The sequence below is a fragment of the Nicotiana tomentosiformis genome, chromosome 2 (genome assembly GCF_000390325.3).
Source record: "Nicotiana tomentosiformis chromosome 2, ASM39032v3, whole genome shotgun sequence".
Lineage (NCBI taxonomy): Eukaryota > Viridiplantae > Streptophyta > Magnoliopsida > Solanales > Solanaceae > Nicotiana > Nicotiana tomentosiformis.
This window is the reverse complement of record NC_090813.1, coordinates 153,505,407-153,649,585: the sequence shown is the minus strand read 5'-3', so window position 1 is coordinate 153,649,585 and position 144,179 is coordinate 153,505,407. Positions and strand designations below refer to the sequence as shown.

The following is a 144,179-nucleotide window of genomic DNA, read 5'->3' as shown; positions in this document are numbered from 1 at the left end:
GATCGCCAATGCACTTCCGTAGCATAGATACGTGAAAAACCGGATGGACAGACTCCAATTCTGAGGGCAACTCTAACTCATAAGCTAGTTGGCCCACTCTCCGAATGATCCTATAAGGCCCAATATACCGTGGGCTAAGCTTTCCTTTCTTGCCAAACCTCATCACGCCCTTCATAGGTGATACCTTTAAGAATACCCAGTCATTAATCCTGAACTCTAAGTCTCGTCGCCGCACGTCAAAATATGACTTCTGACGACTCTGAGCTGTCAACAGTCGCTCCCGGATAACCTTTACTTTCTCTACGGCCTGCTGAACCAGGTCTGGCCCATGTAACCCAGATTCTCCAACATCAAACCACCCTATAGGAGATCTGCACTTACGCCCATACAAAGCCTCGTACGGAGCCATCTGGATACTGGAGTGGTAACTGTTATTATATGCAAACTCGATAAGAGGTAGATGTTCATCCCAACTTCTTTTAAAATCCAACACACATACTCGTAACATATCCTCGAGCGTCTGAATTGTGCGCTCGGCTTGTCCATCAGTCTGTGGATGAAAAGCTGTGCTGAGATTCACCTGAGTCCCTAGACCTCTTTGAAATGACCTCCAAAAATGTGCTGTAAACTGAGCCCCACGGTCAGATATAATAGAAACTGGTACTCCGTGTAGCCGCACTATCTCCTTAATATATAACTTTGCATAATCTTCTGCTGTATATGTAGATCTGACCGGTAGGAAGTGAGCTGATTTCGTGAGCCTATCGACTATCACCCATATGGAATCGAACTTACGATTAGAACGAGGTAAACCCATGATAAAGTCCATGTTTATCGCCTCCCATTTCCATGTCGGGATCTCTATAGTCTGCATTAGCCCTCCGGGCTTCTGGTGTTCTACCTTCACTTGCTGGCAACTAGTACATTGGGCGACAAACTCAGCAATGTTCTTCTTCATATCATTCCACCAGTACATATCCTTAATGTCATGATACATCTTCGTCGATCCAGGGTGGATGGAATACCATGAATAATGTGCCTCTGACATAATCCTGTCTCGTAGCCCTGCTACATCTGGAACACACAAACGACCCTTGTATCTGAGAACCCCATCTCCCTTGAGCTCTAACAATGGCTTCTTCTGCTGCGGAACTCGCTCTCTCAACTCGACCAACTCTGGGTCCTCGTACTGCCTTTCCTTGACTTCAGCTATGAGGGATGATTTTGCAGTGTTTTGGATTACAACTCCACCATCCTCAGAATCTACTAACCGAACCCCCAACGAAGCCAATTGATGAATATCTCTAGCTAATTGTCTTTTCTCGGGCTCTACATGTGCTAAGCTACCCATAGATCGGCGACTTAAGGCATCTGCTACAACATTAGCTTTCCCTGGATGGTAGAGAATGTTAACATCGTAATCTTTCAATAACTCAAGCCATCGCCTCTGTCGCAAATTCAACTCTTTCTGCTTGAAAATATATTGTAGGCTTTTATGATCAGTAAATATATCAACATGAACACCATATAAATAATGCCGCCATATCTTAAGTGCATGGACAACCGCAGCTAACTCGAGGTCGTGGGTCGGATAATTCCTCTCGTGCTTCCTCAACTGCCTTGAAGCATATGCAATTACCTTCCCATGTTGCATCAGGACACATCCTAACCCGACACCTGATGCATCACAATACACGGCATAACCCTCTAGACCCTCTGGAAGTGTTAGAACTGGAGCTGAGGTCAACTTGTTCTTAAGCTCTTGGAAACTCCGCTCACAAGCCTCTGTCCATTGAAACTTAGTTTCTTTCTGTGTCAACTTCGTCAATGGTGCCGAAAGGGAAGAAAAACCCTCTACGAACCTCCGATAGTATCCTGCTAAGCCTAGAAAGCTACGAACCTCTGTCGGAGTGGTAGGTCTAGGCCAAGATTTCACGGCCTCAATCTTCTGAGTGTCCACCTTTATCCCTTCATCTGATACAATATGCCCCAAGAATGCTACAGACTTCAACCAGAACTCACATTTAGAAAACTTAGCATACAACTTACGATCACGGAGGGTTTGGAGTACCGCTCGCAGGTGGTCCGCATGCTCATCCTCTGAACGGGAATAAACCAGAATATCATCAATAAATACTATCACGAACAGATCTAAAAATGGCCGGAATAGGCTATTCATCAAGTCCATAAATACAGCGGGTGCATTAGTCAACCCGAAGGACATGACAAGGAACTCGAAGTGGCCATATCGGGTCCTGAAGGCTGTCTTCGGAATATCTTTTTCCCGAACTCTGACCTGGTGGTACCCTGACCTCAAATCAATCTTGGAAAAGCATCTAGCTCCCTGCAACTGATCAAACAAGTCATCGATCCTTGGAAGTGGATACTTATTCTTAATAGTTACCTTGTTCAACTGCCTATAATCGATACACATCCTCAGCGAGCCGTCTTTCTTCCGCACAAATAGTACCGGTGCACCCCAAGGTGAGGTACTGGGCCTAATGTAACCTTTCTCCAGCAAATCTTTTAACTGCTCCTTCAACTCCTTCAATTCGGCAGGTGCCATTCTATACGGAGGGACGGATATTGGTTGAGTTCCTGGAAGCAAATCGATGCTAAAATCAATCTCTCGCTCTGGAGGAATACCTGGAAGCTCATCTGGAAACACATCTGCATACTCTTTGACTATGGGAATAGACTGAAGTGTAGGTATCTCAGCATCTGCATCTCTAACTCGCACAATATGATAAATGCACCCTTTTGCGATCATTTTCCTCGCCTTCAGATAGGAAATAAACCTACCTCTGGGTGTTGGTGTATTACCTACCCATTCAAGGACTGGCTCACCCGGAAAATGAAATTTGGCTACCTTTGCTCGGCAATCAACTGTGGCATAGCAAGCTGCCAACCAGTCCATGCCCATGATAGCATCAAAGTCCATCATCTCTAGCTCAACTAGGTCAGCTGAGGTCTGACGACTACAAATTGTCACCGTACAACCTCGGTAAACCCGTCTAGCAATAATCGATTCTCCGACCGGTGTAGATACCGCAAAAGGATCACTTAGTATTTCAGGCACTATACCAAACTTCCTCGCGACAAATGGGGTAATATACGATAAAGTAGATCCTGGGTCTATCAAAGCATAAGCATCGTGAGAGCAAATGGTTAATATACCTGTCACAACGTCTGGTGAAGACTCCTGGTCCTGTCGACCCGCTAAAGCATAGATACGGTTCTGATTACCACTTGAACTGGAACCTCTACCTCTGCCTCGACCTCTACCAGCCGAAGACTGAGACTCACGCCTTGAAGGATGCACGGACATAGACGATCCTGTTGCTGAACTCGCTGGTTGTGCCATTCCCCCAGAATCTCTATTTGGGCAATCTCGCATCATATGCCCCGGACGCCCACATGTATAACAAGCATCAGAACCTGCTCGGCATTGACCCAAGTGTCCTCTACCACAGATGTCACACCGCGGAGGAAATGACCATGTCTGCGCAGAACCTCGTTGTCGCTGCAAACCCGACGCCCGTGAGCTCTCACCTGGTCCTGACTGAGTATAGCGGTCATACCCGTAACCCTGTAACTGAGGTGGCGGAGGCCTAGGTGGCCGTCCGAAGTACTGGGTCCTATAACTACCCTGAGATTGCTCCTGAGACCTGGGAAATCTCATCCTCTTACGTTGCCCTTGCTCAGCCCTCTCTGTACCCTGCTGCCGACGCCTACCCCTTTCTATATTCTGGGCGAATGCCTGAATCCGGGAGATATCCATACTATCCTGCAATGCAGCGGTGGCACATGCCTCGGTTAACTCTGGGGCTAACCCTGCTATAAACCTGTGAATCCTGTCCCGCATAGTAGAAACTATGGATGGTGCATATCTGGCCAATGAGTCAAAACGGAGACTATACTCTCGAACACTCATATTACCCTGCTTGAGGGCTAGAAACTGATCGACTCGAGCCTGTCGGATCTCCCGCGGTAAGTACTGGTCAAGGAAAGCATCTGAAAAATTCTCCCAAATAGCTGGAGGTGTATCACGTCCCCTGGACCTCTCCCATCCCTCATACCAAAGGATGGCTATATCTCGGAGTCGAAAAGCTGCTAGCTCAACTGCCTCTTTCTCCGTGGCATGCATAACACGAAAGATCCTGTGAAGCTGATCTATGAAATCCTGCGGGTCCTCCCTCTGATCTGTCCCCGTGAACTCTGGGGGACTCAAAGCAATAAACTCTCGGACCCTTGAACTCCCAGACCCCTCAGAAGTTCCTGCACTAGCTGATGCCCTAGCATGTTGCTGGGTAGCTACCAACTGTGTCAACAAATGCACCGCACTCCTTAAGTCCTGATCTGATGGAAGTGGAGGGGGAACTGGATGTGCGGTTTCCCTAGGAATCTCCGTAGTTGGTGGAGGAGCCGGTAATGGCTGAGTAGGGGTCTCCCCTTGAGCCTCAGACTGGGCCCCATCTACTGGGGGTACCCTGTTGGTCCCCTCACCTACTACTGTATCTCTCCTCTGGCTAGCCGTAGTCTTCCTAGTCACCGTCATCTGTGCATGCAAACACCAACACATAAGTTTAATTCAAATTTCCTATAACTCAGTTCTATAGCACGATTTAGATTTCAAAGAAGTGTAACCAACTCCTAAATGCCCTGTAGTTCCTTGCTTATATAATGTGGTGCACAACACATCTATAAACAAGACCCTACTAGACACGGCTTGTAGACTCCCTAGGACAGAACTGCTCTGATACCAAGTTTGTCACGCCCCGAACCTAGGAGCGAGACAAGCACCCCGTGCCTCACCTAACCTGGCGTACCAAATTGCGACTAAGGGACTCTGAACACATAATGTCATACTTTGGCCATGGGGCCACCTTGCAAGACAATTTGCGAAGCAAAATATAAAACTGAATGGAAACTAGCACTAACTAAATATCAATATAAAGCTAGGCCGACAAGGCCGTCATAGCTACTACAGCTGACAAACCACCAATTTATACAAACCCAACATACTGCACTAACCAACAGGATATGCCTACAAGCCTCTACTGATAGATGTACTGTGATCGGAACAGGGCCCCGACCTACCCATAACATATATACAGATATACATAAGATGTACACAAAACTCTAGTCCTGGCAACTCCGAAAGACGTGGAGCTTACCGATCAGGCGGAACTCGGAAAACACCTACTGAGGAGGTCTACCCGTCTGTCTGTCTGAACCTGCACGCATGAAATGCAGCGCCCCCAAAAAAGGGACGTCAGTACGAAATAATGTACCGAGTATGTAAGGCAATAAAATAACTGAAATCTGAAACTGAACTGATAATATGATAACTGAAATTAACTGGGAGTCAAAGATGATCTGGAGATATACTTACCTGCTGATACTGACTCAACTCCTTCAATATAGTAAGTAAAATAATTGTACGGCCTTATAAGGCTCGGTATATATAACTGCTCTGCCATAGTAGGCTCGCTTATAGGCGCTCGGCCATACTAGGCTATGTATCTCGACCATGCTGGGCTCGCTCATAGGCGCTCGGCCACAGTAGGCTCGGTATATAACTTTCCATCTGATCAGAGGTTGCCCAATAGGGGCCTGCCCATCGATTATAGCTCGATGGTAATGAAAATACTGTAATACTGTATATATAGGCTTGCTGCTCTCTTGACTGAAAGAAGACAATACTAAAATTGAATATAGAGTCTCGATAAGGAATAATATTGTAACTTATGAGACTAGAATAGTGTGAATAAATTCATGAATATGAACTTCTCTTTTTGTCTCATTACTAACACATGTAGCTACGAGATCATGCCAAAATGAAGGAAGGCTTAGCCTTAACATACCTTATCACAATCTTTTCAATCACCAAGTTGAACTCACCTCTTCGCACCTTAATCTACAAGAATGATAATAATACTATCGTTAAGTTACGAAAGGTACAACTATCGCACAACGAACGACAAACCTATTTTGTATTAAAACGGGCAGCATCTCCCCTATAATATGCCCTTCCTCCAACTTCAAGATAACACCAACAATACAAGGACAGAACAATAACAACATATATACATCATTTTCCAGCCCTATATACACCATCAAATACTACAAAACAGCCCAACACACCCCAATCTCTTCGTACACAAAACGACCACCGTAGTAGTGTCAAACGACCCGAAAATGTTATGACGAACGACCAGCCAACCACCCTACATTTATATGGTGTTTATAAACCCCCTTCCTCCTCCAAAACTCCACAAAATAGTAATAAAACACGCAGCCCAACAGCAACACAAAACAGTCCACAAAACAGTCCGCTACAAGTGAATAACTCGAACTCACGGCTTCCGATCACCATCCCGTGAGTTCTTACAAGTATAGAACGACTTACCATGAATTTACAGAAGAAAAAATGGATGAAAGAGAGCAGTAAACTCACCTTATTTGTTGGATAACTCAGCTCCTATCTTGGTTCTTCAAACTCTAAGTTTTACCTCCAATTGGAACTTGAAAGGGAGAGAAAATCAATTAGGGTTTGTGGGAAATTTTTGGGAGGATTCTTTGCAGAGCTTATGTCTGGTTATTATGCTCTATTTTAAGTCTAATATATGAAGAAAATAGGCCCTTAAAAGGCCTCTTTGGACGACCCGAAATGGCCCATTTTTGGGCTTTCATTTAAGCAAGTAGGTGACACACCTACTTGTCACCTAGCAGCTTGCGCAGTATCGCAAAAATGCACATATCTCTCTACTCCGATGTCGTATTGACAAATGGTTTAATGCGTTGGAAAATAGACTCATAGATATTTAATTTGATGTGTGTAACACACCATAACTCTAAGTATATTGGGAGAAAATTGCAGTTACATTTGACCCAAAGTTTCAGTAAAACTTATGAATGTAACTTGTGATGACTTTCATCGACTTTTGTTCCACAACTCGCTTGACTTAAAAACATAACACACGGATGTAATACGACTAATATGAATCATAACATAATCTCTTTATCATGTTAATCACCCTAGTCTCACCCCAAAGGTACATGTTATAACATTTCCAACTTGTCGACTTTCGATGAAACATTGTTTTATTTAATTGCTTTAGCTTCTGAACTGTCCAACCCTCTTTGTACTTGTTGTTCATGATCTTCAATATTTGTAACCTCAGAGGTAACATGATTAACTTACTTTATATACTTTTAAATATTATCTCATTTTTTTGTCCTACATTAGTTTGCTTACGACGCATTTTTACATATGAAAATATAGGGTGTAACAGAAGCTTCAAGGATTGGAAACCAAGATTGACTACGACACCAGTACTGACCCTACCAGAGGGTACATATGGGTTTGTGGTATATTATGATGCTTCAAGAATCAGACTTGGATGTTTATTAATGCAACATGGCAAGGTGATAGCTTATGCTTCTAGGCAACTCAAGAATCATGAAAAGAACTATCCAACACATGACCTAGAGCATGCATCGGTGGTCTTTGCGTTGAAGATTTGGCGTCATTATTTGTATGGGGTCCATGTGGATATATTCACGGACCATAAGAGCCTTCAATATATTTTCACACATAAGGAATTGAATTTGAGGCAGAGAAGATGGCTTGAGTTACTTAAGGATTACAACATCGATATTCTGTATCATCCGGGGAAGGATAATATCGTGGTGGATGCTCTTAGCCGGAAATCTATAGGTATTTTGGCTCACTTGGAGGCATATCAAAGGCCGTTGGCCAAGGAGGTTCATTGGGTGGCTAGTTTGGGAGTTCGTCTTGCGGACTCTAGTGAAGGAGGGGTGATTGTGCAAAATAGGACTGAATCGTCGCTTGTGGTGGAAGTCAAGGAGAAGTAATACAACGATCTATTGTAGGTACAATTGAAGGAGGGAATTCATAAACATAAGACCATGGCCTTTTCTCTTGGCGTGGATGATGGTACACTAAGGTACCAAGGGTGACTATGTGTTCCAAATGTGGATAGTCTTCGGGAAAGAATCATGACCGAGGCTCACACTTCTAGGTATTCCGTGCACCCAGGCTTTACAAAGATGTATCATGATCTTAGGGAAGTCTACTGGTTGAATGATATGAAGAGGAATGTAGTGGACTTTGTGGCAAGATGTCAAAATTGTCAGCAAGTGAAGGCCGAGCACCAAAGGCCCGGTGGGTTGGCACAAAACATAGAAATTCCGATGTGAAAATGGGAGATGATCAATATGGACTTTGTGGTAGAACTACCTCGCACTCCTCGCAAGTTCGACTCGATTTGGGTGATTGTGGACCGACTCACCAAATTAGCTCACTTCTTACCTGTTAAGGCTACCGACACAGCGAAACAGTATGCTTAGTTGTACATCAAGGAAATCGTCAGGCTGCATGGCATTCCAGTTTCCATCATTTATGATCACGGGGCACCGTTCACAACTAACTTTTGGAAGAAATTTTAGCAAGGGTTGGGTACTCAAGTAAATCTTAGTACAACTTTCCATCCCCAGACTGACGGACAAGCAGAGCAGACTATTCAGACGCTTGAGCATATGTTGCGCGCCTGTGTTCTTGACTTTAGGGGTAGCTGTGTGTCACGCCCCAAAACTAAGGAGCGCGACCGGCACTCAACCGAGTGAACCCAACCGAGCAAGCCTGTTAGATTTCATTCTACCCAAACTCATCCACGAATGGAGATAATGCATATTTTCCTTAATTAGACAAAATGTGTTCACGTCAACAATACCAATTCATTTCCAATAGTTTCATAATTTTTAAAGTGTCAATTGGACAAGTAATACAACCACAACATAATATATATATTTTGACTTTTCCAGCACTAATACATAACCCACACTATGTCTACAGAGCCTCTATAAATAAAGAAGAGTACAATGATAATGCCGGCAACAAGGCCCCGACTATACCTCAAACAGAATACATAAAGTACAAAAGATTCATGACCCCGGAATGAAGTGGGGCTCACCAAGTCAGCTGAGAAGAAGGTGCACTGCTATCACTGATCAATATCTCCTGCTGTGAAACCACCTGCATCCATTTAAAGATGCAGTGCCCCCGGCAAAAGGGACGTTAGTACAGTTGAATAGCACTAGTATGTATAACTAAACACCCTCTCAATAGAATGACAAATAATATAACAAGATTATCATAATATCAATAAAAGCCTTAATCAACATCAAACCTCAATTTAGGATCAAGACAGTGTTCAAATTAATTTCCATATCTCACATTGGGAGATTTTCGGTATCGATATACCATTGTTCACAATACCAATGTTCACAATACCAATACCACTGTACTTTTAGCACGGAGTCCAATCATGACCCGATCGGCTAGCCTACATCAACATCTTCGTGGCGCCCAGATGAATGGAGTACCGCAAGCTGTGAGGCTCCTGGAGAATCAACTCACGCAACCCGTCCACATTGGGCACACATAAACTGCCCTGCATCCTCAATGCACCATCCTCCCCAATAGTGACCTCCTTAGCATCATCGTGCTGGACTGTGTCCTTAAGGACAAGCAGATGGGGATCATCATACTAATACTCCCTGATACGATCATAAAGAGAAGACTGAGAGACCACACAAGCCAATACTCGACTCGGCTCGAAAATATCCAATCTCACAAACTGGCTGGACAAGGTCTGAACATCCAATGCCATAGGCCTCTCTGCTACTGGTAGATATGCTAAACTCCCCTAACTCTCTGCCCGACGACTCAAAGCATCGGCCACCACATTGGCCATCCCGGGATGGTATAAAATGGTAATGTCATAATCCTTAAGCAACTCTAACCACCGCCTCTGGCACAAATTAAGATCCTTCTGCTTGAACAGATGCTGCAAACTCCGGTGATCAGTGTAGATCTCATAAGGAACGCCATACCAATAGTGCCTCCAAATCTTTAAGGCATGAACAATAACTGCTAGCTCAAGGTCGTGGACAGGATAATTCTTTTCATGCACCTTTAGCTGTCTCGACGCGTAGGAAATCACCCTACGGTCCTACATCAACACCATGTCGAGGCCAACTCGTGACGCATCACAATAAACTGTATAAACCCCAAACCTAAAGGCAATACCAATATTAGGGCTGTAGTCAAAGCTGTCTTGAGCTTCTGAAAGCTCTCCTCACACTCCTCTGTCCACCTGAACGGAGCACCCTTCTGGGTCAGCCTGGTCATAGGTGCTCCAATAGAAGAAAATCCCTCAACAAACCGACGGTAATACCCCGCCAAACCAAGGAAGCTCCGGATCTCTGTCGTTGAGGATGGTCTGGGCCAACTCTACACTGCTTCCACCTTCTTCGAATCCACCTTGATCCCCTCACTCGACACAATATGACCCAAGAATGCCATTGAATCTAACTATAACTCACATTTTGAGAAGTTTGCATACAACTTCTTTTCTCTCAAAGTCTGAAGCACTGTCCTCAGGTGCAGCTCATGATCCTCCCGAGTCCGGGAATACACTAGAATATCATCAATGAATACGATGACAAAAGAATCAATATAGGGCCGGAACACACTATGCATCAAGTGCATAAAGGCTGCTGGGGCATTGGTCAGCCCAAATGACATTACAAGGAACTCGTAATGGCCATACCGAGTCCTGAAAGCAGTCTTCGGGATATCTGGCTCCCGAATCTTCAACTGATGATAACCTGAACGCAAGTCAATCTTGAAAAATACTTTGGCACCCTGTAGCTGATAAAATAGGTCATCAATACGAGGCAAGGGATACCTGTTCTTCACTGTGACTTTGTTCAACTGGCGATAATCAATACACATACGCATAGGACCATCCTTTTTCTTCAAAGAAAACACAGGAGCACCCCAATGTGACACACTGGGCCGAATGAAGCCCTTATCAAGTAACTCCTGCAACTTCTCCTTCAACTCCTTCAACTCAGGAGGAGCCATACAGCATGGAGGAATAGAGATGGACTGAGTGCCCAACAACAAATCAATGCCGAGATACGCCCAAATGTGGGGCAAAATAAGAGGAAACGTATGAATACGTAGAGCCAGGGTCAAATAATATCGAAGCATCTCTATGATAGACTGGAACAATACCTGTAATGACAGAGTCGGAAGCAACTGCCTCTGTACGAGCCGGAAGAGCATAATACCTGGCTTGGCCTCCCCCTCTAGGGTGACCTCGACCTCCCCGACCTCCACCCCGTGCTGGCTGAGTAGGTGGGGCGGTAGCTGGTGCTGGAATCATAGCCTGAGGACCCGGTAGAGCACGTGGTGGCTGAGAAGTTTGTGGAGGTGCAACCCTCCTAAGTCTGGGGCAATCCCTCACCACACTCAAAACAACCCCTCAAAGGGCATGGCTGCTGTGACTGACTCGGGCCAGGTCTGCTGGACTGGCCGCTAAAAGTACCCCGAGCAGGAGTCACACCAGATATTGGTGGTGCATAATAAGGCTCATGGGGCCTAGAAGTGGTTGGAACACCACTGGTGGCTGGAAAAGCTGAATAAATAAGAATAAGAACCAGTCTCTCGAGACCTCTTAGCCTCTCTCTCCTCTCGGTCCTGGGCAAGCATGCCCTTGAATCTCCTAGCAATACTAACAACCTGCCGGTAAGAATATCTATCTCCAGCTCCCTGACCATACTAATCCTGATACTGGGGTGGAGTCCCTCAATAAATCGTTGAATCCTCTCTCGAACTGTGGCAACCAAGGCCAGTGAATGTCGGGCCAAATCACTAAAGCAGACTGCATACTCCGACACAGTCATAGCACCCTGGCGCAGCTACTCAAACTCCGCGCGCCATGAGTCCCTAAGGCTCTGAGGGACATACTCTCTCAAAAACATGTCCGAGAACTAAATCCACGTAAGTGAAGCTGCCTCATCCGGACTACTCAACTCATAAGCACGCCACCACTGATAGGCTGCTCCTCTAAGCTGGGAAGTGGTAAAAGAAACTCCACTCGTCTCCGCTACGCCCATAGTACAGAGAATACGATGACACTCCTCCAAAGAACCCTGAGCATCATCTGTAGCCAATCCTCTGAAGGTAGGTGGGTGGTACTTCTGGTACCTCTCAAGTCTGAGCTGCTTCACCTCATAAGCGCCCTAGTCTCATGCTGAATCGAGGCTACCAGCGGCATAGGAATGAACTCTGGGGCCTGATCAACCTGGACCCTCTACTCATGAGTGTGAGTTGTGGGAGTCTGTGCCTCTCCCCCGGCCTGAGAGGTGGCGGGAGCTAACATAATCAATCCACCCTGAGCTAAGGTGCTGAACATGCTCATGAACTGGGCTAGAGTCTCCTGGAGGGCTGGTACAACAATAGGAATCTTCAGTGCCTGCCCTCCAGCTGGAACTGCTGGGGGCTCCTTTGTCGCAGCTCGCGTGGGTGATCTGGCTACACCATGTGGCCGTACTCTACCCCAGCCCTGGCTTCTGGCGACTCTAGCAAGGGGCGCGGGTGCTTGGTCATCAGATCGTCCAGTACGGGTCCTCACCATCTGTGAGAAAGAATAGAATAGAGAATTTTTAGAATTTGATGCCAATAACTCTCACGACAAGGAATCAAAAGAAGTATGTTTGTGCCTAACAGTTCCATAGCCTCCCGAAGATAAGTATAGACATCTCCGTACCGATCCGTAAGACTCTAATAAACCTGCTTGTGACTCACGAATCCTATGAACCTAGAGCTCTAATACCAACTTGTCACGACCCAATTTATCCCTCCGTGAGTTGTCGTGACGACACCTAGTCTCTACGACTAGGTAAGCCTAACACTTTGTAGAGATGAGATAAAAACTTGAACATAAACAACTAACAGTAACAAATATCTAATAAGCAATTGAATGCCACTCGGCATATACAACTATCACCTTTGAAATATACCAAACAATTCCCAAAACCTGGAAACCTGCAAGTCACAAGCTACTAAGAAGTCTTAATTGTTCTATACATCATTTCTACAGAAAGAGGAAAAACAATAAACATAGGGGGATAGAAGGGGAGTCCGAGGATCTGCGGGCGTGAGCAGATGTACCTTGAAGTCTCCAATAAGCAGTAACGACTGCAACTAGTGATGAGGCTGGTAAGATGAACCTGGATCTGCACACGAAAAATATGTGTAGGAAAGGGCGTGAGTACACAACAACGGTACCCAGTAAGTGCCAAGCCTAACCTCGGTCGAGTAGTGATGAGATCAGGTCAGGGCCCTACTGGTATAAATATCATGAAATAACACAGAATGAAATATCGCAGTAAAAATAAATATGAAAATCTAATAGGAAGAGAATCAATAAAAGACAACAACTCAGAACACAGTGATAACAACAGGGGATCTCCCGAGATACCGTCTCCTAGTCCCAAATGTAAATATGCAGGGGGATCTCCCAAAATACAGTTTCGTAGTCCCAAAAATAAATATGTTGTACAGGGGGATCTCTCGAAATACCGTTCCGTAGTCCCAAGGTAAATACGCAGTACAGGGGGTTCTCCCGGAATACCGTTCCGTAGTCCCAAAGTAAATATGCAATATAGGGAGATCTCCCGGAATATCGTTCTGTAGTCCCAAAGTAAATATGCAGCGCAACCCACCGAAATAACAGTTACAGCAAGAAATCCTACAGTTTAGACTAAGTTCAAGTCATGGAAAGCTTGTAATTTCACTAAACATGCTGCACAGAGTTCAAATAGGCAGTTAAACAAGTAGGCATGCTATTCTAGTCTAAACAGGATATTTACATATGCTAGTATGTTTCAATTAAGGAGAAAACAAGTTATGACTTAGTGAAAAATGGAGTTTTACAACAAATAACCCGTGTACATACTCGTCACATCACGTACACGGCGCTCACATATCAAACAGTACTAAATCCTAAGGGAATTTTTCCCACACAAGGTTAGGCAAGCCACTTACCTCGAACCAAGCTCAAATCAATCTGTCACAATGCTCTTTTCACGAATTCTGACTCCGAATGGCTCAAATCTAGCCAAAACTAATTACATAACATAAATATAGCTACAAGATACTAATCTAGCTAACGAAATGAAAGCTAAGGCAAGAATTTAGAAAAATGCCCAAAAGAAGTCTCCCCGGGCCCACGTCTCGAAATCAGGTAAACGTTACCAAATATGAACACACATTCACTCACGAGATCACTCATACCAAAATTATCCAAATCCGATGTATAAATCCCACTCAAAACTCAGAAATTCTGTTGGGGAACTTTTCCCCCATTCTCCCAACTTTCTCACTCAAATTCCTTAATTAAATGAAGAAAACAACAATAGATTAATGAAATATGATCAAAGCAAGTTAGGAATCGTTACCCTAAAGCTCTCTCTGAAAATCCCTCAAAGAATCGCCAATTTTTGAGCTCCCAAGTCCAAAAATGGAGAAATCAATCAAACCCTCGAATTTTTCCCTTTTCTGCCCAACAAGTTCGCTCATGTGACCTATTCATCATACCTGCAGCACCGCACCTGCGGAAATTCCATCGCAGGTGCGGAAATGACTTAAGGGACCTAGGACCGCTTCTGCGAGAAAGTGGCCGCACCTGCGCGTGCGCACCTGCAAAAACTGGTCCGCTTCTGCGGTCTCTCTTCGCACCTGCATTCCAGGGTCGTATCTGCGGGCATCGTCGATGCAGAATATTACCTCGCACCTGCGATCCCTGAGCTCCTCCCTCCAAACCACCTCCCCGCCTGATCTTCCGCACGTGCGAGTCCGCACCTGCGGTTTCCCAACCGCAGATGTGAAAACACCAGCAACCAGTAATCTTCAGCAATTGCATAAGTCCAAATTTCAACTCGTTGGGCATCGGAAACACACCCGAGGCCCCCGGGACCTCAACCAAACATACCAACCAATCCTAAGACACCATACAAACTTAGTCGAGCCTTCAAACCATATCAAACAACGCTAAAATCACGAATCATCATCCGATTCAAACTTAAAGAACTTAGAATTTTCCAAATTCGATAATTGTTGCCGAAACCTATCAAACCATGTCTGATTGACCCCAAACTTTGCACACAAGTCATATTCAACCCTACAGACCTATTCCAACTTCCGGAATCGGAATCCGACCCCGATATCAAAAATTCCATAACCGGTCCAAAACTCCAAAAATTCGACTTTCGCCATTTCAAGCCTAAATGAGTTACAGACCTCCAAAACACAATCCGGACACGCACCTAAGCCAAAAATCACCCAACGGAGCTAACGGAATCGATAGAACTCCATTCCGGAGTCGTCTTCACATAGTTCCAACTACGGTACTAATCCTAAAACTTAAGCTTTCCGTTTAGGGACTAAGTGTCCCAAAATACTCCAAAAACCAAAACGAAATCTCCCGGCAAGTCACAATAGCAGAAATAGATATGGGAAAATCAGTTTATAGGGGATTGGGGCTATAACTCTCAAGACGATCGTCCAGGTCGTCACATTATAATTGCTGCCATTGCCTATGGTCTGCACATGAAAGCTTCTAGGTACTTTTCTCACTAGCTGTATTATAAGGGATAAGTCTATTTCTATATGACTTGAATGTATTAATGTGTTTCCTTTTCTTCTACCATATTTCCAAATAATATTTTCTTTTAAAATGTTATATTTTACATTCTTCGCGCAATGCGCGGGTACGGATACTAGTATTACCTAAAACAATTGCTAACAATCAGGAAAAATATATTTGACACAGCTGGCTATAAAAAAAATAAACATAATCAACTCTCTTTGCAAATTGGGTAAAAAACAAAAAGTGTGGCTATTTTTAGTTTATTGCTAATATGACTGCTAATCTAGTTAATTCTTCTACAATTTATTATTAATAAAGTGCGAGTTACTTAAAACACCTTTTTCCACAAGACAATAATTTTGAAAATGTGCAGGTTGCCTAGACAAACTCGAAAGGCAGGATCCCAAATTGAAAAGAAATTAGAGCAAGATTTGTAGTTGGCGTAAAAGAAGCATTGACTAGTTATAACTATTACTGCAGTCTGATATACTTTAAGATCCAAGTAAATGGTCCTAATCCATAATCGAGTACAGTTCCCAGTTCATCTCTTTCATCCAATATCTCAACTGAAAATGATTTTGAATACACGAGCCCTCAGTTGACATACAGAAGAGTGTGGAATAGGAAGAATCTTCTTGATTAAGTGGAATAGGCTTATACATATACATCTTTGCTAGAACAGATCAGAAGCTACTCTTGATAATGATGTTTGTGTACTTATTTTTCTCTCATTTAACACAGTCTTCATGTTTTGTGTTTTCTTTTCTGCTGTCCATTAGCTTTATATGAATTATCTCTAGCATTTGAGTAAATTGAGGTAATTTTCGTACCAGATGCAGATGGACCTAAAATATGAAGTTGCTATTGAACATGTAATCTCATATGGAACTCTTTTACCCATGAATAAGGCATTAAGAAGCTATGTCAATTACTTCGTGTGATACTAATAGCAGTTGTCCTTATGAAGATCAACGTTTTACAAAATAGATACTCCTATTAGAGAATTTGGAGAAATATAAATGTGTGAAACCACAAAGAAGACTTGCTTCAACAGAAGGGAACAACTAAAATTTCTGTAAACTTTCGACCATTTTATTATAACGATCCGGCCGATTATTTTATGCATTTGAGCTTTGTTTCCCTATTTAATACTTTCCGTATGTATGTTGTTATTTTGTGACTTGCGGGGGGATGGTTGGTTTAGTTTTGAGAGTGATTTGGAACACTTAGTGTCATTTTTGGAAGCTTAAGTTGTAAGAATTGACCAAGGTCTAACTTTTGTAAGAACAACCTCGGAATGGTATTTTTGATGGTTCTAATAGATTAGTATGGTGATTTTGGACTTAGGCGTATGTTCAGAATTAGATTTGGAGGTTTCTAGGATGTTTTGGTGCTATTTGCTGAATGTTGGTAATTTGGAGGTTTGGAGAGTTCTTAAGTTTGTCTGAGGGTTGACTTTGATGATTTTAGAGTCAGATTGTTGTTCCGGAACTTGGTATAGATTCATCATGTCATTTGGGACTAGTGTGTAAAGTTTAGGTTCTTTCCGGATTGGTTAGGCTTGAATCAGATGTTCGGTTTGAAATTTGAAGTTTAGGAACTTAAGAAATTGATCTTGATCATTATTTTTTATATTATTCGTGATGTTTCGAGCCCTTTGATAAGTTTGGATTAGGAATTGAAACTTGTTGGCAAGATTGGACGGGGTCCCGCTGGGTTCGAGTGTGTTTCGGGTTGGTTTCTGACCATTTTCCCTATGTTTTGGATTACTGGTTTCTGGTGCAAAGGGGCTTCTTTGAGATTGCGGAGGGACGCTCGCGATCGCAGAGTGGAGGATTTGAGAGGCGAAGCTTTACCCTTCGCGTTCGCGGAGGGATGGGATCTACAACTTTTCATTTGTGTTCAGGGGACGCCTTCGCGATGCTTATGGTTAGGCAGGAGGTTTGCCTTCGCGATCGCGGGTGTGGGGCCGCGTTCGTAGAGGCTTAGCTGGTGCAGGGTCGCGTTAGCGTGTATTCCTTAGCATTTGTGAAGGGGAGTTTTGCAGCTGGGCATAGTTGGCCTTCATGATTGCGATTTGGGTCTCGCGATCCGATGCACCTAGGCAAACTTTTTAAATGGAAATTTCGGGACTTTTACCCACTTTATCATATTTTGAGTCCTAGAGATCAAGAGTGAGAGATTTTGAAGAGTTATTTCACTATATCATTGGAGGTAAGTAATTTACACTTGGATTTGACTTTATATCATATTTTTCATGACTTTCTACACCTAAAAGCTTGGATTTTAATGTGAAATTTGGGAGTTTTTGGCAAAACATTTGGAAAGCGAATAAGTACGTTTAAAATGCGATTTGAAGTCGGTTATGGATGAAACTTGCATATTTGGACTCGCGTTGAAATGAGAGTTCGAAATTTGTGAGTTTTGTCGGGTTTTGGAAGGCGAGTGCTGGTTGACTTTTTGGTTCACTCTATGTATGTAAAGACCCGACCGGTCTGTAAGGCCCCATAAATGTTTTCCTAAAAACCCGGTTTCCGTGATGCCAAGGTAGAGGTAGAGGTTATTTTAGTAAAAATTCTTCGCGGGGAGCTTGCGAGCCGCAGTTCAGACTTTTTGGATTGAACAGTGCATTGGGCAGTTGAAGGAAAATGTTGGGCAGAAGTACGTATTTTTACGGCCCATTCTGCAGCCGCAGAACCACTCTGCGGACCGCAGACTAGTCGCAGAGTGGGGCAGATTTCTGGGGCATTTTTGATGCCCAATTATGTGGCCATTATGCGACCGCATAACCATTTCGCGGGTTGCATTCTTGTAGCATATCTCGCCTTGAGATTTTTCGGAGGGAGGTTTTGCGGTGTACTATGCAACCGCAAAACCGTTCTACGGTGCATTATGCGATCGCAGAACAGGTCTGCAGGCCGCATAATGACCGCAGACCAGGTCAATTGTTTTCCAGTTTTGGCACCCAGTCGCGGTCATTCCGCAGACATTTCGTGGACCGCATAACCATTATGCGATCGCATATGAGACTGCAGAACCCGTTCCGGAGCTTTATTTTTGGGGTTTTTAAACCTAACCCAATTCCGTTAAAACATACCCCATAGACCATTTTGAGCACATTTCTGATATTTTAGAGTGAGGGGGAGAGTTCTTAGTGTGGGGGAGCAATCTTTAACCATTACCCATCAATTCTTGCTCAATTATTGAGTATTAACAAAGGAAGTCTTCACCCTAAAGGTAAGAACCTATGTCCTAGCTCTCAATTTCAAAAGTTTGTATAAATGGGGTAATTAGAGAGGCAACTATTGGGTGTGTGTGTGGGGGAGGAGGGGGGGTTGTTGTCTTGCATGCATGTATCCTTGAAGTATATGGGAAGATTGTGAGCTAAAAATGATAGATAGTAGTGGGTTGGGAAATGATGAAATCTTCCACAAAAGAGCCTTAGAACCTTAATGCACACCTAATGTTTGATAAAATGCTCAAATGAGCTAAAACCCTGATCATCTTCCTAATTTTTAGTTCAACTTGTTATATTTCTAAAATAGATTGAAGTTGCTAAGAATTCCGGACCATTTTAGAGTTAAGAAGCTCAATTGAGGTATGTTGGCTAAACCCCCTTCTTCTTAGAATTGAATCTCACAGTGTTCATGTAATTGGAGTAAGTCCTTGATCATTATTGAATTGGCTTTTCCTAATGTGGCTGTGTTGAAGGATGTTTGTTCAATGTTTATTCTAAATGCTTCATCATGTCATCTTGCCATTTGAGAATATATTCAAAAATGTGGAATATGTGTTAGGAATGTTAAAACTTCATGTCAAGACCGAAATAAAGGTTGCTATGCCAAATTGTGTGAAAGGCCTCTATGTGCCTAAGATTTCCTAAATTGCTCATATGTGAATTAATATCTTGAATGGGAAGCCCTATTGATATTGATAATCATAATGATATTTGAACGTGGAAAAGGGAATTGGAACTACGAATATAGCCAAGTGCCAAGAATGACTTTGTAATTGTTAAGAAATACGATGTGAGATGATTGACTGAAGAAGGTAATATCTCAAATGAGATGGCCTAGCCGATCGGGCCGAGATCGGACTCCGTGTAAGAACATGGTGGTATTGTGGATGCAATTGTGATAATGTCTCAAATGAGATGGCCTAGCCGATTGGGCCGTGATCCGACGCCATGACGCACACATAGTGGTACTGTGCTGGAAATTATAATGAAATTGTGGTAATATCTCAAGTGAGACGACCTAGCCGATCGGGTCGAGATCAGACTCCATGTAAGAATACGGAGGTATTGTGAATTATGGAATATCGGTACTAAAGATCACTCAACCTAATAATATGGAAATTGACTTGAAAATGTATATGATCCTTAACTTATTGTTTTATTATTATTTGAAGCCCTTATTGAATTCTTGATTGTTCCTCTTGTATTATTATTCCTTATATTGAGTTGGTGTTTAGCTTTACATACTAGTGCTATTCGATGGTACTAATGTCCCTTTTGCTGGGGGCGCTACATCTTTAAATGGATGCAGGTGGTTACATAGCAGATAGTGTTGATCATAGATAGTGCTGCATCCTCTTCCCAGCGGACTAGTTGAGCCCCATTTCATTCTGGGGTCATGTATTGTGTACCTTTCGTTTATATTGTGGTCACTTTTGAGGTATAGCCAGGGCCTTGTTGCCGGCACCATCTTGACTCTCTTTTGTATCTTCGGAGGCTCCGTAGACGCTATGTGGGTTGTACATGTGTACTAGAAAGGTCAAACGGATTACATTGTATTTTGGATTTTTGTTCCACTAAATCAAAAAATGTATGCCTTTTTAAAACTTAACAGGAAGTAGCAAAATGAAATGGTTTGGTAATGTCTATGCATATGGTCCTTCTACTGGTTAGCTAATAAAAACATGCCTTCTCTTATAATGGGTGAGTTGGGTAGAAAGTATCTAACATGCTTGCTCGGCCGGGTTCACTCGGTTGAGCGCCGGTCGCGCCTCCCGAGGTTGGGGCGTGACAAACTTGGTATCAGAGCCTAAGGTTTTAAAGTGTCCTAGAATGTCTCGAAGCCGTGTCTAGTGGAGTCCTTTTTATTGGTGTGTTGTCGACCATATCTATAAGTTGGAGGCTACTTGGACATTTAGGAATAATACCCTTCTTTGATATTCTGGATCGTGCAATGAAACTAATTGTGAAACTTTTCCTCTTCTAACTCATACATTCCCTTAACTTTCAGTATATGCCACTTAAGAAGAGAGCAAGAACTGGCCAAGGAGCCAATGCCGCCTTAGGAGTGGCAGTTGACACTTTACTTGGAGAGGCGGGTGAATACCCGAGGGGTGAGGATAATCCCCCGACTGCGACACTACCTGATTTCACTACACCTGTTCAGGCCACACCAGTTCCTGCACCTACTAAGGGTGCAGCGGTTCCTCCAACCGATATTCCGATTCTACCTCCAGCCCCAGCTTCTGGTTTTGGTATTTCTGATGGGGATCTTAGGGGAGCTATTCAGATGCTAACACAGATAGTGGCTTCTCAGGCCCAGAGATCAAATGTTACAACCAATTCGTCTAGCCAGCAAAGGGATTCTAGTGGTTCCAAGGTGAACAGGTTTCTTAAGTTGGATCCTCCGGTGTTCACGGGTGCTAATCCCAAGGAGGACCCACAGGACTTCATTGATGAGATGCATAAGACTCTCCGGGTTATGTGTGCTACTGAGACAGAGGGAGTGGAGTTGGCTGCCTACCACCTGAAAGGGGTGGCATATTCTTGGTTTAAGCTATGGGAGGACTCTCGGGAGGAGGGGAGCCCTCCAGCGAGATGGAGTGAGTTTGCGGATGCCTTTATAGACCATTTCTTGCCTGCCGAGACTAGGGCAGCTCGTGCCGCAAAGTTTGATAATCTTAAGCAAGGGAGTAGGAGTGTGTGGGAGTATCACATGAAGTTCGCGCGCCTATCAAAATATGCTATTCACATGTTGCCTACTATGGAGGCTAGAGTACGCCGGTTTGTATAGGGCCTTAGCTCCTTGGTTATCAATGCGGTCGCTACAGCTGCCTTGAATTCAGACATGAACTATGGAAAGATGGTAGCATTTTCTCAAGCTACAGAGGATCGTAAGTTGAAGAACAGAAGGGAGCGAGAGGGTACCAGCAAGGCCCAGTCCACGGGCAACTTTGGGGAGTCATTTGGTGGGCGCACAGGTTTATAGGGGTTGTGTTGTCACGGTGTGTGGTCGGGACACCGTGGCCGATCTCATTAAATTGGGGATAGTTGATTTTGATGTAATTATGGGAATGGATTGACTTTATTCATGTTTTGCTAAACTCGATTGCCGAACTAGAACTGTGAGGTTTGAATTTCCTAATGAGCCAGTTGTTGAGTGGAAGGGGGATAATGTGGTGCCAAAGGGTAGGTTTATTTCTTACCTTAAGGCCACAAAGATGATTAACAAGGGGTGTATCTATCATTTGGTCTGGGTTACGGACACCGATGCTGAGGCGTCTACACTCGAGTCTGTGCCAGTTGTGAATGAATTTCCAGAGGTCTTTCCTGATGAGCTCCCTGGGATTCCGCCAGACAGGGAGATTGATTTTGGGATTGATGTGATGCCAGGCACGCAGCCTATATCTATTCTGCCCTACAGAATGGCACCAATAGAATTGAAGGAACTAAAGGAACAATTGAAGGATTTGTTAGAAAAGGGTTTCATCCGACCGAGTGTGTCACCATGGGGCACACCAGTTCTCTTTGTGAGGAAGAAAGATAGATCACTGAGGATGTGTATTGACTACCGGCAGCTCAACAAAGTCACAATCAAAAACGAATACCTACAACCAAGAATAGATGATTTGTTTGATCAGTTACAGGGTGCTAGATACTTCTCCAAAATTGATTTATGATCCGGGTATCACCAACTGAAGATCAGGGAGCAGAATATTCCGAAAACATCTTTTAGGACCCGGTATGGGCATTTTAAATTTCTGGTGATATCTTTTGGGCTAACAAATGCCCCAGCGGCTTTGATGGATATTATGAATCGGGTTTTCAAGTCTTTCCTTGACTCCTTTGTGATAGTGTTCATTGATGATATTCTTGTGTATTCAAGAGGTCGGGAGGACAATGCTGATCATCTCAGGGCAGTGTTGCAGACTCTTCATCAGCACCAATTGTATGCTAAATTTTCAAAGTGTGAATTTTGGCTCAAATCTATCACATTCTTGAGTCATGTTGTCTCTAGAGAAGGAATCAAGGTTGATCCTCAAAAGATTTCAGCAGCAAAGAATTGGCCTAGACCTACAACGCCAACCGAGATTTGCAGTTTCTTGGGATTAGCAAGGTATTACATAAAGTTTGTGGAGGGGTTCTCCACTCTTGCCTCTCCATTGACTAAATTGACTCAGAAAGCAGTTAAGTTCCAATGGTCCGATGCTTGTGAAAGGAGCTTCCAGGAGTTGAAATCGAGATTGACTACAACACCGGTGTTGACCTTGCTAGAGGGTACAGATGAATTTGTGGTATATTGTGATGCTTCAAGAATTGGGCTTAGTTGTGTGTTAATGCAACATGGCAAAGTTATAGAATATGCTTCTAGGCAACTCAAGAATCATGAAAAGAATTATCCAACATATGACTTAGAACTTGCGGCGGTGGTTTTTGCATTGAAACTTTGACGTCACTATTTGTATGGGGTCCATCTTCTGTGGATGTATTCATGGACAACAAGAGTCTTCAATATATTTTCAAACAAAAGGAGCTGAATCTGAGGTAGAGAAGATGGCTTGAGTTACTCAATGATTACGACATCGTTATTCTATATCACCCGGGGAAAGCCAATGTTGTGGCGGATGCTCTTAGCCAGAAATCTATGGGCAGTTTAGCACGCTTAGAGGTATATCAAAGGCCATTGGCCAAGGAATTCCATCAATTGGCTAGTTTGAGAGTTCGTCTTGTGGACTCTAGTGAAGGAAGGGTAATTGTGCAAAATAGGGCCAAATCATCGCTTGTGGTGGAAGTCAAAGAGAAGTAATAACACGATCCATTTTTGGTGCAATTGAAGGAGGGGATTCATAAACGTAAGACTACAGCTTTTGCTCTTGGCGTGGATGATGGTACACTAAGGTACCAAGGGCGACTATGTGTTCCGAATGTAGATGGTCTCCGGGAAAGAATCATGATCGAAGCTCACGCTTCTAGGTATTCCGTGCATCCAGGTTCTACAAAGATGTATCACGACCTCAAGGAAGTCTATTGGTGGAATGACATGAAAAGGAATGTGGTGGACTTAGTGGCAAGGTGTTCGAATTATTAGCAAGTGAAGGCCGAACATCAACGGCCTGGTGGGTTGGCACAAAACATTGAAATTCCAATGTGAAAGTGGGAAATGATTAATATGGACTTTGTGGTTGGATTACCTCGCACTCCACGCAAGTTTGACTCAATTTGGTTGATTGTGGATCGGCTCACGAAATCAGCTCATTTCTTGCCAGTTAAATCTACCGACAAAATGGAACAGTATGCCCAGTTGTATATCAAGGAAATAGTCAGGCTACATGGTACTCTAGTTTCTATCATTTCTGATCAAGGGGATCAGTTCACGGCCAATGTTTGGAAGATATTTCAGGAAGGTTTGGGTACTCAGGTGAATCTTAGTACTTCCTTCCATCCACAGACCGATGGGCAAGCAGAGGGACTATTCGGACGCTTGAGGACATGTTGCGTGCTTGTGTTCTTGACTTCAAGGGTAGTTGGGATGATCATTTGCCACTCATAGAGTTTGCTTATGACAATAGCTTTAATGCTAGTATTCAGATAGCACCATTTGAGGCATTATATGGTAGGAGATATAGATCTCCCATTGGGTGGTGCGAGATTGGGGAAGCAGAGTTGATAGGGTCAGACCTTGTATATCAGGCTATGGAAAAAGTTAAGATCATAAAGGAGCGGTTGAAAATTGCTCAGAGTCGTCAAAAATCCTATTCGGATGTTCGTCGCAGATACTTAGAGTTCAAAGAAGATGATTGGGTATTCTTGAAGGTTTCCCCCATGAATGGTATTACGCGGTTTGGGAAAAAGGGAAAATTGAGTCTGAAGTACGTCGGGCCATAAAAAATCATTCAGAGAATTGGCCTGGTGGCGTACAAGCTTGAGCTACCACCCGAAATGTCATTAGTCCACCCGGTATTCCATGTGTCTATGTTGAAGAAGGTAGTTGGAGATCCGTCAGCTATTGTGCCAGTTGAAACCATTGAGGTTAATTAAGAATTGTCATATGAAGAAATTCCAGTTGCCATTCTTGATAGGCAAGTCGGAAAGTTGAGGAATAATGAAATTACCTCCGTAAAAGTATTATGGCGAAACCAGCAGGTTGAAGAGGCCACGTAGGAGGCCGAGGAATAAATGAAGAAGACGTATCCTTACTTGTTTGAATAGCTATGTAATCCTTTCTTTTTATGAACTTGTCGCCTATGAATTTAGTATCACTTGTTTAGTTACTGTAAAGGTGTTCCTTTTGATTATGTGTTACTTATGAGGCCACGGTTGGTACTGTTATGAGTTTGTTACATCGTTGATGTCACGACCCAAACCGAAGGGCTGCGACGGGCACCCGTACCTTGCTCAACCAAATACCAACGTAACGTATATTTCTTATTACATCATCATAGGTAAGTGGGCCAAAAGGGGCGTCATGAGATAACTGGAGTAAACATGAGGGAATACTCGACATAAAATGACCCAACCTGATATACAAACTCATACCTGTGACATACGGTCCTATAAGGCCAATGTGATCCTTTATATACTTAAAACATAGGCCGACAAGGCCATACAAGTATCCGTATACATGACATCTGTCTACAAGCCTCTAAGATTACATATTTATCATAAAGGTCGGGACAGGGCCCCGCCATACCAAATAATACACGTCCAAATCATACTAACCAAACAAGCAACTCCGGAGCAAATGGAGCGCACCAACATTTTTTGTTGAGCTGATAACCTACTTGGAGGACTCTTGACTTGTCTATCGAGACATGCGGTCATGAAACGCAGCGTCCCCAAGCAAAAGGGACGTTAGTACAAATAATGTACCGAGTATGTAAGGAATGAAAATCAGTAAATAATAGACATGAGAGAAACATAGAGTAAAAGACACGACATGTAAGTCTGAATAACTCTGTGAATCATTAATATTTATAATGTCATGCATATGCGTATAAATGTCATACCATGCTTAGGTATATACGTTCATAACATCATCAAGCCTCTGAGGGCATCCCATCATATCATCTCGGCCACTATGGGCAAATCATCAACATATACCAGTTGATCAGGTGGTGGTGCGTATATAACGTCGTAATCTTTTCCCATATCCAGTATACATATATATATATATATATATATATATATATATATATATATATATACACACACATAAATATATGCGTATATAACGTCATCTGGTCATGGGTCAATGTACATGTATAAATGAATGCAATACATGAGAAGTACGTCAATAAAATCTCTTGGAACATAATAAGACCATTATGCCTTTGATTAATGTCATGAAATAAACTTTATCAACTCACGTATTTTCTAAGACCATTGAACAGATGATAGAATAATAGGACACATGGGGAATCAAGAACGTAGGCACTTCTAGTACTACTATGAATAGAGTTATTTATGAAAGTTGTGCATTTGCTCGTTTTGTTTGTATCGTATGGATCATGCCAAAAAGTAAGAAGGGATAGCCTTAACATACCTGAACCGATTCTCTTGACAATTCCTCTAACACATGTCAATTGCGGCAAATCACGTAACAGCATATCGAAGTAGGGAAAACTTCATATGATATTTTTGAGAAAGATTGCACCGTATTCCTTAAAATGGTTAGCTTCTCCAACAATGATGTAATGAAATTTCTCAAAATGGTCTTCGTATGAAATGTTTTGAAACAACTATGATGCTATTGCAATTCATTAACCTTGCTGAAGCTTTCCCTGTTAATTTACTAGATGAGAGCAATTTATTTTGGGTGAATTAGAAAGGTTATCTCTAACCTTTAGGTGTGGGCCCCACTAAGATGACTAAGACACTAATCTTTCTTCATTTGCCACCTTATAACATGGACTTTAAGAGTCATAAGTTGGCTGCCACGTTAAGGCTTATCCAAAGCCTTAATTAATCACCCACTAATTCTTAATTATCTAGTTAATCTCTCATTAACCAATAATTATCCAATTATCTACATAATTAAGAATTATCTCAAATTACTTAAAATACTACTCACTTTTAACACACTTTATACATCTTACTACCATGGTCATATAGTACCTTGTATGTCACTAGTCCATAAATACGGGGTATTGTAGCTTGGACCATATTTTATCTCAAAATGTCAAACTTCGACGAAATTCATTTTCTTCGATTTGCTTACCTTCTCACCTTCACGAATTTACTCATCACTTGTTTGAAATAGCATAATGCTTATAATCTCAAAATAATCTCATTCCTGAACTTACGTCGATTAACTAACGACGAAACTTTAACATATGAAAGTGCGGGATGTAACATCTCATTTTCGAGCTTCCATCAATTTACTTATGGCGTATTTTCACGTACGAAACATGGGGTGTAACATTATTCCCTCCTTTGGAACATTCGTCCTCGAATGTTGACTGATACACTTATCATTTTCATAACTTATGTTTTCCGAATACTTTAGTACTCTCCTTGCCATCTAGGCAACTGTTATGTGAATAATTCTAAAGGCCAGGGCATTCCCCCTTTTAGGCCTCTTTCTCACACCATGACTCGTGGTCTGCTACTAAACTCCAGGTTACTCTCGTTGCTTATCCTATATGTATAAATCTAAGTCTCTTAATGCTTCTTCATCACTGTTCATCTTAAGAATGATGGCCTATTCTCATCTCATACTTTGTAACTTTTATCCATCCATTGTTGATTCACCTAAATGTTGATCTGAAATCTACTACTGATAACTCGGAACCTCTTACATAATCACTAGGGCTCACGTTGCATCGAGGAACATTTGAAGTGATATTAATAATCCACCTGGGGGCGATACGATACTATACTTCCATAACCGTATTTCATAGCATCCCAATGTGATTTACCTTACGGGGGTATTTGCATCATGTGTTATCTGTGAAATCCCTTTTTTTCCTTCAAATCATTACATAATCGAATGCTCAAATATCATCCTTTATCTATCACAATTACACCCTCATTCTACTACCAGGACAGCATTCCATCTCTTCTAAATGCTATTAGTCTTAGACTCCTTTGAGTTCATTCAGGCTATACCAAGCTTTCTATAACTTAAAGAAGCCATCAGGTCTCTTGTTTTCATGGGCTTAATCCCGAGAACTTATCCATTCTTGTCACCTTCTCACTCTCCCTTTATTATCCTTGCTCCTGTCTTCCTAAAACCTTGTCTCTTTACCATACTTAAGCTTGCGGCCTACACATATCTATTTACACTACTCGCAAACTTCCTTCAATTTACTTGCATCATAGATTTCCTTATGTCATCCTAGAACATCAAGCGAGACATCACATCGTCTCTAACTCTTCTTTATTCTCTTAATTAGACTTCTTGATACCTAAAAACCATAAGCTGGAAGACATGCCACTGATGACATTGCTATCATTCCTGGATACTGAATCCCTGCGCTTCTAGCCGTACATGTATGGACTATTCACAACCTTCTGCATTTGAGTATCTCATACGTTGTCCACCTTTACCTTACTTACCTTAAAATCTCGCATCACATCTTCTATCTCTTTCATGACCTTCCTTCCATATAGGTATAATTCACATCTACAACTTGAAGCACTATTATAATATTTGCATCTCTGGTGCATACACAATCCGGTGAGAGCTTCATACTGACTTCTTATGAGGCTGGTACTCTTCTAACTGGCTTTGTCGTAGAGTCATCATAAAATATGGCCGTTGTACTATCTCTCTTGTACCTCTAATATTAAGAGTAATTCTACAATGTTCTCAATCATGATGTCTATAACTTTCTGGTCCAATAATCAGACTCCTAATTTACTTAGTTGATGTAACTCTTTAGTTTCCTCTTCCTTCTGATCGGCCTTTATGTAGGCTTAAGCTATCTCCTGATTCGTGGCTTCTCGTATTAGCTATTACTTTAGCCTTTCATGGGTGCTATGGAATATCAATGATACAATCTTTTAACAATTCAATCCTTTGTCTATGACCTGGACTCAATTCTTTCTTTTAACTTATACCGGAGTCTTCTACGGCTGTATGATTGTCAACATATATACTACATGGATAATACTCCGTAATCTTAGGTGCATTCATAATGTAATTAACTTGGGATCATTGAACGAGTAATTCCTTTCATTCCTTCTCAGCTTTATTTAAATGTAAGCTATTACTTTTCCTGGTCTTTCTGCCCCTTGTTGCGTGCATACTTAGCTTACCTTAGTTCCCACGCATACCATAATTTTTGTGCAAATCATATGATTTCGACTATTACTTTTGGTTTCACTTCCCGCTCATTAGCCACTATAGGTGCCGGACCACTTTCTTAAGGAGTGCATACAATGTTGTAGTGAGACTACTATTACAAGACCATTTCTTCTTCAAGTTACTATGTTTAGGTTGAACCTTCTTCCTTATTTTCTCAGCTAGTCTTTCATTGTAGTACTTAGGGAGAACCCTCAGACTCTTGTAAAGCTATGAGCTTATTACATCGTATACTCGACGGAATTTTTGATGTCCTTCCTCGCCTATAATTATCCGTAGTTACTTACCTCCACACCCTTGCACTTGTAGGGTTGCTTCTGAGCTAATATTTTGATTGTCTTCCCAGTGGCACTCTCTTTTATCTCTGTAACAATCATACGGTACCTTTAACTACCCGAACTCCTATCTGAATATTTCTCAAGGGTCACGATGTAATATCTGCGAGACTGAATTCCCCATGTTGGGTTCACTATATTTATCTTGCACGATTTGTTGATTTGTCTTTATCCTCTTGTCTAGCCATAACTAGGCTCTTCCTGAATCAATTACTAACTACTCGTTGACCCATTCTCATATCAATATTCCGCGTAATATTTCTTGGGTTATTTCCTTTATCTTAACTTACGTCTCGCACTGACTCCTTATCTATCAATAACATCTTGGGCAAGAACCCTTACTTCCCCTCCTTGACATCATGTTTGCATAATGTTCTGGAATCGTAGCATATCTGTAGGATTTGAATAAGTGCAATCTCATCCCTTTCTCATTTTTATCGCATTCTTCCTTTACCATTCCATAGTTACTAGAACCACTTAATTCTGACTTAATGCCGTATCACTCCATATTCCCCTCTTTAGGGGAGTACTAAGATTTAGTGCTACGACGATCTACCTATAGATGTTTTACCTCTTCATCTTTGGCATCTTTTCACATCATCGATGACCCTTACTCACCTTATGGTAATCCTTATGTACCAAGGATAAAAAAATTCCTTACTCACGAAGGTCACACTTAGTGTAATTGGTCCATACAGTCCCTTAAGCTTAACTTTTCTCACATTGCTTGCTTTAGGGAAGTGTCTTCCTAAATGACCATTCTCTGTATTTCTCATGAATGTTCTTCTGTTGTCCATTCTATTATCGCCCGAACGCAAATCTGAAATTCTCATGATGCCGACCATTATCAAATCACTCAGTCGCTAATTTATGTTTAGTTTATCTTGTTCACTAATACATACTGATTTCTATTACTCTGGGGTTTAACTTTTCCTTCTAGTAATCACGTTAGAGTCATGAACTTATTTCTCGAAATGAGGATGTGACTTTATGACCTATACTCTTTTGTTGCCTCAAGGCCTGTCACCTCTCGTCTTTTCCTTCACTTGACTGTAGACTCTGTAATACTGTCATTGTTTTTTCTACCGTTGTCATCCATGTATCACATCTTACTCGTAATGCTTCATTAACTCTCTTCTTATTTCCCTACTAACATTTTTGTCTATTACTTTATTCTAAAAACTTCAACAAGACATTCTTTTGCTTTTAGCTCCCCTTGCTCCATCCACTGGCTCTTCGGGTTGCCCAACATTCTCCCTCTACTAGGGACGAGAGTCATACTAAGATAATATTTATCCAATCAAGGCCTCCAATGCCTATCTTTGTAGTACTGATATATAGTTGTACTATTTTAGAGTGCGCCTATCTATTAGCACATTTGCTATCCTTCGGAAATGTCAGCTAACGCTTCTGTTAGCCCCCATAGGGCATAAATGAGATGGGTGTGGCCAATTGTACATACCTCTGTTATTATTGAAGGTAACTCAAAAGGCTTATATTCCTCTGCCTGAATTGTAAATACTGATAATCTTCATTAGCTGGGTAACTCGTACCCCTTTTCACCTTTCTTCTTTTACTTGTTGAAACTTATATCTACCTCTTGAATCTCTCATTGCTTTTCACCATATGGGTAGATATTCTTACCTTAAGGCTCCTTATCAAGAAACTTACACACATGTTCTACTAAAAACTTCACATTTACTCATCATAAGCATGATGCAAAAATCTAATTTCTCTAACTTAACTCTTCCACAGCTATATCTCTTACCAACCGTCTTTCTAGATGTAGGTATCGTTGTATTACGAATAAGATAGAGTTTAGGAAATTGAGTTATTACAACTAAGCTCTACCACATGATCTAGAGTAAGAAGAAAGAGTGACAGTCCTAAATGCCTTGTAGCCTCTTGCTTATAAGTGTGGTGCACAACACACCCATAAACAAGACTCTACTAGACACGGCTTGTAGACTCCCTACGACAGAACTGCTCTGATAACACTTTTGTCACGACCCAAACCGATGGGCTGCGACGGGCACTCGGTACCTTACTTAACCGAGTACCAACGTAATGTATATTTATTATTACATCATCATAATTAAGTGGGCCAGAAATGGCATCATGAGATAGCCAGAGTAAACATGGGGAATACCCGACATAGAATGACCCAACCTGATATAGCAAATCATACCTGTGACATACAGGCCTATAAGGCCAATGTGATCCTTTATATGCTTAAAACATAGGCCGACAAGGCCATACAAGTATCTGTATACATGACATCTGTCTACAAGCCTCTAAGAGTACATAATTATCATAAAGGTCGGGACAGAGCCCCGCCATACCAAACAATACACGTCCAAATCATACTAACCAAACAAGCAACTCCGGAGCAAATGCAGAGCACCAATATTTTCCGCTGAGCTGATAGCCTACTTAGAGAACTCCCGACCTCCCTCTCGGGATCTGCGTGCATGAAACGCAGCGTCCCCAGGCAAAAGGGACGTCAGTACAAATAATGTCCTGAGTATGTAAGGAATGAAAATCAGTAAATAATAGACATGAGAGAAACATGGAGTAAAAGACTCGACATGTAAGTCCGAATAACTCTGTGAATCATTAATATTTATAATTTCATGCATATGCATATAAATGTCATACCATGCTTAGGTATATGCGTTAATAACATTATCAAGCCTCTAAGGGCATCCCATCATATCATCTCGGCCACTGTGGGCAAATCATCAACGTATACCAGCTGATCAGGTGGTGGTGCGTATATAACGTCGTAACCTTTTCCCATATCCCATATACATATATATACATACATATACGCGTATATAAGGACATCTGGCCATGGGTCAATATACATGTATAAATGAATGCAATGCATGAGAAGTACGTCAATAAAATCTCTCGGAACGTCATAAGACCATTATGCCTTTGATTGATGTCATGAAATAAACTTTATTGACTCATGTATTTTCTGAGACCCATGAATAGATGATAGAATAATAGGACACATGGGGAATCAAGAACGTAGGCATTTCTAGTTCTTCTATGAATAGAGTCATTTATGAAAGTTGTGTATTTGCTCGTTTCGTTTGTATCGTATGGATCATGCCAAAAAGAAATAAGGGATAGCCTTAACATACCTAAACCGATTCTCTTGACAATTCCTCTAACACACGTCAATTGCGGCAAATCACGTAACAGCGGATCGAAGTATGGAAAAATCCATATGATAATTTTGAGAAAGATTGCACCGTATTCCTTAAAATTGTAAAATCTCACGCTATATTGTGTTATGAAATTTCAAATGAGCTATGAAGCTCCATCCGTTAGCATGGCCCTCATGTACAATGTTGATGAGATTTTCTTTAAATGGTTAGCTTCTCCAACAATGATGTAATGAAATTTCTCAAAATGGTCTTCGTATGAAATGTTTTGAAACAACTACGTTGCTATTGAAATTCATTAACCTTGCTAAAGCTTTCCCTCTTTATTTTGTAGATGAGAGCAATTTATTTTGGGTGAATTAGAAAGGTTATCTCTAACCTTTAGGTGTGGGCCCCACTAAGATGACTAAGCCACCAATCTTTCTTCATTTGCCACCTTATTACATGGACTTTAAGAGTCATAAGTTGGCTTCCATAAGGCTTATCGAAAGCCTTAATTAATCACCCACTAATTCTTAATTAACTAGTTAATCTCTCATTAACCAATAATTATCAAATTATCCACATAATTAAGAATTGTCTCAAATTACTTAAAATACTACTCACTTTTAACACACTTAATACATCTTACTATCATGATCATGTGGTACCTTGTATGGCACTAGTCCATAAATACGGGGTATTGTAGCTTGGACCGTATTTTATCTCAAAATGTCAAACTTCGACAAAATTCATTTTTTTCGATTTGCTTACCTTCTCACCTTCATGAATTTACTCATCTTTAGCAACCACATTATAAGCCTTACCCATTTGTTTGAATTGACCATCTATATGAACCTTGTACCTCTTGTGAGCAATTAAATTTGGTATGAAGTTTTTAAAAGATGAAGTGTGGGGTGGTTGATTTGGCTTTTGACTGGAACTAATGAAATAAGGAGAAAGGTGCACTATTTTGAAAAAGTAAGAGCCACCTGAATTGAAAAAAGAAAAGAAAAAATAATAATTGTATGATTGTGAAAACTATTCCTTGATAGTGGTAACTCTTGATGCATTTGTGCTTAAAGAAGTTAGGAGTTAATGTATATTGATCTGAAGGTGAATTTTTGGTTTGACATAAGTGTGGGGTTTTGAACGGTTAAATGTATGTATTAAAGTTCTTAGGGAGGTGTAGTCACTCTTATATCTAAATGTATCCTACCCGTCCCGCAACCGACATTAGTACCAAATAAAATCCTACCTGATCCTTGACTGAATGAACTCGATTAATAGAGTAGTACACTACGGGTAAGCCTATGGTACGTCTTTTGTGGCATATGAATGTTGTTTCTGAGAGTGAGTGAATTCTGTCTATCTTGAGTTCATAATTGTTCTTAAATTTTATTGTGTGTGGAACTACTCGCTATTGTTGTGTGAGGGTACTTAATTCATGAAGGAAAGGTAATACTTGACCTCTGTGTTAGAGTAAGCGAGCGGGTCATAAATAATGCGTGGTGCATATGAGTCAAATCTTGAAGCTAGGATGTTACAGTATTGTGCTTAATCTATTTTAAATACTCTTGGTATGATGAGTTATGAGAGTTGTGTAATAGGGTCATGTCCCTATAAAGTGTAGTTTGATTTCTCAAGGATGAGCAATGATTTAAGTGTGAGGTGTTTATGGTAGGCTATAATTGCGTGTTTTAGTCGCTTATTGCACTCTAATTTACTGCACTTTAATTGAGTTTGAGCTTTAATCGCTAGTGTTTTACTCTAATTGTGTGTTTTATGTCTTGTAGGAGTGATTCCGAGCTTTGTAGATGTTATGAAATGAATTCAAGCTATTCTGAAGCTTTGAAGTCTGAGTAAAAGCCCACGGATATAGTTGGGATCGTGTTCGGTGATCAACGGACAATAGTGCACTTAACGAGAGAAACGAAGAATTGAGCATAAGGCCACCCAGGTGCGCGATCGTGCACTGGGAGCGCACTGGGCGCGCAAGTAAATTAGTACACTGGTCAAGGTGCGCGTCTAGTGCGCGAGCACACCTCCAGGTGCGCGGCCGTGCACGTCCAACTTCGGAAACTCCTCCCACGCCTATTTTTGTAATTTTGGAGATGCCTCTTTTGGATCTATATGAAGCCCACATTACCTAAAAATAGGGTATCTGAACTTTTAGGGGAGATCTTTAGACCTATAGAATATTGGAGAGCCACCAAGGGAGAAGACTCAAGAATTCATCATGATTTCAATCTACAATCAGTGCAATATGAGAGTTTGTATCAAATCTTTAGAATTGATATTTTCTTTGTTCTTAAACTTATTTGAGATATCCTGCTCCACTGTTATAGAGTAATTTCCATTTCGGTGTTGATAGATATGGTGTTTCAATAACTTGATTAGGGATTCGACTCTTGATACTTGCTAGAATTAATTGATGGATCTTGATTTGTATTGTGGAGTTATTTAGTATTTTGCTTAATCGAAAGAGAAGTTTGATATTAAATTTCTACACATCATATGCTCTAGTTTAAATTCATGATTCAAATAGGTAATCGAAGGAGCCTCTTGAATTGTTGATTGGACTAGAAAATAGGCAATATTCGTAAGAAATTACCCTTTAGATCATAAACATCATTTTTATTCTTGCAATTGTTTACCATGCTTCAATTGTGTTAATTACTGAAACTAGTGTTTAATCGAAAGAGTAATATTAGCTTCAAGTGTAATCTGATAATCGGTTGAATTCGTAAGAATCGATCATATTATAGAGTGAATTAACTCAAGAATTGGATTCAGAGTCAGTCATCGTATACCTATCTAGTCAATTACCCTTATTTTTCTCATAAATATTTCTTTGTGCTCACTTGCTCTTTTTAGTGATCAATTGTTATTCGCTTGAACTTAAATAGTTAATCGTATTAAAAGAATATCCAATCAAGTGTTAATTTTCCTGGATAGTATTCAACTGAAGATTATTCAAACACTGTTTAACTCCAATCCATGTGGAGATGATAAGTAATCTATACTATCTTTCACTAGCAAGTATAATTTAAGTGTGTGTTTTGCGCTCGTCAAATTCAAGAAAATACATACCACAAACATTTCTACATTTAACCAAGAAGAAGAAGAAAACAAGGGACATACCTAAAGGGTGGAGTAAGAGAGTGAAGTGTTGGTCTTGTTGAAGTTGTATAGAGGAGAGGAAATAGATGGGGGGTACGAGTTAGGGTACTTTAGTTTAGGGGAGAGAATGGGGGAAAAATTAGAATTGGGGTTTAGAGGGGGGGTCCGAAATAAAAAGGAGGAAATAAATACTTACCTGTGCGCGATCGGTGCGCGGTCGGGTTATATCGTGTGCGGCCGTGCATGTTTGGAAGTGTACTGCTGAATGTAAGCAGTCAGTGCATGGTTGGCGCGCGGTCGCGCACATTGCTATTCATCAGGAGTAGCCTTTTTGTGCGACCTTGTGCGCGAATTTCCCCCAGGTGTGCGGTCGCGCACGGATACATTCAAAGGGTTGATTCCACTTGCTCCTGCCACACCTCAGGCCGGGGGAGGAGCACAGACTCCCGCCGCCCGTACCCCAAAGCAGCGGGTCCAGGTTGACCAGGTCCTAGAGGTTGCACTAGTGCAGTCGGTTGTCCCAGTTTAGCCCGAGGTTAGGGTAGCAGCTTCTAAGGGGGAGCAGCTCAGGCTCGATAGGTACAAGAAGTACCACACTCCTACTTTCAGTGGTTTGGCTTCAAAGGATGCACAAGGTATTCTTGAGGAGTGCCATCGTATCCTCCGTACTATGGGTATTTTGGAGTCGAGTGGGGTTGATTTCACTACGTTCCAGCTTAATAGAGCGGCTTATCAGTGGTGGCGAGCGTATGAGTTGGGTAGCTCGGCCGAGGCAGCTTCACTCACCTGGGCTCATTTCTTAGAGATGTTCATGAGGAAATTTGTTCCCCAAAGTCTTAAGGATGCATGGCGCGCAGAGTTTGAGCAGTTGCACCTGGGTGCTTTGACCGTACTAGAGTATGCAGTCTGGTTTAGTGATTTGTCCAGGCATGCACCAGCTTTAGTCTCTACTGTCAGAGAGTGAGTTTGTCGATTTATCGAGGGGCTCAACCCTGGTATCAGGTTCAGCATGGCTCGATAGTTAGAGATGAACATCCCATACTAGCAGGTAGTGGAGATTGCTCGGAGATTGGAGGGTATGTGGGCCCGGGAGAGAGAGGAGAGGGAGGCCAAGAGGACTCGAGATTCTGGCACATATAGTGGTGCCCATGCCCTAATGCAACTCGTCATGGTAGAGGCTATGTGTGCCGCCCTATTCATTCAGCACTTCCAGCTTCCAGCGATATTCCGGCTAGTCTCGGGCCTCTGGTTGCCATTATGCACGGCCACTGTCTAGTGCACCTCCTGCATAGGGTGCTTTCATCGGTCAGTCCATCCGATCAGGCCCGAGCCAGTTCCAGCAGCCACATCCTCTGAGAGCTTGTTTTGAGTGTGGTGACACTCGTCATATGGTGAGGGACTACCCCAGACTCGGGAGGGGTGCACCTCCATAGACTACTCAGGCTCCGTGTATTCCACATGGTCCTCAGGCTTCTTAGGCCGTGGTTACCCCACCAGTTTCCACTCCACCTGTATAACCAGCCAGGGGTGGAGGTCGGGCAGGTAGAGGTCGCCCTAGAGGGGGAGGCCAGGCCAGATGTTATGCTCTTCCTACTAGGACGGAGGCGGTTGACAGTTATCACAGGTATTGTTATGTTTTCCTCCTTTTATTAGATACAGTTGTATAGGGATGACTATGATACCGTTGTAGAGCTTGTGACTCGATATCACCAGGTTATGGGGAAATTGTATACGTTGAGCAGCAGAGTTTATCTTATATAGTTGTTGAGTATTTATGAGTTTATTTGATATTTCAGTTATTTCCACATGTTTGTTAGGCTTACCTAGTCTTAGAGATTAGATGTCGTCACCACATCCTACAGAGGGAAATTGGGGTCGTGACAGAAAGAAATTAACACATTGTGGTTGAAGTTGTTTATTATTGGGATATCTTTCCTTGTTGAGTTGTTTCTCATTCATTTTGTTATTATTGAGATTCTTGTACATATTGTGGTTGAGCCATGGGCTATGTGTTGTGATGACATTGGTATTGTTGATTTTGGCAATGTTGAGGCATATGGGCACGTGTGGTGTGAGTTAATTATTGTGTTGTGATATTGATGTGCATGCGGCGGTAATAGGAGTGGGTATTGATGCATGCGGCGAGATAAGGTGGGATTTATACGCATGTTGAAAGGAATTACTTGAAGCCACGCTATGAGATAAGGGGGCTAAATCGCATGTAGCTATTTCAGGAAAATATTTTTACAATAAATGCAAGGCTCACGCGGCGATTGTTGTTGTACCTCAGTTGTGATTCTTGTTGTACATTCTATATTAAAAAGGCTTGTTGATTTGAATGGTTATTATCTTTCCTTCATTCATTATTTGTATTTTTATGGTACTTGATCAATTTTTGTTCTTATCATATGTTCACTCTTTGTTGACCTTTATTGCCTTAAATTCTGTTGTTAGCCTTATTCATCGTATTGTTTTGTTGTCATTTATTTCTTTGCTTTCATTGATAGATTATGTTAATATTCTGCACAAGTTATGTCTAGTACGTGTCATGACTTGACTTCGTCACTACTCTACCGAGGTTAGGCTTGATTTACTGGATACCGTTATGATGTACTCATGCTACGCTTCTGCATACTTTTGTGCAGATCCATGTACATCTTCTCGTGTCGGATGCCAGTGAGTCGACCCAGATACTTCGGAGACTTCAAGGTTATACATGTTTGACGCTCTCAGGCCTCAGAGTCACCTTCTGCTATTGTCTTTTCCACTGTTTATCTTCACATCAAACAGTATTGTATTTAGAGATTTCTAGTGTACATCTTAGAGCATATGACTCAGTTTCACCGATTTTGAGAATTATTTGACTGTTGTACCGTTTGGTTCTATTATGATATTTTTATCGATTTAATTTAATATCTTAGCCGTTATTTTTGTTAAATTATCAATGTGTGTTAGGCTAACCTAGTCGTAGAGACTAGGTGCCATCACGACATCCTAAGGTGGGAATTTGGGGTCGTGACAAGTTGGTATTAGAGCTCTAGGTTCATAAGTGTTACGACTTATAAGCAAGTTTAGTAGAGTCTTGCGGATCGGTATGGTGACGTCTGCACTTATCTTCGAAAGGCTATGGAATATATTAGGAAAATTCCACTTCTTTGATTTCTTATCGTGCGGATTATTGATTTCAAAATCTGAGCCTTTGTCTTTCTATTCTCTCAGACACGGTGAGGACATGCACTGCTGGATCAGGTGATTAGACAGTCATGCCCTCTGCTAGACCCGCAAGAGGTCGGGGCCGAAGTAGAGGCCGAGGAGGGGCACGTGCTTTGGTTAGATCACATGTATGTGAAGCGATTGAGGAGCCACATGTGGCTTTGGTTGGGGGATAGGGACCCGAGATGCATGTTGCTACCCCTAGACTCCAGTAGACCCTAGTGTTACACCCCATGTTTTTTTTACGTGAAAGTACGCCATAAGTAAATTGATGAAAGCTTGGAAATGAGATGTTACATCCCGCATTTTCGTATGTTAAAGTTTCTTCGTAAGTTATTCAACGTAAGTTTGAAAATGAGATTATTTTGGGATTATAAGTATTATGCTATTTCAAATAAGTGATGAGTAAATTCGTGAAGGTGAGACGGTAAGCAAATCGAAGAAAATGAATTTCGTCGAAGTTTGACATTATGAGATAAAATACGGTCCAAGCTACAATACCCCGTATTTATGGACTAGTGCCATAGAAGGTACCACATGACCATGATAACAAGATGTATAAAGTGTGTTAAAAGTGAGTAGTATTATAAGTAATTTGAGATAATTCTTAATTATGTAGATAATTGATTAATTATTGGATTAGTGGGGGATTAATGAGTTGATTAAGGAAAGGGGGTGAATATTTGGATAAGTTTAAAGATGCTCAACGTGGCAGCCAAGAGCAAGGTAAATCTGACTCTTAAATTAGGTTGAAAGGTGGCATAATTTGGACATTCTTTGGCCAAGTCATCCTTATCAAGGTGGGGCCCACACCACCAAGACTTAAAGACTTCTCTAATTCACAAGATGTAGATACTTACATCTTCTAAGTGATGGATGATCTTCAGCAAGAAAAGCCATAAAAGATTGTGATCAAATTCACAAAAAATGGAGATGTTTTACATCTACCAAGTAACGATCTTCGGCAAAGGATTTCATGCGAAGTTATACGACGTAATAGTAAAGAGATTTGCAATTCTAAGGGAGCCCTGTATAATCTTTCTTAAGAACATCATACGGATTTTTCCCTATTCAATCCAACGTTACGTGTTTTATCACAAAAGACGTGTGTTAGAGAGATTGTCAAGAGAATCGACTCAGGTATATTAGGCTATCCCTTCTTTCTTTTTGGCATGATCCATACGATACAAACAAAACGAGTAAGCACACAGCTTTCATAAATGGCTCTATTAATAGAAGTAGTAGGGGTGTCTATATTCTTGATTCTCCATGTGAATTATTATTATATCTTCTATTCATGGGTCTCAGAAAAATACACAGTTGATAAAATTTATCCGAAGGCATATTGATCTGATGACATACCGAGAAGTCTTATTAACGTATTTCTTATGCATTTTATTCATTTATACATGTACATTGACTCATGACCAAATGGCGTTATATACGCGTATTTATATGTATATGGCATATGGAAAAAGGTTACGGCGTTATATACGCACCACCACCTAATCAGCTGGTATACATTGATCATTTTCCCCACAGTGGCCGAGATGATATGATGGGATACCCTCAGAAGCTTGATGATGTTATGAACGCATATACCTATGCATGGTATGACATTTATATGCATATGTATGACATTATGAATATTATTGATTCACAGAGTTATTCAGACTTACATGTTGAGTATTTTACTCCATGTTTCTCTCATGTCTATTATTTACTAATTTTCATTCCTTACATACTCGGTACATTATTTATACTGACGTCCCTTTTGCCTGGGGATGCTGCGTTTTATGCCCGCAGGTCCCGATAGACAAGTTGAGAGTCCTCCAAGTAAGCTATTAGCTCAGCGGAAGGTGTTGGTGTGCTCCATTTGCTCCGGAGTTGCCTATTTGGTCAGTATGCATTGTACACGTATTGATCAGTATGTCGGGGCCCTGTCCCGGCCTTAAGACGTTTATGTACTCTTAGAGGTTTGTAGATATATGCCATGTACGTGAAAGATTGTATGGCCTTGTCGGCCTATGTTCAGTGTAAGAGTGGTCATTTCGGTCTTATAGACATGTATGTCATATGTATAAGTATGTATTACATGTTGGGTTTCCTATGTCAAGTGTCCCCTCATGTTTCACTCTAATTATCTCACAGTAGCCTTTCCGTTTCATTTACCTATGATCGTATGATACGAAAGATACGTTACGTTGGTACTCGGTTGAGTAAGGCACCGAGTGCCCATCGCGGCCCATCGGTTTGGGTCGTGATACCTAGCACAGTTCTTGAGCATGTTCGCTACTTTAGCTTAGGCGAGATTGATCCCGGTTGCACCAGCTACATCTCAGGCTAGGGGAGGAGCTCAGACTCCCATGGTCCGTACTCTAGAGCAGTGGGTCCAGGTCTATCAGGTATGGGAGTTATGCCAGCATATCCCACTATTTCGATTCAGCCTGAGATCATGCCAGAGGCATCTGAGGAGAAGTAGAGGATACTTGAGAGTTTCAAGAAATATGACCCTCCTATTTACAGTGGTGCAGTTACTGAGGATGCACATGGTTTTCTGGACAAGTACCACCGTATTCTCCGCACCATGGGTATTATGGAGCTGAGCGGAGTTGCCTTTACTATATTTCAGCTGTCAGGGGCAGCATATAGGTGGTGGCAGGCTTATGAGGAGGGTAGGCTAGCTGATGCAGTGCTACTCACTTGGGATTAGTTTCAGATATGTTTTTGAGAGAGTTTGTTCCCCAGACCCTTCGGGATGCGTAGTACACAGAGTTCGAGCAACTATGTTAGGGGACTATGACAGTGTCAGAGTATGCCATCAGATTCAGTGAGTTGTCTTGTCATGCACCCGCTTTGGTTTCTACAGTTAGAGAGCAAGTCCGCAGATTCATCGAGGGGCTCAGTTATGGTCTTAGATTCAGCATGGCTCGGGAGTTGGAGACGGATACTCCGTTACATCAGGTTGTGGAGATCGCTTGGAGGATGGATCGTACGGGTGTCCAGGAGAGGGAGGATAAGGTATCTAAGAGGCCTCGTGATTCTGGAGAATTTAGTGGTGCCCGCGCTTCAATTTCAGCCCGTAATGACAGAGGTTATGTGAGATGCCGAGTTCATTCACCACTTCTAGCTACTCGCAGTGCTTCGTCTATTCTAAGGTCTCAGGTCTCCCACTATGCACAACCACTTTTTCGTGCACCTCCTGCACGAGGTGCATTCATCTATCAGTCTAGTAGACTAGGTCAGATTCAGTTCTAACAGCCACGCCCGCCAAGAGGTTGCTTCGAGTGTGGTGATACCACACATATGGCGAGGGATTGTCCCAGACTTTAGAGGGGTGCACCTCCACAGGCTACAAAGGCTCTACTGATTTCACAAGGTCCATAGGATTCACATACCATGGTTGCTGCTCCAATTGCCGCTTCACTAACCCCGCCAGCTTGGGGTGGAGGTCAGGCGGGTAGGGGTCTCCCTAGAGGGGGAGGCCAGGCTCGTTTAAATTCTTTTCCTGGTAGGACGGAGGCGGCCATATTAGATGCTTTCATCACAGGTATTGTTCCAGTCTGTCATAGGGATGCATCAGTTTTATTTGATCCGGGTTTTATGTATTCGTATGTGTCATCTTACTTTGCTTCATATTTGGACATATCTCATGATTACTTGAGTGCTCATATATATGTGTCTACGCCTGTGGGAGATTATATTATTGTAGACTATGTTTATCGATCGTGTTTGGACATTATCGGGGGGCTGTGAGACCACAGTTGACCTTCTGCGACAAATATGATAGACTTTGACGTGATATTGGGCATGGATTGGTTGTCACCCTATCACGTTATTCTGGACTATCACGCCAAGACCGTGACATTGGCTATGCCATGGTTGTCGTGGTTGGAGTGGAGGGATACATTGGATTATATTCCTAATAGGGTGGTGTCCTTCCTCAAGGCACAACGAATGGTTGAGAAGGGGTGTGAAGAATATCTAGCCTTTGTGAGGTATGTCAGTGTTGATACTCCTACAGTTGAGTCAGTTCCGATAGTGAGAGATTTTCCAAATGTGTTTCTAGCAGGCCTACCAGGTATGCCGCACGATACGGATATCGATTTTAGTATTGACCTAATGTCGGGCACTCAACCCATTTCTATTCCACCATATCGTATGGAACCAGTGGAGTTGAAGGAATTAAAGGAACAACTTCAGGAGTTGCTTGATAAGCATTTCATTTGACTAAGTGTCTCGCCTTGGGGTGCTCTAGTTCTATTTGTGAAGAAGAAAAATGGCTCTATGAGGATGTGTATTGATTACAGGCAGTTGAACAAGGTTATAGTCAAGAACAAGTACCTACTACTGCGTATTGATGATCTATTTGACCAACTTCAGGGTGCTCGGGTATTCTCTAAGATTGATTTGAGATCGGGGTACTGTTAGTTGAAGATTCTGGATTCAGACATTCCGAAGACTACTTTCAGGACTCGATATGGCCACTATGAGTTTATGGTGATGTCATTTGGGCTGACCAACACCCCAGCAATGTTCATGCACTTGATGAACAGTGTGTTTCAGCCATATCTTGATTCTTTCATCATCGTGTTTATTGACGACATATTGGTGTACTCTCACAGCCGGGAGGATCGTGCTCCAGACCTTGAGGGAGAATAAGCATAAGCAAACTTCTCCAAGTGCGAGTTTTGGCTTGATTCAGTGGCATTTTTGGGTCATGTGGTGTAACACCTCGGAAAATTTCGAAGTACTTAAGTGTAAAGCCCGGTAAATTTTACAAAGAAAATAATATTTCATGGTACCGGACTAGGCTTACGTGTTTGAGGATTGTACCCGCGACTCGGACTTTTTGGGTTGAACAATGTACCGGAAAGTAAAGAAAAATTTTTGGCAAAAAAGTGCGTTTATGCGGTCCATTATGCGACCGCATAATCACTTTACGAGCTGCATAATGGCCACAGAAGTGAGTAGGAGAGGGCTAAATCTGGCAGCAGCTATGCGGTCGACTATGAGACCGCATAACTGTTATGCGGTGTATTATGCGACCGCATAACAGTTATGCGGACCGCATAGTGACCGCATACACAGACAGATTTTTGATCATTTTGTCAGTAATTATGCGACCAATATGCGGTCTGCATAACCACTATGCGGTCGCATATGCGACCGCAGAACCTATTCCGGAGCTCCATTTTTTGGATTTTAAAACCTGACCCTACTTCGTTAAATACACGCAAAGGGTCATTTTTGAGCAAATATTCTGATGTTTTAGAGAGAAGGGAGAGTATTTTAGAGAAAGAGAAAATCCTAGGCTAATTATTCATTAAGTCTTGCTCAAATCTTGGAAGATTAACAAGGAAAACCCACAAGTTCATCAACTAAGAGGTAAGGTTCCATACCCTAGTTTGCAATTTCGAATTTGGGTAGAAGATGGTTGATTAGGAGTATGATTCTTGAGTATGAGAGTATTATCTATACATGCATGTACCAAAACGATTTGTGGAAAGATTGTTGAGCTTAAATAAGTAAGGATTGCGTTGTGTAGTGAAGGATATCTTGTAGAAGAACCTTGTGGTTAAATTTGCACACTTAGTATTTGATAAAATGCTCAAAAGAAACTACTAGATATTACAGCTATGGCAACCCTTCGAAAACCGTTGTAGTAGATACACTAACCGTCCCTATAGGGCTATTGGGATGGATTTGGATGCGTTTCGGGATTCAGCGTTACAATAGATCTATCGGAACGGTTATTTGCAACGGTTTAAAAACCGTCTCCATATATAGGGATATTGTAACGGGTTGGACTGCTACCATTGTTCTATCTATAGGAACGGTTTTCTTTTCTGTTGGGACGGTTATAAACCGTTCTATTATAATAATACAGCTGATTTTTAAGTCTATTGCAATGGTTTTCATGATATATTGCAACAGTTTTTGTAATATATTGGAACAATTATCAGTACCCTATTGCAACGGATATTATAACATATTGTAACGGCTATTAGGGGTTGCTCTTATTATTTTTTAGGTATATTGGAACGGTTATATTCTCTATTGCAACAAATTATAATTTCTGATATTTATAGAAGCAAAATGAGAAATATTTTCCTATTCTATGAAATGTTTTATACAATAACTTATATAAACCACGAAATAAAATTAAAATATCTAATTAGCATTATCCATATATAAAAATAAAATATGAATATATTGTTTGATCAACAATTCAAAAGTCAAAATAGATGAGTTTGCATACAAAAAGTTCTAAACTAAAATATCCTTGAACATAATAATAGAAAGTCTAACAACGATCAGCAATACTCAAGTAAGGTCTTCAAGTAAGGTCTTCGTCACTGCTTTCATCCGCAATCGTTGCACCTACAAAAGACAATGAGAAATAATTAAACAAAATTTTTAGGATAATTGAATAACAAAGTAATTGAATGACCAATTTGATAACTCAAAAAATTTCAAACTCTCTAAATTCTTTGATTTTTCGGCAGAGTTTACTTTGTAAATATGACTATCCCAAAATTTTCAACCTGCTCAAAACATCATTTGTAAATACGTCTATTCCAAATTTTTTAACCTGCTCAAAACATGATACAATTTTCATGCAGAACCTAAGGTCCATCCACAAATCACAAGATGAGTAGTTGTACTTTAAGCAACACACAACAAACTAGAATCCGCAACAGACAAACCAAAGCAAACAACTCTCCGGCCTTTTTTTTTAAGTAATACAATCTGCCTTAATATCTTCGAACATTATTACATCATAAAACAACATCACCTAAACAATATTAAGTCTGACAACTATTGAACCAAAACAACAGCAGAATATGCTATTACGAAAAATAACATTACAACCAACAACTGAACATACTACGGCTCAGAAACAAGCAATACTTGAACATGGTTAGATTTACAAAGTTTCTCACAAGCCCTCAGTGTATGTCACACCAGTAGATTTTAACAAATGGTGGCTATTAGATTTAGCAAGAACAATGAATTTTTTTAAGTTAATGACGTGCCACAATCTTATTAGTGTGTACCATAAAAAGTAATGCAAATACTTAAAAATTAAGATCAGCAGAAGAATGTTAGAAGATCAGCATTATATGAAGAGGAGAAGACTTAGAAGGAAGAACCGAAGGTTAAAAAAAATTCGCCAGCATTTCGGTGCTATTTGGACGCTGAAACAGTGAAAGAAGAAGAAGAAGAAGAAGAAGAAGAAGAAGAAGGAAGGAAGGAAGGAAGAAATCATCGCATACCTGTTGCCGCTGAATCTCTGTTGAAGAAGAAGAAGCGCACGCTTCTGTCTAACTGAGTCGCTTCATATAACAGCAGCGGCTAAGGGGTTGCTGCCTTCGCTTCTCGCTTTTCACAACCCTTGCATAAACACACTCGTCATATATTCTAAGGTCAAGATTATGGCAAACTCTTTTGCATGTCAAACTTTTAAATGTATTGTGGATAAGGAAATAGAAATGGAAGAAACGCATGTACTAATTTCACAGTTGAGAATGGTGTACTGGAGCTTTATCAATATTTTTATTTAAAAATGCATCTAATGGTATAGTTCTCAAGAGATGTTGGCAGAATCAATGATATTCATATAAATATATCTGTTTGTCCTAGCTTTTCATCAGAAATTGATTAATCTCTCCATACATAAGAAAATGTACAATTGACATATAAAAAAGTGTATATACATAGCTTAAGCACCTTCAGCTGTTAGCTTTGCTTTTAAGCACAACTTGATATGTCTTGTGTCATCTGAAAGATGAAGTAGTTAAGTTCATTTCTTTTTTACCCTCTACTAGAAGATGTATTCTTAGAACTACAAATCTCTGGGTTGAATGATCAACAAATAACTTATAAGTTCAGAAAGCCTTGTCCGTAAAGTGGCAATCCTAATAATATCACGAAGCTTTTTGCTGGGCAAACATAGGGGCTTATTCTTTAGGTTCCAAATTAATATGATATTATCTTAGGTACAAAGCATAGCAAAATAATATGTATGGAAAACTTATGATTCCTTAATCTCTTTCCCAGCAAACTGCCAGTATCCTTTTTTATGTCTAAGTACCTATATTCATCTGGTATATCTAATTTAAACAGCAGGTATGAAGATGCAAGAAAATTAATTGAGCTGCATTAAACCGGCGACTCTAACTTGTATGAGTTACTACTTCTAGTTCTGGTTTTCTACCTTTTTAGTTTCTTCTACAAATTTTCCAGAATTAAGCATTTAACATAGAAAGGGAACCAGCTTATTGCCTAATGCAAGCCTATCCAATATGTGTGTGTGAGAGAGAGAGAGAGAGAGTGAGTGAGAGAGAGAGAGATAGAGAGAGAGAGAGAGAGAGAACAAGTAGGATCTGAATATATACTCTAAGACAACGATATACATACCATACCATATACTATCACTCATGCACATCTAATAACCCTTATGATTATAAAGTCACAAATGCCAATTCTAATAAATGAGCAGAATCTTGTTTAGAAGATGTATTGAGACCAAATTCTAAACACTCATCAGACAGGACAAGAAACTGAGGATGAAGAACTCCTACAACAAATACTACTACACCTCAATTACAAGCAAGTTGACCAGAACAAATATGGCCCTTCATTTTCCATATTTTGGGGTTTGGGGTGGGGGAGAGCAAATGACAGATATGAGAAGGGCTAGCAGAAGGAATGGTGGTGCACTCGGCCATAACCACATTATGCAGCATTTCAATACATCAACAGAAGTATACTATATCATCAAAATAGCATTCCATTTATTAACACGCTCAGATACATCACATCTCTCTACCTTTATTTTGATAGAGATTACAATGTCACAATTTGCAGTTTCTCTTGCAAATTTAACTGGCCCTTTGTACTCAACACTCACCGAGGAAAGCAGCTAGATACTATGTTGTGGGAGAAAGGAAAAAACACACTTACCTCCAGTGTGAAGTACTTGACTTTCCTATTGGGATCAGATTTCCCTGCTACACCAACAGATTCAACGACCTCTATATTCTTTCTCTGTGTAGCTAATTTGCGAGCAGCACCCTGAGAAAAAATAAGAAGGAAAAGGTTTGATGATGTCCAAGAGAGGAGGAAAGACATGAGCAAGGGGGCAACCAAAGACAAGTAGGGACATCACCACTTCATTTTCCAAATGCATGTCACAGTTTTCAAACAATTACTGCACATTATCGTCTTCATAAATAAGATGAGGCATCTAAAACTATCTCAGATACTACTTAGCGAACCTAAAACTGCAAAATGAATCAACTTTCTAGTAACCATCCTTTCAGCTGAGACCATGAATATCTTCCTAATTGTTGTTAAATTTTGTTATGTCTCAAAATAGATTGGATTGCTAGAATTTCCGGAACGTTGTAGTAATTTAAGGAAAGCTCAACTGAGGTATGTTGGTTAAACTTTCTCTCTTGGAATTGAATTTCATAATGTTCCCGTGAGTTTCAAAGTATGAGTTGCGTATTAAAATATTGTGGCTTTGAATCGTATTTCAAATGAAAGTTAGCATTCCAAATTGTGGGAGAAAATCTCAATATTCTTAAGACTCTTAATTGCTCATATGTGTACCTTGTTGATACCTGATTTTTCCCTCATATTTTCCAAATATATATATATATATATATATATATATATATATATATATATATATATATATATATATATATATATATATATATACCTTCAAAATAGCACATATGCATCATCATTTGATTTACAAGCATACACAAGTATTTGTTTCATAATTTTCCATAATTTTTAAAGACTTTAAATCAATTTATTTCTGTATATATATATATATACCTTCAAAATAGCACATATGCATCATCATTTGATTTACAAGCATACACAAGTATTTGTTTCATAATTTTCCATAATTTTTAAAGACTTTAAATCAATTTATTTCTGTATTTTAATATATAAATATTCAATAATTACCCTACAAATTATTTTTTATGATAATTTAATCATTTAAACATATCATTTATACCCATATAAGGTTTTAAATATTATTAGTGCATTTTGTATAATTACATTTGCATTTTTCAGGGCTAAATTGCATATTTTTGCAATAATAGCCTATATGTACATATAATTATATTATTTATATAAAAAATAAATTTTTATATTTTTATAATATTAAATAATTGTTTTTAATCATTTTCATGCCCAAATGATATTTTTGATATTTATCTAGTATTTTTATAAATTATTTATTTGTTAAAATTGGGTATTTAAAATCTGGCCCTAATTTCATAACTAATTTCGGACCTAACTGCCCAAACATAACCCAATTACCCCAATCCCAACACCATTAGCCCAGTCCCTTACCCATTTAATTAAAACCCGACCCAACCCTGCTTAAATCCCAGGCATTGATCAAAAACGATCAACGGCTCATAAACGACCGCTCATTTTCCTTATATCACCCATCTCCCAAACCCTAACCACATTTTTCCCTAATCCTCCGCCTCTCTACTCCCTTCCCTCTAAAGAACTCTAGCCCGCTGCCTCTCCAAAATCCTCCCCTAATCCCGTTCCTAATGGGATTTTCTTCCCATTTACTTACCATTTCGACATATTTCCTTTATTGGTTGATTCTTTACGGTATTACTTAGTACTTGCCTAAACATGGCAAGTACCCTACTCTGATTCTGTCCTAATCGATCTTCATCTCTTGAATCTGGACGATATTAAGTCCAAACACGTTATTTTGCACCGTGTGAGTCCGATTTGTTCGTATCTTACTGATTCATACTTAACCCTAAGGTTAGGGTTTACAGATTTTCTTTGATTCGAATCGAAATTGGTTCAAGTTTTAATATTAAGTACTATCTCGTCTATATTCGCCTTATTATGTATGAATCTATCTATTTCTGCCGATTATTTTTACTTGCCCTAAATTAGGGTTTCGGATCCTTTTTATTCGAACCAAATCTGGTTCGGTTCTGTGTTTTGTGAATAATATTCATGTCTATGTTCATTTTATACAATATGTGATTCTTTGCCTCTATTTTCTGCCGATTTTGTGGAGTTTACCTAAAAACTAGGGTTTCAAAATTTTTCTTCTTTACTGATTGTTTGAATTAATTATATTTTCATATTTATGTGTTTAGTTCCTACACTATTTAAACCCCTCCCCACTCCCCTTTGGTTAAGTTAAAAAAAACGCTACAAACTAAGGTTGTACATTCTTCATTCTTAAATAAACTTGTTCTGTATTTTTGATTCCTGGCCGGCTGAAAGCCAAGGCTAGAAATTGCTATGTTCTTGCTTTGTTTGGTGATACTCACAATACTGTTGGATTTCCTTCTTCCTTGCTTCAACTTAACTGGTGAGTTATCATATCTCTGCCATTTCATTCTGATTATTTGTTTAATGTGCTGCTTCAATTAGACTATGCAATCCTAAATGCTATTACATTTGTAGTTTGAGACATGCTTGAATCTACTTTGAGTTTGTTAGTTCGATTCTGCTTAACCTATATGTCACTGATGGCTATCTCTTGAAGTTTAAGTTTGTTATTATCTTGCTCTTTGAACATGTTCTCATATCTCCTGGTATAGAATAGTTAACTAGGTATAGATGTCTTCCTTAATAGGATAACAAGTCTGTTTCTGAGTGCATCATAATGTGGCCTGTTTGACTTTGTTTCTATTATATTTTGACACCCCTAGTAACTGCCCTAATTAGTTCCTAACATGTCATGATCTGTTGCTAATTGATTTCTTCTTATGACACTAGTTTCTGCACTTAACTTAATCTGGATCCTCCTTTATCAGTATAAATCTGTCTTATTACTTGTCTTGTTTGCATGTGATTGAGTTTATTTCCTGAAAACTGAATTAAGTCTGCCTAGGTTCAAATGTGATGCTATTTTTTTGTGTTCTATGTGTGATTCTGTACCCCCTAATCCCATCCTACTCTCCTGAATTCTCACTCTTTGCTGGCTGAAAGCTAAAGCAATTTAGGTTCTGTCCCTTGGCCTCCCTAGTGTGAGCACTGCTCAGGGTTCATATGAGACCCTCGCGAACTCTAACACACTAGGATTTGTTCCCTAGTCTTCTTTGAATTGTTCTAATCATTCTTCTCTAGTGTGACCCCTGCCCTGGGTTCTTGAAGCCCTTAGAAACTCTGACACACTAGAGATTTGGGTTCTGTATGCTTATCCTTGAGATATGGGTGAATCATTCACTGTTGGTTACTGTGTATCTTTGAACATGGGCTTTTGGAGCTACTGTGAGTTGAAGGCCTGGCCTGTCCAGGTGTATTTGGGCTTGCTGCAGGCTTCCTATAGTTTTTATACTTTGTTATTCATTCATTCAATTCTGGTCTGTAATAATTATTTGTAATAACAATTGGGGTATTAGTAAATTAGGAAACTGGGTTTATTTTAACATTTGCATGAGAATGGGTAGAAATCCTGCCTATAAATGTTCACTTTGCCCATTCTGCTATTGTGTTAGATAACCTGCCTATAGGTATTTACTTTGCTCATTCTGCTATTGTATGTTAGATAACATGCCTATAGGTATTTACTTTATTCAAATACATTCTACTATTGTATGTTAGATAACCTGCCTATAGGTGTTTATTTTGCTCGAACATGCTCTGTAGATAACCTGCCTATAGGTGTTTACTTGCTCGAATAAGCTCTGTGGATAACCTGCCTATTCTGCTTTTTTAGATACCATGCCTATAGGGAATAAAAAAAACCAAAGTTCAATTTGCATTGCAGCATATTCATCAGTCATCATGATCATAGGGTCATGTATAAATCTGCATTTTTAGAAGTCATGCCCATGGGGTTCTTAATTGATTGATATGCTATTGTCATACTTGCTCATTTAGTATATAAGAACTAAAACCAGTTTCAATCATCAAGGGTAGGAATCATGTCTATAGGGTAATCACTATCTGTGTTAAGCACTAAAATCAGGCTTTAAAACACTGCCTCGTTGAACACCAGTAGAAAGCATGCCTATAGGAACAACTGAGTAATTCTGAATATCTCTCGTGTTTATTACTGCCAAAGACTGAGTAGATCATCTAGATAGCATGTTTATAGGTTTCAACCGCTTATGCTTATAATCAGTAGATAATTGTGCAGTCACTTAGAAATTACTTTGCATAACTGCTCGCATGATTAAATCCAGAATCATATAGAAATCATGTCTATAGGGCCTAACGACTTCAATTGTTGAAACTGTCGAAACGCCTAATTTGTTTGCGTGTATTTGCTGCCTAAGTGTGGAGGCTAACCTGAGCCCTTATTTGCTTTTACATGAAAGTCCAATTTGTTTTGTATGTCGCCTAGTTTTTATCACTTATGAGCAACTAAGTTAAGTCTAGAACCATCCAAAACATAGAGGTCCAAACGCCTCCTAGGCCATAGGCAAGGGAAGGGTAGTGCACGCATAGGGTATGATTTAGAATTGATTAGAGCGCTTTAGGTAAATAACTTAAAGGTAGTAATCGGGTAGCAGGAGATGATAGTCTGTGCCCGCTGAATAATATGAGTAACACCCCCGTCTTGGGGGAGTTATGAAGTATTATTTATGTTGCACGGGGTGATCCTTTAGGCTAAAAAACTTAGGAACCCTCCCCCCCACTCCTATTAAAATAATTCTTTCTTTATGTTTCTCTTCTCTCTTAGACTAACTCACACGATTTAAGTTCGGTCGGGACCCACCGTTGTGGACCTCGAGGAGTGCCTAACACCTTCTCCTCGAGGTAATTTGAGCCCTTACCCGATCTTTGGTGACACAAACTAGTAAACCTGAGTCATTTGCAAATAGGTGCCCTAACGTACCTTAATTCTTTAGGTGGTGACTCTCTCTTTTAATAATCCTTCCTTCCTTTTAAAAGGAGTTGTCGACGTCGAAGCCCAATTTTGCGAGAAAGAGGGGCGCGACAGCATGGCGACTCTGTTGGGGACATCCTTAGGCTCTTACCATAATGAACTTGGTCTGTTTGAATTAGTCTCCCTCGATAAGCATGTTTTTATTATTTTATGCTAAAATTCACCGTTTATTTGCTACATGCACACACCCCTTCCCTATTTTCCCTTTTACATGAATTTACATGTAACTTTTCGTTTAACCTTGTTCGCTGGCTTCAATTTTTATGTCTTTTCCAATCCCTACCCCTTTTACCGCTTTATTATAATATTTTCATTATGCGAACTAACTCCTTCTTTGTTTTTCTTTCTTTCCTGTCTTTACATTTATTAAATACCGCATTTATCGCTTTCATCATGCAAAATACTTGATAAGGTATTGTTTTATTTTTTGCATAATTACATGCTCTGCATCATATTCCACTCGTGCGCAATTAATACTATAGCGGCACTTGATGAGTGTCCGCGCTCTTCCTATATCACCCTTTTTAAATTTGGAAAGGCTTATTTGCGGTAAAATTAGTCGATCGGCGGTGTAGTCAACGGTTCCGTGCCTTTCCCTCTCAAGTTGTCCGCTTGAGGGTACCGGTCTAGACGTCTATAGAAAACCCCACTCTGATGTTAACTGTGCATGCATCATGTCCAAACCTAGCATGAGTTAGAATGTTGTCCGCATAATAACTCTCTAAGGAAAGCCTTGTCCAAAGTCCATCGAGATTTTCATAATCCCAACGGGCACGATCATGATATGTGCATTATTTGGAGAAAACGTGCCGATATGCTAATTATTAATGTGTAAGTAGTCAAACCCGGAGGGGGAAAGGGCTAACTTTATTTGTTTTGCAGAAATGAGGCACGAAGTCCCCAGGTTCGGCATGGTCCGAAGTATCTCACCTCTATTGCTAGACTGGTGGGAAAATCTCTAGCCAAGCGACAAGAACCATGTGAAAAGAATTCTTGGAAATTTACCTTCTTTTCCGGACATTCAGCCAAACAATGTACTGATCAAGGCCGCTACTATATTCTGGGATGAAAAGAGGGTTGTTTTCCGTTTTGATAACATAGAGATGACTCCCCTTCTTGAGGAAATAGGAGGTTTTGCCGAGCTACCCTAGGATAGCCCTGGTCTGCTGGTACCGAAAAATCGTACTTCTAGGTATTTCTGAAAATGATGGGTCTTAGAAAGAATGACGCGTTAGTCTGCCTAAAGAAGCCCTACATACCTTTCGACTTCCTCTACGAGCGTTATGGGCATAGAACATCCTACCGTTTCTATGATGATGAGTTTGCCATCACTTCCCTGGGCTGGACTCATCGTCGGGTTTTTGTGTTCATCGTCTGTTTTTTGGGTATGATAGTATTTCCAATTCAAGGAGACAGGATTCACACTCGTTTGGATATGGTTACCAAGACCTTAATGGAAGGGATTGAGGGACAGACTTACACTATTATCCCAATGATCGTAGCAGAGATATACCGAGCTTTGGACCGCTGTAAGAAGGGATTCAAATATTTTGAGGGTTGTAATTTGTTACTGCAAATATGGTTGTTGGAGCATCTTCAAAGAGGACAGTACCATCAGGAATTTCTACGGCGACCATAGAATGACCACATAGCCTTTCACCATCCAAAAAGAATGACTTTCATCCCAGACAGGTTTGCACAACCGGAAAACGTCATGGATTGGGTACACTTCTTTAGCAATTTGACTGATGACAAGGTCCATTGGATGTTCGAGTGGTTCCCTACTAGCGAGTTCATCATCAAGTCTAGGGATGTTCCTCACTTAGTGTTGATCGGGTTGAGGGGTATCTATTCTTATGCTCCTATCAGGGTCATGAGATAGGCTGGGAGAAAACAAGTCATACCGCGAGTTTCTAAGATGGTTCACTACAAAGCAGACTTTCAGGGTGGTGCCATTCCATTCAAGTGTGAAGCCTAACACATGTGGCATTTGAAGATTATTATGAAAAAGGATACCATCGAACCAGATCGGTACCACGCCGGTCATGTGTATTTCTACCTATCATGGTTGGATGATGACATAGCAGGAGAAGTCGATCCAGGGATCGATCAAGGAAACAGGGCCATAGACGAAGCTGCTGAAGCACAAGTAAAATACAAGAGGTTGCGCAAGAGAGTCCTTGAGTTTGAAGCCAGACATTTGGAATAACACAAGATAGACATGGAATCAATCAATGAATGGAGGGAAGTTGCTACAAAATCAACAGAGAGGTTGGACTACTTAGAGCAAGGTCTGATAGAACTTGAAGGGAAGATGAGGAAAAGGATCGTGGATTGTCAGAATGCAGAGGGCAACGAAGGAGGACACCTAGCAAGGGAGTATCTACTGCTGGACATACGTGACCTGGGGAATCTAATCGATGGGGCCAAGAAGGCCAAGCTTGGAGAGGGTCCCTCCGGGACTAAATAGAATAGAATTGTTGTTTATTTGCTTTTCTAGAGTCGTTTTAGAAATTGATTGTAATAAGGCAAATGCCACTAGCAACTCTTTTAATTATTGTCATTTTAGAGGTTTGATTTATTTATTACATTAATGAAATGAGGCAGTTATTGGCATCAAGTTTCACCAAATCTATGTGTGGCTAGGCCTACCTCAGGCACAATGAGGTCCCCAAAATTAGGACGCGAATTTATAATTCTGCAATACATGTTTAAATACTGCAAATATCCTTCAAAAATCCCCTACTGACTTGTTTACCTTTTTGCTTTTCTTTGTTTTGATTATTCCTACCCCCTAAGGTTGGTTCTTGCATACTAGCATCATCAGCGTATCATACCAGATCCAGAGGCCCTCCACCTCCTCCTCCTCCAAGTGATCCTAAAAGTAAGAGAAAGGCTAAGATGGATGACATGAGTGGTATCAGGAAAGATAACGCTACGCATGCGGAAAATATTGAAACTTCAGATGGTCGGAGTACTCCGGCACAGAATGATTTGGTTCTACGGTTGGAGCAGAAAATACTGGAATTGCAAGTGGAACTTTAGCAGGTCCGCAACTTGACAAACCTCTCCCTCACCTTAAACGTCCCGGATATTAACCAACAGAATGCCCAAAACCCAGCACCTCCTTAAAACACACCAAACCAACATCCACAAAACCCTCACGCACCTCATCAATACGCCACACCTCCTCAAAATCCTAACCCTCCGCCAGTGCCAACTCCTCCTCAACACCAACATCTTTTGACTCAGTATCCACAAACTACTACCTACCATAATCCTCAAAATACACCACAACCTGCCCCCGATCCAACCAATGATCATCACTACACCCAAATCCTCGGTATCCACCAAAGTAACCCCATATACATAGAAACTCTACCTTACCCCACTCAACAAACCCCATATAGACCAGAATCTGCCGAGAAGGACCTGCTCATCAAGAATATGGCAAAGGGACTTAAGAAGCTCACAAGCCGAGTCCAGGGTGTCGAAGGGGGTAAAGGCATTGAGGGTTTGAACAATGAAGATCTGTGTATTCAGCCAGACGTAGAACTGCCGGAGGGTTACAAACCTCCCAAGTTTGAGATGTTTGACGGAACTGGTGACCCAAAGGTGCATCTAAGAATGTACTGTGACAAGCTCGTAGGAGTTGGAAAAGATGAAAGGATTCACATGAAACTGTTCATGAGAAGCCTCACTGGAGATGCCCTATCGTGGTACATCAGCCAAAATCCAAAGAAGTAGGTTAGCTGGGTAAGCATGGCATCGGATTTCATGGATCGGTTCAGGTTTAATATAGAGAATGCGCCAGATGTCTTTTATATCCAGAATCTCAAGAAGAAGCCAACAGAGACTTTCCGCGAGTATGCTACTCGATGGAGATCGGAAGCTGCGAAAGTAAGGCCGGCATTGGAAGAAGAGCAGATGAACAAGTTCTTCGTCCGGGCCCAGGATCCATAATACTACAAAAGGTTAATGGTTATCGAGAATCACAAATTCTCCGACATCATCAAATTGGGGAAAAGGATTGAAGAAGGGATCAAGAGCGGAATGGTAACTAATTTTGAGGCATTACAGGCTACGAATAAAGCTTTGCAGTCAGGGGGTATATCCAAGAAGAAAGAAGTAGGGGCCGTGATGGTAGCCCAAGGTCTGAAGTCTACTCTCACATACCAAATACCTCCACCCACATATCAGCCTTCACCTCCCAGATACCAACAACCTGCCAGCACTTACCATACCTATAACACCCAACCCGCATACTACCACTCACCACCAGCCCACCAAAACTACCAAAAACCTAGACCAAATTTCGACCGAAGACCACCCAGACAATACACCCCAATTTCTGAACCTGTAGACTAATTGTACGATAGACTGAAGATTGCCGGTTATAACACTCACATTCCCATTATCGCCATGAAAAATTCCTCTCAATGGGTCAATCCAAATAAGACATGTGCCTATCACTCAGGCATGAAAGGTCATACTATTGATGAGTGTCATACTTTGAAGGATAAGATTCAGACATTAATTGACACCAAAGTCATAAAGGCAAAAGAGGCTGCACCCAATGTCCGTAACAATCCTCTCCCGGATCACAGGGGCGGAGGGGTAAAAATGATAGAGACCGATGAAGAATGGGACTCAGAGGGGTCAATCGGACTTATTCGAGAAGGGGATAATCCTGAAACATCTCCAGTTACTCTCACATATATCATGGTACAAACTCAGGCACCAATTGAAGTTGAGGTAGCTGCACTAACTCCGTTTGAGGTTGAAGTAACAACACCCTTCACCGTGATGGTAGCACCTACACCGTCTTATAAGTCTAAAGTTATACTATGGTATTATGTTGCAGAAGCAAGAAGGAAAGGAAAGGGGAAAATGGAAGAAACTGGTGCAGCACAAGGTATGACCAGAACTGGTAGGGTTTACATGCCCGAGCATTTGGGGGGAACAAGTAAAGAAGCCTCTTCCAAGCAGCCCATCATTGAAACTGGCCCGGATGATCTTTGGAGAAAGGTGCAAGCAAGGGAGTATTTTGTGGTTGATCATTTGAACAAAACCCCTGCTCAGATATCCATTCTATTACTACTGCAGAATTCTAAGGCACATAGGAATGTGTTGATGAAAGTATTGAATGAGGCTTGTGTACCCAACAACATTACCAGTGGAGAGATGGCCAATATGGTAGTACAAGTATTGGAAAGCCACAAGATCACTTTTCATGAAGACGAGCTACCACCAGAAGGAATAAGTCATAACAGAGCACTGCATATCACAGTGCAATTTGAGGATAAGTTCATTGCCAGAGTCCTGATAGATGGGGGTTCGAGTCTTAATATATATCCACTAACTACTCTGAAAAGAATGGGTAAAGGCATGCACGAGATACGAGCAGGAAGTATGAATGTGAAAGCATTTGATGGGTCTCAAAGGGCCACAATTGGGGAAACCAACCTCAGCCTACAGATGGTCCCAACCTGGTTTGATGTTGAGTTTCAAGTGTTGGACATATCTGCTACCTACAACCTATTGTTGGGACGACCTTGGATACACGTCGCTGGGGTCGTAGCTTCTACTTTACATCAGGTCGTGAAGTTTGAATTGAACCATCAGGAAGTGATCATCCATGGGGACGGAAGTAATCCCATTTATACCAGTCAAATTGTTCCGGTCATCGAGAATAGAAGGAAGTTGGGTGGAGAAACATACCATCGCATCGAGCGCGTTAACGCAATTGAAAAGAACAAATGGTAGAGATGTAAGATAGAAGGCATATTGGCATGGAAAAGGTATGAGTCTGGCAAAGGTCTCGGCAAGAATCTCCAGGGGATCACCAAACCAATACAGCTAAAGCATCACGGCACAACTTTTGGGATTGGGTATGAATACACTGGCACGAGTATCAGAATTGGTCGCCACCATGGCGTAGTCCTTATTACCCACTAGAGCAACCAGTACCACATTTGAGCCACTCATTTCACCAAGCTGACATGATGTGGGAGTCCGAAGAAGATGAAGTTCTAGCTGGTATAAGGAATCTATTTCTGGATGATGGAGACATGGATTGCAGTGCGATAGTTGAGGAGGAAGGCCTCATTATTCAGACCTTAGAGAAGGGAGTTGTTCTCAAGAACTGGGCTGCTGCACCATCAAGGGCCCATCAAGTTCCTGGGTATCCTGGCAATTAGCATCATTTATTTTTAAAAGCAATTTTTATGAGCATTTAAGACGTTTTCAGCATTTTGTTTTAAGCATGTTTTGTTTTGAAATAACTGCCCGGGTCATCGAGCCACGCCTGTTTGACATTTTCAAGAATTATCTAAATGCATTGATGTTTTTAGTATTTATTATTATTCTTTATGTTTTTTTCTACAGCATTATTATTACCTACCCCGATGAACTTACGAATGTGACATATAATGAGATAACGCAACATAAGGATAATGACTCAGAGGATCTGGAAGAAGATATAATACCCGAGAAAATTGTCAGAGACGTGGAAAACTTTGAAAATAAGCCTAAGTCCAATTTAGATGAGACTGAAACAGTTAATCTAGGAGACTCCGAAACAGTCAAGGAAACACGTGTAAGCATTCACCTCTCACCATCGGAGAAAGAAGAAAACACTTGTTTCCTGAAGGAATATGAGGATATCTTTGCATGGTCCTATGATGATATGACCGGTTTGAGCACGTCTATAGTGGCTCATAAACTACCCATCAACCCAATGTGTCCGCCAGTAAAGCAGAAGCTCAAAAAATTCAAGCAAGATATGAGTTTGAAAATCAAAGAAGAAGTCACCAAACAGATCAAAGTTAAGGTTCTCAAAGTGGTTGAATATCCAACTTGGTTGGCTAACATCGTGCCAGTTCCGAAGAAGGATGGCAAAGTCAGAGTATACGTCGATTATCGGGACCTAAACAGAGTAAGTCGCAAAGATGATTTCCCATTACCCAACATACACATACTGATCGATAATTGCGCCAAGCATGAACTCCAATCCTTTGTGGATTGCTTCGCGGGAAATCACCAGATCTGGATGGATGAAGAAGATGCCGAAAAGATGGCTTTTATCACACCATGGGGGGTGTGCTACTGTAAAATGATGTCGTTCGGTCTGAAGAATGCTGGGGCCACTTATATGAGGGCCATGACAACTATTTTCCACAAAATGATACACAAGGAGATAGAGGTATATGTGGATGACGTCATCATCAAATCCAAGAAGAGTACAGATCACATAGCAGACTTGAGGTAATTTTTTGATCGGCTTCGGAGGTACAATTTGAAATTGAATCTCGCAAAATGTGCCTTCGGGGTCCTAGCAGGAAAGTTATTAGGGTTCATCGTCAGCTGCCAAGGAATTGAGCTAGACCCATCAAAGGTCAAGACTATCCAGGATTTTCCGCCTCCAAAGAACAAGAAAGACATGATGAGCTTCTTTGGATGCTGCTTCATAGCACAATCAACCGTGGTCTGTGAGCCGATTTTCAAAATGTTAAAAAAGGAGGCCGCAACCAATTGGACTGAAGACTGTCAGAAAGCTTTTGACAGAATCAAAGAATATTTCTCCACACAGCCAGTCCTAGTCCCGCCAGAAACTGGTAGACCACTGCTACTCTATCTCTATGTATTAGATGGGGCTTTCGATTGTGTATTGGGACAACACGACGAGACGGGACGGAAAGAACAGGCCATAAACTATTTGAGTAAGAAGTTCACACCCTACAAAGAAGGGTATTCTTTGCTAGAACGCACCTGTTGTGCTTTGACTGGATAGCCCAGAAACGGAGGCACTACTTCTGTGCCTATACCACATATCTCATATCAAGGATGGACCATCTAAAGTACATCTTCCAGAAACCTATGCCTACAGGGAAGCTGGCAAAATGGCAGATATTATTGAGTGAATTCGGCATTGTCTATGCGACTCAGAAGGCGGTTAAGAGACAAGCATTAGCGGATCATCTTGCGGAAAATCCTGCAGGAGGAGAATACAAACCACTAAAAACGTATTTTCCTGATGAAGAAGTATCATTCGTAGGAGAAGATATCTTCGAATCCTACGACGGGTGGAGAATATTTTTCGATGGAGCTGCAAACTTCAAAGGAGTGGGTATTGGAGCCGTTTTGGTGTAAGAAACAGGTCAAAATTATCCGGTATTCGTGAAACTCAGATTTTTGTGCACCAATAATATGGCAGAATATGAGGCTTGCATATTGGGGCTCAATTTGGCTGTCGACATGAATATCCAGGAATTAATGGTAATTGGCGATTCAGATCTGCTGCTACATCAGGTGCAGGGAGAATGGGCTACAAAGAATACCAAGATATTACCATATCTATATCATGTGCAAGAGATGATGAAGAGGTTCACGAATATAGAATTTAGACATGTCCCGAGAATCCAGAATGAGTTCGCAGACGCATTGGCCACTTTGTCCTCCACGATACAGAATCCGAACAAGAATTTCATCGACCACATTCCGGTAAGGATTCAAAATAAGCCGGCTTAATGCACTCATGTTGAATAAGAAGCAGACGGGAATCCATGGTTCCATGATATCAAGGAGTACTTGGCAAAAGGAGAGTACCCGGAGCATGCAAATCATACTCAAAAACGCACATTCCGAAGATTGTCCAACCATTTCTTCCAAAGTGGAGGGATTATGTACAGAAGGACTCCAGACTTAGGATTATTACGGTGTGTTGACGCCAAGGAAGCTTCCAAACTGCTCGAAGAGATACATGCCAGAACATGCGACCCACATATGAATGGTTTCGTCCTAGCCAAGAAGATACTCAGAGCCGGATACTTTTGGATAACTATGGAAACAGACTGCATCCGGTATGTCCAGAAATGTCATTAGTGTCAGATACACGCAGATATGATACGGGTACCTCCAAATGAACTTAATGCAACCAGCCCACCTTGGCCTTTTGCTGCCTGGGGAATGGATGTCATTGGACCAATCGATCCCACCACTTCAAAATCAAGCACAAGAATTCCACAACATACAGGCCCCAAATGAATGGAGCTGTAGAGGCCGCGAACAAGAATATCAAGAAAATACTGAGGAAGATGGTAGACAACCACAAGCAATGGCACGAGAGGTTACCATTTGTCTTATTGGGGTACCGGACCACAGTCCGCACGTCAACCAGGGAAACTCCTTACCTATTGGTCTACGGTACTGAAGCCGTCATCCCCGCCGAGGTAGAAATTCCTTCTTTGAGAATTATACAAGACGTTGAACTCAGTGATGCAGAGTGGATAAGAAGTCGCTATGAACAATTAGCTCTCATTGACGGGAAAAGAATGAATGCAGTGTGTCATCGTCAACTTTATCAGAACAGAATGTCCAGAGCTTTCAACAAAAGGGTCAAACCTAGACAGTTCGCACCGGGGCAGCTAGTGTTGACACGAATCTTTTCACATCAGGATGAAGCCAAAGGAAAATTCTCACCCAATTGGCAAGGACCCTATATGGTTCACAGGGTACTAACAGGAGGAGCATTCATACTCGAAGAGATGGATGGAGAAATTTGGCCAAAGCCTATCAATTCAGATGCAATCAAAAGATACTATGTCTAAATGTTTTGCATTTTTTCATATGATGTAATTGAACTATGCTTGACCTGATTCCCATTTAAGAGGGGATACGTAGGCAGCCCTGTGGGTTCGGTCATAATTCAATAAAATTCTCATTTTTCCCCACAATCAGAAACTGGGGCAGAATTTTGAGGAGGACCCTCAAAATTCCGGGGCAAACTCAGCCAACGGCACCGTATGCGGAACAGCCAGAGATTCGTCTAGGTAACTGGGGCAGAATTTTGAGGAGGACCCACAAAATGCTATGGCAAGAAGGTCGCAATGTCTCTAACAATGTCGTAGTTATTGGTTCATCTAATCAATTTTTAAATTGCACATTACTGTGTTTTGAATAACTATGCATGCATATTTTTCGAAAACTTTATTTTTAACCAGATGCTAGCCATGGTAACTCGAATAGGATTCCAACGCGGAGCGTAGCAGACAAAGGCACGAACCAACCTCCCCCGCAAAAATCACAATTATTTCTTTGAATGCAGGAACAAGAGATAGTCGCCAGTATGTGCTCACCTTAGAATCACTGTCTTCACAACAATAAGGCTACCGAACTCATCCACAGCTAAGAAATACTCTGTTATCACTTATTCTTTATTCGCTGCATGAGACAAAGCATTGTCTCAAATCTTGCATGAGGCTTAGCCTTGCCTCCTCAACTGCATAAGGCTAAGCATTGCCTTCCATTTGCATGAGACTAAGCATTGTCTCAAATCTTGCATTAGGCTAAACCCTGCCTCCTCAACTGCATAAGGCTAAGCATTGCCTTCCATTTGCATGCGACTAAGCACTGTCTCCATCTTGCATGAAGCTAAGCCCTGCCTCCTCAACTGCATAAGGCTAAGCATTGCCTTCCATTTGCATGAGACTAAGCATTGTCTCCATCCTGCATGAGGCTAAGCCCTACCTCGTCAACTGCCTAAGGCTAAGCATTGCCTTCCATTTGCAAGAGACTAAGCATTCTCTCAAATCTTGCATGAGGCTAAGCCCTGCCTCCTCAATTGCATAAGGCTAAGCTCTGCCTTCCCAATGCATGAGACTAAGCATTGTTTCAAATCTTGCATGAGGCTAAGCCCTGCCTCCTTAGCTGCATAAGGCTAAGCACTGCCTTCCATTGCATGAGGCTAAGCCCTGCCTCCTTAATTGCATAAAGCTAAGCATTGCCTTCCATTGCATGAGACTAAGAACTGACTCCAATCTTTGCATGAGGCTAAGCCCTGCCTCCTCAATTACATAAGGCAAAGCGCTTCTTTCACTTTGCACGAGACTAAGCATTGTCTCCAATCCTGCATGAGACTAAGCATTATCTCCAACCTTGCACAAGACTAAGCATTGTCCCTCCTTGCATAACCACAAATGATGCGTTGTTCAAAACCCTTGCATTATTCTCTTCTCTCGGGGCTAAGCTCTGCCCCCGGTTCTTACACGAGACTAAGCTCTGTCTTGTTTCATGTCAAGCATCATGTCTTTGCATATCATGGGCTAAAACATCACCATTTTATCCAAAGGTGTCATAGTCCGAAGGCATCATCCTCATAGCCGGAAGACACCATGCCATGGCCTGAGGACCTCTTAATATTGCACATCATTATTCAAAGGCATCATAGTTCGGAGGCACCATCTTCATAGCTCGAGAACATCATTTCATGGCTTGCGAATCTCTTATCACATGATTCATGGCCCAGGACGTCAAGGTCTAAGGACATTATCCCCACCGTCCGAAGACGATCTCTATAGTCCAAAGGGAATTTGCATCATGCGTAAATTTATGCAATAACCTATATGTATTTTTATGCATCGTATTTTGAATTTGCAGGTGATCCAAGAAGTAACCGTTCTCCTAACTGGAGCAATCTTCGCTCCGGTTTGCATTCAACGTTCACATCCTGCAATTATTTCAAACGTAACCAACCACCGTTTGTTACCCATTTCCATATGATAACCGTTCAAATACCTATAACCGTTCCCATAATATCTTGTCAGTTCTTACAATAACTCCATCGGTTTATTCCACCGCTGGACCCAGAACTATGGCCTAATTCCTGTAAACCAGGGATTTGTAGGCAGCTCAGAAACTATGGTCCGGCCTATATTTTTCAAAACATCACCCCGTTCGGTCAAAATCGATCATCATTTCTTTACCCGACAACTCTTTCATCCTTCCCAAGAAAAGAGGGGCATCTGTTGATACCCGATTTTTTCCTCATATTTTCCAAATAATATATATATATATATATATATATATATATATATATATATATATATATATATATATATATATATATATATATATATATATATATATATATATATATATATATATATACACACTTTCAAAATAGTGCATATGCATCATCATTTGATTTACAAGCATACACAAGTATTTTTTTCATAATTTTCCATAATTTTTAAAGACTTTAAATCAATTTATTTCTGTATTTTATTATATAAATATCCAATAATTAACCTACAAATTATTTTTATGATGATTTAATCATATAAACTTATTATTTATACCCATATAAGGTTTTAAATATTTTTAACGCATTTCTTATAATTACATTTGCATTTTTCAAGGCTATATTGCATATTTTTGCAATAATAGCCCATATGTACATATAATTATATTATTTATACAAAAAATAACTTTTTATATTTTTATAATGTTAAATAATTGTTTTTAATCATTTTCATGCCTAAATGATATTTTTAACATTTATCTATTATTTTTATAAATTATTTATTTGTTAAAATTGGGTATTTAAAATCTAGCCCTAATTTCATAACTAATTTCGGACCTAACTACCCAAACATAACCCAATCACCCCAAGCCCAACACCATTAGCCCAGTCCCTTACCCATTTAATTAAAACCCGACCCAACCCCTGCTTAAATCCCAATCGTTGATCAAAAACGATCAATGGCTCATAAACGACCCCTCATCCCTTATTTTCCTTATATCACCCATCTCCCAACCCCAAAAACGATCTTGGTTTAAGCTTTAATATTAAGTATTATCTCGTCTATATTTGCCTTATTATGTATGAATCTATCTATTTCTGCCGATTATTTTTACTTGCCCTAAATTAGGGTTTCGAATCCTTTTTATTTGAACCAAATCTGGTTTGGTTCTGTGTTTTGTGAATAATATTTATTTCTATGTTCATTTTATACAATATGTGATTCTTTGCCTTTATTTTCTGCCGATTTTGTGAAGTTTACCTAAAAACTAGGATTTCAAAATTGTTCTTCTTTACTGATTGTTTGAATTAATTATATTTCCATATTTATGTGTTTAGTTCCTACACTATTTCAACCCCTCCCCACTCCACTTTGGTTAAGTTAAAAAAAGGCCTTAAAAAAATACTATAAACTAAGGTTGTACATTCTTCATTCTTGAATTAAACTTGTTCTATATTTTTGATTCCTGGTCGGCTGAAAGCCAAGGCTAGAAATTGCTAGGTTCTTACTTTGTTTGGTGATACTCACAATACTGTTGGATTTCCTTCTTCCTTGCTTCATCTTAACTGGTGAGTTATCATATCTCTGCCATTTCATTCTGATTATTTGTTTAATGTGCTGCTTCAATTAGACTATGCAATCCTAAATGCTATTACATTTGTAGTTTGAGACATGCTTGAATCTACTTTGAGTTTGTTAGTTCGATTCTGCTTAACCTATACGTCACTGATGGCTATCTCTTGAAGTTTAAGTTTGTTATTATCTTACTCTTTGAACATGTTCTCATATCTCCTGGTATAGAATAGTTAACTAGGTATAGATGTCTTCCTTAATAGGATAACAAGTCTGTTTCTGAGTGCATCATAATGTGGCCTGTTTGACTTTGTTTCTATTATATTTTGACACCCCTAGTAACTGCCCTAATTAGTTCCTAACATGTCATGATCTGTTGCTAATTGATTTCTTCTTATGACACTAGTTTCTGCACTTAACTTAATCTGGATCCTTCTTTATCAGTATAAGTCTGTCTTATTACTTGTCTTGTTTGCATGTGATTGAGTTTATTTCCTGAAAACTGAATTAAGTCTGCCTAGGTTCAAATGTGATGCTATTTGTTTGTGTTCTATGTGTGATTCTGTACCCCCTAATCCCATCCTACTCTCCTGAATTCTCACTCTTTGCTGGCTGAAAGCTAAAGCAATTTAGGTTCTGTCCCTTGGCCTCCCTAGTGTGAGCACTGCTCAGGGTTCATATGAGACCCTCGTGAACTCTAACACACTAGGATTTGGTCCCTAGTCTTCTTTGAACTGTTCTGATCATTCTTCTCTAGTGTGAGCCCTGCCCTGGGTTCTTGAATCCCTTGTGAACTCTGACAAACTAGAGATTTGGGTTCTGTATGCTTATCCTTGAGATATGGGTGAATCATTCACTGCTGGTTACTGTGTATCTTTGAACATGGGCTTTTGGAGCTACTGTGAGTTGAAGGCCTGGCATGTCCAGGTGTATTTGGGCCTGCTGCAGGCTTCCTATAGTTTTTATACTTTGTAATTCATTCATTCAATTCTGGTCTGTAATAATTATTTGTAATAACAATTGGGGTATTAGTAAATTGGAAAACTGGGTTTATTTTAACATTTGCATGAGAATGGGTAGAAATTCTGCCTATAGGTGTTTACTTTGCCCATTCTGCTATTGTGTTAGATAACCTGCCTATAGGTGTTTTCTTTTCTCATTCTGCTATTGTATGTTAGATAACCTGCCTATAGATATTTACTTTTCTCATTCTGCTATTGTATGTTAGATAACCTGCCTATAGGTGTTTATTTTGCTCGAATATGCTCTGTAGATAACCTGCCTATAGATGTTTACTTGCTCGAATAAGCTTTGTGGATAACCTGCCTATTCTGCTTTTTTAGATACCATGCCTATAGGGAATAAAAAAAACCAAAGTTCAATTTGCATTGCTGCATTTTTAGAAGTCATGCCCATGGGGTTCTTAATTGATTGATATGCAATTGTCGTACTTGCTCATTTAGCATATAAGAACTAAAACCAATTTCAATCGTCAAGGGTAGGAATCATGTCTATAGGGTAATCACTATCTGTGTTAAGCACTAAAATCAGGCTTTAAAATACTGCCTCGTTGAACGCTAGTAGAAAGCATGCCTATAGGAACAACTGAGTAATTCTGAATATCTCTCGTGTTTATTGCTGCCAAATACTGAGTAAATCACCTAGATAGCATGTTTATAGGTTTCAACCGCTTATACTTATAATCAGTAGATAATTGTGCAGTCACTTAGAAATTACTTTGCATAACTGCTCGCATGATTAAAATCCAGAATCATATAGATATCATGTCTATAGGGCCTAACGACTTCAATTGTTGAAACTGTCAAAACACCTAATTTGTTTGTGTGCATTTGCTGCCTAAGTGTGGAGGCTAACCTGAGCCCTTATTTGCTTTTACATGAAATTCCAATTTGTTTTGTATGTCGCCTAGTTTTTATCGTTTTTGAGCAACCTAAGTTAAGTCTAGAACCATCCAAAGAATAGAGGTCCAAATGCCTCCTGGGCCATAGGCAAGGGAAGGGTAGTGCACGCATAGGGTACGATTTAGAATTGATTAGAGCGCTTTAGGTAAATAACTTAAAGATAGTAATCGGGTAGCAGAAGATGATAGTCTGTGTCCGCTTAATAATATGAGTAACACCCCCGTCTTGGGGGAGTTACGAAGTATTATTTATATTGCACGGGGTGATCCTTTAGGCTAAAAATCTTAGGGCCCCTTACTCCTATTAAAATAATTCTTTCTTTATGTTTCTCTTCTCTCTTAGACTAATTCACATGATTTAAGTTCGGCCGGGACCCACCGTGGTAGACCTCGAGGAGTGCCTAACACTTTCTCCTCGAGGTAATTTGTGTTTAAAGCCTTGATTACTAATGAACTTAAAGTTGTGATTTCCAGAATATTCTACTTGTTGATAATTATGATGATGATCTATGAAAGGGAAGAAATAAAAGTGTGGAATATGAAATACGGCCATTGCACCATGAATAAAGAATCATATGTATGGCCAAGAGAGCCAATGAAATAATAATGTTGTAAGTGGTTGAAAGTACGGATTAGGTGATATGTGGTGTGAAAGGTAATGAGATGTACGTATTTGTACTTTTGTTTCCAATGTGTTATGAAACCCTATGGACGGTCTATGAAATGCATAGGTATATTGTGTTATGAAATCCTGTGAACGGTTTATGAACGCATAGGTACATTATGATATAAAATCCTGTGGACGGTCTATGAAATGCATAGGTACATTATGATATGAAATCCTGTGGACAGTCTATGAAACACATAGGTACAGTGTGTTATGAAATCCATTGTGATATGAAATCCTATGGACTGTCTATGAAACGCATAGGTGCATTATGATATGAAATCCTGTGGACGGTCTATGAACGCATAGGTACATTGTGTTATGAAATCCATTGTGATATGAAATCTTGTGGATGGTCTATGAAACACATATGTGCATTGTGTATAAGAGGTATAGGTGTACGGTATGAATAAACACTATGGATGCTCTACGAAACGCATAAGTGTATAATATGATATGTGAACATTAAGGACGGTCTAATGAGACACATTATAGGTGCCCCTTTTGTTGTCCTTGTTTGAACAGGTTGTTTCAATTACATTATATTATGTGTTCCACGTATAGATCATATGGGCATTTATTTTGAAAGAGGATTTCTAGCTATACATATTAGTGCTATTCGACAGTACTAAGTCCCTTTTGTCGGGGGCGCTGTATCTTTAATAGATGCAGGTTGTTCTACAGCCGGTGGCATTGATCAGTGATAGATGTACACTCTTTTCAGCTGATTTGGTGAGCCCCACTTCATTTCGGGGTCATGTTTCTTTTGTTTCTCATGTACTTTGTGGTTGAGGTATAGCTGGGGACTTGTTGCCGGCATTTCCATATTACTCTTTAGTTATACTTAGAGACTTCGTAGACAGGTTGTGGGTGATATTTGATGTTGGGAATTGGATTAGAACTGTTGGTATTTGGCAACATGTTTTTCATTAAATCTATAAACTCGTACTATTTTAGAAATATTGAATGATGTTGTTAATGGGAATGAAATGGAAGCGGTTAATGAAATCTCTTCAGTATTTGATTAACGGAGTACATCTCCTCTTTATTCACGGATGAATTTGGGTAGAATGAAATCATAGGCTTGCTCAGTCGGGTTCACTCGGTTGAGCGCCGGTCACGCTCCTCGATTTTAGGGCGTGACATGTGGTGTCTAGTGAGGGGATTAAGAAGGATCTGAAGAAGATGGAGGAAATTCTGAGTTGGCCCAAACAGTCTTTTGCTACTGAGATCCAGAGTTTTCTAGGCTTGGCTTATTATTATCGCCATTTCGTGGAGAGTTTTTCATCCATCGCAGCTTCTTTGACCAGATTGACTCATAAGGGTGCTCCATTCAGGTGGTCCAATGAGTGTGAGGAGAGCTTTCAGAAGCTCAAAACTGCCTTGATCACAACTGCAGTTCTGGTTTTGCCTTCAGCATTGGGCTCTTATACAGTTTATTGTGATGTTTCGCGGATTGGCATTAGATGTATATTGTTACAAGAAGTAGAGTGATTGCTTATGCTTCGGATCAGTTGAAGCCCTATGAGAATAACTATCTAGTACATGATTTAGAATTGGCCGCCATTATTAATACATTGAAGATTTGGAGGCACTATCTCTACGTCGTGTCTTGTGAGGTATTCACAGATCATCAGAGTCTACAACACTTGTTTAAGCAAAAGGCTCTGAACTTGAGGCGACAGAGGTGCTTAGAGCTGTTAAAGACTATGATACAACCATTCTTTATCATCACAAAAAGGCCAATATGGTAGACGATGCCTTGAGCAGGAAGCCTGAGAGTATGGGTAGCCTTGCATATATTCCAGTTGGAGAGAGACCGTTAGCATTGGATGTTCAGGCTTTGTCCAATCAGTTCAAGAGGTTGGATGTTTCGGAGCCTAGTCGGGTTCTTGCTTGCATGGTTTCTCGGTCTTCTTTGTATGAGCTCATCAAGGCGCGTCAGTATGATGATCCCTATTTGCTTGTTCTTAAGGACACAGTGCAACATGATGATGCCAAGGAGGTTTATATTGGAGATGACGGGGTGTTGAGGATGTAGGGCTAGATTTGTGTGCCCAATGTGGATGGGTTGCGTGAGTTGATTCTAGAGGAGGCCCATAGTTTGTGATATTCCATTCATCCGGGTGCCGCAAAGATGTACCATAATTTGAGGCAGCACTACTGGTGGATAAGAATGAAGAAAGATATAGTGAAGTATGTGACTCGATGTTTGAACTGTCAGCAGGTGAAATACAAGCATCAGAGGCAAGGCTGTTTGCTTCAGAGACTTGATATTCCAGAGTGGAAGTGGGAGCATATCACCATGGATTTTGGTGTTGGACTCCTACGGACCTTGAAGAAATTTGACGCAGTGTGGGTTATTTTGGATAGACTGACACACTTTATTCTGGTTTTGACTACCTACTCTTCAGAGTAGTTGGCTCAGATCTATATCCGTGAGATTGTTCATCTTCATGGTGTACCGGTGTCTATTATCTCTGATCGAGGCATGCAGTTCACATTGCATTTTTGGAGAGCCGGTCAGCGTGAGTTAGGCACACAGGTTGGGTTAAGCATGACATTTCATCCCCAGCTGGATGGGCAATCCGCGCGCACCATTTAGATCTTGGAGGATATGCTACGTGCCTGTGTTATGGATCGGTGGTTCATGGGATCAATTTCTACCTCTCACAGAGTTCGCCTACAACAACAACTACCAATCGAGTATTCAGATGGCTCCTTATGAGGCCTTATATGGAAGACGATGTCATTCTCCAGTTGGTTGGTTTGAGACGGGAGAGGCTAGGTTGTTGGGCACTGACTTGGTTTGGGATGCCTTGGAGAAAGTCAAGTTGATTCCGGATCAGCTTTGTACAGCACAGTCTAGGCAGGAGAGTTATGATGATCAGAAGGCTCGTGATGTAGCATTTATGGTGGGAGATAGGGTTTTTCTTAGAGTTCCACCCATGAAGGGTGTGATGAGATTTGGGAAGAAGGGCAAGTTTAGCCCTAGGTATATTGGTCCTTTTGAGACCTTGAGAGAGTGGGTGAAGTGGCCTATAGACTTGCATTGCCACTTAGCTTATCGGGAGTTCACCCGGTGTTCCATGTTTTCATTGTTCGTAAGTATTATGGTGATCTGTCACATGTATTTAGATTTTAGATCAGACCAATTAGACAAAGATTTGACTTATGATGAGGAGCCGGTGGATATTTTGGATAGGGAGGTCCGGAAGTTGAGGTCAAAGAATATTGCTTCAGTGAAGGTTCAATAGAGAGGTCAATTGGTCGAGATGGCGACCTGGTATACCGAGCACGACATGCGGAGTCATTATCCTCACCTTGTTGGCACTTCAGGTATCTCTCTATGCACGTTCGAGGACAAACGCTTGTTTTAAGAGGGGGAGAATGTAATGACCCGACCGATCATTTTATGTACTTTAGCCACATTTCCTTTTTTAAAGCTTCACGTATGTGTATTTGTAGTTTTAGGACTTGAGGGGTTGGTTAGTTTCATTTCGGGGAAGTATTAGAGTGATTTGGACTCATTGGTTCATAGTTTAGAAGCCTAAGTTGGAAATGTTAATCGAGGTTTGACTTTTGTGAAAACTACCCCGGAACAGTGTTTTGATGGTTCTGATAGGTTTGATCATGATTTTAGACTTGGGAGTATGCCCGAAATTGAATTCGGAGGTCCCTAGGTGGATTTGACTTGTTTTGCCGAAAGTTGGCAATTTGAGGTTTATAAGTTTCTTTAAGATTGACCGTAGGTTGACTTTGTGGCAATCGAGCTCGGATTATAGTTTCGGGACTTGGAATAGGTCTGTTTTACTATTTGTAACTTGTCTGCAAAATTTGGTGTAATTTGGAGTTGGTTTGATAGGATCGGACGCTTGATTGTGATTCTAGAGGTTCTTGAGTTTTCTTTTTAATTTCATGCGCTTTGATGTCTGATTCGTGATTCCGGATCTTATTTTGGTATTTTGATCGCGCGAGCGAGTTTGTATGATATTTTTAGACTTATATAGATATTTAGTTAGGATCCTCGAGGGCTCGGGTGAGTTTCGGACGTGTCTCGGAATGATATTGAGTTGGTTCAGGTTTGTTGGTGTGCTGGTGCTCCAATTATCGCAATTGCGAGCACCAGCATTGCAATTGTGATCATAGCAGAGGGGTCTCAGATGTCACATTTGTGATACCTTGAATGCATTTGCAAAGTGTAGGCTGGGTAGGTTCACATTGGCGACTAATTCGTCGCATTTGCGAGGGGAACAGGCTTCGCAAATGCAAGCCAGTGTCGCATTTGCGACGTCCCTTTAGGCTGTTAGGCACCACATTTTCGCATCCTCTTTCGCATTTGTGAGGGTCGCAATTGCGAACCCAAGGTCGCAATTGCGACTTCTGCACCTGAGCAAATAGGCTGGGAAGATGGGATTTGAGTATCATTTTTATATTTTAGAACCCTAGACTAGGTAGGAGGCGATTTGGAGAGGGGATAGACGCATACAATCATTGGGTAAGTGATTTTGATCAGTTTTCAACTATATTACATGATTATATATGAGATTTAACATCATATTCATGAGAATCTAAGAGAAATATTTGGAAACAATTTTCTATGTTTTGAAAAATAAAAATTTGGGATTTGAGAGTCAAATTGGAAAACAAAATACATGTTTGGACTCGTGGGGTTATGGGTAGTCGAGATCTACCCTTGGACTCGGGTTTTGACCGGGCGGGCTCAAGATTGACTTTTGGTTGACTTTTGGGGAACTGTGTAAAGATCATAGCTTTATTAATCATAATTGGTTTCTCTTGCATTGTTTGATGATATTAAGTCATTTTTTGTTAGATTTGATCCGCGCGGAGGCGAATTTTAAGGGAAATCTATTTTGAGAGTTGAATTGGCCTAGTTGAGGTAAGTATCTTGCCTAACTTTGTGGGGGGGGAACTACCCTTTTAGGATTTGGGTTGATTGTACTATTTGAATTATGTGAAAGACGTGTACACGAGGTGACGAGTGTGTATACTGGCTTATATGTGGTATTTGACTGGTTTAGACTCTTAGGTTACTTATAAGAACTTAAATGAAGTTATTATTATTTGTTCTATCTCTCGTTGTCGAGTTTATTCTTACATGACTTAATTGGAGTTGTTATTATATGTTCTAGTTTCCACTGTCGAGTTTACTCTTATATGCATTTATTTGTAGTTGTTGTTATAAGTTATTCTCTCTATTGTTGAGTTATTCTCATGCATTTAGTCGTAGTTGTTATTTTATGCTATCTCTTTCTTTGTTAAACTTATGTTATGTACTTGAGTTGGAAGTTTCCATTTCATGGGAATACCTTCATTGTTGAGTTATTGAAGCTGTAATTGTGAAAGCTATTAACACATTATGGTCGAAGTTGTTTATTATTGGTATATCTTTCCTTGTTGAGTTGTTTCTCATCATTTTGTTATTATTGTGATTCTTGTACATATTATAGTTGAGTCGTGGACTATATGTGATGACATTGGTTTGTTGATTTTCTCTCCATCGTTGAGTTATTCTCATGCATTTGCTATTTCATGATATCTCTTCATTATTAAGCTTATGTTATGTACTTGAGTTGGAAGTTGCCATTTCATGGGAATACCTTCATTGTTGAGTTATTGAAGTTGTAGTTGTGAAAGCTATTAACACATTGTGGTTGAAGTTGTTTATTATTGGGATATCTTTCCTTGTTGAGTTGTTTCTCATCATTTTGTTATTATTGAGATTCTTGTACATATTATGGTTGAGTTGTGGGTTGTGTGTGATGACATTGGTTTGTTGATTTTCGCAATTTTGAGGCTTATGGGCACGTGTGGTGCGAGTGGAATATTGTGTTGTGATATTGATGCGCATGCGACGAGGTAAGGTAGGATTTATACGCATATTGCTAGTAAGGGAATTACTTGAAGCCAGGCGGTGAGATAATGGGGCTAAAGCGCATGCAACTTTTTCGAAAATAATATTTTTAAAATAAATACATGACTCACGCGATGATATAAAGAAGATTGTGATTGTGACTTATGAAATGTGAATATGAGGTGTGGTACCTCGGTTGTGATTCTTTTTATACATTCTATATTGAAAAGGCTTGTTGATTTAAGTAGTTATTATCTTTCCTTCATTCGTTATTTATATTTTTTGGTACTTGATTTCTTGTTCTTATCATATTTTCACTCTTTAGTGCCTTAAATTACGTTGTTAGCCTTATTCATCATGTTGTTTTGTTGCCATTTATTTCTTTGCTTCCGTTATTAGATTACGTTAATATTCTGCATAGGTTTTATATCTAGAAGGTGTTATGACCTGGTCTCATCACTACTATACTAAGGTTAGGCTTAATACTTACTGGGTACTGTTGTGATGTACTCATGCTACCCTTCTGCATATTTTTGTGTAGATCTAGGTACAGTTGCTCGTGTCGGACGCCAGTGAGTCGACCCATATACTTTGGAGATTTCAAGGTATACCTGCTTGATGCTCGCACGCCTCGGAGTCACCTGCTATTGTCTTTTCTACTGTTTATCTTCACATCAAACAGTATTTTATTTAGAGATTTCTAACATACATCTTATAGCTTATGACTCAGTTCCACCAATTTTGAGAATTATTTGACTGTTGTACCGTTTGGTTCTATTATGATATTTTTATCAGTTTAATTTAATATCTTAGCCATTATTTCTGTTAAATTCTGAATGTGTATCAGGCTTACCTAGTCTTAGAGACGAGTTGCCATCACGAAATTCTAAGGTGGGAATTTGGGGTCGTGACAAAACGCTCTGCATACACTAATGATACAATAGGGGTACACCGAAAAATATAGGATACACTTTATATACACAATTTATACAATGTAATAGTGTATATATAATTTTTATACATTGTATAATAGTCTATATTTAATTTTTATAATATACATTAGAAAAATACATGATACATTTTATATACAAAATTTATACAATATAATACATGATACACATATAACAATGCATATACAACTTTCATAAAGTGTGTGTATGAACCTTTTATATGAAATTACATCTTATCTTCCAACCAACATTAAAATCTTAACTCATCATCAATACCAACTTCAAAAGATCTTTATAATAAACTACTATTAGGACCGAAAAAGAAGAAGAAAAATAAGATTATGAAGAAAAAAATAGTTACGTCAACAAAAATAAGAAGAATAAAAACCAAACCTTTGTACAGAATAAGAAGAAGAGGAAATATTATTGTGTTTCTTCATTTTTTTAAGTAGCAGATCAACCCATCTTCCAACGACCCCAATTTTCCATCTTAGGATATCGTGATGGCACCAAGTCTCTAAAACTAGGTAAGTCTAACATATATTGAAAGATAACAGAAACAATAACTTAAACATCAAATTAAATTGTTAAACTATCATAATAAATCCCAAAAGGGTATAACTGACAAGTAACTCCCAAAATCTGGTGGAACTGAGTCATAAGCTCTACAAGAGTACATTGATAGTCTCAAAATATAGTAGTGTTTCGGAACAAGAAATAAACAGTAATACAGCTAAAAGCAGAAGATGACTTTGAGGCCTGCGAACATCGAGCAGGTGTACCTTGAAGTCTCTAAAAATAGCAAATCAATCATTGGCGTCCAGCACAGGCAGATGCACCTGGATCTGCACAAAAATATATATAAGCGTAGTATGAGTACACCACAACGATACCCAATAAGTATCAAACCTAACCTCGGTAGAGTAGGTCAAGACACCTACTAGGATAAGAAAAACTGAATAGAATATAACATAGTATAATAATAAAAAACGAGGAAGTAATGACAGATAAGCAACTCAATATTGTAAGCTAACAACGGAAATATAAGTGATAAAAGCAACAAGTAGTGAATACGTGATGAAACAACAAGTATTCAAGGCCGGACAATTACAAGTAAGACAATGAAGAAACAACAAGAACTGTCCAACCAACTAGCCTAGTTTAGCATGGAATGTACAACAAGAATCACAACTGAGGTACCACCTCATATTCACATTTCATAATTTCAATCATAATCTTTTCTTATATCACCGCGTGAGCCTTGCATTTATTTTTGAAAATATTTTCCCGAAATAGCTACACGCGTTTTATCCCTCTTATCTCACTTCGTAGCTTCAAGTAATTCTCTTACTAGCAACACGCATATAAATTCCCACATTATCTCACCGCATGCGTATCAACCCCTATCTTTATACCACTGCATGCGTATCAATATCACAACACAATAATCAACTCGTACCACATGTGCCCATATGCCACAACACTTGCCAAAATCAACATACCGATGTTATCACAACATATAGCTCATGGCTCAATCATAATGTGTACAAAGTCTCAATAACAACAAAATGAATAAGGAATGCTCAACAAGGAAAGATATCTCAACAATTACCAACTTCAATCTCAACGTGATAATGACTTCCACAACTCCAACACCAATAACTCAACAAGAAAGTATTCCACGAAATAACAACGTCAAGTAAGAGTATTTAAACAATAAAAGGGGTAACAAGACAATAGGGAAGGTAGCAACTTCAATTAAACATATAAGAGCAATTGCAACAATAAAGGGCATAACAATGCTAACAACATCAATTATAGCATGTGAGAGTAAATTTAACAATAAAAAATGTAACATATTATAACAAATTCAAGTAAAGGCATGGAAGAGGTCTAAAAGTCTAAACCGGTCAAAATACCACATATTGCCTGTGTACATACTCGTTACCTTGTGTACACGTCTTTCACATAGCACAATTGGCACAAACAACCCAAGTCCTAAGGGGTAGTTCCCCCACATAAAGTTAAGCAAGATACTTACCTCAACTAGGCCAAATCAACCCTCGAATATAGCTTTTCCCCTAAAATTTGCCTCCACGCGGCTCAAATCTAACCAAAAGGGAAACCAATTACTCCCTCCGTTTTAAATTAGATGAGGTACTTTCCTTTTTAGTCTGTTCCAAAAAATATAACTTTCCTTTTTAGTCTGTTCCAAAAAATATGACACATTTCTAAATTTGGAAATAATTCAACTTTAAACTCTTCATTTTACCGATTTTACCCTTAATGAGAAGCTTTTATAACCACACAAAAGTCATTGCTCCACAAAGTTTTTACCCCTTAAACTTTTAAGATCACAAGTTTCAAAAGTCTTCTTTTCATTTCTTAAACTCCGTGCGAGTCAAATTACCTCATCTAAATTAAAACGGAGGGAGTATAATAGATCCCAAAAAGTGAACAAAAGTCAATCCCGGGCCACCCGGTCAAAAATCCCTGTCCAAGGATAGATTCCGACTACCCATAACCCAACGAGTCCTGTATTTTATTTTCAAATTCGAGTCCAAATCGACTCTCAAAACTCAAATATTCATTTTTCAAAACATTGACAAAAATCTCCAATTTTACTCTTTGATTCTCATAAATTTGATGTTAAATCTAAGATACTATCATGAAATATAGTTGGAAATTGATTAGAATCACTTACCCAATATTTGTAAATAAAGATTCCCTCTCCAAATCGCCTCCTACTGAGTCTAGGGTTCTAAAATGAGAGAAAATAATATTAAATCCCGACTCCAAGCAATTTTGTTTAGTTGCAGAAGTCGTAATTGCGATACTGGGTTTGAAATTACGAACCCTCGTAATTGTGACTATTGACACACTGAGGAGATGTCACAATTGCGACACAGACATCGCAATTACGAAGTATATTCTCCTCGCAAATGCGAACTGTCCTACCCAGGACCATACTTCGCAATTGCGAACAAGGTATCAAAATTGCGATACCTGAGCCTCCACTGCCATGTTCGCAATTGTGAAGCTGGTGCTCGCAATTGCGACATCAGAGCACCAGAAAATCCTGTTTCAGTCCAAACCATTCTGAAACGCGTCTGAAACTCATACGAGCCCTCGGGGCTCCAAACCAAAGATCCACACAAGTCTAAAAATATCATATGAACTCGCTCGCATGATCAAAACACAAAAATAACATCTAGAACTACGAATCGGACATCAAAATGCATAAAGTTCAAAGATAAGTTCAAGAACATCTAGAATTGCAACCAAGCATCCGAATCCTATCAAATAAACTCTAAATGACACCAAATTTTGGATACAAGTTCTAAATAGCATAACAGACCTATTCCAAGTCCCAAAACAAAATTCCGAACCTGATAGCTAAAAGTCAACCTGTGGTCAAAGTTGAAAAATCTTGTAAACCTCAAATTGCCAACCTTTGGCAAAACAACATAAATCAACCTATGGTCCTCTAAATTCGATTACAGGCATACACCCAAGTCCATAATAGCGATACGGACCTATCGGAGCCATCAAAATACCGTTCCGAGGTCATTTTCATAGAAGTCAACTTTGGTCAACATTTCTAACTTAGGCTTCTAAGCCAAGAACCAAATGGTCTAAATTAACTCGTAACCTACCCGAAACGAAACTAACCAACCCCTCAAGTCATAAAACCATAAATACATATGTGTGAAGCATCAAAAAGAGAAATGGGTTACAAATACACAAAATGACCGGTCAGGTCGTTATAGTAGTTTTCTCTATTATTAACACCGCATAACTTATGCAGAAATACATATATAAGATAATGTGAGATAAAATATGAAAATTGATATGTATTCCTACTATTAATTTTCATGACCCCAAAATCCCACCTTTAAGATCGTTATGGCACCTAATCTCTAAGACTAGGTAAGCCTAACACATGATGAGATTCAACAAAGATAACTAGTTTAACTATTAATTATAAAACTGTTAAATGAAATAACATAGCTGAAACTGAATAATAATAATACATTTTCAAAAATCGGTAGTATAGATTCATAAGCTCTATACTGTAGTATATTTCCAACACTGTTTGGAAATAAAGTAAACAGTAGCAAAGAACAATAGAAGGTGACTCCGAGGCCAGCAGGCGTACATGCAGGTATACCTTGAGATCTCCACAACAACCTTGATAATCAGCTCTCTATCGCCCAGCTCGCTCTGAGGTACCTGGATCTGCAAAAAAATATATAGAAGCGTAGTATGAGTACACCACAGTCGGTACCCAGTAAGTATCTGTTACATCCCGTACTTTTCTACATTGGATTTATCATAAGATAATTGACATAAGTTCAATGACAAAATTTTTGAGGTTATAAGTACTTATGATATTTATATCAAGTGATAAGTAAGTGTTGTGAAGGTCATAGGGTAAACAAATCGAAGGAAGTACGTTTCGTTGATGTTTGATATTTTGGGATAAAATACGGTTCAAGCTATAATTCTCCGTATTTATGGAATAGTGCTATATCACATGACCATGATAGTAAGGTATATGAAATATATTAGTATTTAAGTGAATCGAGACCTAGAAATTATTGTGTGAATAATTGGTTAATGTTGGTATAAAGTCATGGAATATGGAATTAGTTATAAGTGGATAAGTGTCATTTGTATGAATCCACGTGGAATCAAAAGGATAAAGGAAACTCATGACTAATCAACTTTATAAGAATTGAGGTGGAAGCAAGTAGGGAATTCAATATTGACTAGGAAAGTCTTGGAGCTAGGTGGCAAGATTAGGGAGTTTGGGTGGCTTAGTCATCAAATTATTGGGGTGGATAAGTAGTTCAAATGTTTGGATAGGCTTGACTTGATAAGCCTCCTAACGTGGCAACAAAAGGCTTGGGAAATGGTGACTCTTTGGTTTATGAGATTAGGTGGCATTTTAGGGAAATTTATGGGCTGCCACATGGCATAAAATTGGCCAAGGGTGGCACCAAAGTGCACATGAGTCATAGCACTTGGTGTGCCTTGTTTACACGTGATAATGCAAGCCTGTAAGCCTTTATATTATATACTTCTTTTGCAATTGATATATAGAAAGAAGGTTGAAATCTTTCCTTCTATTATTAGGGAGTCTTCTACTTTAGAAACATAGCAAAAACATACATCCATGATACTCCATATGTCCAGCAATATGAAATATGCCATGATCATAAGAAGTGCTTAGTTCTTGTTCAAAGATTTAAAGGAGCAAAAGTTATTCTTGGCAAGCCCAAGTAAAAGTGTTTGATAATTTCTTCAATTAAGGTATATTAAGGTTATCCCTTCTTTCCTTTTGGCATGATCCATATGATACAAACGAAACGAGCAAATACACAACTTTCATAAATGACTCTATTCCTAGACGTACTAGGTGTGCCTATATTCTTGATTGCCCATGTGTCCTACTATCACATCGTCTGTTCATGGGTCTCATGACATTTCAAGAGATCGTATTGACTTACTTCATTATGCATTGCATTCATTTATACATATGCATTTACCCATAACCAGATGGCATTATATACGCGTATATTATATGTATATGGGGTATGGAAAAAGGTTACGGCGTTATATACGCACCACCACCTGATCAGCTGGTATACGTTGATGATTTTGCCCACAGTGGCCGAGATGATATGATGGGATGCCCTCAGAGGCTTGATGATGTTATGTACGTACAGACCTATGCATTATATGATATTTCTATGCATATGCATGATGTTATAAATATTTCATGATTTACAGAGCTATCCAGACTTACAGGTGGAATCCTTTACTCTATGTTTCTTCTATGTCCTTTATATACTATTTTACATGTCTTACATACTCGGTACATTATTCTTACTGACGTCATTTTGTTAGGGACGCTGCATTCATGCCCGCATATATAGATAATCAGTTTGACAAGCCCTCATAGTAGATGAGGTTAGCATTCAGTGAAGGATCGGTAAGACTCCACCTCATTCAGAGTGCATCCGAGTCTATAAGTCATCGTGTCAGAGTTTTGCTATAGACTTATGGGTAGGTCGGTACCCTGTCCCATTTAATGTCAAATAATCTTAGAGGTTTTGTAGACAGAGGTTCATTTTGTACAGTATGTCAGAGGCCTTGACGACCCACATGTATTCTTGTTTTAAGAACGATGGTTCATTGATACAGCGTTTGTTCACTTATAGTTATACATTACGAGTTGTGGCCATGTTGGCCCATGTTAGTTACAAAACAAAAGTTATAGAGTGGTTCGCTCGTGCCAGTAGGGCACTGGGTGCCAGTCACATCCCTCCCAGGTTTGGAGTGTGACAGTATCAAAACTAACCTCGGTGGAGTAATGACGAGGTTCAGGTCAAGATACTCACTAGACATATAACATGTGAAAATAATATCATGAACTGACGAAAGAACAATAATGGAAAGCAAGAAAAACTGAAAATTCATCAGATTAAGCAAAAACCGATTAGAACAAACAAAGGTCCTGTTCTGCAATAAATCATCAAATCGAATCACACACAGTACATCGTGTCCACTTTATCAATCACCCTCGCACGACAAAGACCTCGTACCATAATATAGGTCTCACTCGCACGGTAAAGACCTCGTGCCATAATGTATATCACAATCGCACGACAAAGACCTCGCGAACAACACATATCACAACCGCACGGCAAAGACCTCGTGCCATAACATATACCACAACTGCACGGCAAAGACCTCGTGCTACAATGTATATCACAAACCGCACAGCAAAGACCTCGTATCATAACATATATCACAACCGCATGGCAAAGACCTCGTGCCACAACATATACCACAACTGCATGACAAAGACCTCGTGCCACAATGTATATCACAACCCGTATCGGTTATCAATAACACGTTCAAGAGAAATTTATCGAGAATCAAATAAAGTAATGCATGATAACAACTTCCTTTTATTTCATTTTGTTATTGCACCAACAACTTAACAGAATATGAGATAACAACTTCACGTAGGTGAATTTACCTTGGCAACCAAATCATCAAGTAAATCATAGATACATAGATTAACACATTAGAAACAACACAAAAAACACATAGAAATGCATGACACACAAATGTTATCCCCACATAGCTCCCCTTGTCTCGCCGCATGCGCAATAATAAAATAAATGCCCACCTTGTCTCGTCATACGCGCATTAATAATTTTTTTACCTTGTCTCGCCACATGCGCAAACTCTCTATATAAATATATATATAGCTCACGTTATCTCGCCACATGAGCAATATATAATAATAATAATAGCACGGCATAAACCTCGTGCAAACACCGAAACAATCCATCCCAACAAGTCCACATGTGCCAAAATCATAACAACACAACATGCCAACAATTGTCATCAAGACATAAACTCACAATCTGCCATTGCAATGCACAAGGACAATTCAATAAGGAAATGCGGATGGGTGTTCAACAAATAGGCATGCAAGCTAAATCAAATTAGCAAGAATCTCACAAATGTCCAACTTGGCAATTAAAATCCTAAAACATCTCTAGCATGGAATATAAATTCAAGTAAACAAACAAAGTGAATTCACGTAAAATGGAGACTTCTCAATCAAGACAAAGCGATAAAAGCAACCTCGAGTCAAATTCGCTATAACCAATACATATACGCCCGTATACACACTCGTCACCTTATGTACACTTCGTTCACATAGTACAAATAATGCAATTAGACCAAATCCTATGGAAAAATTTTTCCACACGAAGTTAGGCAAGATACTTACCTCAAACACGCTAAGTCAATACTCACAAAGCCCTTCCCGTGTGGCACAACCTCCGGACGGCTCGAATCTAACCAAGACAACTTAATATTATAAATAAAAGCCATAGGAAATAATCCCAAATGATAAAGCTACAATCTTGGTTCAATTATGCAAAGTCAACCAAAAGAGTCAACCCTGGGCCCGCATCTTGGAACCCATCAAAACCCACAAATTCCAAATACCCATTCAAAAATGAGTCCAATCATACCAATTACATCCAATTCCGACCTCAAATCGACCTTCAAATCATCAAATTTTATTTAGAGAAGCTTTTACTAAAATTCTCAATTTCCCTCACTTAGATTCATCAAATAAATGCTAAAACAAGGTTGGAGTCATGAATAATAAATAAATCAGAGTCAAAAATACTTACCCCAATCCAAATCGTGAAAGTCCCCTCCAAAATCGCCCAAATTAGAGCTCTATAACTCAAAATGTAATAAAATAACTAAAACCCTCGAAATAGAGTACTTAATGATTCTGCCCAGTGGTCCCCTTTGCGATCACGGGACACTCTTCGCGATCGCGAAGAACAAATCAAACTCCTCCCAGCATCATTCTTCGTGAACGTGGTCTGACACCCGCAAACGCGATGCTCACCCCCTACTAGCCTACGTGAACGCGGTCACCAACATGCTAACGCGAAGACCAATAACTTCGCTCTCCGATCCAGCTCACCCTCTACGCGAACGCGACTACTAGGGCGCGAACACGCTGACCAGAGCTCGCCAATGCTCCACGAACGCGACCATTCCTACGCGAACGCAATGACGAAATCACCTGCCTCCCAAATTACACTCCGCGATCGCGACCCCTCCGCGATCGCGATGAACAGTAGAACACCAGAAAATCTGCCATCCAAACATGAGTGAAAAATGATCCAAAACTCATCCGAAGCACACCCAAGGCCCTCGGGACCTCGTCCAATCACACCAACCAATCCTAAAACATAATGCGAACCTACTCGAGGCCTCAAATCACACCAAATAACATCAAAATTACGAATCGCGCCTCAATTCAAGCCTAATGAACTAATGAATTTTCACTTTTCAAAACTCATGCTGAACTATATCAAATCAACCCGGAATGACCTCAAATTTCACATGCAAGTCCCAAATGGCACAACAGACCTATATCAACCCGGAATCGCAATCCGAACCCAATATCAATAAAGTCAACCTCGGTCAAACCTTCAACTATTCAACTTTCGCCAATTCAAGCCAAAACAACCTAGGAGCCTCCAAATCCACATCCAGACATACGCCTAAGTCCAAAATCACCATCCAAACCTAACATAATAATCAAAACTCCGATCCGAGATCAAATACGTAAAAGTCAAACTTGGTCAACTCCTCCAACTTAAGCTTCTAAAATGAGAATCATTCTTCCAAATCAATCCCGAACCGCTCGAAAATCGAAACTGACCATACACGCAAGTCGTAATACATCATATGAAGCTATTCGCGGCCTCGAAACATCGAATGAAATATAAATAATCAAAATGACCGATCAGATCGTTACATTAATAGAGGAAAAAACGAGCAGCCTCCGGTTTATAAAGTCAGCTGCATCCGGATATTAATTCAGGTGAGGAGGGCATTTTCTATAATTTTCCTAAGGTTATCTTTGCCATTGGTTACTGCAGAAGTGTCACGGTAGGTTCTTCATAAAAGTTTACTATTATTGACTGTTACTTATGTCCTTCTACACATATTCTTAGCATGTGAAAAGGACACGTGGCAATGGATTGTTTGGGCTGAAGCTGGGCGGGTCAAGATGGACTGAGTAAATAAATGGGCTAATACCTAACCATGCCCAAAATTCATTTGGGTCAAGTTGGGTTAGGTCAAAATAGACTAAATAATGGATCGTAACCTAACCCGCCCAACTTGACCCAAATCTTTTCAATATTCTCAACTTTTAAACAAATTAAAACCTAATATTTTTTAACAAAAAGAAAAATATATTCACAAGCAATCTCCTCTTACTCAAACATAATATGTTGTGAATTATATTACGGTACCTCAAAATCATAGCCCAGTGCCCGTCCTTTATTTTATTAATATAAAGTTTATTTGTTGTTTTCCCTGTTGCGTTAATGTGTTTCTGCTTTATTATCAGATTTTTTAATATATTTGATGATTGTTTTGCTAACAACAATTAGTTGAATAAATTATTCGAGAAGTTCTTTTAGTTCAAGTTTCAACATACCTTTTTTTAGATTATAAGAATTATTCCTCTCGCTCTTATTTTATTCGACTCAAAAGTTAAAGAAGGAATATTATCAACTGGAATCTTATGAGATGTACATTATATAATATTTCCTCCTTTCCCAATTATTATTAGGAACACGTAATTTGTGTGTCATTATGAATCTGATCATGTTCTTTAGACCCCTAAGATTGATGGGTCATGGGCATCATCATGGTTTATTTGGATTAATGATTTATGATGGGCTAATTTGGGCTAATCCAAACAGTCCATCTTCAAAACTGTTCCAGTCCAAACCAATTAAATCTTGAGCGGGTTGGGCAGGTCAAATGTATTCGGGTTAGTTTTGCCACACCTGGTTACTGCTGACCCTTTTGGTCAATTGTAGTCCCAGGGCCACATCCTACTTTTTCTCTTTCCCATGTGTTTTCATTAATACACGGCGCCTCATTTATCTTATTTAGTGCTAATTAAAAGTTTAAAATACTTAATTATAAAGCATCTTGTTTAACTCTTTTTAAAGGCTTGCATATTGACTTTAATTAAGTTTGTTGTTTTCATTTAATTTAGACTAGATATTAGATATCGTCGTTGATTTGAAATTTCATTGATTTTTCTAAAAAATAAAAGTGGGAACAAACACGACCTTACTTACCCTTTTTTTTTATTTAGTTTAGAAAATGGTAGAATACTCCATTTCGATGTGGTGTGAAAAAAAAACGGAAAAGAGTTAAAAATGCCCCTAAACTATTATAAAAGGTTTAAAAATATCCTTCATTCACCTATTGGGCTAAAAATACCTTTTCATCCACCTTTTTGGTTCACTTATGCCCTTTGACCGTTAGATCAATGCTGAATTAAAAATAATATTTATTTAAATTTCACGTGGCAACTTCTTATTGGCCAAAATTAAAACATCTAATCCATTAGAAAAACCTACTCATATCTACCAGTTTTTCGTACTAACCCGCTTCAAACACTAACCTGGCCCGAAGAAAAAGTTCAACTAAAAAATAAAGGCCCACTTCTATCAAATTCCATGGAACAAAAGCTCCATGGAAATTGTAGCGAACATATAAACGCAAATTTACTACGTGATTTTCTTTTTCTTGTTATGGCATCCAGTTCAATTTACATGATAGACACAAATTACATTATATTCAAGATAAGTTTAATTTAATCATTTTAACATAATGGAAAGATTTCAAAGTGATTGTTTGGAAGATATCATAAACCGTTGGACTACCCCTAGTTTTTCATCCCACATTATTGTCAAGAAAATCGTTGGCTCATTCATGCTAGGCTTTTCTTGTTTGTTTAATTTGTTCATGAATCTTTATTCGATGATAATGCTATACATGAGATTAATCAAGAAAATGAACACATGTAAATCCATGGGTTATATGGAAGTTGGGCATCTTTTTGTTTATTTAAATTTTTTAATTGGGTCAGGTTAGTCTTTGGGGCGGGTTAGTCCAAAAAACGAGTAGATATGGGTGGGTCTTTCTAATAGGTTAGATGTTTTAATTTCGTCCAGTAAGAAGTTGTCACATGAAATTTAAATAATTATTTTTTAAATTCAGCATTGATCTAACGGTCAAAGGGCATAAGTGAACCAAAAAGGTGGATGGAGGGGTATTTTTAGCCCTATAGGTGGATGGAGGGTATTTTTAGACCCTTTTCAATAGTTCAGGTATAATTTTGACCCTTCTCCGATTAAAAAATGTATTCAGATATAAATTTCTTAACATTTTGGAAATAAGAGTTACATTTACAAAAGTAATATGACGCATTGCTTTTGTAGGTCAAAGTGTTTTCAACTCTTACTCTTTCTTTATGTAGCATCATGTTAATAATTGAAAAAAGTAGTTTAACATGCATATTAAGAAAAGAAAAAAGAAACTATGAATTAAGACAAGTAAATAATATTCTTTATATTTTCTATATGTATATTGTATGACGAAGAACATCTAAAAATATTACGTAAAATATCAAACTTAAATTGTAACTTTATTCTCGATATTATGTTTATTTACGTGTAACTTCTGTAATTTCTTAGTAAAATAACAAATCTAACGTATTATTTCAATATTTCTCGAACCATAATAATTTGCAAAACTTTTGTAGTTCAGAAAAAATTTGATACTATCGTAGTTTATATTCTAAAATACAATAAATATCAAAATAAACTATTTCTTGAACATTATGTTAAAAAAACTCTCAAAATACCACATAATTAATCAATCAGTAATTATAAAATTTAAGTACAAAATGTATCTGTGAACTTGATGTTCAGAAACCCACTTGTACATTATAAACTGAATAGCAAGCAAATAATGGGGTAGAAAAAGTCCTTAAATTTTCGAATCTCAGGACAAAAGGGAAGAATTATACTTATGTTACTTTCATGCTCTTTTCGATGGACATTTGAATCTAAAAGATATTGTTTTTCAAGAGTCCTGAGTCAAATTATCATCATGCACAAATGAATTCAAATATAAGATGGTCTGAAATTAATCAACTAGCTTAACGATACATAAGATATTATGAATTAATAAATGTATACAATGTCGAATTGGGATAGGCATCCCTCTAATTTTAGTTGGCGAAAAATTATTCATTCTTGTATACAAAATGTTCGGTTGTTTCATAGTTTGGTTCGAACGAACCAATAATATACACACTAAATCGCCTCTGGTTGAACACATGAGTTATAATCGAAATGTCAAAAGAGAGTGATATTATCCTACGAACAATTTTCTAGCAAAAGACGTTAAAATAATTGTGCATTACCCCAAAAAATACAGCTATCATAGCTTTTATTTATGTTTAAGTGAGAAATATAAGACTATGGTGAAAAGCAATTCACAATTAAAAGTATCATCAAAATAAGAATGAGCACGTAAGTCTTGCATATTGTTTACCTGAAAACGGATAGAGCTGAATTTATACATAGTTCTAAGGATATGTGATATAGCTTAATACAAATCGTAAGGATAAAAGAAAATATCAAATATGAACTGCAAAAAATTTAAAATAAACAAAGTTGTGAAGAAGACGATTTTTAGGACTAAGCAAGATGGATCAGTTTTTTAGGCTTAAAAAAGTAACTTTTGAATATAAGATGATATCGTGCTTGAATTACAATGTGAGCTCTTTGTGAAAACTGCCCTTCCAGAAATGATAACCCCCGTCCTTTATAGTAGAGGGATCTTACTTTAAATATAATTAAAAATACTCAGTGGGAAGTCCATGATAGATCAGCTTTTCCATAATTCCTACCAAGATTCTCTCCTCTAGTGGGATTGCAACGGCTTTTGTCTATGAGCTCGATCTTGACTCGAGCTCTCGATCTTGGCTTGAGCTCGATCCAGACTCGAGCTCTCGATCTTGGCTTAAGCTCGATTCTAACTCAGACCCTTGAGTTGATTCGGAGTCAATGTTGGTAGGTCTCTGGATCATAATCTTGATAGCTTTACTTTGCATCATAGTTTGATTTGGATTCGAGCTTGATAATGATATCGAACTCTATTTTTGATCGGCCCCTCGGGTTCGAAGCTTGTTTGTACCATCTTCGGAACCCATCTCGAAGTCTCACTTCGATCGCCTATCTTTCGAACTCGATCAGACGTGCGAAGGCCGAAATCTATTTCGACCGTATATAGATAGTCCCCTCGTTTCTCAGGAAGAATGTGGTGAGAAACGATATGATTTTTCAACAGCTCGATCGGATTATAAACTGACATTTCCATCGGGCTCGATCATGACGCACGTCATAGTTATCCCGTCGATTTAGTCTTTTAAGGTATTTAATGCATGTTAGACGGTGGTCGGCCACCGCTGATACTGAACCGCCATCGCTTAAACCTATAAATAACCCTTCCTTTTATCATTTACTACTTTTACATCCCCAATCTTCTAAATTTCCCCAAGTCCCTTTTCGTATTCTCTGACTTGCCCGCAAATCTGTTATTTCTCTTTGCAAAAAGCCCCTCTTCAATTTTACCAAATCTTCGTCACTTTCTTCTATTCCTCACTTTTGAATTCAAAAATAGCAAAAACATCACAAACCATTCCTCAGAAAGAGAAGGCTTCGTCTTCACAGTGTGCCGCCGATGAGACACCGGCAAACCACGGCCTGAGGAGTGTGTTCCCGGGGTATGTGTTCTTACTTCTGATTTTAAGGTCGATAAAGGCTCATCGGTCCCTGGCTAATGTGAGCCAGTATCGAGATACATGTGTTCGATAACCGAGAAGCACCTCAAACAGCTAAAGAAAGATTGCAATTAGGATAAAAAAGAAATAATAATTCTTACTTCTGACGAAGATATCACCACTTACGTGAAAGAGTTTTTGAATGTGTATACTTACCCTTTCATGTTAGGTCCCCTCGATTCCGTTATTATTGACTTCTGTCCTCAATACCAAATAATCCTAGGCCAGGTCCATCCTTCTTTTTGATGGATCGTTATCTTGATCCGATACTTTGTGAACAAAATTGAGGGGATGTCGTTCACCCTCGACCATCTTATCCGATTGTACCGTCCTCGACTTTTTCGAGGAGGGTTAATAAAACTTCAGCGTCGGGCTACCAAGGCTCTGTTCTCGAGCATTGATGAAGATATGGATCGGGGCTGGATGGGCAGGTTCGTTCGAGTAAGGAGTTCGGACCTGATTTCGACCGAAAAGATGCCCTTTCCCGAGGAGTGGAATATGAAACGTAAGTGTGATCCTGCTGTTACTTCCTTCTATTTTGTTCTTTCATTTCTTTTCTCATCGATACTCTTCTTTTTGTGATGCAGCGGTTCCCTGAATGCCCAGAGCAGTTCCTGATCTCAAGAACTGGGTACGAGCTCTTGTTTCGACCTCTACATACGCCGAGCGCTCATGGCGTGATTTGTCAAAGGGTCAATGGGAGGCCAAAAATCATGGTAAGCCCCTTTCTCGTACTCTTTGATAATTCGAACGAGATGCTTTCCAAATATTTTAATAAAATTTTCCATATACAGGTTTGGGCAAAGATGCGGTTTTGAGGCCATTGTCCAACGAGGAAGAAACTTTGGCCTCCGTCCCAAAGCTTGTGAAGGAAAATAAAAGAAAAAGAGCCTCTGTTCCCGAAGATCCAAAACCTAAGAAGAGGATGGCTCGTAAGCCGAACAAGAATGTCATTCCTTTGACCGTGGAATCAGTTCTGCGTCTAAGGGATGAAGATGCAGAAGAAAAAGAAAACGATGGGTCCGCACTGGCGGTCCGAACGAAGAGAACCACCGATGCCCCATCGGCAGCTAAATCGATGATGCTTCATGAGGCTCCGCCTAGAACTGAGGATATATCGGAGAAAGATTCGGGTGGAATCCCTAAATTATCGGAGATCGAAGATGCATCCCATCGGAGCCCACGGATGGGGGATATGTCTGAAGGGGCCCCTCTTGAACCCCTTCGAACCGAAGAGAATGCTCCAAGTGATTCATTTGGGGCAGCAGCAATCGAAGATTCGCCCACCTTCCCCGTTTTTTCTGCAGGGGTGATTCGGGAAGGCCAAGCTTTGGGGGCCCTCGATCTGGACAGGCCTCATGATGGAGAGGATCCCTATCGTGACCTGTTTACCGGTATCGAGGACGTTGCCGGTACTAGTGATAAATCGGATCTTTTTCACGGGGTGCAGCAGGCTTTGAATCAGGTAAGCCTTAAAAATATTTTTTCGGTACTACCTTTATGTTTACTTTTCGTTTCTAACTTCGTTTCTTGTTTCTTTGCAGGCAGTAGCAGTTCATCGAGAAGCATGTTCTCGGTCCCAAAATGAGTTGCGTCGATACGAGGCCGACCTTCAACGGGTTACTGAGGAGAGGAACTCCCTAAAACTTCTCTTAGGTCAAAGGGAAAAGGAAATAAAAGACCTCCGAGCTGAGTTGGCCAAGGCTTACCGAGATCAGACCGATCTGTCTGAGCAGGTAATGATACTTTCAAAAGCCTATGGGCTTGATACCGGAACGATGGCTAATTTTTCGGTCTCCCAGTTGCAGCAAAAAATTGAGATGATCGGGAAGCTTCGTGAGGAGGTCGACGTGATAAATGCGGAGTCTTTGCAGTGGAAAAAAGGTATGGACCGCTTTGCTGCAGAGAAAGAAACTGTTCGAGCCCAGTTACCATCGGCCAAAACCCAACTTCAGAGAATGAAGGAAAAAGGCTTGGCTCAAGTAAGAAGAATAGAGGAGCTCGAGGCTCGGTTGGCCTCTGTACTTGCCAAGGCCGAATCTGATGCCGAAAAGGCAAAGGCCGATGTGGATGCACTCGTGGCCGTCTATCGGGCCTATGCTGAAGATGCCCAGGTCCAACCAAGAGAGGCAGCCGAGACCGCCGATACTCGAGCACATTGGGTCGTTGAACTTGCTAAGTGTCGATCTCGGAGGGAAACCCTAGAGGAGATCCATGCTCGTGGTTTCGACCTCGCTGAAGAGATAAAAAGGGCCAAAGAACTCGAAGCTGATGCTGAAGCCTTGGTTTCCAATGACGATGATGATGACGATGGGAGTAAGAGCGGATCCGAGAATGGGAGGGGGAGCCCGATAGAGAAGAGGCCGCTCCTGGGGATGATCAGGAAGCTTAGTCCTTAATTTTTACGTTGTAATCAATCATGTAAACAATTTTGTATATAAAAATATCCCTTTTTTTGCCGACTTGCTTCTGTTTTATTTCCTATTTTGTGAAGACTTTATTCACGCCTTATGAATGTTTTCACAAGGATTTAAACAACAAAATCAAATTTGGACTTCGTAGCCTCTATAACCGAGTGAGCGCTTACTCAAACTTGAAGTGATGTAGCCCTTAGGCTTATTAGTTGAGTTAATAATTCGAGCTCGAAGAAATATAGCATGTAGGCGTAATGGTCGAATGAGTGCTTGCTCGAACTCGAAATAAAAGTAGCCCATAGGCTTAGTAGTTGAGTTAATGATTCGAACTCGAAGTAATGTAGCTCGTAGGCGTAATGGTCGAGTGAGTGCTTGCTCGAACTTGAAATAAAGGTAGCCCGTAGGCTTAGTCGAGTGAATGATTTAAACTCGAAATAATATAGCCTGTAGGCGTAATGGTCGAGTGAGTGTTTGCTCGAACTCAAAATAAAAGTATCACGTAGGCTTAGTAGTCGAGTTATGATTCGAACTCGAAGTAATGTAGCCCGTAGGCGTAATGGTCGAGTGAGTGCTTGCTCGAACTCGAAATAAAAGTAGCCCGTAGGCTTAGTAGTCGAGTGAATGATTCGAACTCGAAGTAATGTAGCCCGTAGGCATAATGGTCGAGTGAGTGCTTGCTCGAACTCAAAATAAAAGTAGCCCGTAGGCTTAGTCGTTGAGTGAATGATTCGTACTTGAAGTAATGTAGCCTGTAGGCGTAATGGTCGAGTGAGTGTTTGCTCGAACTCAAAATAAAAGTAGCCCGTAGGCTTAGTAGTCGAGTGAATGATTCGAACTCGAAGTAATGTAGCCTGTAGGTGTAATGGTCGAGTGAGTGCTTGCTCGAACTCGAAATAAAAGTAGCCCGTAGGCTTAGTCGTCGAGTGAATGATTCGAACTCGAAGTAATGCAGCCCGTAGGCATAATGGTTGAGTGAGTGCTTGCTCGAACTCGAAATAAAAGTAGCTCGTAGGCTTAGTCGTCGAGTGAATGATTCGAACTCGAAGTAATGTAGCCCGTAGGCGTAATGGTCGAGTGAGTGCTTTCTCGAACTCGAAATAAAAGTAGCACGTAGGCTTAGTGGTCGAGTTTATCTTAATTTTGTTTGCATAATAAATCCCCAAATAGAGTAATGTTTCTTGGATATAAGATATCGGTAAAGAGGAGAACTTTCTTTGCAAGTCATTATACATGTGTTCATGTTTCGCGTCTAGGTTCGGGCCAACTACATGAGCATGGTTCGTTTTGACCATTTGGCTCTTACAACTTTTCCTATTGGAACCCCGTTGTTGCGAAATAATTTTCTTGCATCAGAATTTGATATATTTGAGGGCTAATGCCCCCCCAGTATTCGAAGTCAATTGTAAAGAGGCCTCGGATACTGTTGTAAGTGCAATACGATCATTAGTTGCCTCATTAAAAAACTTGCCGAAAAGCCCATTTGGGATAAAACCGGTCTAAGGGAAAAAGAGTGCAACACGTGCTTTCAGACCTAAGGCTTCGTATTGAAGGATCCATCTTAGCTCCTGATCGGACTTCTGCAGGGGTTAGTTTTGAAATGTAAATGAATATGGGAGGGTTGTACCTTAACAGTAGTATTGTTTTAGATGTGATACATTCCAATTGCTTGATAGTTGTTTGCCGTTTATAATGTCGAGCTTGTATGATCCCTTTCCGACGTTCTTGAGAACCTGATATGGTCCTTCCCAGTTCGGTCCTAGTTTTCCTTCGTTCGGATTTCGGGTATTGAGGGTGACTTTTCTTAGCACTAAGTCCCCGGGATTAAAATGGCGGAGCTTGGTTCTTCGATTATAGTATCTTTCGATTCGTTGCTTTTGGGCGGCCAATTGGATGAGAGCAGCTTATCGTTTTTCGTCCGATAATTTGAGTCTAGTGTTCATAGCCTCGTTATTTTGTAGTTCTGTTATGTATCGAAATCTGGCACTGGGTTCGCCGACTTCGACGGGTATCAAGGCTTCGGACCCATATACTAAGGAGAACGGGTTTGCCCCCGTACTAGATTTTTAAGTTATTCGATATGCCCAAAGGACTTCGGGTAGGATTTCTCTCCGTTTTCCTTTAGCGTCATTTAGCCTCTTCTTTAGGTTTTGAATGATAGTTTTGTTCGTTGATTCAGCTTGTCCGTTCCCACTGGGGTGATACGGTGTTGATAATATCCTTCTTATTTTGTGATCTTCAAAGAATTTCGTCACTTTGCTGCCAACAAATTGTTTCCCATTGTCACACACTATTTCGGCGGGTATCCCGAATCGACATACGATATGATCCCAGATAAAGTCTATAACCTCTCTCTCTCTTACTTTGTCGAACGCCTGTGCTTCAACGCATTTAGAGAAATAGTCAGTCATAAATAAAATGAATTTAGCTTTACCTGGGGTTGATAGCAGAGGGCCGACGATATCCATTCCCTATTTCATGAATGGCCATGGGGATAGGACTGAGTGAAGTTGCTCCCCGGGTTAATGGATCATTGGTGCAAACCTTTGCATTTGTCATGGGGATATGGACTGAGTGAATTTGTCACATTTTTGAACAAATTCCTTCGCATCTTTTTCCATATCGACCCAATAATACCCTACCCTGATTTTTTTTTGGACTAGTGGATCTGCACCGGAGTGATTCCCACAAGTGCCCTCGTGCACCTCACGTAGGATGTAATCGGTATATCCTAGACCCAAGCATACTGCCAATGGTCCATCAAATGTCCTTCGGTATAGCGTTCCATCTGAAGCCAACGTGAATCGAGCAGCTTTAGTCCGTAGTGCCCTTGAATCTTTAGGGTCCGATGGGAGCTTTTCATTTTTCAAGTATTCAATATACTTATTTCTCCAATCCCAGGTTAAGCTCGTAGAATTTATCTCGGCACGACCTTCTTCGATCACGGATCTCGAGAGTTGAACGACAGTCCCCGAGCTCAAGTCACCTTCCTCGACCGATGAACCCAAATTCGCAAGTGCATCGGCCTCACTATTTTTCTCTCGTGGAACATGCTGTAAAGTCCATTGTTTGAAATGGTGCAAAGTGGCATGTAGTTTGTCCAAATACCTTTGCATTCTATCTTCTCGAACTTCAAAGGTTTTGCTTACTTGACTTACCACCAGCAAAGAGTCACATTTGGCTTCAATGACTTCTGCTCCCAAGTTTTTAGCTAGCTCGAGACCTGCAATCATGGCCTCATACTCGGCCCCGTTGTTAGTCAACCTGGTAGTTTTAATAGATTGCCTAATAGTGTTGCCCTTGGGTGGCTTTAAAACTATGCCTAGCCTGGACCCCTTCACGTTCGAAGCCCCGTCCGTAAAAAGGGTCCATACCCCCGATGACATACCCGATTTCAACAGGAGTTCTTTTTCGACTTCGGGTACGAGGGTTAGCATGAAATCGGCCATGAAGTCTGCTAAAATTTGAGACTTGATGGCCGTACGGGATTGATATTTGATATCATACCCACTGATTTCGACGGCCCATTTGGCCAATCGGCCTGATAGTACGGGCTTGTGCAAAATATTACGAAGCGGGTAAGTGGTTAATACGCATATGGGGTGACATTGAAAGTACAGTCTTAACTATCTAGAGGCACTTATCAGTGCAAGTGCCAATTTTTCTAGGTGCGGATATCTAGTTTCTGCTTTACCCAAGGTCTGACTTATATAATAAATGGGAAATTGCGTGCCTTGCTCTTCTCGAACTAGGACACCGCTTACTGCGATTTTCGATATGGCCAAGTACAAGCAAAGTTTTCCGTCTGTGTTTTGGAGTGTGAAGTAGTGGTGGGCTCGATAGATATCGTTTTAGTTCCTCTAATACATGTTGGCACTCCGGGGTCCAAGCGAAATCGTTCTTCTTTTTGAGCAGAGAGAAAAATTTGTGACTTCAATCTGAGGATCTCGAAATGAATCGGCCTAAGGCTGCAATCCGTCCCGTTAGCCTTTGTACAGCTTTCACACTGTCCACGATGGTGATGTCTTCGATGGCCTTGATTTTGTCGGGGTTAATCTCGATTCCCCGATTTGACACCTTGAAGCCGAGGAACTTGCCTGAACCGACCCCGAAAGCACATTTTTCGGGGTTGAGCTTCATGTTGTATTTCCTCAAAATCTCGAACGTTTCCTGCAAATAGGTCAAATGGTCCTCTGCGCACAGGGACTTAACCAGCATGTCATCAATATAAACTTCCATTGATTTACCTATTTGTTCTTCGAACATTTTATTTACTAGGCGTTGGTAAGTAGCCCCTGCATTTTTTAGCCCAAAGGGCATCACATTATAACAATATGTTCCATATTTGGTGACAAATGAAGTCTTTTCCTGGTCCTCCGGGTTCATCTGGATTTGATTATACCCGAAATAGGCATCGAGAAAAGTGAGGATCTCATGGCCGGCCGTGGCATCGATCATGCGATCGATGTTGGGTAGCGGAAAGGAATCTTTGGGGCATGCTTTGTTCAAATCCTTATAGTCCACACACATTCTAAGTTTGTTCCCTTTTTTAGGAACTATAACTACGTTGGCTAACCATTCGGGATATTTCACCTCCCGAATGGACCCTATCTTGAGAAGTTTGGTTACCTCGTCCTTTATGAATGCGTGCTTTACCTCGGACTGGGGTCTTCTCTTTTGCTTCACCGGTCTGAATCTAGGGTCCAAGCTTGTTGATGCGTCGTTATGTCTGGTGGGATCCCTATTATATCTAAATGGGACCAGGCAAAGCAATCGATGTTATCGATAAGAAATTGAATAAGTTTCTTCCTGAGTTCGGGGCTCAACCCCGTTCCCAGGTATACCTTCCATTTGGGCCAGTGCTCGATTAGTGTGACTTGCTCCAGTTCCTCAATCGTTGATTTGGTGGCGTCGGAGTCATCGGGAATCACGAAGGATCGAGGGATCCTCTGATCATCATCTTCTTCGATCTTCTGGTTACTGATTGGGTCAAGGCCGATGTCTGTGATTGCTATTTGGTATCTCGCTCCCCTTCTGAGCCCGATCCCTTTACTGGCGAAGGTGAGGATATTGGTTTCGCTTCCTCGACGGCGAACATTTCTCTTGTGGCTGGTTGTTCTCCGTACACTATTTCGACCCCTCTCGATATTGGGAATTTGAGGACCTGGTGTAGGGTCGAAGGTACAGCTTTCATGTTGTGGATCCATGGCCTTTCGAAAAGGGCGTTATATCTCATGTCGCCTTCGATCACGTGGAACTTCGTTTCCTGGATGGTTCCGACCACGTTTATTGGTAGAATTATCTCGCCTTTGGTGGTTTCACATGCCATATTGAATCCGTTTAGAACCAGGGTTGCGGGTACGATTTGGTCTTGCATGCCGAGTTGTTCTACGACCTTCAATCTGATGATGTTGGCCGAGCTACCTGGATCAATCAACACACGCTTAACTTAAGTTTTATTCATGAGTACGAATATTACTAGTGCATCGTTAAGAGGTTGTATGATTCCTTCTGCATCTTCATCATTGAAGGACAAAGTTCCTATGGGTGTGTAATCTTGAGTTCGAGATCGCTTTTCTCTCACAATCGATGTCTTAGTGCGTTTAAGCACTGGTCCCTGAGGGATATTGGCGCTGCCGATGATCATGTGAATGACGTGCTGTGGTTCGTCTTGTTCGTTTTGCTTGCCGAAATCCCTGTTTTTAAAATGGTTCTTCGCCCTATCGCTCAAAAATTCTCAAAGGTTCCCTTTGTTGAATAGCCGGGCTACTTCCTCTCTTAGTTGCCTGCAATCTTCCGTTCTGTGGCCATGGGTGCCATGATATTCACACATTTGATTGGGATTCCTCTGGGAAGGATCGGTATGCATGGGTCGAGGCCATTTAGTATCTTTAATGCGTCCGATAGCCGAAACGATGGCGGATGCATCAATGCTGAAGTTATATTCCGATAGCCGAGGTGCTTCCTTAGATCCGGCAGGCCTATCGAACCTATTTCTGTTCATCAGCCCCCGGGACCCTTGACCTCGATCACTTCTTTTGTTATTTTGCCCGAGGTTATGTCTCGATTCACTGACTTTGTGGCTTCCATTGTACGGTTGGTATCGATCCCCGATCGGACCTCGTTCTCGATTAGTACCCCTTCAAACAGTGGGTTTAGACCCCAATTAATCATCTTCGACCCTAATTTTTGATTGGTACCGATTGTGCACGTCGGCCCACGTGATGGCTGCGTATTCAATCAGGTTATGCTTTAATCACCGTGAAGCCGTCGAACTTTTTTTGTTCAAACCTTGAGTGAAAGCCTGAATAGCCCAATCGTCTGTGACTGGTGGCAAGTCCATTCGTTCCATTTGAAAACGAGATACGAACTCCCTCAGCATCTCGTTATCCTTTTGTCTTACCTTGAAGAGGTCCGATTTCCTTGTTGCGACTTTTATGGCACCGGCATGTGCTTTCACAAAAGAATCTGCTAACATGGCGAATGAGTCGATGGAATTTGGTGGTAGGTTGTGATACCAAATCATTGCCCCCTTCGAGAGGGTCTTTCCGAATTTTTTTAACAACACATATTCGATTTCATCGTCTTCTAAATCATTGCCCTTGATGGCATATGTGTAAGAAGTGACGTGCTCGTTGGGATCGGTCGTTCCATTATATTTGGAAATTTCGGGCATACGAAATGTTATGGGGATTAGTTTCGGGATTGTGCTCGAGGGAAAAGGTTTTTGCACGATTTTTTTCGAATCCAACCCTTTTATCATTGGTGGAGCTCCCGGGATCTGATCGACCCTAGAGTTATAAGTTTCTACTTTTTATCGTTGGCTTCGACTCGCTTTGTGAGTTCCTCGAGCAATTTAGCAATTTCGGGAGTAGTCCCCGATTCTTGCTCATTTGACTTCACTATGGCTGGCCCCGTTCTGTGGGTGATTTCTCGAGGTGGATTGGGTTCCGGCCTGCTTCGTAGCTGGGTTTGACTCTGCAACTGAGCTATTGCTGCCTGTTGGGCTTACAACATTTCAAAAATAACACGCAAGCTAATGCCGTTTTCCTCGACGTTATGGGTATCTCGAGCTGCAGACCGAGTACCACCATGGATGCTATTCTTGAGTTCAGCATGTAGGTTCGCCTCAATGGCTACATGCGAATTGATATCTATTGGCGCTCCGATTCGAGCTCCAACGGTGTTTACAAGTGGTCTTTCAGTACTGGGTGTCAAGTTGTTATTTTCGTCTTGAAGGCCGACTCTGTTGTCGATTGGTGAAGCCATTTGATTGGTGGTTAGGCGTAGCTAATCCGAAATTCAAGATATTTTCGGAAACAAGCGCAAAACACAATGGCGTATTTTTTCAGATTCGTATCAAATAACCACTGTTATCTTTAGCCTCACGGTGGGCGCCAAACTGTTTACCCGAAAAACGGATAGAGTTGAATTTATACGTAGATCTAAGGATATGTGGTATAGCTTAATACAAATCGTAAGGATAAAAGAAAATATCAAATATGAACTGCAAAGAATGTAAAATAAACAAAGTTGTGAAGAAAATAATTTTTAGGACTAAGCAAGATGGATCAGTTTTTTAGGCTTAAAAGAGTAACTCTTGAATATAAGATGATATCGTGCTTGAATTACAATGTGAGCTCTTTGTGAAAACTGCCCTTCCAGAAATGATAACCCTCGTCCTTTATAGTAGAGGGATCTTACTTTAAATATAATTAAAAATACTCAGTGGGAAGTCCATGATAGATCAGCTTTTTCATAATTACTGCCAAGATTCTCTCCTCTAGTGGGATTGCAACGGCTTTTGTATGTGAGCTCGATCTTGACTCGAGCTCTCGATCTTGGCTTGAGCTCGATCCAGACTCGAGCTCTCGATCTTGGCTTAAGCTCGATTCTGACTCGGACCCTTGAGTTGATTCGGAGTCAATATCGGTCGGTCTCTGGATCATAAGCTTGATAGCTTTACTTTGCATCATAGTTTGATTTGGATTCGAGCTTGATAATGATATCGAACTCGACATTGATCGGGCCCTCGAGTTTGAAGCTTGTTTGTACCATCTTCGGAACTCATCTCGAAGTCTCACTTCGATCGCTTATCTTTCGAACTCGATCAGACGTGCGAAGGCCGAAATCTATTTCGACCGTTTACACATATTTTAAAGTTTGAAATTGTTTTAATATCTCATGAGCAACAAATTTAAATCACAAGCAACTTTTAAATCTTTGGATTATCTAAAACAAACAAAAATGAAGCAAAAAATTGAATGAAAAAGAAATTATAAGATGCAATAAAACATTTGTATCTGTGTTGTTGGCCCGTGCGACCAACATTTACTAGTATTAACAATAGCTGGATAAGAGTTAAAGACAAAAATGGTCTTAAAGCAGGCAAATATCTAAATTGTCATCCACACTACAACAATTTTTACATTTCCGTTACCGAAGGGTTCCATTTACTGAATCACCCTGCCAGAAAATTGTACTATGCATAGAGATGATTTTTTTTTTTTTTTTTTTTTGGTGTAGACAAAAATTGTTGAATTCTCTACGCACAAGAGTAATTTTTTGAATTACCTTGATGAAATTCTTGCCTCTGCAGTTAGCCAAATAAGCATCCAATATGTGTCTGTCTACGGTTCTTGGAGGAAAGGGAGTTGAGGCAGGCTAAGAGGAGGCCACCACAGGGGTGGGGGGGTGGGGGGGTTACAACAGCATGTTTGGAAGATTTGGCAAAAACCCTTTGGCCGAAGTTATAATAACTCTCATGCTTGTAAAACAAAACAAAATTAAATAGAAAAAGATACTTAATAAAGAAAGCACTTTAACAGAAAATAGCGGAATATATATAAAGTTGTAAACTCTAAATGTTTCATTCCAATCTATTGAGTAGTCAAATGATAAGAATCTAATTTGCTAATGACCAACGGGGGGACAGGGAAAAGGCGGCATTACTAGAGTTAAATTCCACAGAATTTTGTCACTAAACATGTTCTATTTTACCTATCAACCTGAGAACTAATGAAGTTAGCAATCTTTATCCAGAACTTGTTCAAAGAGGATTACTAATAGTTAAGCTCTGTGACTTTGAGACCATGCTTAACATACTTGGAGTTTCATAGCCAACGGCACCTGTATTGTTTGAGCTCTCACCTAGTAGTATTAGCTGTATAGTTGTATCACCCCTAGTTGTGGATCTCTGCCAAAAATGTGAGCTTAAACCAGAGAGCATATAAGCTCATCCCATTTGCTCGTAGAGTTCTTCACTTGCCATCATCTCTGTGATTTCAGTCAGTTCAGCGTCAAGCCTGTTACACAGACCATCACCTGCTTGGGCAGATGCTGAAGACAAAAGGCAAGACCTTCTGTTATTTAGCAGAGCCTGTGCACCCTCAAGATTTCCCCTCTCTGCCATCTCTTGTGCCTCTGCTATCGTTTCCTCTACTGCTAGGCGGTTTATCTGCCTATCAACCTCCAGGCTTACTACTACATCTGTAGGAGACAGCACTTGAGGTCGACGTATCTTAACTGTCTTAGCCTCCACTCTGACCATTTCGTTGGACACAGTATTTTTGTAAGAACAAACAATTTGCAAGAGTGATGTTTCCACCATGTCCTCAACTTGAGCAGTTTTAACTGAGGGAATAGACAAGTATACGAGAAACTCTTTCTCCTCATCTGCATACAAGTCCCCGATGTTAATTATGCCTTGCTGTCCTTGTTCGGAAATTTCACTTGCATATCTTCCTGAAGGAATGGACACAATCTTCACTCCAGGTGATGCTGCTGTGCAGCTAAGTTGAAGCTCCTGGACTACAACACTGAGGAGACCACCAATACACATTGCAAATGCATCTTGAACAGTAATAACAGATTCAATGAATGAAAATGTGCCCCCTGATGCATCAGATATAGCATGCATAGCAGAAGAATCATGGTCTGGACCAAACCCGAACGTATGAACAGGGAAAGTTGACAAATCCTCTGCCTCTGGCACTTCTCTATTGCAAGGACGAATGGAAGAAGGCAATAGACTCAAATAATCAGGGATCAATGTTGGATTTGAGGATCTATGATTTCTATTGCTATTGCGTCGATTCACATTATCACTGTTATAGGTGTCTCTCCCATCAGACAAGAGAATGATACTCGCGACTGGATTCTTTTCAAGCCTTTCTTCAAGAACACGAGCCCCAATCTTGAGTCCTTCCACAATATTTGTCCCACCATTTGCTGAAATACCATTGATAGCTAGTGCAGCTTCTTGACGCCCTTGTTCAGTCATCCTTCGCAAGGGAAAGTTTCTTTGAGCTCTTGATGAGAAAGTAACAATAGCTAGCAGGTCGGAAGGCCCCAAGTTATCTATCACAAAGCACACTGCTTGCTTCAAGAGAGTCAACTTTGATCCATTCATGCTTCCACCTAAGTTGCTCGGACACGGATGCGGGTGTCCGACACGGGTGCGGATCTAGAGGTCGGATCTTTCAAGATGTAAATTTTAAGATTCGGGGATATGGATCCTAGTACGGATACGTGTGCGGGGATCCGGCTAAAAATAATTTTAAAAAATAAAAATCTCTCTAATTTATGAGAAATTTTGTGGCATACTTACGTATAGCTTGTAAAGTGTGGATTTCCTTTTTATTCTCAAGTTGTAGATAAGTAAAAGATTGATTTCCTAGATAAGATATGCTATTTTCTTCAAATTTACCTTAGTTTTAGTTCTGATTTCGGTAAACAAATTGTATCTCGTCTCGAATTTTTCTATCCGTCGTGATCAAAGTACCCAAAATTGTTTGACCAGATCTGGTACGGATCCCATACCCACACCCATACTAGTGTCGTGTCGACACGGGTGCGGCACCTAAATTGCCATGTCGGGGCAACTTAGGCTCCCACTAACATCTAGCACCGCAACTAGGTCAATCGGCGCACGCTCTAGGTCCTGAGCACCATCTAAGAGTGGTGGTGCCCTTAATCCAACAAGAACTGCAAATCTTGGCACATCTTCAGCAGCACCAACTGCAGGAAATTCTGCAAAAGATTTCATGAGGATATTTCCCGAATAAAGTGCGGAAGGAGAGGAGGTATGATCCACGGTGATGTTGAGAAGGGGCTCATCATCCAAGAATGGAATGTGTTGGGGACAAGGTGGAGATATTGTTGGTAGAGGACAAGAGAAGTTAACAGGATCTTCAAGTACTACATGGTAAGGAGACACGCGAGATCCTCCAACATTGATACCGTTTACATCAGTACTGAAGGTGGGAAATTGGAGAGGGATTTCCTTCCATTTGCATCTGCAGATAGGGCAAAGGCGGTTTCCATGCTTAACACTATTGCCAATGCAGCTGAAGTGGAAAGCATGGCTGCATTCAGCAGTGAAGATGGCCTGACCATTCCCAGCTTTCATACTCCCAAGGCAAATGGCACATGTTCTCTGTAACAACAATTAAATAGACAAAGCAGAATTTTAATATCATTACAGTTTTGCATTTCATGTTTGGAGAAATAGTCCATCATCACATTCCATGTTCATAGTTGAAAATGCATACATTAGCCACTCAACCAAGTAATGGACAGCATAAGTTTAGTCTACTTCAAAAATGGCATTGGATTATTACTATACTGCAAGTTGTCCTCATAAACACAAAAATATGAATCTATGAAATGTTTTACATGGGAGCAAGGGCCAAAAATAAAAGGAAAATTAAAAAAGTAGTTTCTGTTAAAAGACTAAACAAGCAGCTTCAGACAAAAGTACAACAATTTTCATGATGTCTAGTGCTTTATCTGCAACTTTTGCCACCATGAATCAAGGTTAATCAGTAACTTCTTCATATGAAAGATGTAAGACAATATCTCAGGTGTTTTGGGAAATAGATATGATATTCACAGACAATTACCAATACGTAGATCAGTTAGGTCATATAATTGGAACGAGATTGTAGTTCACTACGTGGACACTGTCTGTCGGAACAGGATATGTCATGCGTCATTATTTGACTACATTTCGAGAAACTTAATAAAACAATATTAACAATTTACGTTGAAGAGAATGTTCCAATAAAATATAGATGATGACATGATGTGAAATGTCTAACAAGTACTAATGATAAGAGGCTTCATATATTTATGTTTTTAGCAAGAAAACTATTTCAAATTCTAGTCTAGAACATAAGTGTACTGGAATGAATTTTTTCTCCTTGATAAGAATAATCAAATTGCTGGTGTATCGTGTTTACGCATGACCTGGCCAGTTCAAGATTAGCTAAGGGACCAGTGATTATAGGTTGGTGATCATGGAAATGCATAGTAAAAAAATGTAGAAGTTCAAATCCTTGAGACTTCTGTTGAGATCAGGTCCTAATCTCATTCTTTCACTAAGAGCTCGTTTACCATGTCCAGCTTCTTTTAAAATCTATTTTACTACAATGATGTCCGCACCAGCTTGTCCGCACATCCACCATTCCACCAGATGTCTGCTGCCTTCACCGGCACAAATATTAGGTAACTCTACCCATGTTTAGGTAGATAGGAAGCAGCTTAACAAAACCATCTCATTTTTGCTACGGTTAAGTACTAAAAGCAAACGCATGTACAGAAACGAAATACTGGTATAAGTAGTAAGTCAAGTTGAGTTATGTCTTAAACTATGCCAAACGCAATCCAATTTTAGAAATGGTCCAACTCCATCATTACAAAAGACTCACAAATAGCTGGCATAAGAAATTGTCAAAGGATCTTAACCAAGAATAGAGATTACCCATTCGTCTAAACACAAACGATCAGTATCCCAAATTGAAAAGCAACAGTTACCCGGCACAGAGTTATCCGTTAGAATAATCGAAGTACACAAATTGGTCAGGATGCTACTGTTATTTAGAAAAAATTCTTCACACTCATATCAATCTTTGGTAATAAGGGAATGTGGCTCACATGACACATGGAGAGGAGAATACCATTTCATCGTGCCATGCTAAGATTGTACCTTATGCATGAGTTGTATTCGAACAACATGTGTTTTATTTTTTTTCCCGAGAAAAGTTTTCGGAGTAAGAAAAGATTGTTTTTTTACTGATTACAAACGGTCAATTTAAAACGTCTGTATGGAAAAGTCCAAGAAAGGTCAACTTTAAGTTTTCACTTCAAATGACCTTTTTAACCTTCCGACCTTGATGGACTTTAAAACCAAAGTGGAGGACGATTTTGTCATTACATCCCGTCTCCGTCAGCATAATCCTGGTTTCAGTATCTTGTAAAGCTAGATTTCATTCGTTCATTTATTACCGAAATCAATGCCCAAAAAAACAAATGTGACAAATATTAATCCCAATATTGCCCTCATTTATATGTCCAAACTACAACACTAGCCAAGAATAACTTAAGGTTATTTTAGTAAAAGAATAGGTTATGAATTTCAGTTAGAGAAAAAGCTGGTCTTGCGCCAGCTTGCTATACCCGGTGATGACGCATTTTAGCGGCAAATTAGGGGCTGCCGGGAAGTAAGAATTGGAAAAAGATGAAAACTTTCAGGCAAGAAAAATCGGGAAGAAAATGGAAAATAGTTAAAAAAAATAAAAAATAAAAAAAACAGAGGAGAAAATGAAAAATACGGACCTTTGATGATCGTGTGGTGGTGGTGAAGCTCCTGGAGAAATGGGACAGGGAGGAGGAGGAGGAAGACGGCGGATTTGCGGGTGATTTGGAATGGGAGTTATCGTCAGAGGGCATTTGGTTCAAAGTTTTGAAGAAGACCTTTCTTAAAAATGACTGACATTTACTTCTAAAAAACAAAATCAAACTATCAAGGTGGTATTTGATTCATACTTTTTGCACGATCAGTTCATGTAAATAAACGTGATTTAAAAAGAATTTAAGTTATCTATATTAATGATGTGTCAAACTTTTTATACTATCACCATCTAGCTCTTGCGTTTGGAAGACTACATTTTAGGGAAGAGATTTATTTCAATTAAGCATTAAATAATGAGTTTCAACGGATAAACTAATTATGGTATGGAGTGAACATCTATGAAGTCAAACACTAAATGAGATATGAACGTATTATTATTATAGAAGAGTTTAAATTTAATGTTGTATATTAATAGTGCAAAGATTATATAAACTATAAAGATTTTATGTTAAGATGACATTTAGTTTAAAATTTTGAAGGGCTTTAAAAAAATATTGAAAGGTGGTATTTGGTTCACATTTTTAACACGATCAATGCACGTAAATAAACATGACTTAGAAAAGGATTTAAGTTATATATATTAACGATTTATCGAACTTTTTACATAATCACAGTCTAGCTCTTTTTTAAAAGCTTATATTTTAGGAAAGAGATTTATTTCAATTAAATATTAAACAGTGAGTACGGATAATCTAATTACGGTATGGAGTGAAAATCTATGAATTCAAAAATTAAATGAGTTTTTTCGAGTTAAAAGTGCAGATCAGGTGAATATATTGAGTAATGTGCTTGTGATTTCATTAACGATGAATCTCATGTCTTGCGAGTTGACGAACTTAATGGGCTTGTTTGTCAAATTTATATAAATGCCACTTTTAAATTTCATTCATCAGATAGATTAATATAGGAGTTTCCTGTTAGATAGTATGAGGTCAAATCGGAATATCATCTAACTAGAGAATTTGAGAGAAGTGCAACTAGAAAACCTTGTAAAGAGTAGTATAATTGTCAATCATTTTTAAATTTTCTTTATAGATGAGTTTAACTTTATTGTTGTGCATTAGTAGAAATTTTTTAAAATATTAAGGTTGCATTTGGTTCAAATTTTCGAAGAAGACCTTTCTTAAAAAAGACTGACATTTTTTTATTAAAAAAAATCAAACTATCAAGGTGGTATTTGATACACACTTTTTGCACGATCAGTGCACATAAATAAACATGATTTAAAAAGAATTTAACATAACAGCTTGTTTGGATGGTTGTTACCCATTGTATTGTATCGTATTGTTACTTTAAATACGATATTTGTTTTGATTGTTACTTAAATTTTATTGTATCGTATCGTTAAATCCGTCGTTACATAACGACGAAATGTGTCACTTTATGTAACGATCGATTTGGTGTGGTCGCGTTGTTACCTTGTCTTTTTCTCTAAATCTCACCCTTATTTATTATTAAATAATTTTATTTTATCATTTACCATACCTTTTTATATAATAATTTTACTCTGTATCATAATTGTTCTTTTTAATATTGTAAGTTTATTCTTGTCACGACCCGAAATTTCCACCTTCGGACCGTGATGGCGCCTAACATTTCACTTGCTAGGCAAGTCAACGTTAGAAAAATATTAATCAATTTTTAAATTTATTAATAACAAAGAACGATTGCGGAAGTAAAGTCTGAAATATAGTGAATAATCCATAAAATAACAACGGTGTCTAAATACCATCCCAGAATTGGTATCACAAGTGCACGACCTTCTAGAATAAATACAAATAATGGTCTGAATAAAATAAAACTGTCTGAAAACAAATACACAGTTAAAGTAAAATAGACGGGGACTTCAGAACTACGGACGCTGTGCAGTTATACATCAAGTCTCCTCCGAGTAGCTGAAATCCGAGCAAGTCTATGGTACGCCGCTGGGACCAACTCCGAAATCTGCACAAGAAGTACAGAGTGTAGTATCAGTACAACCGACCCCATGTACTGATAAGTGATGAGCCTAACCTCGACAAAGTAGTGACGAGGCTAAGGCGAGTCACTTACATTAATCTGTACGCAATATTAGTAACAACAACAAATAATAGAAATAAATCAGGTAACTTATTTATAATAATTGAAGCCAACTCAACAGTCATAACCAATTATCATTTCCATCAATTTTCGTTGCAGCGTGCAACCCGCTCTCACAAAATATTCACATATAATTCTGTTGTAGCGTGCAACCCGCTCTCACAATATATTCATTTTCAATCCTCTCATATAGTTATTTAATCAAGTATATATATTAACTTTTAAATAAGTCTATTGCGGCGTGCAATCCGATCCTCCAAATATTGACTTTTAATAAGTCTATTGCGGCGTGCAATCCGATCCCCCCAAATATTGACTTTTAATAAATCTGTTGCGGCATGCAACCCGATCCTCCAATATAAACTTTTTAATAAGTCTGTTGCGACGTGCAACCCGGTCCTCCAATATATCCATTTACCAATTCTTATAGAAGAAATTTTTTCAATAAATGCAACAATTAATATAAAATTATAAGACAAGAAGCATACAATAATTATGATTTAATTATGAAACAAGCAATGACAAATAATAAATTATTATAAAAATCAGGGAGAAAATAGGCAGTTTAATATTTAATATTCTAAATGTCAAATAACAATTAAGACACATAATTCAAATAGCATGTAACAATTAATGCAGGAATTCAAGAATTAATATTTGATAAAAAATTGGAGAGAAATAATTATTATAATTATTAATTTATGATTTAAAATGATTTATGATTTTTCAAGTAATTATGCAAACAATTAATTTGACGACGTATAGACGGTAGTCACCCCGCCTATACGTCGTTCACATGTATTTCACATAACAAATAGTTTAAGGGTTCTATTCCCTCAAGTCAAGGTTAACCACGACACTTACCTCGCTTTGCAAATTCCAATCAATTACTCGACCACAATATTTCCTTTTAAATTTGTCTCCAAAAGTTTCAAATCTATTCACAAACAATTTGATATACTCAATACGAATCATAGGAATTAATTCCATATGAATTTACTAATTTTCCGGATAAAAATTCAAAATTCATAAAAATATTCGACAATGGGACCCACGTCTCAAATTTCGGAAAAACTTACGAAATCCGAACACCCGTTCCGATACGAGTCCAACAATACAAAATTTATCAAATTCCGATGTGAAATGGACCTTCAAATCTTAAATTTTTGTTTTTAGAAGATTTTATAAAAATTCCAATTTCTTCCATCTAAATCCGAAATAAATGATGAATATAGACTTAGATTTATGAAATACAATCATTATATGATAAAGAACACTTACCCAGTTCGAAATCGTGAAAAACTCTTTTGAAATCGCCCCTAAACCGAGTTCTAATTGAGGATTTGTGAAAAATGGGAAAAATCTCATTTTGGTTCTGTTTTAAGTCTCAGGCGTCAGGCCTTCTTTGTATTCGCGAAGGACCTGTCACGTTCGCAATGAGTAGTAGCCTGTGGCTTTCGTCTAGAACTACGAATCGGACGCCAAATCAAAGAAAATTTTCAAGAAAACTTTAAAACTTATATTTTTACAACCGGACGTCCGAATTACGTCAATTCAACTCCGATTCTCACCAAATTCGGCAGACAAGTCATAAATATTATAGTGGACCTATACCGGGCTCCGGAACCAAAATACGGACCCGATGTCAATAAATCCAACATCAGTAATTTCTTAAAAATCATTAAGCTTTCAAGCTTTTAATTTTTCATAAAAATTCCATATCTCGGGTTAGGGACCTCGGAATTTGATTCCGGGCATACGCCCAAGTCCCAAACTACGATACGGACCTACTGGAATTGTCAAAACACTGATCCAAGTCCGTTTTCTCAAAATGTTGACCAAAGCTAACTCAGTTGAGTTTTAAAACTCCATTTCACATTTTAATCCATTTTTCACATAAAAACTTTTCGAAAAATTATACGGACTGCGCACGCATGTCGAGAAATGATAAATGGTGCTGTTCGAGGTCTTAGAACACAACATTATTTATTAAATTTAAAAATGACATTTTGGGTCATCATATTCTCCACCTCTAAAACAAACGTTCGTCCTCGAATGGAGTTAGAAAAAAAAAAGTACCTGAGCTGGTGAATAAGTATGGATATTTACTCCGCATGTCCGACTCGGACTCCCAGGTAGATGCTTCTACCGACTGACCTCTCCATTGCACCCGAACTGAAGGATAACTCTTAGACCTCAACTATTGGACTTGCAGGGCTAGAATAGCCACCGGCTCCTCCTTGTAAGTCAAATCTTTGTCCAATTGGACTGAGCTGAAATCTAACACATGGGACGGATCGCCATGATATTTTTGGAGCATAGACACATGGAACACCGGATGAACCGCTGATAAACTAGGTGGTAATGCAAGCCTGTAGACTACTTCACCCACCATTTTCAAGAATTTCAAAGGGTCCAATATACCTAGGGCTCAACATGCCCTTCTTTCCGAACCTCATTACATCTTTCATAAGTGAAACTCGGAGCAATATTCTTTCTCCAACCATGGATGCAATATCATGAACTTTATGGCCGGCATAACTCTTTTGCTCAGACTGAGTTATGCGAAGTCGATCCTGAATAATCTTGACCTTATCCAAGGCATATCATACCAAATCGGCACCCAATAACCATGCCTCTCCCGGTTCAAACCAGCCAACTGGCGAAGAGCATCGCCTTCCGTATAATGCCTCATATAGAGCCATCTGAATGCTCGACTGGTAGCTATTATTATAAGCAAATTCCGCAAGTGGCAAGAAATGATCCCAAGAACCTCCAAAGTCTATAACACAAGCGCGAAGCATATCTTCCAATATCTAAATAGTACGCTCTGACTGTCCGTCTGTCTGTGGATGAAATACTGTACTCAATTCCACCCGCGTGCCTAACTCACACTGTACAACCCTCCAGAAATGTGAGGTAAACTGCGTACCTCGATCTGAAATAATAGACAAGGGCACACTGTGAAGGCGGGCAATCTCACGAATGTAAATTTCAGCTAACCTTTCTGAAGAATAGGTAACTTCCACTAAAATGAAATGTGCTGATTTGGTTAACCTGTCCACAATGACCCAAACTGCGTCAAATTTTCTCTGAGTCCATGGAAGTCCAACAACAAAATCCATAGTGATACGCTCCCATTTCCATTCAGGAATTTCTAACTTCTGAAGCAAACCACCAGGTCTCTGATGCTCGTACTTAACTTACTGACAATTCAGACACCGAGCTACATATGCAACTATATCCTTTTTCATTCTCCTCTACCAATAATGTTGTCGCAAATCTTGATACGTTTTGGCGGTACCTGGATAAATAGAATACCTGGAACTGTGTTCCTCTTCAAGAATTAATTCACGAAGCCCATCCACATTAGGCACACAAGTACGACCCTGCATTAGCAGAACTCCATCTTCCCCCACAACAACCTGTTTAGCATCACCGTGCCGCACCGTGTCCTTAAGGACAAGTAAATAAGGATCATCATACTTCCTCTCTCTGATACGCTCATATAAAAAAGATCGAGCGATTGTGCAAGCCAGAATCCGACTAGGTTCTGAAACATCTAACCTCAAGAACTGATTAGCCAAAGTCTGAACATCTGCAGCTAATGGCCTCTTACCAACCGGAATATACGCAAGACTGCCCATACTTATAGCCTTTCTACTCAAAGCATCGGCCACCACATTGGCCTTTCCGGGCTGATACAAAATGGTGATATCATAGTCTTTCAATAACTCCAACCATCTTCTCTGCCTCAAATTAAGATCCTTTTGTTTGAACAGATACTGAAGGCTACGATGATCAGTACCTACACCGTAGAGGTAATGCCTCCAAATCTTCAGCGCATGAACAATGGCTGCCAATTCTACGTCATGAACAGGATAATTCTTCTCGTGAACTTTCAACTGCCACAACGTATATGCAATTACCTTGCCATCTTGCATTAATACTGCACCAAGCCCAATGTGAGATGCGTCACAATATACCGTATACGATCCTGAACCTGTGGGTAATACCAATACTAGTGCCGTAGTCAAAGCAGTCTTGAGCTTCTGAAAGCTCAACTCACACTCGTCTGACCATCTGAATAGGACACCTTTCTAGGTCAATCTGGTCAATGGGCTTGCTATATATAAAAACCCTTCTACGAACCGACGATAATAACCTGCTAAACCCAGGAAACTCCGGATTTCTGTAACTGAAGTAGGTCTAGGCCAATTATGAACAGCCTCAATCTTCTTAGGATCCACCTTTATGCCTTTTGCCGATACAACATGCCCCAAAAAGGTAACTGAGTCTAACCAAAACTTACATTTTGAAAACTTGGCATATTACTAATTTTTCTTCAAAGTGTGAAGTACACTTCGAAGATGTTGCTCATGTTCCTCTCGACTGCTGGAGTAAATCAAGATATCATCAATGAATACAACCACAAAAGAATCCAAATAAGACTTGAACACCCGATTCATCAAATCCATAAATGCTGCTGGGGCATTTGTCAACCCAAATGACATCACTAGGAATTCGTAGTGCCCATACTGTAATGACTCAATCAGTCATTTTAACTTTTAGAACCCCATTCCCTAAAATAAAACTTTCCGTAGGTGCTTGTAATGATTTATGACTTGCGGGGATGGTTAGTTCGGGATTTGGAAGTGTTTGAGGTGAAACCGGAACACTTGGTTCCTTAAGTTGGCCTTAATGTGCTAAGTTTGACTTCGGTCAACATTTTTAGAAAACGACCTCGGAATAGAATTTTGACGATTCCAACAGCTCCGTATGGTGATTTTGGACTTAGGAGCATGATCAGAGTTTTATTTGGAAGTCCGTAGTGAAATTAGGCTTGAAATGGCTAAAATAGGAATTTAAAGTTCGAAAGTTTGATCGGGGAGTTGACTTTTTGATACCGGAGTCGGAATCCAGTTCTGAAAATTTTCATAGCTCCGTTATGTAATTTATGACTTGTGTGTAAAATTTGAGGTCAATCGGAGTTGATTTGATAAGTTCCGATATTGAATGTAGAAGTTGAAAACTCTTAGTTTCATTAAGTTTGAATTGGGGTATGATTCATGGTTTTAGCGTTACTTGATGTGATTTAGAGGTTCGACTAAGTTCGTATGATGTTTTAAGAGTTGTTGGTATATTTGGTTGAGGTCCCGAGGGCCTCAGGTGAGTTTCGGATGGTTAACGGATCAAAAGTTGGACTTAAAAAGCTGCTGCAATTTTCTCTTCTGCTGCATATTCTGGGCTGTGATCGAGCCTCAGATCGAGCCCCAGATATCGAGCCTCAGATCGAGCCCCAGATATCGAGCCTCAGATCGAATCCCAGATATCGAGCCTCAGATCGAGCCCCAGATATCGAGCCCATGATCGAGGCCTGAGTCGAAGCCAGGGACGAGGCTCAGTATCGAAGCCTCGATCGAAGGCAAGGCTCGAGTGTATGATCGAAGGTAAGGCTCGAGGGCTAGGATCGAGACCCATGCTCGATGCCCTGATTGAAGGCTCAAGCTCGATGCCATTTTTAAGGCTATGATCGAAGGCCCAACCTCGATACCCTGATCGAGGCCATGACCGAGGTCCAGGATCGAGCCTGTGATCGAAGCCGCGATCGAAGGCAAGGCTCGAGGGCATGATCGAAGGTATGGCTTGAGGCTAGGATCGAGACCCAAGCTCGATGCCCTGATCGAAGGCACATGTTCGATGCCGCGATCGAGGCCCAGTTCGAGGACCAGTTCCGAAGGCTGCTGGGCAGTTATAAAAACAGAGGACAATCGTCCCATTTGCCATTTTTGACGAACTTAAGCTTTAGCAGAGACGACTTTTGGCAGATTTTCAAGGGAAAAACATTGGGGGTAAGTGATTCTACCTCGGATTTGGTCTACATATACAAGTATATCATTGTTTTCACCATAAATTAGTGTTTTGAGATTGAAATTTGGAAAGGTTTAGAAATCTCATAGAAATGAAATTTTGAGATTTCGGTATCGATTCGGAGTCGGGTTTGAGTGAAACTGGTATGGTTGGACTCATAATTGAATGGGTTGTCGGACTTTATAACTTTCGCCGGATTTCGAGATGTGGGCCCCGCGGGCGAAATTTTAATTAATTTCGGGATTTTTATTAAAAATGTAGTATTTCCTTATAGAATTTATTTCCTATAATTTTTAGTGATTGTATCGAATTATTTTGGCTAGATTCGAGCCAGACAGAGTTAGATAATCGTGGAAAAGGCCTTATAGTGGATTAAATTAGAGCAAGACGAGGTAAGTCTCTTGTCTAATCTTGTGAGGGGGAAATTACCTCATAAGTGATTAAAATTAAATAATTGTTGCTAATTGTAGGGGGGGAGGGCTACGTACGCACGAGGTGATGAGAGTCCGTGCGTAGCTACTATTAATGCTAAAGTTCGGGTAGTTTAGGACTCAAAGCATGTATTACTTGTGTAAATTATATTCTTTGATTAATTAATATTAATTGATATATATGAATATACTGTGAATTGTTTGATAAAGATATTAAAGGATATATATATATATATATATATATATATATATATATATGAATATATTGTGAATTGTTTGATAAAGATATTAAAGGATGAAAATCTCATAGGCTTGATTTCTATTTAAATTAATTAATTGTCAAAAGAAATTATTCTCCTCCCAAATTATCTTATAATAAACATACTGTCCTTCTGGAGGCACATAAGAAAATGTCCTCCTTTCTTGTGGAGCGGGCCGAATGCCTCGGCAGGATAGATGCATCTATGGATCGCGCCGCACGTCCCTCGGCAGTGTACACGACACTCTGGATCGGGCCGTACGTCCTCGACAGAAATCGTACTTAATAATAATAATTACACGATACTTTAATAATTTATTTCAGCTTGAGAAGCTAATTAATAAATTGGAAAAATCCTTGGAATTTAATGAATTATTATTCTTGCTTGTTTATGGAATTAATTGCTACTCCTGTAAATGAGATTTAAATTGATAAATTGGAATTTTTCTGAATTGAAGGAATTTAATTAATATATTGAGAATTGTTGCATTTGAAGGAATTTGATTATCTCTGCTGATTAAACAAATTTTTGTAAATTCTGTAAATCATGCTGATTTAAATATTCTAGATATATTTCAGTTATTATTATTGACCCATAGTGAGTATCAAAGTCGGCCATCTCGTCTCTACCACTTCGAGATTAGGCTTGATACTTACTGGGTACACGTTGTTTACGTACTCATACTACACTTGCTGCACTTTTTGTGCAGGATCTGAGACAGGTGCTAGTGGAGGACCTATCATCACATACCCACTTCATCCCGAGGTATAGTGGTGAGCTGCCTTTCTGAGCCGTTCTGCAGCTACCAGTGTCTCTTCTTATATTTATATTCTGTCTATTTCATTTCAGACAGTATTTGGAGTTTTGTATAATCTACTAGATGCTCATGCACTTGTGACACCGGGTCTTGGTACACACATTAGTAGAAACTGGTATTTTATTATCTTCTTGGAATAAAAGTTTAACAAATGTATGTTTGACTTATTAGTTAGCTTGCCTAGCTGTAGTGTTGGGCGCCATCACGACCTTTAGGCGAAATTGGGTCTTGACACATACCGAGTCCGAAAAGCTGTTTTAGGGACATCGAATGCCCTAATCTTCAATTGATGGTAACCAGACCTCAAATCGATCTTCGAAAATACCTTGGCACCCTAAAGCTGATCAAATAAGTTATCAATTCTACAGCGGATATTTGTTTTTGATAGTGGCCTTCTTCAACTGCCGATAATCTATACACATCCGCATAGAGCAATCTTTCTTATTTATAAATAATACTGGTGCACCCCAGGGCGAGACACTAGGTCTAATGAATCCCTAATCAAGCAAGTCTTGTAACTGCTTTTTCAATTCTTTCAACTCTGGCGGGGCCATACGGTATGGTGGAATAGAAATGGGCTGAGTGCCCGGAGCCAAATCAATATAGAAGTTAATATCTTTGTCGCGTGGCATCCCCGGCAAATCTGCAGGAAATACTTCTAGAAATTCACGAACAACTAGTACTGAGTCCATAGAAGGAACATCCGCACTGGGATCGCGAATATAAGCCAAATAGGGTAGACACCCTTTCTCTACCATACACCGAGCTTTCATATAAGAAATAACCCTGTTGGCAAAGTGACCAGGAGTTCCTTTCCACTCTAACCGAGGTAACTCTGGCATGGCTAGAGTCACTGTCTTGGCATGACAATCCAATATAGCATGATAAGGTGACTGCCAATCCATACCCAAGATGACATCAAAATCTACCATATCAAGAAGTAGAAGATCCACACTAGTCTCAAGATTACCAATAGTAATCACACACGAATGATAGACATGATCTACTACAACAGAGTCTCCCACCGGTGTAGATACACATATAGAAGTACTCAGAGAATCACAAGGCACAACCAAATATGAAGCAAAATAGGAGGACACATAGGAATAAGTAGATCCTGGATCAAATAGAACTGAAGCATCTCTATGGCAAACTGGAATAATACCTGTGATCACAGTATCAGATGACTTGGCCTTAGGCCTAGCTGAAAAAGCATAAAATCGGGGCTGGGCCCCACCACTCTAAATTGCATCCCTGGGACGACCTCTAACTGGCTAGCCTCCACCTCTAACGGTCTGACCTCCACCTCTAATGACCTGACCTCCACCTCTAATGTCCTGACCTCCACCTCTAGCTGCCTGACCCCTACCTCTAGCTGGCTGAGCAGGCAATGAAGCAACCGGTGTCGGTATGATGGCACGAGAATCTTACCGAGATTTATTACTTGCCAATCTAGGGCAATACCTCCTGATGTGACCAATGTTCCCAGACTCATAACACCCATCCTGATGCCGTCGCTGCTGAAGCTGAAGCTGACCCAAATGGGCCGGATAACCGTTGTAGTAACTCTAGAGTGGCGGTGCACTGATAGGAGCTGAATGTGCACTAAATGCTGGCTGTCCAGAGTAAGGCATAATAGGACCGTGACTCCCTGAAGCACCGGGAGATGCATGAAGTGCTGAATGAAACAGTCTGGAAGGATGACCCCTACCAAAATTACCCCTGCCTCCAGACGAGGCACCACTAAAACCACTGAACTGACGAGGCCTCTTATCAGACCTCTGTCCTCTCTCCTGTGCAAGAACCATCTCGATCCTCCTCGCGACATTAGCAGCCGCCTGAAAAGAAATCTCACTTTCGGTCTCCTTGGCCATTTGAAGCCTGATAAGGTGAGTGAGTCCCTCAATAAACCTCCTCACTCTCTCTCCCTCAGTAGGTAATAAAAGGAGAGCATGACGGGCCAAATCCACAAAACGGGACACATACTGAGTAACTGTCATACTGCCCTACTGTAGACGCTCAAATTGCTTGCGAAATTCCTCTCTCAGTATGATAGGAAGGAACTTCTCCAGAAATAGCTGAGAGAACTGCTCCCAGGTAAGTGCAGGCGATCCAACTGGTCTGGTCAATGTATAATCTCTATGCAGCAAAATCAACCCCATTGATCTTAACTACACCCATGTTCCGCAGCACCTCGTGGCAGCGTTCAAGATAATCTTGTGGGTCCTCAGAAGGTGTACCACTGATGTGAACTAGAAAGAGCTTAGTAAACTTATCTACTCTCAATAAGGCCTTAAAAGACATGGCGGGCCTATCACCGGTCTGTGCCGCAACAACTGGCTGAACTAACCCAACTGGCGGGGCTGCTGGAGCCTGATTCTGGGGAGCCATCTGCTCCAGAGCGGGAGTGGTGGGAGTTTGTTCTCCTCCCCCAGCCTGTGGGATGGCTGGTGCCGCTGGAAATCCTTTCGGGACCTGAACTGGTCCAACTGGTACATTCTGAACTGGAACTTCCTCCCGAAGATCCACCTGAGGTTCTATAACAGGTGCAGCTGCTCGAGCTCTGGACTGAGCTCTACCTCGTCCTCTAGCACGGCCTCGACCTCAACCTCTACCCCTGGCCATAGTTGTCATCGGGGGCTCTGGTCCCTTTCCATCGGTATAGGTATTACGTGTTCTCACCATCTGCGAGAGAATAAGTGTAGAATGATTCAATCATCGATGATAGAATAAATTCGCACGACAGAATAAGAAAGAAGTGATATTATTCCTAAACTTTATAGCCTCTGAGAGATAAGTACATATGTCTCCGTACCGATCTTTCAGAATCTACTAAGCTTGCTCATGACTCATGAGACCTATGTAACCTAGTGCTCTGATACCAACTGTCACGACCCGAAATTCCCACCTTCGGACCGTGATGGCACCTAACATTTCACTTTCTAGGCAAGCCAACGTTAGAAAAATATTAACCAATTTTTAAACAATTTTTAAATTTATTAATAACAAAGAACGATTGCGGAAGTAAAGTCTGAAATATAGTGAATAATGCATAAAAAAAAACGGTGTCTAAATACCATCCCAAAATTGGTGTCACAAGTGTACGAGCTTCTAGAATAAATACAAATAAAGGTCTGAATAAAATAAAGTTGTCTGGAAACAAACACACAGCTAAAGTAAAATAGACGGGGCCTTTAGAACTACGGACGCTGTGCAGTTATACCTCAAGTCTCCTCCGAGTAGCTGAAATCCGAGCAAGTCTATGGTGTGCCGCTGGGACCAACTCCGAAATCTGCACAAGAAGTGTAGAGTGTAGTATCAGTACAACCGACCCATGTACTGGTAAGTGCTGAGCCTAACCTCGATGAAGTAGTGACGAGGCTAAGGCGGGTCACTTACATTAACCTGTACGCAATATTAGTAACAACAACAAATAATAAAAATAAATCACATAACTCATTTATAATAATTGAAGCCAACTCAACAGTCATAACCAATTATCATTTTTATCAATTTCCGTTGCAGCGTGCAACCCGCTCTCACAATATATTCACATTTAATTCTGTTGTAACGTGCAACCCGCTCTCACAATATATTCATTTTCAATCCTCTCATATAATTATTAATCAAGTATATATATTGACTTTTAATAAGTCTATACGGCGTGCAATCCGATCCCCCAAATATTGACTTTTAATAAGTCTGTTGCGGCATGCAACCCGATCTTCCAATATGGACTTTTTAATAAGTCTGTTGCGGCGTGCAATCCGATCCTCCAATATATCCATTTCAATCACTTCTATTGCGGCGTGCAATCCGATCCTCCAATATATCTATTTACCAATTCTTATAGAAGAAATTTTTTCAATAAATGCAACAATTAATATAAAATTATAAGAAAACAAGCATACAATAATTACGATTTAATTATGAAACAAACAATGACAAATAATAAATTATTATGAAAATCAAAGAGAAAATAGGCAGTTTAATATTTAATATGCTAAATGTCAAATAACAATTAAGACACATAATTCAAATAGGATGTAACAATTAATGCAGAAATTCAAGAATTAATATTTGACAAAGAATAGGATAGAAACAATTATTATAATAATTAATTCATGATTTAAAATGATTTATGATTTTTCAAGTAATTATGCAAACAATTAATTTTACGACGTATAGACACTCGTCACCTCGCCTATACGTCGTTCACATGCATTTCACATAACAAATAGTTTAAGGGTTCTATTCCCTCAAGTCAAGGTTAACCACGACACTTACCTCGCTTTGCAAATTCTAATCAATTACTCGACCACAGCTTTTTCTTTTAAATTTGTCTCCAAAAGTTCAAATATATTCACAAACAATTTGATATACTCAATACGAATCATAGGAATTAATTCCATATGAATTTACTAATTTTTCGGATAAAAATCCAAAATTCATTAAAATATTCGACAGTGGGACCCACGTCTCAAATCTCGAAAAAACTTACGAAATCCGAACACCCCTTTCGATACGAGTCCAGCCATAAAATTTATCAAATTCTGATGTCAAATGGACCTTCAAATCTTATATTTTCGTTTTTGGAAGATTTTGTAAAAATTCCAAGTTCTTCCATCTAAATACGAAATAAATGATGAATATAGACTTAGATTTATGAAATACAATCACTATATGATAAAGAACACTTACCCAGTTCGAAATCGTGAAAAACTCCTTTGAAATCGCCCCCAAACCGAGTTCTAATTGAGGATTTGTGAAAAATGGGAAAAATCCCATTTTGGTTATGTTTTAAGTCACAGGCGTCAAGCCTTCTTCGCGTTCGCGAAGGACCTGTCGCGTTCGCGATAAGTAGTAGCCCGTGGCTTTCGCGTTCGCGAGTCCTCCTTCTCATTAGCGAAGGCTTTTTCCCCCTGGCCTTCACGTTCGCGTGCCAGTGCTCGCGCTCTCGTAGAAGGGCGACTGACCCCTCCCCCAGGCCTCTAAAGCTTCGCGTTCGCGTTGAGCTGGTTGCATTCGCGAAGGGTAAAGTCCCCATAGCTTCGCGTTTGCGACCCAATCTTCGCGTTCGTGAAGAAGGAAAATTCAGCCAGCCCAATTTTCTCTTCGCGTTCACGAGAGTATATTCGCGGACGCGATGAAGGAAATACCAGAAGCCTGAAGTTGCAGAATACCAGATTTTTCTAAGTTCAAAATCATCCCGTATCCTATAAGAAACTCACCTGAGCCCTCGGGGCTCCAAACCAAACATGCACACAAGTCCTAAAAAATCATATGAACTTGCTCGCATGATCAAATCGCCAAAATAACACCTAGAACTACAAATCGGATGCCTAATCAAAGGAGATTTTAAGAAAACTTTATCTTTTTACAACCGGACGTCCGAATCACGTCAATTCAACTCCGATTCTCACCAAATTTGGCAGACAAGACATAAATATTTTAGTGGACCTATACCGGGCTCCGAAACCAAAATACAGACCCGGTTTCAATAAATCCAATATCAGTAATTTCTTAAAAATCATTAAGCTTTCAAGCTTTTAATATTTCATAAAAATTCCATATCTCGGGCTAGGGACCTCGGAATTCGATTAAGGGAATACGCCCAAGTCCCAAATCACGATACGGACCTACTGGAACTGTTAAAACACTGATCCGAGTCCGTTTGCTCAAAATGTTGACCAAAGTCAACTCAGTTGACTTTTAAAGCTCTATTTCACATTTTAATCCATTTTTCACATAAAAACTTTCCGAAAAATTGTACGGACTGCGCACGCAAGTTGAGAAATTATAAATGGTGCTTTTCGAGGTCTTAGAACACAAAATTACTTATTAAATTTAAAGATGACATTTTGGGTCATCACAATTCTTCATATTGCTGGTACGTGATATCATGGAACGATGGCAAACGACACAATCTATTCAAACATTGTATTTATCAAACGATACAGTATAATACAATACAGTATGATACGATACATTATGAAACGATACGTAACAACTATCCAAGCAAACTGTAAGTTACCTATATTAATGGCGTGTCAAACATTTTACACTATCGCCATCTAGCTCTTGCGTTTGGAAGACTATATTTTTGGAAAGACATTTATTTAAATTAAGAATTAAATAATGAGTTTCAACGGGTAAACTTATTATGGTATGGAGTGAACATATATGAATTCAAAAACTAAATGAGATATGAATGCAATATTTTTATAGAAGAGTTTAAATTTAATGTATTATATATTAATAGAGCAAAGATTATATAAACTATAAAGATTTTATGTTAAGATGACATTTGTTTTAAATTTTTGAAGGACTTTTCAAAAAATATTGAAAGGTGATGTCACGACCCAAAATCCACCAAGGCCTGAACATCCATAGTTCGATTGATTTTCCTCCGCTGGAATTAAATGCCGAACCTCTAAGTCTTGCACGGAGAAATTCTTCTTTCAAGTCATTCACTACCTCGACACATAAACAAGCACCCTACCATTACATCAATACTATGCGTTAACAACGCATGAACATCATAACAATCTGTGCATAGCCTCAAAACCATCGGAAATACAGCTACTGTGCTGAGATGACAGAACATCCTTCTGTAAGGCAACGCTAGTACCTTGCCCGAATACGCAGGAAAAAATATCCTGCACCACGTCTACAGTACCACTACAACTCCAAGATGCCCAATTGATAACAAGCGCTCCATGTCGCATAAGATTGAGTAGGAAGGAAGTAAAGGCATAAGCCTCAAAAGATTCAAATCATACGAAGAGGAATCAAGAAGGGAAGTGCTCCTAACAACCATGTAGCCTCTTGAAGATAAGTATATACGTCTCCGTATCGATCCGCAAGACTCTACTAGACTTGATCATGACTCGTGAGACCTAAGTGAACCTAACGCTATGATACTAAGCTGTCACGACCCAAAATCCACTAAAGGTCGTGATGACGCCTAACTGTCATGTCCCAAACTCAGGGAGCGCGACCGACGCTCAACCGAGTAAACCCGGTCGAGCAAGCCTAATTTACATTAATCTCTCATCATTACTCATACATGATTTACCATAACATAATTATATCTTGATTTTTATATTGAATATATTTTGCTCAATGGCTCATAAATTCTTTCTCATGATGGCCACACAACTTTATAAATAGCTATAAATACTGTGAACATAATTACATGTCAAAACTCAAATCTTTAATTACATGACCCACAGTGTACATGGAGCTTCTATGACAATAGATACCTAAATACATAAAATGAACTAGACCCAAACACCCACTAAAACTGTCGCGGACTCACCATAAGCTGAGTAGTGAAGAAGATCCCTATCAAAGATCCATATCATCCAGTAGAAGTATACCTGCATCCATTAAAAGATGCAGCACCCCCGGCACAAGGGACGTGAGTACATGTGGAATAGTACTCGTATGTAAGGCAGTAAAACAAATATATGAAAATACAGTAACTTAAATAAGAGGAAAATAAAGTACATCAAGAAACTACGAAACATCCCATAGAATCACATTTCAAGTCTTATTATACTTGCATCATTCTAAACTTTTTTTAGGATCAACTGAGCCATATAAACTATATGTGGAATACATAATATAATGTAATTATAACAACATGTACAAACAAGGCCAATGAAAGTGCCACCTTCCTCCCTTATTTTACACATATACATTTCATGGACCTTCATTAGTGTTCACATATCATATTATTCACCTATGCATCTCATAGACTATTCACAGTATCACCTATATAATACACCTGTGTGTTTTATAGACCATTCACATTATCACCTATACAATATACCTGTGTGCTTCATCGACCGTTCACAATGTTTACTTACACAATATACCTGTGTGTTTCATAGACCGTTCACAGTGTTTACTTACACAATACACCTGTGCATTTCATAGACATTTCACAGTGTTCACTTACACAATACAAATACACCTATTCAAGGGCTTGGAAATACAACATGAATATGATGAATCATTGTAACAGTAAAAGGGATTAGATAGCCATTAACGTCATGCAAATTTATTAAGAGCTTCTATTAAAATTTATAGATATTAAGTCGTGGATCCTCTATATCCACCTTCACACAAAGCGGTCCTGCCGCCTCACCCCAACATATAGGGTGGAGGTGTATCACGATACCACAATATCTACATAAAGCGGCCCTGCCGCCTCACCCCAATATATGCGGGTGAAAGTGTATCACAATACCACAATCTCTACACAAAGCGGCCCTGCCGCCTCACCCCAATATATGCAGGTGGAGGTGTATCATAATACCATAATATCTACACAAAGCGGCCTTACCGCCTCACCCCAATATATGCGGGTGGAGGTGTATCACAATACCATAATCTCTACACAAAGCAGCCTTGCCGCCTTGCCGCCTCACCCCAATATATGCGGGTGGAGGTGTATCACAATACCACAATCTCTACACAAAGTGGCCCTGCCGCCTCACCCCAATATATGCGGGTGGAGGTGTATCATAATACCAAAATCTCTACACAAAGCTGCCCTACCGCCTTACCCCAATATATGCGGGTGGAGGTACATCATAATACCATAATATCTACACAAAGTGTCCCTACCGCCTCACCCCAATATATGCGGGTGGAGGTGTATCACAATACCACATTCTCTACATAAAGCGGCCCTGCCGTCTCACCCAATATATGCGGGTGGAGGTATATCAGAATACCACAATCTCTACACAAAGTGGCCCTGCCGCCTCACCCCAATATATGCGGGTGGAGGTGTATCACAATACCACAATCTCTACACAAAGCAGACCTGCCGCCTCTCTCCAATATATGTGGGTGGAGGTGCATCACAATACCACAATCTCATATATAACTCAAAGCGACATAGTTTGTCATTACATTTAAGGTCGTAATTTCCTATATCATTGGAATACTTCATGTTCATGCTCATCATAGAGAAACATAACTCATTACATTAGCACATGCATTGTAAATCAATAAGTCGATTTCAATGGCACATGAGCCTAATTTCTTTTCTTAAGGTTCATCATCATTTAGCATAGGGCATCCCCCTTCCATCTTGTTATTCACTCCCTTGACATCTTGATTTCATTAACTAGGTTCATGAATCTTGGGGACTTAACAATCGAAGTCATTTACATACATTATTTTAGAAGCATACAACTATAGTTGAAACCAATGGGACATACAACACCTCATAATTCTCTTTTTGGCAAACAACTACATTTCATGTTCATACCATCACTTACTTGTACTTGCCATGGGTGATCATAGGATATCAAGAACATTTAAAATACTTAGGAACATCACAGTCTCTCCTCATAAGGGCATAGGAGCTTAAAACACATTGGAAACATAAGTACAAATATATTTATCTCATAACCTTTCCCACTATATATCACTTCACAATTACTTTCAACTACTTACGACATCATTATTTCATTGGCTCCCTTGGCCATACATATTATTCTTCATTCATGGCACTGTGGCCATATATCATATTTCACACTTTCATTTCTTTAATTTCAAGGATTATCATCACAAACATCATCATATAGAATACTCTTGAAATACCTTTCCTCAAAAAGGGAAATACACAATCTCAACTCATGAATATGTAAGAACTAAAAAAATATTGGAAATACCTACCAAGCATAACATTAGTTAGAGCAACCACATTTGGACATGACTTGAGTACATAAGCTTTTGGACAATTTTATTTTGAGTCAATTTGTAACGGTTGAATCAATGCTCATTGCATAATATTTCACACATCATTTCATTTTATTGGCACTATTGGCCACAAGTATATCTTTCATTCTTGGCACGATGGCCACACTTTATATCACCAACTCACTTCTTTCACTTTCGATCATCTTTATATATTAGCAACAACAAGGCATTTCCAATCAAGACTTTAGGTACACATATGACAAAATTAAGAGTCTTAAGCATATCGATTTTTCTCACAGAATTTGGCATACTAGCTTTCATTTGGAACACGACTCAAAGCCATAATATTTTAATACACAATCCATACTTTGAACATATATATTTTGACATAAGTCTCATTCGGAATAGTCAAGTTTATAAGGAATAGCTTGGAACATAGGAACTAGGAACTTGAGCCAACCATACTTGAAACTTACGGGAATATTATGGAATTCGATTCTGAGAGAGAAGTTTAGCCAACATACCTGAAATTTGCCCCTTAATGATACTACAATGATCCACTACACTAAGAAACTTCAATCTACAATAACAACATCAAATGTGAACAACATTAGTAACAAATCCCATAGTTTAGGCCATTTAGGCATTTTATCAAACACCTCGTAGGCATGAATCTCTACATCTCTTAACCATAGAATTAGTTCATCTAACTACTACCATTTACCAAAAAGTTATCCCACCATAATTCATAAACAATTCATAACTTCCAACATTACATTCAGGACTATCCATCCACACCCAACCAACAAAATTCCATCAAATAGTCACTTTTCAATCTCTACAATGGTTATGTATTTAAATTGAGAACTTATGGCTTCCAATTACCATAATATAAGTTCCAAAACTTAATTCATACTCATATTCCCATAATATATCCATACATGTAAGTCTAAGGGTGTAAGATTACCTTTTGGAAGAAATCTTGCAAAACTCTTCTTTGAGTTCTTGAAGAAATTACTTGAAGACCTATGTATTTTATGGAGGATTGAGTTAGTTTTAGGGTGGAATTGATCGAATGAAACACCAAATTAGTAGGGATTACTCACTTGGAAGATGGGGGAAGTTGGAGGTCTTGAGAGAGTGGAGAAAAACCCCAAAGTTCGGCCAAGAGAAATGGGGAAAAATGAACCCCGAAATGAGTATATAATGTTTAGGGCGCCACAGGTGGCGTGGGGCGCTGCTCGTGGTACTAGTTCTAGAACCTCAACATTCCCAACTCCAGGAATAGCGCCCTACTCTACCCTGGGCGCTGGCGATGGGAAATCGTTTCTATTTCGCCCGAAAATGGGCATAACTCTCTCAAACGATGTCCGAATTCGACGATTCTTTTTTGCTATGACTCCGTAATTTCCATATGGATCTAATGCTTTAATAAAAACTTAATTTGGAGCTCATTTGCTTAATGTGATACCACTTGTGCTTGAAGAAACAGCGTCGACGCTTCCTAGAAATAGCCAAAATAAATTCCGGGCATACGCCTGAGTACAAAATCACCATCCGGACCTAACAGAATCATTAAAACTCCGATCCGAGGTCGAATACAAAAAACTCAAACTTGGTCATAATACATCATTTGAAGCTACTCAAGACTTCAAATAGTTGAAAGGAGCGTAAATGTTCAAAACGACAAGTCGAGTCGTTATATTCTCCCCCACTTAAGATCATTCGTCCTCGAATGAGGAGTAGAGTCCATCTCCAAAAACTCAACATAACTGGTTTCTTCTTCCACACATCTTTAGCTCCCAAATTTGACTAACTCCCAAATTTTTCAGAAATTTTGGCAGAGTCTCCTTTGCAATTGGGCCTATCCATCTGCCAGAGAATCTCAGAAATCAATCCTAAACAACATATAGATAACACCACATTGCACCATATATATGAAAACAACAACCATGACTCTCGATACCAACTCTATGACCTTGCTTACCTTGGTCGTATCCTTGACTTTTCCTTCCTCTATTACGAGGACAATTGGGCACCTCACATATTATGCCTGTTATGTGCATCATTCTTTTAATCCTTAGGCCTTTCTCATTTCGTAGTACGATATGCAAAAATTCTTTGATATTAACAAGGGAACTCCGAGACTAACTCAGAACCGCAATGCACTATCGGGGATAGAAGAAGAGAAACATTTCCTAAATATAGTTGTAGCCTCCCTATTATAAGAGTGGCCGGCAACACACCGATAAGAGGGACTTTACTGACACAGATCCATGACACCTTAGGACTCCTAAACCATGCTCTGATACCAAGTTTGCTGTTATATTTCGTGTTTTCGTACGTTAAAGTTTCATCGTAAGTTAATCGGCGTAGGCTCGAGAATGAGATTATTTTTGAGGTTATAAGTACTTATGCTATTTATAACAGGGGATAAGTAAGTGCCGTGAAGGTTAGAGGGTAAATAAATAAAAGAAAATGAGTTTCGTTAAAGGTTGTGAATTTTGGATGAAATACGGTCTAAGCTATAATACCCGGTATTTATTGATTAGTGCCATACAAGGTACCACATGACCATGATAGTAAGGTATATAAAATGTGTTAAAAGTGATTAGTATTTTAAGTAATTAGAGATAATTCTTAATTATATGGATAATTGGTCAATTATTAATTTTTAGTGGGAGATTAACAAAGTAATTAGAATTTTTGGATAAGCTTAGTGGAGACCCAATGTGGCAGCAAGAGATTTAGGTAACAATGACTCTTTTGGATAGGGGCTAGGTGGAATATTTAGGGAATTTGCTGGCTAAGTCATCACATAAAGTGGGGCCCACACCTAGGATAAAGACATCTATATATGTCATTAAAGGGAAATGTATATGTTTGTAAGGAAACGGATGTAGCTTCACCAAAAGTTCATATGCACCCTTATAACGCTACATCAGCGTGAGATGCAATTCTAAGAGAGCACGGTACAATCTTTCTCAAAAATATCATACGGATTTTTCCCTACTTCGATCCGCCATTGCGTGTTTTTCGCAAAAGACGTGGGTTAGAGGGATTGTTAAGAGAATCGACTTAGGTATGTTAAGGCTATCCCTTATTTCCTTTTGGCATGATCCATATGATACAAACGAAATGAGTAAATGCACAACTTTCATAAATGTCTCTATTCGTAGAAGCACTTGGGGTGCCTATGTTCTTGAATTCCCATATGTTTTATTATTATATCTTCTGTTCAAGGGTCTCAGAAAAATACGTAGTTGATAAAGTTTATCTGAAGGCATATTGATCTTATGACATTCCAAGAAATCTTATTAACTTACTTCTTATGCATTTCATTCATTTATACATGTACATTGACCCATGACCATATGGCGTTATATACGCGTATATTATATGGATATGGGATATGGGAAAAGGTTACGGCGTTATATACGCACCACCACCTGATCAGTTGGTATACATTGATGATTTTGCCCAGAAAGGCCGAGATGATATGATGGGATGCCCTCAGAGGCTTGATAATGTTATGTACACATATACCTACGCATGATACGACATTTATATGAACATGCATGACTTTATAAATATTTCAGGATTCACAAAGTTATTTAGACTTACAGGTAGATTCCTTTACTCCATGTTTCTTTTATGTCTTTTATGTACTGATTTTTATAACTTACATACTCGGTACATTATTCGTACTAACTCCCCTATTTCCCGGGGCCTGTGTTTCATGCCCACAGGTACAGGTAGACAGGCACGGTCCCCTTTTTTAGGATCCTTGATCAGCCAGAGTTGGTGTGCTCCACTTGATCGGGAGCTGTTATTAGTTTTGGTACGCTATTTTTGTATGTATATATGGGTACGACGAGGCCCAGTCCCATTCTTCATACAGTTGTACACTCTATTAGAGGTTTGTAGACAATCATGTATAGTTGGATAGTGTGTGGCCATGTCGGCTTCTAGTTTTGGATATATAGTTGTGTATAGCAGCCTTGTCGGCTCGCCCTACCGTATTCTGCATGTATATGTATATATGTCTTTTGGACATGTTTTCCTCACATATGTTATTCACATGACTCAGCAGTTTATTGACAGATGTTATTCATGTTTATATCTTAGACAAATGCTTAGGGGTGTTTGACAGGTAGGACTCGGGCACTCATCATGGCCCATCGGCTTGGGTCGTGAAAAAAGTGGTATCAGAGAAGTTCTGTCCTAGGGTTGTCTACAGACCGTGTCTATTACAGTCTTGTTTATGAGTGTGTTGTGCACCATATTTAAAACCGGAGGCTACAGGACATATAGGATATTATCCACCTTTCTTATCTTGGATCGTGCGATATAAGGATTCATTTCCCTAATGATATGTTATGTTTTCAGCGATGCCTAAGAAGGCTACAGCCGCCCAGAAGGGCAAGTCTGTGGCTGATGAGAATACTACTCGAGCGCCACGAGTTACCAGGGCTCAGGGAGAGTCTCATAGTAAGATACCATCTCAGACTTCACATACCCCGCCCTCTCTAGAGGAGCTCTGAGGGGCACCAGCTCCAGTGCCTGCCCCTGTACACCCAGCTTCTCAGCCAGATGCACCGGGATAGGAGATGAGAGATGCTATTCAACTATTGACTAGATTAGTAGCCGCATAATCTCAGCGTCAGGAAGTAGGTATTGATCATGCGGATAGGGCCATCAGTGCGAGGGTTCGTGATTTTATTAATTTGGTCCCTCCGGTATTCACTGGAGCAGATCCAAACAAGGACCCTCAAGTATTTATGGATATGATGCAGAGGACTTTGAGGGTAATGAAGGCCACTGCGATTGAGTTAGTTGAGCTAGCTTCCTATAGACTTTAGGATGTTGCAGTTAATTAGTATGAGTCTTGGGAGTTTTCCAGAGGTGAGGATGCCCCTCTAGCGGTATGGCATGAGTTTACAGAGGCTTTTCTTTGTCATTATCTGCCACCAGAGCTTAGAAGGGCCAGAGTTGATAGGTTTTTGACCATTCGGCAGGGTAATATGAGTGTTCGGGAGTACAACCTTCAGTTTAATTCATTGGCTAGGTATGCTCCCACTATTGTATCTAAGATGGAGGATTGGGTTCACCGGTTCGTGATGGGGTTGGAGCCGCACCTTCCTAACGACTGTATGTCGGTCTCACTTCAGCCAGGCATGAATATTTCTCGTATTCAGGCATACGCTCAGGGGGTAGAGGAGCATAAGCAGAAGCAGAGGGCCGATCGTGAGCATGATAGGGGCCATAGTAAGAGAGCGAGACCTTCAAGTCCTTCTGGTAAGTTTTGAGGTGGTCAGAGACAACAATACCTGAGGTATCCAGCCCAGCCTTCGGCTAGCACACCCCCTATTTTGCTGTTAGGAGATTTGATCGTTCCACATATTCAGGGCCTAGTCAGAATTCTAGGGCCTCAAGTTCTCAGTATAGGGGTGAGTCAAGTCAGATGAGGCCGCCCTTGCGACGGTGTGCTCAGTGTGGTAAGCAGCATGCCGGGCAGTGCCGTATGGGGTTGGGTGTTTGTTATACTTGTGGTTATCCAGGCCACGTTATGAGAGATTGTCCGACGAAAGGTGGTCCAAGCATAGTTCAGCAAGCGAGATCTGTAACTGGTTCATCATCATCAGTACGCCCCTGTAAGCAAGGTTCACAAGAACCAATCGGTCGTGGTAGAGGAAGAGGTGGAGCATCTAGCTTGAGCGGTCCTCAAAATTGCATTTATGCATTAGCAGGTCGACATGATCAAGAGTCGTCACCTGATGTTGTTACAGGTATATTATCAGGCTTCTCATATGATGTATATTCATTGATTGACCTAGGTTCCACCTTATCATATGTTACTCCATTGGTTGCTAGTAAGTTTGGAATAGAACCTGAGTTGGTTAAACCTTTTGAGGTATCCATACTTGTTGGGGATCCAGTGATAGCTAGACAGGTATATATAGATTGTACAATAGTATTTCATAGTCGATCTACAGTAGCAGACCTAATTGAGTTAGATAAGGTAGAATTTGATGTTATACCGGGTATGGATTGGTTGGCTTCTTGTTATGCCAACGTTGATTGTAGATCAAAGATGATTTGATTCTAGTTCCCAGGGAAGCCTGTTTTGGAGTGGAAAGGTAATACGACATCGCCGATAGGTAGGTTTATTTCCTATCTCAAGGCAGGGAAGATGATTAGAAAGGGCTATATTTATCACTTAGTTCGGGTTCAGGATGTAAAAGTAGAGTCACCAACCGTTCAGTCTATCCCTGTGGTTAATGAGTTTCTCGATGTTTTCCATGATAAGCTTCCGGGTCTTTAGCCAAAGAGAGAAATTGAGTTTTCTATTGACATATTACCAGATACTCAGCCAATATCTATTCCTCCCTATAGAATGGCACCTGCATAGTTGAGAGAGTTGAAGGAAAAACTAAGGGGCTTGCTTGAACAAGGATTTATCAGACCTAGTACATCACCGTGGGGAGCACCTGTGCTATTTGTGAGGAAGAAAGATGGTTCCTTGTGGATGTGTATTGATTATAGACAGTTGAATAAGGTAACGATCAAGAATAAGTATCCGCTCCCGAGGATTGATGATCTATTTGATCAGTTGCAAGGTGCCAAGTGTTTCTTGAAGATAGACTTGAGGTCCGGGTACCTTCAGGTAAGGGTTAAGGAGAAAGATATTCCGAAGACAACATTCAGGACCAAATACAAGCACTTTGAGTTTCGTGTTATGTCATTCGGTTTGATCAATGACCTAACAACATTCATGGATTTGATTAACCGTGTGTTCGAACCCTTTCTAGATCTGTTCGTTATTGTATTTATTGATGATATATTGGTGTATTCACATTCAGAGACAAAAAGGGAAGTTGTATGCAAAATTCTCTAAATGTGAATTCTGGTTGAATTCTATAGCTTTCATTGGGCATATTATTTCAGGTGAAGATATCCGGGTTGATACACAAAAGATTGAGGCAGTATAGACTTGGCCTAGACCTACGAGACCGACGTAGGTTCACAGCTTTCTTGGTTTGGCAGGTTATTATAGGAGATTTGTAGAGGGATTTTCTTCTCTTTCAGCACCATTGACAAAGTTGACTCAGAAGGGACCTAAGTTTCAGTGGACTGATGCCTGCGAACGGAGTTTCCAGGCATTGAAGGACAGACTAACTTGAGCACCGGTTCTAACACTCCTAGAGGGAACCGATGGTTATACTATCTATTATGACGCTTCGGGCGTTGGATTGGGTTGTGTACTGATGCAGCATGGTAAGGTTGTAGCTTATGATTTTAGACAACTAAGAAAGCATAAGAAGAATTACCCGACCAACGATTTTGAGTTAGCCACGGTGATTCATGCACTAAAGATATGGAGGCACTATTTGTAGGGCATTCATGTTGATATCTATACGGATCATAAGAGTCTTCAGTATATCTTCAAGAAAAAGGAATTAAATTTACGTCAGAGGAGATGGTTGGAGCTACTAAAAGACTATGATGTTGATATTTTATACCATCTGGGGAAGGCGAATGTAGTAGCCGACGCCCTCAGCCGTAGATCTATGGGTAGCATTTCATATTTACAACCAGAGAAGTGTGGGATAGCCCATGACATTCATCATCTAGCTGGTCTTGGAGTTCGATTACTGGACTCAGGTGATACCAGAATTACTATTCAGGACACGGCAACATCCTCTTTAGTAACTGAAGTGAAGGAACGCCAGTATGAGGATCCCGTGTTAGCTCATTACAAGGATACAACCCCTCAGAAGGAGAAGACTCCATTTGAGATTATAGGAGATGGAGTCCTTAGATATCAAGGATGATCATGTGTCCCTAATATTGCAGGGCTGCACCGGCAGGTTATGGGAGAAACTCACTATTCTCGTTATTCTGTCCATCCAAGAGCAACAAAGATGTATCATGATATCAGGGGAATATATTGGTGGGACAGAATGAAACAGATGTAGCGGAGTTTGTTTCTCAATGCCCTAACTGCCAGCAGGTTAAGATTGAGCATCAAAAACCCGGTTGATTATTGTAGGCTATAGAGATTCCGACTTGTAAATAGGAAGTAATTAATATGGATTTCATCGTAGGCTTACCTCGTACCCAGCGTAAGTTCGATTCTATATGGGTGATTGTTGATAGACTTACAAAATCAACCCATTTTCTGTGCGTTAGGACTACATATTCTGTAGAGAATTATGCAAGGCTTTGTATTAAGGAGATAGTACGACTTCATGGTGTCCCTATATCTATTATCTCGGATAGAGGAGCTCAGTTTATAGATAATTTCTGGAGGTCCTTCCCAAAAAGATTGGGGACTCAAGTAAGTCTTAGTACAAAATTTCATCCCAAGACAGACGGACAGGCTGAACGTACTATTCAGACACTTGAGGATATGTTATAGGCTTGTGTGATAGACTTCAAGGGTTGTTGGGATGATCATCTGCCGCTTATTGAGTTCGCATATAATAATAGCTATCATTCCAGTATTCAGATGGCTCCATACGAAGCTCTTTACGGACGGAAGTGTAGGTCGTCTATAGGATGGTTCGATGTTGGGGAAACAAAGTTAGTAGGACCAGAGTTGGTACAACAAGCAATCGAGAAGATTAAGATTATACATGAAAGGTGTAAGGCCCCGTTAAAAGTTTTCTAAAGATTTAATATTTTAAAGTACGCCAACGTTATTTGGGGATACCGTGTTAGAGTATTAAAGGAGACCCATGGGATAGAACCACATTATTTAGAAATGAAAAGTATATGTTTAAGGTGTGTTGAAACATACTAAGGAGTTTTGTGAATGGAAAGAATTCATGTGGAACAAGTAGGATACATTAAGTGGAAAGGATGTCTAAATTCGCACATAATCCTACTTCAAATTCATGTTGCTACCAAACTATAATGACTTATGAGGTGATCTACCTATCATATTGAATCCGTTTGAGTCTAGTTTCTAACGCTTCAAACTGTTCGTTATTTGGACATTCCTACAATATGTTATGTTCAAATAACCAAAGGCTAGCTTGTAGCTCACTACAGAGCTCGCGAGGCCAGGTCTGCAGCATGCTAGACTAGGCTATAACCCTCACGAGGCCAGGTCTGTAGCACGATAGAACAGGATATAACCCTCGCGAGGATAAGTCTGTAGCTCGCTACAGAACTCCCGAGGCCAGGTCTATAGCCAGATCCAGAATTTCGGAGTATCCATTTTCCTATGTTTTAAACCCGACCCTATTCCGTTAAAATACCTACCTTGGACAATTTTGAACATATTTTTTGATATTTTGAGAGTGAGTGAGAAAGATAGAGTCTTAGAGGGAGAAGTGAATATTCATCAAAATTGCTCTTCAAATCTCACTTAAAACCTTGAAGATTATCAAGAGAGACACCTAGGTCTTCTTCCTAAGAGGTAAGATTCTACACCCTAACCCTCAATTTGAATTTTGTCTAAAATTGGTAATTAGCAAAATAATTATTGGGTGTGAGGGTTGTTGTCTTGCATGCATGTATCCTTGAAGTATGTGGGGAGGTTGTGAGCTAAAAATGATAGAGAATGGGTTGGGGAAAGATGTAACCCTTCAAAAAGGGGTCTTAAAAACATTGATGCACACCTAGTGTTTGATAATATGCTCAAATGAGCTAAACCCATGTTCATATTCCGAATCTTGGTCCAACTTGTTATATTTCTAAAATAGATCGAAGTTGCTAAGAATTATGAAACATTTTAGAGATTAAAGAAGCTCAATTGAGGTATGTATGGCTAAACCCCCTTCTTCCTAGAATCGAATCCCACAGTGTTCATGTAATTGAAGTAAGACCTTGATAATTATTGAATTGGCTATTCCTAATGTGGTTGTGTCGAAGGATATATGTTCAATATTTATTCTAAATTCTTCATAATGTCATCTTGCCATTTAAGGATATGTTCAAAATGTGGAATATGTGTTAGAAATGTTAAGACTTCATGTCAAGATCGAAATAAAGGTTGTTATGCCAAATTGTATGAAAAGCCTCTATGTGTCTAAGATTCCCAAATTTTTGTGTTATGTGAACTTAATGTCTTGAACGTGAAGCCTTATTTTTGTTGATAATGTTTATGATAATGATATTTGAATGTGGAAAAAAGGGGACTGGAATTATTAAATACGGCCAAGTGTCAAGAGTGATTTAGTAATCGTGATCACTAGTGCCAATGAATCGAAAGAATATGAAAGAATTATGATGTGAGATAATTGAAATTGTGGTTATGGTTGATGTCTCAAGTGAGATGGCCTAGCCGATTGGGCCGTGATCGGATGCCATGCCGCACATATGGTGGTAACTGTGCTGGAAATGATAATTGAAATTGTGGATATGGTTGATGTCTCAAATGAGATGACCTAGCCGATCGGGTCGAAATCCGACTCCGTGTAAGAACACGGTGGTATTGTGGATTGTGGCATATGGCACTAAAGATTACCCAACCTAATAAGATGGAAATTGACTTGAGAACTTATGTGATCCTTACTTGATATTTTAGTATTGTTTTGAAGCTCTTGTTGAACTCATGACTATTTTCCCCCTTATATTATTGTCCATTCTATTGAGATGGTATTTTAGCTTTACATACTAGTACTATTCGACGGTACTAATGTCCCTTTTACCGGGGGCGCTGCATCCTTAAATGGATACATGTGGTTACATAGCAGACAATGTTGATTGTAGTTAGTGGTACATCCTTAAATGTTGATCGTAGTTAGTGGTACATCTTCCCAGCGGACTCGGTGAGCCCCATGTCATTCTGAGGTCATGTATTGTACCTTTTATTTATATTGTGGTCACTTTTTGAGGTATAACCGGGGCCTTATTGATGATACCATATTTACTCTCTTTTGTATCTTTAGAGGCTCCGTAGACACTATGTGGGTTATATATGGGTGTTGGGAATGTTAAACCAGTTATGTTGTGTTTGATCACTTGTTCCATTCGAACTATAAGAATTATGTATTTTGAGACTTAAAGGCGCATTGGCTAATCAAATGATTTAGCATCGTATGTATGAACTTCCTGATGTATAATTTATGAAATCATGTCTTTTCTTTATCATGGGTGAATTGGATAGAAAGAATCTAATAGGCTTGCTCGACCGGGTTCACTCGGCTGAGCACTGGTCGCGCTCCTCGGTTTTGGAGCGTGACAAACTTGGTATCAGAGCCTAAGGTTGTAAAGTGACCTAGGATGTCTCGGAGCCGTGTCTAGTAGAGTCCTTATTATCGGTGTGTTATCGACCACATCTATAATTAGGATGCTACATGGGCATTTAGGAACAATACCCTTCTTTCATGTTCTCGATCGTGCGATCAAGCTAATTGTAAGATATTTCCTCCTTTAACTTGTGCTTTACTTTAACTTTCAGTACATGGCACCTAAGAAGAAGGAAAGAACTGGTCAAAGAGCCAATGTCACCCCAGGAGTGACAGTTGACCCTATAATTCATGATGTGGGTGAACACTCGAGGAGTGAGAACACTCATCCAGTTACTACACCACCTGACTCTACGACAACTGATCAGACCGCTCCTGTCCCTACGTCTACTGATGGTACAACAGTCCTTCCAACTGATATACCAGTTCCACCTCCAGTCCCAGCTTCCAATTCTGGTGTTTCTGATGTTGATCTTATGGAAGCTATCCAGATGCTGACACAGATAGTGGCTTCTCAAGCCTAGAGATCAAATGTTGCACCCACTTCTTCTAGCCAACAAGGGGATTCTAGGGGTTCCAGGGTGAGCAAGTTTCTTTAGTTGGATCCTTCGGTGTTCATGGGTGCTAATCCCGAGGAGGACCCCCCACAAGACTTCATTGATGAGATGCATAAGACTCTTCGGGTTATGTGCGCTACTGAGACGGAAGGAGTGGAGTTGGCCGCCTACCACCTGAAAGGGGTGGCCTATTCTTGGTTTGAGCTGTGGGAGGACTCTTGGGAGGAGGGGAGCCCTCCAGCGAGGTGGAGCGAGTTTGCTGACGCTTTCATGGATCATTTCTTGCCAGCCGAGACTAGTGCAGCTCGTGCCGCAGAGTTTGAGAATCTTAAGCAAGGGAGTAGGAGTGTGTGAGAGTAACACATGGAGTTCACGCGCCTGTCAAAATATGCCATTCTAATATTGCTTACTATGGAGGCTAGAGTGCACCGGTTTGTGCAGGGCCTTAGCCCCTTGGTTATCAATGAGGCCGCTACAGCTGCCTTGAATTCAAATATGAACTATGGGAAAATGGTAGCATTTGCTCAAGCTACAGAGGACCATAAGTTGAAGAACAAAAGGGAGCGAGAGGGTACCAGCAAGGCCCGGTCCGCGGGCAGCTTTGGGGAGTCATTTGGTGGGGGAAGATCAGCTTTCAAGGGAGGGTCATCAGGGCCATCCCAGTCTTTTGCTTAGTCTTCAGCCAGTGCACCGGTAGTAGGGGCTAGTCAGCAGCAGGCATGTCATTTCAGGCCCAATCAAGGTAGCAGGGGACCCCACCAGTAGGGCCAATCAGGAGGGAGATTCCAGCAGCAACGGAGAGCCCTATGCCCCAAGTGTGGGAGGATGCATTTGGGAATCTGCTACATGGACCTGCCAATATGTTATAGGTGTGGATTGGGGGGTCATATTCATAGGGAGTGTCGTGCATCCTGCCAGGGTACGGGCAGGGGTACAACACAGCCATCCAGTTCTACAGTTGGTACATCTTCAGCACCCCCTCCAGCTCGAGGCCCTCCAGCACTAGCAGGGCGTGGTGCAACTAGGGGTGGTGCACAGGGTTCAGGAGGACCCAACCATTTCTATGCTATGAGTGGTTGCTAAAGTGCAGAGGCTTCTCTAGATGTTGTCACAAGTATATTGACTGTCCAATATCATGATGTATATGCTCTTATTGATCCTGGTTCCACTCTGTCATATGTCACTCCTTATGTTGCTATGGAATTTGGGATAGAACCAGAACAGATTCATGAGCCATTCTATGTATCTACTCCAGTTGGTGAGTCTATTTTGCCGTGCGGGTTTATAGGGATTGTGTTGTCACGTTGCATGGTCGGGACACCGTGACAGATCTTATTGAACTGAGAATGGTCAATTTTGATGTGATAACGTGGATGGATTGGCTTTATTCTTGTTTTGCCAAGCTTGATTGCCGAACCAGGACTGTTAGGTTCGAATTTCCAAATGAGCCAGCTATTGAGTTGAAGGGTGATGATGTGGTACCGAAAGGTGGGTTCATTTCTTACCTTAAGGCCACGAAGATAATCACGAGGCCAGGTCTGTAGCACGATAGAACAGGATATAACCCTCGCGAGGATAAGTCTATAGCTCGCTACAGAACTCCCGAGGCCAGGTCTATAGCCAGATCCAGAATTTCGGAGTATCCATTTTCCTATGTTTTAAACCCGACCCTATTCCGTTAAAATACCTACCTTGGACCATTGGGAACATATTTTATGATATTTTGAGAGTGTGAGAGAGAGAGAGAGAGTCCTAGAGGGAGAAGTGAATATTCATCAAACTTGCTCTTCAACTCTCACTTAAAACCTTGAAGATTATCAAGAGAGACACCTAGGTCTTCTTCCTAAGAGGTAAGATTCTACACCCTAACCCTCAATTTGAATTTTGTCTAGAAATGGGTAATTAGCAAGATAATTATTGGGTGTAAGGGTTGTTGTCTTGCATGCATGTATCCTTGAAGTATGTGGGGAGGTTGTGAGCTAAACATGGTAGAGAATAGGTTGGGGAAAGATGTAACCCTTCAAAAAGGGGGCTTAAAAATATTGATGCACACCTAGTGTTTGATAATATGCTCAAATGAGCTAAAATCATGTTCATCTTCCTAATCTTGGTCCAACTTGTTATATTTATAAAATAGATCGAAGATTCTAAGAATTCCAGAACATTTTAGAGATTAAGGAAGCTCAATTGAGGTATGTATGGCTAAACCCCCTTCTTCCTAGAATCAAGTCCCACGGTATTCATGTAATTGAAGTAAGACCTTGATCATTATTGAATTGGCTATTCCTAATGTGGTTGTGTCGAAGGATATATGTTCAATATTTATTTTAAATGCTTCATCATGTCATTTTGCAATTTACGGATATGTTCAAAATGTAGAATATGTGTTAGAAATGTTAAGACTTCATGTCAAGATCGAAATAAAGGTTGTTATGCCAAATTGTATGAAAAGCCTCTATGTGCCTAAGATTCCCAAATTGTTGTGTTATGTGAACTTAATGTCTTGAACGTGAAGTCTTATTGTTGTTGATAATGATTATGATAATGATATTTGAATGTGAAAAAAAAGGGACTGAAATTATGAAATACAGCCAAGTGCCAAGAATGATTTTGTAATCGTGATCACTAGTGCCAATGAATCGAAAGAATATGAAAGAATTATGATGTGAGATAATTGAAATTATGGTTATGGTTGATGTCTCAATTTAGATGGTCTAGCCGATCGGGCCGTGATCAGACGCCATGCTGCATACATGGTGGTAACTGTGCTAGAAATGATAATTGAAATTGTGGATATGGTTGATGTCTCAAATGAGATGACCTAGTCAATCCGGTCGAGATCGAACTCCGTGTAAGAACACGATGGTATTGTGGATTGTGGCATATGGCACTAAAGATTACCCAACCTAATAAGATGGAAATTGACTTGAGAACTTATGTGATCCTTACTTGATATTTTAGTATTGTTTTGAAGCTTTTATTGAACTCATGACTGTTTTCCCCCTTGTATTATTGTCCATTCTATTGAGATGGTGTTTTAGCTTTACATACTAGTACTATTCGATGGTACTAACGCCCCTTTTGCCCGGGGCACTACATCTTTAAATAGATGCAGTTGGTTACATAGCAGACATTGTTGATCGTAGTTAGTGGTACATCATCATCTTTCCAGCGGACTCGGTGAGCCCCATTTCATTCCGGGGTCATGCATTGTACCTTTTGTTTATATTGTGGTCACTTTTTGAGATATAGCCGGGGCCTTGTTGACGGCACCATCTTTACTCTCTTTTGTATCTTTAGAGGCTCCGTAGACACTATGTGGGTTGTATATGGGTATTAGGAATGTTAAACCAGTAATGTTGTGTTTGATCACTTGTTCCATTCAAACTATAAGAATTATGTATTTTGAGACTTAAAGGCGCAATGGCTAAACAAACGATTTAACATCGTATGTATGAACTTCCTGCTGTATAATTTATGAAATCATGTGTTTTCTTGATCATGGGTGAACTGGGTAGGAAGAATCTAATAGGCTTGTTCGACCGAGTTTACTCGGCTGAGCGCCGGTCGCACTCCTCGGTTTTGGGGCATGACAAAAGGCTATTAGCAGCTCAAAGCCGTCAGAAGTCTTATGCAGATAATCGACGACGAGACTTGGAGTTTCAGGTTGACGATTGGGTATTCCTAAATGTATCACCGATGAAAGGCATTATGAGGTTTGGTAAGAAAGGAAAACTTATCCCTCAGTACATTGGACCATATAAGATCATACGCAAAGTAGGCTAGGTAGCATATGAGTTAGACTTGCCTTCTGACTTGGAGTCTGTACATCTAGTCTTTTATGTGTCTATGCTCCATAAATGTATTGGATATCCTTCCAAAGTTGTGTCAGTTGATGATGTTCAAGTCACAGAGCAGTTATCATATGAGGAAACTCCCATTGCTATACTAGATAGACATGTTCGGAGATTGAGAACTAAGGACGTAGCTTCGATTAAAGTACTTTGGAGAAACAATAATGTGGAAGAAATGACTTGGGAAGCTGAAGAAGACATGAAGTCTAGGTATCCCCACTTGTTTCCTCTTGCAGAGGAGGATCCGACCGAGTCATCACAGCCTTAAGGTGCTGTTAGTTATGGTCATTGGTCGTGTGAGGCTATTGTCGTTATTGATGATTGTTGCAATATGTGGCATTGAATTATTGAGTTTTCTACAGGAAGGGTTGGCAGTAGTACAATTACAAAGGCGACTCTGCCAAAATCTATATAGATCCAGGGGAGTTAAACATTCGAGGACGAATGTTTCTAAGGGGGGAAGGATGTTACATTTCGCATTTTCGCACGTTAAAGTTTTGTCGTAAGTTAATCGGCGTAGGCTCGAGAATGAGATTATTTTTGAGGTTATAAGTACTTATGCTATTTATAACAGGGGATAAGTAAGTGTCGTGAAGTTTAAAGGGTAAATAAATAAAAAAAAGAGTTTCGTTAAAGGTTGTCAATTTGGTATAAAATACGGTCTAAGCTATAATACCCGATATTTATGGACTAGTGCCATATAAGGTACCACATGACCATGATAGTAAGGTATATAAAGTGTGTTAAAAGTGATTAGTATTTTAAGTAATTAGAGATAATTCTTAATTATGTGGATAATTGGTCAATTATTGATATTTAATGGGAGATTAACAAAGTAATTAGAATTTTTGGATAAGCTTAGTGGAGACCCAACGTGGCAGCAAGGGATTTAGGTAACAATGACTCTTTTGGCTAGGGGCTAGGTGGCATATTTAGGGAATTTGTTGGCTAAGTCATCACATAAAGTGGGGCCCACACCTATGATAAAGACACCTACACATGTCATTAAAGGGAAATGTATATGTTTGTAAGGTAACAGATGTAGCTTCACCAAAAGTTCATATGAACCCTTATAACGCTACAGCAGCATGAGATGCAATTCTAAGAGAGCACAGTACAATCTTTCTCCAGAATATCATACAGATTTTTCCCTACTTCGATCCGTCGTTACGTGTTTTTCGCAAAAGACATGGGTTAGAGGGATTGTTAAGAGAATTAGCTCAGGTATGTTAAGGATATCCCTTATCCTTTTGGCATGATCCATATGATACAAATGAAACGAGCAAACGCACAACTTTCATAAATGTCTCTATTCGTAGAAGCACTAGGGGTGCCTTTGTTCTTGAATTCCCATGTGTTTTATTATTATATCTTCTATTCATGGGTCTCAGAAAAATACGTAGTTGCTAAAGTTTATCCGAATGCATATTGATCGTATGACATTCCGAGAAATCTTATTAACTTATTCTTATGCATTTCATTCATTTATACATGTATATTGACCCATGACCAGATAGCATTATATATGCGTATATTATATCGATATGGGATATGGGAAAAGGTTACGGTGTTATATATGCACCACCACCTGATCAGTTGGTATTCGTTTATGATTTAGCCTACAGAGGCCGAGATGATATGATGGGATGCCCTCAGAGGCTTGATGATGTTATGTACACATTTTCCTACGCATGATACGACATTTATATGCACATGCATAACTTTATAAATATTTCAGGATTCACAAAGTTATTTAGACATACAGGCGGATTCCTTTACTCCATGTTTCTTTTATGTACTGATTTTCACGCCTTACATACTCGGTACATTATTCGTATTGATGCCCTATTTCCCGGGGCCTGCGTTCTATGCCTGCAGGTGTATGTAGACAGGCTGACGGTTCCCCTTTTTAGGATCCTTGATCAGCGAGAGTTGGTGTTGTAAGGCCTCGTGAAATTGTTTTCCTAAAAACCGGGGTTCTGTGATGCCAGGGCAGGCGTAGAGGTTAATTATAGCCGGGGCCTTATTGCCGGCATTTCCATATTACTCTTCTATTGTACTTAGAGGCTCCATAGACAGGCTGTGGGTTGTGGTTGATGTTGGGAATTGAGTTAGAAATTTTGGTATTTGGAAATCATGTTTTACATTAATTCTATAAACTCGTAATATTTTGGAAATTATGAATGAAGCTGCCAATGGGAATGAAAATGTAGTTGTTAATAGAATCTTTTCAGTGTTTGAGTAATGGGGTATATCTCCTCTTTATTCATAGATGAGTTTGAGTAGAAGGTGATCTAACAGGATTGCTCGGCCCGGTTCTCTCAGTTGAGCGCTGATCGCGCTCCCCGAGTTTGGGACGTGGCAGGTGTGATCCACTTGATCCGGTGCTGTTATTAGTTTTGGTACGCTATTTTTGTATGTAGATATGGGTACAACGGGGCCCAGTCCCATCCTTCATACAGTTGTACACTCTATTGAGGTCTATAGACAATCATGTATAGTTGGATAGTATGTGGCCTTGTCGGCTTCTAGTTTTGGATATATAGTTGTCTATAGCAGCCTTGTCGGCTCGCCCTATTGTATTCCGCATATGTATGTATATATGTCTTTTGGACATGTTATCCTCACGTATGTTATTCACATGACTCAGCAGTTTATTGACAGATGTTATTCATGTTTATATCTTAGACGCATGCTTAAGGGTGTTCGACAGGTAGGACTCGGGCACTCGTCATGGCCCATCAGTTTGGGTCGTGACATTTGTCACGCCCCAAACTCAGGGAGCGCGACCAGTGCTTAACCGAGTAAACCCAGTCGAGAAAGCCTAATTTACATTAACCTCTCGTCATTACTCATGAATGATTTACCATAACATAATTAGATCTTGACTTTCATATTGAATACATTTGGCTCAATGACCCATAAATTCTTTCTCATGATGGTTACACAGCTTTATAAATAGCTGTAAATACTGTGAACATAAATACATGACAAAACTCAAATTTTTAATTACATGACCCACAATGTACATGGAGCTTCTATGACAATAGATACCTAAATACATAAAATGAACTAGACCCAAACACCCACTAGAACTGTAGCGGGCTCACCATAAGCTGAGTAGTGAAGAAGATCCCTATCAAAGATCCATATCATCCTGTAGAAGTATACCTGCATCCATTAAAAGATGCAGCGCCCCCCGTCAAAAGGGACGTGAGTACATGTGGAATAGTACTCGTATGTAAGGCAGTCAAAACAACAAATGAAAATATGGTAACTTAAATAAGAGGCAAATAAAGTACATCAAGAAATTACGAAACATCCCATAGAATCACATTTCAAGTCTTATTATACTTGCATCTGTCACGACCCAAACCGATGGGCCGCGACGGGCACCCGGTACCTTGTCCAACCGAGTACCAACATAACGTATCTTTCATATCATAATATCATAGGTAAATGAGTTTGAAAGGCTGTCGTGAGATAAGTAGAATAAAACATGAGGAAATACTTGACATAGGATGACCCAACATGATGTACTGACTTAAACCTATGACATATAGGCGTATAAGGCCGACATGATCATTCGTATACTCAAAACATAGGTCGACAAGGCCATACA

The 144,179-nt window shown here is 40.0% G+C and overlaps 6 protein-coding genes and 1 long non-coding RNA gene across 7 annotated transcripts in view; 5 read left to right on the top strand and 2 right to left on the bottom strand.

The window, feature by feature from the left end:
• The first annotated feature begins 41,696 nt into the window (after positions 1-41,696).
• On the top strand, positions 41,697-42,155 carry LOC138905890 (uncharacterized). The gene has a single exon (XM_070194404.1). It carries the CDS (start codon positions 41,697-41,699, stop codon positions 42,153-42,155), a length of 459 nt encoding a protein of 152 aa, XP_070050505.1.
• A 525-nt stretch (positions 42,156-42,680) lies between these two features.
• LOC138905889 (uncharacterized) lies at positions 42,681-43,127 on the top strand. The gene has a single exon (XM_070194403.1). It carries the CDS (start codon positions 42,681-42,683, stop codon positions 43,125-43,127), a length of 447 nt encoding a protein of 148 aa, XP_070050504.1.
• A 13,447-nt stretch (positions 43,128-56,574) lies between these two features.
• Positions 56,575-60,963, top strand: LOC138905888 (uncharacterized). Its single transcript, XM_070194401.1, has 5 exons — positions 56,575-56,747; positions 57,192-58,247; positions 59,200-59,749; positions 60,224-60,561; positions 60,657-60,963. The coding sequence occupies exons 1-5, from the start codon at positions 56,575-56,577 to the stop codon at positions 60,961-60,963; spliced, it is 2,424 nt and encodes an 807-aa protein (XP_070050502.1).
• Positions 60,964-69,739: 8,776 nt separating this feature from the next.
• LOC138905886 (uncharacterized) lies at positions 69,740-70,973 on the top strand. Its single transcript, XM_070194400.1, has 3 exons — positions 69,740-70,022; positions 70,219-70,559; positions 70,782-70,973. The coding sequence occupies exons 1-3, from the start codon at positions 69,740-69,742 to the stop codon at positions 70,971-70,973; spliced, it is 816 nt and encodes a 271-aa protein (XP_070050501.1).
• A 19,161-nt stretch (positions 70,974-90,134) lies between these two features.
• On the top strand, positions 90,135-100,729 carry LOC108945158 (uncharacterized). The gene is made up of 6 exons (XM_070194399.1): positions 90,135-90,165; positions 90,455-90,592; positions 90,635-90,969; positions 91,205-91,396; positions 91,535-91,774; positions 100,598-100,729. The coding sequence occupies exons 1-6, from the start codon at positions 90,135-90,137 to the stop codon at positions 100,727-100,729; spliced, it is 1,068 nt and encodes a 355-aa protein (XP_070050500.1).
• A 162-nt stretch (positions 100,730-100,891) lies between these two features.
• On the bottom strand, positions 100,892-105,907 carry LOC104112136 (E3 ubiquitin-protein ligase WAV3-like). Its single transcript, XM_033660247.2, has 3 exons — positions 105,689-105,907; positions 102,968-103,508; positions 100,892-102,490 (listed from the first exon to the last, which is right to left on the bottom strand). Exons 1-3 carry the CDS (start codon positions 105,800-105,802, stop codon positions 101,307-101,309), a joined length of 1,839 nt encoding a protein of 612 aa, XP_033516138.1. The 5' UTR covers positions 105,803-105,907; the 3' UTR covers positions 100,892-101,306.
• A 37,544-nt stretch (positions 105,908-143,451) lies between these two features.
• The window catches only part of LOC138905579 (uncharacterized), a 4,976-nt gene continuing 4,248 nt past the window's right edge, over positions 143,452-144,179 (bottom strand). The window contains exon 3 of the long non-coding RNA XR_011413568.1: positions 143,452-143,728. This is a non-coding gene — a long non-coding RNA (uncharacterized lncRNA). The remainder of the gene's footprint in view (positions 143,729-144,179) is intronic.

What these genes read in the sequence shown, in the direction of transcription:
- LOC138905889 (XM_070194403.1), top strand. Translation starts at nt 42,681, where the DNA reads ATGATAGACTTTGACGTGATATTGGGCATGGATTGGTTGTCACCCTAT.
- LOC138905888 (XM_070194401.1), top strand. Translation starts at nt 56,575, where the DNA reads ATGGCATCGGATTTCATGGATCGGTTCAGGTTTAATATAGAGAATGCG. An exon ending in GAAGAAGAGCAGATGAACAA is followed by an intron (nt 56,748 to 57,191) that starts GTTCTTCGTCCG and finishes ATTGTACGATAG; the next exon opens with ACTGAAGATTGCCGGTTATA. An exon ending in AATGTGAAAGCATTTGATGG is followed by an intron (nt 58,248 to 59,199) that starts GTCTCAAAGGGC and finishes TTTTTTCTACAG; the next exon opens with CATTATTATTACCTACCCCG.
- LOC108945158 (XM_070194399.1), top strand. Translation starts at nt 90,135, where the DNA reads ATGCCCTTTCCCGAGGAGTGGAATATGAAAC. An exon ending in ACCTAAGAAGAGGATGGCTC is followed by an intron (nt 90,593 to 90,634) that starts GTAAGCCGAACA and finishes CCGTGGAATCAG; the next exon opens with TTCTGCGTCTAAGGGATGAA. An exon ending in AGACCGATCTGTCTGAGCAG is followed by an intron (nt 91,397 to 91,534) that starts GTAATGATACTT and finishes GAGTCTTTGCAG; the next exon opens with TGGAAAAAAGGTATGGACCG.
- LOC138905886 (XM_070194400.1), top strand. Translation starts at nt 69,740, where the DNA reads ATGGAGGAAATTCTGAGTTGGCCCAAACAGTCTTTTGCTACTGAGATC. An exon ending in TTCGCGGATTGGCATTAGAT is followed by an intron (nt 70,023 to 70,218) that starts GTATATTGTTAC and finishes TTTAAGCAAAAG; the next exon opens with GCTCTGAACTTGAGGCGACA. An exon ending in AACATGATGATGCCAAGGAG is followed by an intron (nt 70,560 to 70,781) that starts GTTTATATTGGA and finishes AACTGTCAGCAG; the next exon opens with GTGAAATACAAGCATCAGAG.
- LOC104112136 (XM_033660247.2), bottom strand. Translation starts at nt 105,802, where the DNA reads ATGCCCTCTGACGATAACTCCCATTCCAAATCACCCGCAAATCCGCCG. An exon ending in CCACCACACGATCATCAAAG is followed by an intron (nt 103,509 to 105,688) that starts GTCCGTATTTTT and finishes TTGTTGTTACAG; the next exon opens with AGAACATGTGCCATTTGCCT. An exon ending in AGTTGCGGTGCTAGATGTTA is followed by an intron (nt 102,491 to 102,967) that starts GTGGGAGCCTAA and finishes CGAGCAACTTAG; the next exon opens with GTGGAAGCATGAATGGATCA.
- LOC138905890 (XM_070194404.1), top strand. Translation starts at nt 41,697, where the DNA reads ATGACAGTGTCAGAGTATGCCATCAGATTCAGTGAGTTGTCTTGTCAT.